Below are 144,179 nucleotides of genomic sequence, written 5' to 3' on the forward strand. Positions count from 1 at the left end.
GAAAAGGTAGGTATGGATGTTAAATAGCCAGAGGAACAGTCTGTAGAATTTATGGTAGATTGGTGCTCAGCATCCACTCAAGCTTTCTTCTAGAAAACGTTCCCCAACTACAGAAGTTAGAGCATAACAAATTATTTTTTCTGGACTCTTTTGCAGCTAGGCTCTGGATGCCACTCAAGTCAAGCCAATTAAATACACTTGTGCAAGATATGGAAAACAGAAAGGAGGGGAAGGCTGTCTTTTGCTGCTCTGACTTTTTTTTTTCTTGAAAGTATGTCATGGAAGGATTTTTTTTTCTATAGCAGAATTAGTACAGATACCTAAGTTGGTGAGTAGTAAGAGGGTGACCATAGCATCCTTTATGCTGGTGTGTGTCATAGCTGGTATTGTAGCAGCTTCCTAATCATGGAAATGTGTGATTCCAGAGCCAGCTATTCTTGGTCACACAAGAGGCAGAGCTCCTTTTGTAACCATTTCTACATCATGGCTTTTGTTCCTGAAAGCTTTGTTTGGAGGCTATTTCTTTTAACTCTCCCAATGATTCAGTAAGCCTTTTAGCACCCTGTAATAAATATTTTTTCCTGCCTTAACTAGCTACAATAGATTCAGTTTTGTGCAAGTAAACTCTGTTCTATGTAGGACTTTAGGAACCCACTGTCCTGTGCCAGTATTTTATATGAGAAACAAACAAGTTTCAGGGTGTGTCTTCTCTACCATTATTATGGTTATCCCCCATTACTCTGGAGAGAAATCCATCAACAATTAAGTTGGTTTATATCTTTCATTGTTCTTTTGTCAGCCCTCGATAGCAAACAGTTACGGTCTGAAGAGTACTCTGAAGACTCGGAGCTAGCAAAACACTGAGGGGTTAATGACAGTGGTTCTTAAATTCACCTACACATTATATTATCTTGGGAGCTTTTAAAATTCACGATTCTTGGGCTGTTTCCAGACTCTCTTGAGTCTGGGACCCAGGATTCAGTATTTTGAAAGCTTCCCAAGGAATTCCAAAGTGTAGCCAAGACTAGAGAACCACTGCCATCTGGGAAAAGAGAGTTGGATTCTTGGGTCATGTATGAGTTGCAGTTGGGGAGAAATAACATACTAGTAAAGTAGTAAATTTACTATATTACAGTCGGAAATATGAAATAAGGTCTCATTGGCCGAAATCAGGGTGTTGGCAAAGCTGAGTTCCTTTCCGTAGACTCCAGGGAGAATCTGTTTTCTTGCCCTTTCTAGTTTCTAAAGATTGCCTGCATGCTTTGGCTCTTGACCCCTTCCATCTTCAAAGCCAGCAAAGGCTTGTGGAATCTTTTTCACAATGTCATCTCTTAGGTTCTGACTCCTTTGGTTCCCTCTTCTACATTTAAGTACTCTGATTACATTGGACTCACTGGGATAATCCTGGATAATCTCCTCATTTCAAAATCAGTTGATTAATAATTTAACTCCACCTTTAACCTTAATCCCCCTTTGCCCTATCACCTAACATATTTATGGGTTCCACAGATTAAGATGTGGATGTCTTTAAGGTGTGGGGGAGGGGGAGTATTCTGCTTACCCTGCAGTAATAAGGGACAAGGGCACTGGGGAAGAGATACTCTAGGGATTCCTCCCCCACTTTTTTTTTTTTTTTTATCTCATCTAGGATAGAGTACAGTGGCATATTCATAGCCCACTGCATCCTTGAACTTTCAGACTCCAGTGATCCTCCTTCCTTAACCTCTGGAGTAGCTAGGACTACTAGATGCTCACCACCATGCCCAGCTAATTTTAAATGTTTTTGTAGGGACAGGGTCTCACCATATTGCCCAGGCTTGTCTCAAACTCTTGGCCTCAAGCAATTTTCCCACCTTGGCCTCCCAACCTGGTGGGATTACAGGCTGCAGGTGAGAGCTACCATGCCCCCCACCTCCACTTTTTGAATCAGAAAAGGCAGCTGTAGGCTTCATAGGACTCAAGAACTGTTATGTGATTAATTTAGATGTGATGGGAAGTCTGGTACATAATATATGGACAATTCTGTAAGAAGCAGAGTTAGCCAAACCAGAATGGGGATTATTAAGAAATTAGATAATAACTTGAGATTGTTTTGCCTTGTCACCTATTTTCAAAGTTATATTTCAATGATTTGAAACTTCTTTTCAGTTATGGGGATGCCTAGCTAGAGATGACAAGAGAATGCAAACAGGCAAACCTTCCAGGTTGCTGATTTGTGGCTTCATGTTAGGGACTAGGAGCGGACTACCACAAACAGGTGGTTCTGCTAGCTAGTAGTTTTCTTTCCTTTACTTTTCTTTTTAAAGCCATTTAATACTAACCATTCTAAATTGAAAATTATTCTTTTGGAAGGTGTCCTCCAAAATGTCTTGCTTCATATCTAGTACTGTTTGCTATAGGCAAATTCATCTGGTTCCTCTGGGGGAGTGTTAGGCACCTAATTCATCCAGGCAGATTCACTGGGAAGCTGTTGCTTATGAGGCTATTTGTGAGATTTGTTGTTGTTGTTTTCTTTTGTTTTTTGACCTGGACAATGACTGGTAATACCGGTGTTAAGCACTTTCCATGCCAAAAGTATCAGAGCCATGATCCCTAGGACAGTGTTCCGTGTTGCCATGCTAGCGTAGACTCTTTTTCTCCAAGAAGTTCCTGGCTTGGACGACAGCTACCCTGCTGGTGCTCACTTTGTCATTTGCTCTCAAAAGCATCTGGATCCATTTTTGACCAGCATCTCAGACTACCTACACACTGAGTCCTTGACTGCAAACCAGTAACCGGTGTTTCCCTGGAGCCACACTGAAGAATGATGAGGGATGGAGTTAGGTTGCAATAGCAGAGCCAATTTGGGTATCAATGGCTCACTGGGTGTCTCCATCCCACCTCTTAGGCCTTTTAGCCTTGCCTGGTTTTGCGCTCTACCCTACAGTCTTTCCTGGTGATTCCAGTGGCCCCAGCTATTCCCTTTTTCTCTGATCCTGGGGTCAGCCTCCTGGACCCTGGCTCCTAGGTTGCTACTCTGGCTTTCTGTAGCTAAATTTTAGGCACAATTATAGCCACTATATAGGCCAGGCTTTCCCAGTCTCTACTTTCTATATTTACTTATATTACCCTGGCTGCCAGTTCTTTATTCTAATTTGTGTCATAATATTACTGTACATGTTTTTATTGAGAAGCTCTTCAAATTCTCCATGGACCAATATAGGACACAGGAAACGGAATATTAATGTTAATGTCCCTCCCCCTAGCAAAAGATTGGTGATGAACGTCTGCTGTTTATTTTACTCCAACACATTGAAAGAGCAGGGAAGTGGTGCAGATTTCATGCATTTCACTATGGTGATCAAGGGAGATCTTGGTTGCCTGGCTGGGAGAGGGAAGCTTTACTCAATCAGGCACACTTCCCAGATATTACAGATAGGTAATGGTCCATGAAACCATAAAACCAGAATAGTACTTCAGGGGTAAATAGGGGGAAAAATCATCATCTGGGACTTTCAGTTTTTTAAAGAAAAGAAAGAGTTAACTGCTTCTCCAATCCGCAACTCCGAAAGTTTTTCGACATAAATAAAAATATGACAATTTTAGCTCAATTGGCAGCGTCTAACAGTCAGATAAAAATGATCATTTTGGATTGTGCATCTGGGGTTGAAGTTATCCCTGGGGAAATTTTAAAAATTTGTCTGATTGTTGGTTTCTCTTCTCTCCTCTTTTTCTCCCTTTCCACCTCTTACTGTGCATTCCTCCTCGTTTCTTCTCCTCCCTTTGCGTAGAACTGGATGGAGTTTCCATGTGGGCCCCACTGTTGTGCTAATAATAGCACTAGCTGCTATTTATCAAGCCTTTGCCACTTGCCAGGCACTGTGCAGGCACCCTGGATACATTACCTCACTTATTCCTCCCAGCAGCCCTGCAGGAGGACGGGTGTCTTTGTGTAATGAGCTCGGTCTGACATGGTATCTAATTGCTCTATTATGTCCTTTTTTTCAGCACTCCAAATAATAACATTATTGGTGTTCTGAACTTTTTCAAGCTTGACTTACAACATAATGATGCATATGATGCTGGTTACTGAAAAGAACTAGCAGGCTGACTGTGGGGAATTGAGGTTATGCTTTATTATTATTACTTTTTAAAAACCCTTTCTCTGAGCAATAATTAGTGGTGGCAAATGAAAGTTCTGAGAGCCATGGTTTCATATTGACATTTTACTGCTTCCTTCCCCACAGTAAAACAGATACTGGTAAGATGGATCTAGGATGAGTAAGATGTAGGAAGGTGCAAGTTTTGAACTCAACACTTCTCCTGATAGGCTCACCATTAACCATCATTTTCGATGTGTAAGCATAGGAGAAAACAAAAGGACCAAGTCTCTGCACTGTATATTCTTGGGCAAGACCTTCCATGCTGTCTCTGCAAGATCCAAACTTAGGAATCAGATCTAATGAATTAGGAAAGGATGGAAGGTCAGTGGAGGTGAGATTTTTGTTTTTGATTTTTCTTGCATCTGGAGTGTATATTAGTTCCACCTTCCTCACTAGCCACTCTGAACAGAGTTCTCTAGCTTCACAGCTGAAGCCATGAAGGTTGCTTTCAAAGTCAGAACCTCGGGGGCTCCAGGGACTGGCAAATGTTTCACAGCCAGGCGGCCTGGTTTGTACACAGGGGCTCAGAGCCAACTTGTTCAGGCACGAGGGCACTGAGGGAGCACAGTCTTGCATCAGATGCTCAGGATCTTTCATCATGTTGCTCCAACAATGAGGCTGGAACAACCACAGTCAAAAACTGATGCAACAGGACGGAAGGGGCTGGCAGCATTGGGAGTTAAGTTACCCTCGTGAAAGAGAAGACAGAGACAAGGTTAAAACAATATCTCTGGCACTGAATTTAAATTACCAGCTTTGTATTACTTGGGAATATCCCACATCTTTTACAGTGACCTTATAGGAATAGAATTAAGTCACTTAGAGAAAAAATGATGAGGGATGTTAGAGATTCATCAGAATATTAGCTTTTCTTAGTTTTAGTAACATGAACAAAGTCTGGACAACAGTTTTGTTGTTGTCATTAATTTGTGAATGAAAAGTTTTTTTTTCTTCTTTTTTTTTCCTCAAAAAACTTACTATAGAGGGCTAAATAACAGCTCCTGGAGATACCAGGTTCTAATCCCTGGAACCTGTAAATGTTACCATATAGTGATAAAGTGCCTTTGCAGAAGTGATTACAAATCTTGAGACAAAGAGATTGTTCTGCATTATCCAGTGGGCCTAAATGTAAACACAACCCAATATTGTTTTTTTATTTTTTGAGACAGAGTCTCACTCTGTTACTCTGGGATTGAGTGCTGTGGCATCATCAAAGCTCATGGCAACCTCAAATTCTTGGGCTCAAGAGATCCTCATGCTTCAGCTTGCCAAGTAGCTGGGACTACAGGCACCCACCTGTAGCCCGGCTAGTTTTTCTATTTTTAGTAGAGATGGGGTCTCACTCTTGCTCAGGCTGGTCTGGAACCCCTGAGCTCAAGAAATCCCCACCCCTGCCTCCCAGAGGGCTAAGATTATAGGTGTGAGCCACCACACCTGGCTGACAATGCAGTCCTTATTACCAGCAATTACAGGCAGATCTTGTGCCACAAAAGAAAGGGAGAGGGCAGTGTGACCATGGACTAGAGATTAGAGTGATGTGGGCACAAGCCAAGGATTATTGGCAGCCACCAGAAACTAGAAGAGGCAAGAAACAGATCCTTCTCTAGAGCCTCTGTAGGGAGCATGGCCTGATGGAGACCTTGATTTTCACCCAGTGGTACTGATTTTAGACTTCTGGCTTCTAGAAATAAGAGAATAAATTTCTGTTCTTTTAAGCCACTGAGTTTATTATAATTTGTTATAGCAACAACAGGAAACTAGTACCTGTACCTCACTTAAGTCTAGTGAGTTAGACTGCTTTAGGGAAGCACAAAAATAGTTAACAGGGCTTGTCAGTGGTGTAGAAAGTGAGATAAGGAGGTGAAGGCAACTTCTATGGTTTACTCTGTGTACTTCTTAGTGTCCAAATCTTTTACAAGGGAATGAATTCATGTACTATTTTTCAAAACATATAAAATATAAGCAAAGGGATTTAGATTTAATATATCTCTTTAAAATAGTTTAAAACAAATAATAGCTGCAGAACCTTAAAGAATTTTTCTGGCACATTCCTGGATGGTTTTTTTTTAGCTTATGGTGTTCACTTTGTCGCCCTCAGTAGATGCCATGGTGTCACAGCTCACAGCAACCTCCAGCTCTTGGGCTAGGGCAATTCTCTTGCCTCAGCCTCCCGAGTTGCTGGGACTATAGGAGACCACCACAAATCCTGGCTATTTTTGTTGCAGTTGCCACTGCTGTTTTAGCTGGCCAGGGCTGGGTTCGAACCCATCACCCTTGGTATATGGGGCCGGCGCCCTACCCACTTAGCCACATGCACCACCCTGGATACAGTCTTGATTATTTGAGATTGACACGAAGATAACCCAGACCCAGTTACAATGATGTTATGATATCATGATCACATACCATGTGTTAGACCGCAAGGCACTGTGTGAGTTTTACTCAGTATGGCCATTTTTATTGTAAATACCTGTTTATTTCAGATTTCTAACACTAACATAAGCTCCTCCCTTCATTCCTTCCTTCTTCCTTCCTTTCTACAACAAGTGCAGGACTCGGGTAGGTGCCACATGGGATATAAAGAACATGTACTCAGCTCTTGGCTTTCAAGAAAATTACAATATTGGCTTAGGAGATAAGATAAATGAAAAGGAAGCAGATGATCTGTTATAGAAGAGATAACACCATAAGCCAAACTTGTCTGTGATTCAGTTTTAAAAGTGTAAACTGACAGAAAGTGTTGTGAAGTTTCACTACTGATGGAGATTACAACAGATCTGACCACACAAGTGTAAATAAAACAACCCTACTCTATCCCCCTACCACCCCCCCGCCCCAACCAATTGTTCTGAGTGCTTGCTTCCATATTGGTTCTCAAATTGTTACTATGAGATTAGCTGGCAAATGTTTATCCTCAACATAAGAAGTGTGAATGGATGCCTACCAAGTGATCTTGCCAAGAGTTCCCATTCCTGTTGCAAGCAGTGGTGTGCTCAGGCTTAAGCCATAACATGTCCACACTCACCTGTCACTTGAGAATGCTTCTCCTGGAATGCAATACGCCCAATACCACGCAGCCCGTGAGAGGCAGAGTCAAGAGTTGAACCAAGAAGTCTGCTCCCAAAGCCTGCAGGCTTAGCCCTGCCTTCAGGAAAGGGAAGGGAAACTAACCCCGGTTGTGGGAGACACTCTGTTAAGGACTTTCACACACATTATTTCATTTAATTGTCATATCAATTCTGAGAAACACTTATTATACTCCCCAGTTCTATAGACGAGGAAGAAAATGTAGGCTCAGAGATGTTAGGTAAGTTGCCTAAGGTCACATGGCTGGGGCAGAGTACTAGAGCTAGGACTCAAACCCAAGTCTTTCTGACTTCAAAGCAAATGGCTATTCCATAATGTCAGGTAATAAAAATAAACGTCGTTCAAAAACAGAGTTGTGGGTCACCAGTAAAAAGTGGTCCTGGATAATCTTGGGGCATCTATATCCTTTGCCTTCCTGGCTCCATGCTGGGCTGTGTGTTCAGTATTCCCACCCTCACATTCACCTCCAAATCCCGTCATCTCCCTTATGGAGTCCTCTCCTACCCCTGGTCCAAGCTTGGTCCCTACAATAATCTCATCTTCAATTTCCATTAACGACTCCATGAGCTCCTCGTGGCTCTCCTGGTCTGTCTCTTTGGGCACTGTATGTAATTTGTAGTAAAATGTTTTTGTACTGAGTATTTCTGTTTCTTTTGTTCTATTCTGAATAACCTGAGGGTGGGGACCAGATCTCCCTTATTTGTCTTTGTTTCTCTCAGGTTCTGCTCTCATGCAGTAGGCAACCGGCAATTCTTTCTTGACTTGATTTGCCTTCTAGTTGCTCACAGAAGTCTCCTGCAACCTCTCCTCCCCGGCTGCACTCCTTCATGCTGCCTCACACACACGCTTTTCATCCTTCTTTACCTGTGTCCATGTCCTGAGCTCAGGGACAACTCAATGAATGAGACTTTCCACTGGGATGGCAGTGTTTTCTACCTGCACTGTCCCTACGTGGCCCCGGAGCACTTGAAATGTGGCTAGTGTGACTGAAGAACTGACCTTTTCATTTCATTTTAAATAAAATCAACTAATTAATTTAAATAATCAATTTAAGCAACTGATTTAAATTAATTTGAATTTAAATAGCTCCTATCCAAATACAGAACAAACAAGCTCCTCAATCTGAAGCCCAAACTGGAGCACGGGCTTTCGCAAAAATTCTGCAGAAGTGTATTGTGGAGTTTAGAGAAATGAAGTCTGATGAAATCTGCACGACCCATTTCCAGGGTGGTCGTGTCTCACGTTTGTTCTCAAGTTGTCTTGAGCAAGTCATCATATAGTCAATCTGTGGGCTAACGTGTAGACACCACCTGTTGTCTATAGGGTGGCAGCTCCATTAAAATAACTTTCAGATCTAAAGGGGGACATGGGGGAGACGCTTAAGTGGTCTGTTACTGAATTGCCCTAAAATTTTTTCAAAGACATTGAGATGCTAACTGGAAAAAATTCCTTCTTTTCTTCCTCCCCTTCATTTCTGTCAAATTTAATTCTCTTGTTTTCTTTTCCCGAAACTCTAGTAGCTGTCAAGAATGTATTGCTGGAAGCCAAATCTGTCATTCCATCTTCAGCAGTTGAAGAACTTTCACTTTTCTTTCTAGGAGTAATGCATTTCCACTCAGAGGACAGCTAAGTGAAAATACATTCCTCAAACAAGATTTGTTCTGCTGGCTTCCTTGAATTTGTCAAAAAGACAAAAATCTTAACCAGCCCCACTTTGTAAAATGCCCTGAAATTACTTAGAATCATCGCCTACCTACTTTTCTTCCTATTATCTCATAAGTGGTGTAGGGAAGAAGACAATGAACACATTTGCAAGTTAATGTTCTGCTTATAGTGTATTATCAAAGCTAATTGTTTTAAGCAAGGTGTTTGATGTGTGATTAAAGCAATCAGTGCCTGTGAGTATAAAAGAAATGATGGTGGAGTGTCCCAGTCTTTTTCATAACCGTGTTCGTCCTTAACCCTTTCCTGTGCTGACACTGACTTAAGCAATGATTATTCTTCAAAATAGAAAGATGAATTGGCACATTCATTGCTGAAATTCCCTGAGGTTACTCCTTTTATTCTACCTAGTTAGAAAGAGAGGCATTTCAAGTAAAAATCTTCATTTGCAGAGAAGGAAACTGGGACTACCAATCAATCAGAGTAAGGATTTTTACTTTCCTGACAGAACTGGGTATCAGCAATGTTGAATATTTAACAGAACGAGTAAGACCTCTAAATCCCAACACCATCTTCAAAGCATATAAGGCATCTCTTCAGGGTACCCATTTGCTCCCGACTCAGATCTGGTATCTACTGCTTCTGTATTTGATGTTAACAACGGATAGTGAGAAATCAGCAAATGATTTTTATTGTTTTCACAAAATTGGTCAAGTAGAAAATGGTGAATACCACGTCATTCTTGCCCTGGCAAGGTGACCAACATTTTGATCTCTCTGGATTTCTCCTCCCCTCCTCACCCTTCATCCCTATCATGCGCAGGCTCATCACAACAATGCTGTTGCTGGGTAGCTCAAGTTCACTGTCCCCCAAGAGGATCTCCTGCAGCTTACACATGACAGATAACTGAGAAGCAATTGGCCTTAGAGATGAAATACAGAAATTCCATACATATTGTGAATGTCTGATTCAAGGAAAGTACATCCCACATGAATCAGAGCCACTTTTTTGCTACTTCAGAAAACCTTTCTGGTCCCTTTCTTGTTCCCATTGGCCTCCCAGGTTACTGCTACCATGGCAGAATATGGTTTGTCTCCCACTAACTACATGCTTGTGGTTCTCGACCTGGGGAAGTACTTTTAAAAGAGGACCCTTGAAAATGTGTATGTAAGGGTATTTTTTGTTGTCACAGCAACAGGGATGAGAAGGTAGGAAATGAGGTGGGGAGGGTTAAATGGTGGGGACTTACTAGCTTTTGGTGCCCAGGGCCAGTTCTTGGGGAAGTTTCACCTGGTGAATTGTTTCACTGAAAATACTATTAACACTGGTACTGAGAAACAGAGGGGAAGGGCATGGTACCCAAACAGATGTTAACACCAGCCATTTGGAATTCATCGTTTTATATGTATAAGTATATAAATATATACTTTATTCTGTGCCAGGCACTGGGATCCAATGGTGAAAAAGAAACACATTTGCCCTAAAGAAGCATGTGGTTGGTGGGAGACAAAGCATATTCTGCCATGGCGGCAGTAGCCTGGGAGGTCAATGGGAACAAGAAAGGAACCAGAAAGGCTTTCTGAAGGCATGCCTCCATTGAAATCAGAGTTGCAGCCAGCAAGGAGAGGGTAGGAAGAATGATTCTGAGTGTCCAGGGGGTAGTAAGGGAAGCAGGGGTTTGATGATAAAGGGCCCTGAAACTCTGTGTAGGAGTTTGGGCTTTATCCTGGAGCCATGAGAAGCCACTGGAGGGTTTAAACCAAGAGAGTGATAAGAACCCCTATCAGGGATGAACTGAATTGAGAACTTCCCTAGTGTCAGTATTACTGTCATCTGCTTTCACATACTGGACACGAAATTTGCTAAGAGTCACCAGGGACCAGGACCTTCTCTATTTATCTCCTTTGTGCAGTCACAAAGGCTGGACCAGCCTCCCTTGCCAGCTTGGCCTGATCTCTACCAATGTCATCAACCAGCTGGTGGGGAAGTGCCTTCTGTGGGCAAAGACAGTGCTGCCCTTGAGATCACATGGTAGTGGAGGAGGGAATTACATGAAAGAATAAAGGAGAAGAATGGTTAAGACCAAAGACTCTAGAATCAAACTTCCTGAATTGGAATATCAACTTCACTATTTGTTTATGTTGTAACCTCAGGCAAATTATTTTTGTTTTATTTTATTTTTTGAGATAGGCCTCATTTTGTTGCCTGGCCTATAGTGCAGCGGCATCATCATAGCTCACTGCAACCTCAAACTTCTAGGTTAAAACCAACCCACTAACTCAGTCTCCCTAGTAGGTGGGACTACAGGCACATGCCACCATGTTTAGTTAAGTTTTCTATTTCATGTAGAAATTAGGTCTCATTATGTTGTCCAGGCTGGTCTCAAACTCCTGGCCTCAAGCAATACTTCCACCTTAGCCTCCCCAAATTCCAGGATTACAGGCATGTGCCACCACACTCGGCTTCAGGCAAATTATTTAACCTCAGTTTTCTCATCTGTAGAATGGAGATAATGATCATAACAGGAGGCAAAAAGTCAAATTTAGCTCAAAGATTAAGAGAGTGCTCTGTGGAGCTACTATTGTTTAAAAACTTATGGCCTTGGGCAACCTACTTAAACTCAACCCCACCTCATTTTTTCTCATCAATAAAACGGGGAAAATGAAAGTCTTTACTTCAGAGGGCTAACACTATTTGGCTTTGCCATGTAAAGCTCTTAGCTCAACCTGGCTTATGGGAAGTGCTCCACAAATATTAGCTACTATTTCAATGAAGTAAGCCAGGCAGTGATAGAATAAAGTAGGACTTAGAAGAACTAGAGAGTGCCTTAAATAATGACAGAAGGAGGAGGGAACCAATACAGTAACTCTGTAAGGTGACCACCCAAGGGACTGTGATAGACTGGTCAACGTAGGGTGATGGTCAACACAGAGAACTAGTCCTACTGTACTGATCTATATGTGTGGTGCATGTCTGGTTTATGAAAATTAGGTCAATTTAAGGAGATGGTTAATGTAGGGAGGTGGTCAATTATGGAAGTTCTACTGTGTTTTTTGATGCATAATAATAATCTGGAAACTAACATCAAAGGAATTGTCTTTGAGGGTTAAATAAAAAAAGGATACCCCACTGCCCACCATAGATTGTTTTCTTATCCTAATTTTGCAGCTGAGTCTTACAGAGTTTAAGTGGTTTGGCCAGGAATACATGATAGGCTATGGCACCTGGCTATATGTCTGACTTTAAATCCTTGTCCTTTCCCTCCATTTTGCTGAGTCCACTGTATGGAGAAGGGAGGTGATCCAGGAGGGGTGTGGGGACACCAGGAGTCAGGGTTGGTACCTGGTTCCCAAGTGGATGTTTTCCTTTAAGCTCAAAAGAATGGGGTGCTGGCCGCTTGACGACCACCAGATGTCAGTGCCGACAAGGAATTCCACTGCTTAGTTCTGTTTCCAGAACTATGTGCTAGGATGTTCTTAATTCATTTGGGAAGCAGCACCAGCAGATACTGCTGTTTAAGAGAAATTTAACCTGGTTGTGGTGCCCATCTTCAAATTCACCCGTATGAGGTGATTTGGGAGGGCTGGGTCAGAGCAGAGCCCAGAACTGAATTCGGGAAGTGTGTGTTGGCAGAACACTTGACTTGTTAAGATAAAAGTCCAGAGCATCACTTCCTAAAGAATGATTTGTATTTGGAAGATGAAAAATTTCCTTGAAAGTGGTAGATCTGGAACTGAAAGGCACTCAAACTACAATTCACAGGGATTATTGATTACCAAAAGCTTGGAATTGTTACTTTAAATTTGTTAATCATGAAATGTAAATTACTTATGCTACAAACCTATATACACATGTAAACAATGAAAATAAAAATTTCCTGAAACAATACATACTTTACTACAGGCAGATAGTTTCTATTCTTTCATTAAAAATACTAATTGAGACACGCTAAGCTGGTAACTACAGTTTGTAAAACACTGACCTAGGAAATTATCCCACTTTGTTTTAGATGAAGTTCTGGTTTACAATGCTTGACTAGACTTAGTTTCTAGGGTTAGAGTAGTTCAAGGGGAAAACACCTGCTTCGGATTTAGATAATGGAATCAGATTGCAACTCTGAATTGCAGCTTTCCTGTAAGTAAAATGGACAGAATCAAGCCGGTACCCAGGGCTTGTGAGGCGCCTGGGACACGACAGGCTTTCAATATATGCTTTCTCCTTCTGTTCTTGAAGATTGGTATATTATATGTGCTAAGAGAAATTTGAGGACGTTCCTGAAGTGAAAGGGGAAGTGCTAAAATCAGCGACTAGAAATCTTTAAGAAGAGCGTAATCCTGTTTGTGTCACTCAGGCATAACTGTGTTCACAGGCAGAGGGCTGGACTAACGCCTGCTAGAGGTTTGGGGAAAGGAAGCGGACTTCAGTTACAGCGTTGCCTTCTCTGGGATACCCTTGTCTGCCCCTCTGCCCCTCCAGGCAGGATTGGTTTCTGGTGAGGGCCCTCTTCCTGGCTTGCAGACAGCTGCCTTCTCCGTGTCCTCACGTGGCCTCTGCCTGGAGCTTGCTTGTGGAGAGAGATTTTTCTCCTATCTTATTCTTATTGGATTAGGATCCCATCCATATGAATTCATTTAACCCGGAGTACCTCCTACAAAGTCTATCTCCAAACACAGATTGAGGGTTAGGGCTTTAACATATGAGTATGTGGGGGCACAGGTCAGTTCATAGTACCCTGTCTTATACGTATAACAAAATGTAACTCTATGAAGGGAGGGACTTTATCTACATTCTCCATTACTGTGCCCTGGCACAGAGTAGGTCCTCCATAAGTAACTGTTAAATAAATGAAGGAAGAAACTTCATTTTCTTTTTTTTTATTTTTTTAATTTATTTTTTATTTTATTTTATTAAGTCATAGCTGAAGTGTACATTGATATGATCATGGGGCATCATTCACTAGCTTTACAGACCATTTACCAAGTTTCACATATACCCTTGTAAGATGCACCCCTGGTGTAATCCCACCAATCCCCTTCCCTCTACCCACCTCCCCCCTCCCTCCCCTCCCTTTCCCCCTTCCCCCTATTCTTAGGTTGTAACTGGGTTATAGCTTTCATGTGAAAACCCTAAATTAGTTTCATAGTAGGGCTGAGTACATTGGGTACTTTTTCTTCCATTCTTGAGATACTTTACTAAGAAGAATATGTTCCAGCTCCATCCATGTAAACATGAAAGAGGTAAAGTCTCCATCTTTCTTTAAGGCTGCATAATATTCCATGGTGTACATGTACCACAATTTATTAATCCATTCGTGGATCGATGGGCACTTGGGCTTCTTCCATGACTTAGCAATTATGAATTGAGCTGCAATAAACATTCTGGTACAAATATCTTTGTTATGATGTGCTTTTTGGTCTTCTGGGTATATGCCCAGTAGAGGGATTACAGGATTGAATGGCAGATCTATTTTTAGATCTCTAAGTGTTCTCCATATCTCTTTCCAAAAGGAATGTATTAATTTGCATTCCCACCATCAATGCAAAAGTGTTCCCTTTTCTCCACATCCGCGCCAACATCTCTGGTCTTGGGATTTTGTGGTATAGGCTATTCTCACTGGGGTTAGATGGTATCTCAAAGTAGTTTGATTTGCATTTCTCTGATGACTAAAGATGATGAGCATTTTTTCATATGTCTGAAGGCCGCGCGCCTGTCTTCTTCAGAGAAGTTTCTCTTTAAATCCTTTGCCCAGCCTGCGATGGGATCCCTTTTTCTATTCTTGCTAATGCGTTTGAGTTCTCTGTGGATTCTGGTTATTAAACCTTTGTCAGAGACATAACCTGCAAATATCTTCTCCCATTCTGAGGGCTGTTTGCTTGCTTTACTTACTGTGTTCTTGGCTGTGCAGAAGCTTTTTAATTTAATCAAGTCCCAGTAGTGTATTTTTTAAGCTGCTTCAGTTGCCCAGGGGGTCCTCCTCATAAAATACTCGCCCAGCCCGATTTCTTCAAGGGTTTTCCCTGCACTCTCCCATAGTATTTTTATAGTTTCATGTTTTAAGTTTAAATCTTTGAACCAGTGAGAGTCTATCTTAGTTAATGGTGAAAGGTGTGGGTCCAGTTTCAGTCTTCTACAGGTTGCCAGCCAGTTCACCCAGCACCATTTGTTAAATAGGGAATCTTTTCCCCACTGAATGTTTTTAATTGGCTTATCAAAGATTAAATAACGGTAAGTAGCTGGATTCATCTCTTGGTTCTCTATTCTGTTCCAGACATCTACTTCTCTGTTTTTGTGCCAGTACCATGCTGTTTTGATCACTATTGATTTGTAGTATAGTCTGAGGTCTGGTAGCGTAATTCCTCCTGCTTTGTTTTTATTTCTGAGTAATGTCTTGGCTATTCGAGGTTTTTTCTGATTCCATATAAAATGAAGTATTATTTTTTCAAGATCTTTAAAGTATGACAGTGGAGCTTTAATAGGGATTGGATTGAAATTGTATATTGCTTTGGGTAGTATAAACATTTTAACAATATTGATTCTTCCCAGCCATGAGCCTGGTATGTTTTTCCATTTGTTAATATTTTCAGCTATTTCTTTTCTTAGAGTTTCATAGTTCTCTTTATAGAGATCTTTCATGTCCTTTGTTAGATAAATTCCCAAATATTTCATCTTCTTTGGCACTACTGTGAATGGGATAGAGTCCTTAACTGTTTTCTCAACTTGAGTGTTGTTGGTATATATAAAGGCTACCGATTTATGAATGTTGATTTTGTAACCTGAGACGCTGCTGTATTCCTTGATCACTTCTAAAAGTTTTGTAGTAGAGTCCCTAGTGTTTTCCAGATATACTATCATATCATCTGCGAAGAGTGAAAGTTTGACCCAATATGGATACCCTTGATCGCCTTTTCTTCCCTAATTGCAGTGGCTAAAGCTTCCCTTACAATGTTAAAAAGCAATGGAGACAATGGGCAGCCTTGTCTGGTTCCTGATCTGAGTGGAAATGATTCCAATTTAACTCCATTCAATATGATATTGGCTGTGGGTTTGCTGTAGATGGCCTCTATCAGTTTAAGAAATGTCCCTTCTATACCGATTTTCTTAAGTGTTCTGATCATGAAGGGATGCTGGATATTATCAAAAGCTTTTTGTGCATCAATTGAGAGAATCATATGGTCTTTGTTTTTTAATTTGTTTATGTGCTGGATTGCATTTATAGATTTACGTATATTGAACCAGCCTTGAGATCCTGGGATAAAACCGACTTGGTCATGATGTATAATTTGTTTGATGTGTTGCTGGATTCTGTTTGTTAGGATCTTGTTGAATATTTTTGCATCTATATTCATTAGTGATATCGATCTATAATTTTCTTTTCTTGTTGGGTCTTTTCCTGGTTTGGGGATCAGGGTGATGTTTGCTTCATAGAACGTGTTAGGTAGTCTTCCTTCTTTTTCTACATTTTGGAACAGGTTGAGTAATATAGGTACTAATTCCTCTTTAAAGGTTTGGTAGAATTCAGACGTGAAACCATCTGGTCCCGGGCTTTTCTTTTTAGGGAGGTTTTGTATGGCTGATGCTATTTCCGAACTTGATATGGGCCTGTTCAACATTTCCACTTGATTCTGGCTAAGTCTTGGAAGGTGACGTGCTTCCAAGTATTGGTCAATTTCCTTCAGATTTTCATATTTATGAGAATAAAGTTTCTTGTAATATTCATTAAGGATTTTTTTGATTTCTGAGGAGTCTGTTGTTATTTCCTCTTTGTTGTTTCCGATTGATGAGATTAGAGATTTACTCTTTTTTTCCTGATTAGGTTGGCCAAAGGTTTATCTATTTTATTGACCTTTCAAAAAACCAGCTTTTTGATTTATTGATTTGTTGTATTATTCTTTTGTTTTCAATTTCATTTAATTCTGCTCTAATTTTGGTTATTTCTTTTCTTCTACTGGGTTTGGGGTTGGAATGTTCTTCCTTTTCCAGTTGCTTGAGATGTCCCATTAAGTTGTTAACTTCCTCTTTTTCTGTTCTCTTGAGGAAGGCTTGCAGTGCTATAAATTTCCCTCTTAGAACTGCCTTTGCGGTGTCCCAGAGGTTCTGATAGTTCGTGTCTTCATTGTTGTTTTGTTCCAAAAAATTGGCGATTTCTTTCTTAATCTCATCTCTGACCCAGCTATCATTCAGCATAAGGTTATTTAACTTCCATGTTTTTGTATGGGTATGCAGATTCCTGTTGTTACTCAGTTCAAGTTTTATTCCATGGTGGTCCGAGAAGATGCATGGAATAATTTCTATTCCTTTAAATTTACTGAGGTTAGACTTGTGACCTAAGATGTGATCAATTTTGGAGTAAGTTCCATGGGCTAATGAGAAGTATGTGTATTCAGTTTTGTTGGGATGAAATGTTCTGTAGATGTCTGCTAAATCCAAATGTTGGATGGTTAGGTTTAAATCTAAGATTTCTTTGCTCAGCTTCTTGTTGGAGGATCGATCCAACACTGCCAAAGGAGTGTTGAAATCTCTGACGATTATGGAGCTGGAGGAAATGAAGTTGCTCACGTCTGTTAGAGTTTCTCTTATAAATTGAGGTGCATTCTGGTTGGGTGCATAGATATTAATAATTGAGATCTCATCATATTGAGTATTACCCTTAACAAATATGAAGTGACCATTCTTGTACTTCCTTACTTTTGTTGGTTTAAAGCCTATTGTATCTGCAAATAAAATTGCAACACCTGCTTTTTTCTGATTACCATTTGCCTGAAATATGGATGACCATCCTTTCACCCTGAGTCTGTGTTTGTCTTTTAAGTTAAGATGTGACTCTTGTATGCAATAAATATCTGGCCTGAGTTTTTGTATCCAATCAGCTAACCTATGCCTCTTTAGAGGACAGTTTAAGCCGTTCACATTAATGGAGAATATTGATAAGTCTGGTGAAGTTTTGGGTATTGAGTTTTTCAAAAGTCCAGTGGGCATTTTTAATCCTTTCACCAGTGTGGAAATTGGAGTTTGATCTGAAGTTTCTGAGTGAGTTTACTTTTGTCGCATAGAATTGGGTTGGTCATTATGGAGGATAGGTCTGAGAATATCCTGAAGAGCTGGTTTTGTTTTGGCAAATTTCTTCAACATATGAATGTCATTAAAGTATTTAATTTCTCCATCATAAATGAAACTCAGTTTAGCTGAATACAAGATCTGGGGTTGAAAGTTATTTTGCTTTAGGAGATTAAAAGTCGTGACCACCCTCTTCTGGCTTGAAAAGTTTCAGCAGAGAGATCTGCAGTCATTCTAATATTCTTCCCTTTGAAGGTAATGGTTTTCTTTCTCCTGGCAGCTTTGAGGATTTTCTCCTTCATATTAACTTTAGTGAAGTTAATTATGATATGCCTGGGGGATGTCTTATTGGGGTTGAGTCATGCTGGGGTTCTGTAGCTGTCCGCTATCTGAATTTCAGAATCTCTAGGCATGTCTGGAAAATTCTCTTTCATAATTTCATGCAAAAGGGCTTCTGTGCCCAGCGAGGCCACTTCATCTGTTTCTGGAACCCCTATGATTCGGATATTCGCCTTCTGCGAATTATCCCAGAGCTCTCGGACAGAATGATCTGTTTTTGCTCTCCATTTCTCTTCCTCTTTGAGAGTTTGGGAGCGTTCAAAGGCTTTATCTTCGATGTCAGAAATCCTTTCTTCTGCTTGCTCCATTCTGTTGCTGAGGGATTCTACTGTATTTTTCATATCTTTGAGGGCTGCAAATTCTTGCTTCAGTGTGTCTACGTCTTTGGTGGTTTTGTCTTTAAATTCGTTAAATTCTTGAGACAACTTTTGAATTTCTCCTTGAATTCCTAATTCCACTTTGTTAATCTTGTCTGCAATCCAAATTCTGAATTCGATTTCTGACATCTCAGCCAGTTGTTTATGAATGGGATCGTCAATTGCATCTGCCAAATCTTTCCTTGGGGGGGTTGATCTATTCTGGTTATTCCTGTTACCAGAGTTTTTCCGCTGATTCCGCCCCGTGGTTATTTTACTGCCTCTGATTTTTTCCCCCTGGGGCTTTGTCGAGGGCCCGTACAGTGTTGTGGCCTGAGAAACTGGGGCCCTGTCTGGTGTGGTGGGGCTAAGTGGTTCTGTCTTGTTTTCAGCTGGTTTCTGTTCCACCCTAGTGAAACAGATACTTTGGATTGAAGTCTCAGCTGTGGAGAAATATCAGCAATTAAGTCACCCCACCCCCCAACCGGCAAACAATTGGAAAAGAAAAATCAAACCTTCCTACCACCGTGCACCACCTTATTTGTCCTCAGGCAATTGGTTCAGTTCAAAAAGGTCCAAATCAATTGTCTCAGTCTACACCTGTCTCGGGTGAGAGAGTTTAAGAGGTCTCTGGGAACTGGATCACAGGGGTCTGGTGACTACTCTGGTGTGGCTTGCTCCAGTGCTGCGTGGAGTCAGGAGAAGCCACCCAGCCAATAAATCAGTCTGGGAAGGTTGCTGCCTCCTTCCCCACCTTGTACCACTTCACATCCAGTCACTGATAGCCCTGCAGTTGGCTGACCCAGTTGCCTGTAGTGAATCGGTACTCCAAGAGTTTGTACCTGCCTGAATCACAAGGAAGTCTGCCAGGCCGCTGTGCTCTGCCTCTCTCCAGCAGGAGGAGGTGAGGCCTGACAACCTTGGGCGCTTGATGAAGGTTGAGGGGTTTTCACTCAGGTCCAGTCTCGCTCCTGATTAATGTTACTGACGGAACAGAACAGAACAACTCTGCGGTTCCCCTGCAGAAGAGAAGCTGAATTGAGCTCCAAATCAGCTTGTCTTTGCTTTTGTATTGTCTATAGGCTGACAATCCCCTGAGGGCCAGGTGCGTCTTAGTTTTAGTAAAGCGGACCTCTGGGTCAGCCCCACCCTGGGAGTTTCCCTGGTTTGCAAGTTGGAGTTGCCTCAGGCAAACTCAGAGTCTCTGGTTGCCCAGGGAGACGGGGGTGTGGCTTCAGAATATTCGGTAGTGAGCCATATTGCTAGAGGGCTGCTGCTTTATGGCTCAGGCAACGCTGCTCCTGTGTAGCTCCCCTCCTCCGCTCCTGTACCCCAGAGTCTGCACCAATAGGCTGCAGCCCAGCACTGTCTACACCCCTCGAGCAATCGGCCAAGAGTCTGGACCCTGGGGGATAGGCCTCCAGACCTTGGAGCGAGAGCAGAGGGGAGTGCGGGGAGCGCTGGGAGCCTGGGGCTGTGGGCAGAGAACACACAGATCTCTACACAGTTTTATGCATGGCCGTATTGTCACCAAAAGACGGCTGTCGCACTGTGCCTCAGGGAACCACCACTCCGGTGCAGTCCCCTCTCCCCCGACCGACCGGGACTGGCCTCCAGACCCCAGTGTGAGCAAAGGGGAGTGCTGGGAGCTCAGAATTCCAGGTAGAGACTATATACAGTTTATATAGTTTTATGCCTGGCAGGAGGACACCGTGGCACCCTAGTAGGGGAGGTAGGTCCAGTTTTTAGAGGGTCTCTCCCATGGAGTGAAGTGGGAGGAACTTTGAACTCTGCCCAGTTGTTTGTGGGGCACTCTGAGCCGTTCTCATGGGGGAGGGGACTCCCGTCCACTTGGTGATGGATTTTGTACCTTTTGTTTGTATCCTTGTGGTCGCAGCTCGCCTCAGTGGGGTTGACGTGCATTCTACAACCTTCTCTCTTAGTGCAGCTCAAATTCACCAGGTTACTTGCTGAATTTTTGTCCTTTAACTCTCCTTCTGGACGGGAGCCTCTGTGGAAAGCTGGTTTCAGTCAGCCATCTTGTCTCCTCCCCAGAAACTTCATTTTCTATGTGTGTTCTAGTGGTAGTGTGAGCAAATTTATGACCCCATTATTATAATACCCCAAACAAGCATCCTTTGTCAAGCATGTGACTTTACCACTGTTTCTGATCTAATGCTCAACAATCCTGGAAAATAGAAATGATTATCATCAGCACAGGGATGAGCCAATTGAGGTGTGGAGAGGTTAAGTAACTTGCCCAACATCACATAGCTCATAGGCAAAGCCAAGACTAGAACGTTGCTCTCAACTCCACTGTCCACTTCTTTCTAGAGCCCAGACCAGTGGTTCTCAAACTTTGGTATGCATCAGAACTACCTAGAGGGCTTGTTAAAACAATGTTTTGGGCTAAGTCCAGTGGTTCAGGCCTGTAGTCCCAGCTCCTAGGGAAGCTGAAGATGACTTGACCCAAGCAGTTTGAGGCTGAAATGTGCCATGATCACACCTGAGAACAGTCACTGTACTGTGGGCAACACAGCAAGAACTTGCCTCTGAAACAAAACAAAACTAACAAAAAAAGATTGCTGGATTGCACCCTCTGAGCTTCTGATTCAGTAGTTCTAGAGTGGCACCTGAAAATTTGCATTTCTAGTAAGGTTCCTAGGGGACACTGATACTGGTTATGGGAATCAGTGCCCTAGCCACAGATCACTTCAAGTTCCTTTTCCCTTCCATCTTCTGAACTATTTCTGAGTCCATAGCCTTCCTTGAACTCATTAGTAACCAATTTCCAGTAAATGCTCTATGTCTCCACGTGGTGCGCTCTGGGCCTTTGGAGCCTAGAGAAAAGACCTTGGCCACAGGGTGGCAGCAGTATGCCGGCCACAGAGGAGGGTTTGGCCCTGGGCTCTGGACAGCTCATTAGCACACCGTCCCCTGGGTTCCCACCGAGCCGGGGCCTGACTAGCTCTCCATGTCCCTTGGCAGGCAGGAGGGCGGTGAGAGGGGCCTGGCAGAGGGGGAGGTCGCTGGCACACAGAGGGGTGGTTTTGTTCTCTGGGAGACTCTGAGAGAGGAAGCTGGGTGGTCTCCTCAGAGCATCAGATTGTGCCCTTCACAAAACCACCATGCAGTACCGGGCTGCTGGGAGAGCCGGCTGGACAAAAGGCCTTGGAAGAGATGGGCAGGGGCCGCCCCGGGCACAGAGGCCTGGGCCCCTCCGTGAAGAGGCCTGGCAGTTTCTCATGATGCCGGTTTCCAGGGGTGACGGCCTCCGCCAAGCATTCCCTCCTGGGGAAATGTAGGTCTGTGGCCTCTTCCAGGAGTTCCTTCCAGCTCACAGCAGGCCCAGATGGAGGGGCAGCCACTCTCCCCTCCTCTGGCATCACCCCCATGCTTCTTCCTCCTTAATTGAGCAGGGTTTGTTCTGGACATCTTAAGAATCTTCTTCCTAAATTCCAGGAACTGTGCTGAGAGTTTTATATCTAGATATCATTTATTCAATTTTCATTATATCTTCATGAAGAAGTATTACTATACCCACAATGTGGAAGGTGAAGTTTAACCTATCATTTGCCAAGGATGGTTGACCATTTAACTAAGGTCAACTTTAACTCCAGCATCCCCCCAGTACGTGGCAACCTGATATAAAAGTTGGTTTGGAGATTGTGGGTTTCATTCAACCACCACACATGCAAATGAGGACACTGTGGTGCACGGTCCAGAGACCCAGATAAACTGCGCAAGAATTCAGGTGTGTCAGGTGGGGATTCAGCCAACACTCTGATACTGAAGCTTTTTAGGTTCAGGAAGCATGAAGCTAGTTTTAGTTTAGCTGTATTATTTTTCTAATATATGTGCTGACTTTCTCAAGTTTGTTTCCTTATTGGCTTACATGAAAGAATGCCTCCTTGAGGCACTGTAGTGCCAAGGCAGTGGAATTTGGTGACAGTTTTCAGACCCATGTGGCTGAGAAAACCTTTGCATGCTAAGTACTTTCCGGGCCAGACTATTCATCAGTTCGTTGTGCTGTGCTGAGCTAACTCCTGAATCATCTTTATTTTCTCCTGCGACAGATATGTCTAGACGATCTTCACTGGTTGCTCTCAGGACTTTTATGATCTCCTGAGCCTAAACAGTTGGAAAAGAAATCTGAAGGTTATCATTTGACACCATCATCTAGCAGATTCGCTGCCGTCTTTAACATGGGGGAGCATATGCCATCGTTGGGAAATAGCGTATGATTTTGTTTTTTTTTCTCTGTGCAGTACCAGTTAGGTCCTGCTTTTCATATCCTTCACCCTCGGTTTAAGAAAGGGGCTTTTGGGGAAATAATTCTCATTGATGGAGGAGGCTAGAGTTCCCTGAAGAGACTAAAAAATGCCTCATTCCCAACTCTATAGCAGCTGGAAAATGATGAGCTTTGAGCAGCACAATATGAAAAGAAATGGGTGATTAAAAAGACGCTTCCTCAGATGAAGGGGAAACATTGGAAAATAGTATGCACAGGCCAAATTTTCAGCACTCTAATGGAATTACGTAAAACATTTTATGTTGAAGTGGGGGGAAGGTGGGAGTTAGAAGTGAGAAAAGAATGAAGAAAATGGGAAAGGGAAGAAAAGAAACCCAGATGTGAGACTTAATCTATTTCAAGCATAGATAACTGATACATTGTTCAGTTTATTTAAAATAGTTTTGTGAAGTCTTAAAGATAATTTATCAGGCTTGTTAACTGCGGCCACAAGATTTACAAGCACATAATGAATGATAATGTCCCAAGAACAAATAAATAGTGGGAAATGTCAGATGTAAACTGCCTTTGTAAATACATTTTTTTTGCCTTCAGAGAGAAGTTGAAAATTGGGATTTTTATTTTATAATGAAGACACTCTTCCCCAACACACAAACTCTTTCACCTATAATATTCACTTTGTTAGGGCAAACAAATGGTCTTGAGTTCTTTGTTTCACTTGTAATGTAGATTAACAAATAAAAATGTATGCCATATTTTGCATACCTACACTAACACATTATATGTTATTTAATACTTATTATATATTATTTGTTACTTATCTGAAATTCAAATTTAATTGAGTGTCTTGTGTTTTATCTGACAACCATACTTATATGCACAATTCAGCAAAATGTGAATGTTTCTGTTTTTTTTTTTTTTTTAATGTGAATGTTTCAAAAGTGAAGGTTGAGGCTCAGCGCCCATAGTGGGTAGGATGCCGGCCGCTTACGCCCGACCTGTCGGGTTGGAACCCGGCCCGGGCCTGCTAAACAACAATGACAACTACAATAACAAATAAGAAAGTGTGAGTAAATATAAATTGGTTTCATAAAAGTACTGGGTACATTGGATACTTTTTCTTCCATTCTTGAGATACTTTACTTAGGAGAATATGTTCCAGCTCCATCCATGCCACCTTCCTAGATTTAGCCAGGAAGAAGTGGAAATGTTGAACAGCCCTATATCAAGTTCTGAAATAGCATCAACTATACAAAATCTCCCCAAGAAGAATTTTAAACAGCCTGATGGCATTCGCACATTGATCCGTCTCTGCTCTGGAGACCCTGGAGATCGACGTTACCAAAGCGGGGTCTCTTTAAGAGGAAGTTCAGCCCCCTGCCCGCAGGACTCCCAAGAAAATAAAACAACGTTAACCTGAAAATTTCCTAGCTCCGTTTGGGAGCAGATCTGTGACTACCACGTGGGCGCCGGGCTCCCTCTGGTGGCCACTGTGAGCTTCGCACCCCGACCCTGCCCAGCGCACCCCGGAGGCCTCCCACTTGCCGCTGAGGACGATGCCCGCGAGCTCCCGTCGCTGTCCCTTCCTTCCTTTCCTGTCGTCCTATTCATTCGGAGCCTGCCCTCGGCGTGACACCTCGCAACCGCTCTGGCCCCGGACGAGGCCACACAGAGCTGGGCATTGTCGCCCAGTTCTGAGACCACCCTGGTGAGAGAGGGGGCAGCGCGGCCGCCGGGGAGGCGGGTGAGTGACAGCAGCCTGGGGTCAGCGGCGCGGCCGGCCGCCCGGACCCCGCAGGATCGTCCCCTCGCCGCCTCCCTCCTCCAAGCTTCCTCCAGACCTATTCAATTAGGGGCACTAAAAAAACTGTTTTCAACGTGGCGTATGTGAATAAAGGCACAGAAAAAAGGGCTTTATGGATCAAGCGAGGTTCTTTCACTTGGGAAAGGGAGTCCTGCTTGAGTCAGACAGTGGGGTTGGTGAAAGGACGGATATGGGAAGGCAGGGCCATAGACTCTTAACTTCTGAGGCTAGGATTTAAAAATCTTGTTGAATGTTTTTACTTATCAGAAACAAACAAAAAAGTGTCAGCCTGAAAATTTTCCATAGCTCCTCCATCTGTGAACAGCTCTGTGACTGGCGCATGTAGGTAGGGCTCGGTCCTGGGCACTCTCCGGCTGAGCTGCCCTGTCCCTCAGCTGTAATGGCCTCTCCACAGATGATGACCAGCCTCTCAAGCGTACACGGTGGAGGTGGGCTTAGGGTGCAGAAGGGAAGGAAATCTGTCCCTGCAGGAGGGAGCACTTCCTAGCAGTGGATCAATCTTTGTGGCACTTCTCAGAATGTTTCCCGGTTTTGTAATCCCCTGGGGCACCAGCTTTGGCTCCCTCAGGCTGTGATCGGTTCCTTCTCTCAGATTGCTATGTGAATTTCATATATGCCTTCAAGAAAGTTAGGATAAATGGATCAAACAGTGATTTGTAAATTTTGGGGGGGTCATAAATACTTTAGAAAAACTGATGGAAATTAAGGAATTCACCCACCCCCGGGGGTGGGGTGGGGTGGGGGAGACAGATGCACACAACTGTTCCCAATTTCAAGGGCTGTGAACCCTCTGAAGTGTTCACATGGGTGACCTCTGTATCCAAAATCCCTTCTTAGGAGCCCTTCCCCTCTCTGGCTGACATCTGCAGGGAGAGGGTCAGATTCATGGATCTCTAGAAATGACTTCACTCTGGAGAGTTCATGATATGGCCTGCCAATTCTTTATTAAAAAGCATGAAGGACATAAGTAGTTGTCCATAAGTCATTCTTAATGAGTTAAAGTGGTTTACTGGCACAATGGCTACTTGTGAAAATCCCTGGGGATCTTATCCAGCTCTTTCCACAAACGGTGGCAATAATCACAGAGATAAATCTACCTAATTTGAAGGTCAGACAGGAAATTACTTTTCTGGAAGAATGGGTGGTGGCATTACACTTTTCTAATCCCAACATGGAAATGATTCCATTTACCTGAGGAATTTAAATCTGACATGGACAAGTTAAGTGCAGGCTGTCACAGCAAAGTGCTTCCCTCACCTCCTTCTGTTTCCGGCTCCAGTTCTTGGAGTTGAGCAGGAGCAGTGTGTCCTGACTTACTTTCTTGTGGCTCCCTTCCCCTACTAGTTCTGCTAACGGCTTGCCTTGCTGGGTGGCACCCTTTCCCACCATGCCTTGCGCTCATTGCAATACTTGCATGACTGGAAAATTTATTTTCCTTTAGGAAGAAGAATAACAACAACATGCAAAGATATTAATGTAAAACTATTTTTTTCTTTATTGAAAATACATCTACAAAGGAATGCTTCCCAGTCAACACTGGATGTACGTGTATGCAGAGCCTGTGACGGGCTGGCAAGAGGATTGCCATAAAGGACCTGCTTTCCATAAGGAATGGTTAGTATAAAAAAATCACCTTGTGTAACAGAATTAGACAGGATTAATTTTGCTCTACTAGTGTCATGAGATGACAGCCATGTACGTTATCTTTTGTAGTGTATTTCCCAAATAGAGCTTGACATCAAATGGTTACTCCACCATTGCCTAATGTTAACTTTTATACATACATAATGCTCAGGATCTATATAAAAATACCTCTAATATATATCAAATATGTCTAGATTTTCAGTCTGTTAGCATAATTAAGTCCATTCTTTACCATTTTTAGTCAGAAACTCAAACACAGCTGGTATTGTTTGAAAGCTCCCATTCAGCATCTCTGCCTGGATATTCCTTAGGGGGTAAAAATTAATCTCCTTTAAACCTGGGAGCTCCCTTGCCTGAAACTAATGCCCCTGCTGTTTTTTCTTGCAATCTCACTGACATTGTCTTCATACTGTTTCATAGTCTACCATTTCTCTTAGGGATACTAACAAAACAAAAGCAAACCCACTCCAGTTGAAAATTTTGAATGATTTCATAAGTGGGATTCCAACACAAGGAAATATTTTGTTTTTCTCATTCTGAGAAATTTTGATTAAAGTAAAAAACGTTTTCAAATGCAAGACCACCCACCTAACTCATAGACCCCTATCAATCAGAGAAGAGCTCATTCTTCTTTAAAATATATAAATGATCTTGAATGATTTTGAACTGAAGAGAAAACGTGTTTCAGATAAAAATTAAAAGCAAAAATGAACCTCTCCTTTTTCATTCTTCCTTAAAGAAGACCCATACTCTTGATGTTTTAAAATCTATTTTTTATAAGGTCAACTTTACTCCATTCTTTTCTAGCTCCTTAGTGTTCCATAATACGACCATGAGCATCCTTGCTAGCTGCTAGTCTTCTATTTCCAAAAAAGTCTACCATCAGTTGAGGAGTGGTGAGAAAGACATCCTTCCTGCAACAGTCCCTTCAGTTTGGGAAGAGTGGGAAAGAAGGGAATACTTTCTCTGCTGGGATGAACTGTGAAAGATTTTTATGAATAATCCAACTCCTGGAATAGCTTTCTGCCTGGCAATTTGCATACAGAACTGGCATTTTGGACACAGGACCTGCTGAACCACACAGCCATCCTGTCCCTAGTTAGAAATGTTCACTCCTGTTCCATGTCCTTTCTGAAAGCCTGGTGCTCCACGGAATGGTGCTTGTTACTTGCTCCAAGTGGAACTAGAGGACAGGCTCTTTCATGTCATAGGATGTCTGGGCTAGAAGAGACCACAGAGGCATCTAGGGAAGTCACTCATTTTATAGATGAGGACGAGGCCCAGTGATGACATGTGACTTACTCAAAGCCATGTGACAACTTGGCTTTCTGCCCCTCCTCACTGCTGTGCTAGGTGTGCATGTTCACCTCGCTACTAATACAATAGGTGCACCAGTGGGAAGAGAGAGGGGAAACACTCTTAACTGAAAACCGATTGCAGTTCAACTTGTTACTCTTTGAGACTAAAACTCAATTTTGTTCTGAAGGATGTTTAAATGTCAAAGTTGATTTAAAAATGCTTTTAGCTTACTGTTCACTTACTTCTTTAACTTTTAAGATCACATTTACAGGATTATGTGCCACACAGTTATTAAGATCTGATCATGATTATTTCTGATCTCTGAATATCATGGGTAAGACTAACATGAAATGATTTAAAAATTTCAAATTACACATTCTGGCCACTGCAAAATGCTCCCTTGTTTCTGGATGAATACTTCCCAATCCTATCAGAGTAAGGAGGAAAAGGGAGATGAAGGGCTTACTGGAGAGAATGAGCTGTAACGAGATGAAGACATTTTATAATAGTTTCCAAACACCTGGTGCTCAAGATAGCTTTTCTTTATGTCAGTCTACATCTTGGTTTCACTGTCGTTGGGTTTCTCAGGTTCATTGTCCTGGGCAATCAGCTGATATGGCTTCTTCATTTCATTTTCTTCAATCACTGAGTTACCCATTTCAACATCTTGGTTCCTTAGTTCATGTCGTGACAAGTGCTCAACAATCCCAGCTCCCAGGGAGTCTCCCAGCACGTTGGTGGTGGTTCGAAGGCGGTCCCTGCAGGCATAGTGGGGAGGCAGGAATAATGAGGCTCCCGTGAACATCGTGAGATTTCAACTTATATTATGAACTGACTGTCAATGTCTTTAGAAGCATCTCTTAAAATTTAGTGTGCTGTATCCATCAACTGCATGATTACATAACAGACATATAACATTTATGATAGTACCTATTAAAAGTTATAAGGACAGGGATGATTAAGGTTCATTCAGTTACTAGTTTGTAGCTAAGAGTCCCAACAGTGGGGAATGTCCCTTCTCTTTCTCCTTTCATTTAAAACTTCCCTTTCCTCTGGCTCAGCTCCCATAGCACAGTGGTTTACAGAGCCAGTCACGTAAACTGGGGGTGGCAGGTTTGAACCCGGCCTGGGCCAGCTAAACAACAATGATAACCGCAACAAAAAATAGCCAGGCGTTGTTGTGGGTACCTGTAGTCCCAGCTACTCAGGAGGCTGAGGCAAGAGAATTACTTAAGCCTAAGAGTTTGAGGTTGCTGTGAGCTGTGATGCCACCTCACTCTACCAAGGGCGACATAGACTATCTCAAAACAAACCAAAAAAACCTTCCCTTTCCTCTAACTGGCACTCCTTTGTACCAGAGGTTCCCAAAGTGTGCTTCAGAGACCCTGAGTGTCCTAGAGGTCAAAACTATTCTTATAATAACACTAAGATGTCATCTAGCCATCTACTCTCATTTTCTCAGGAACATATGGTGGAGTTTCACAAAGACCACAACATGTGTGCTATCACAACACAGAATGCAGAAGCAGTTAGGAAATTCCATCTGTCTTGTGTTAAGTCAGACATTAAGAAAACTTGCAAAGTGGAGAGTGGTGCCATTCTTTTCACTAAATTTTTGGTTTGAAAAATGGTTATTTTTCACAAAAAATTACTTATGCCAATGTGTAATGAATGTATTAATAAAACCTTTAAATAAATTTAAATTGTACTTAAATTGCCAGCACCTACTGTGTTAGACATTGACTGTGGGCAGCCTGGGAAAACTTGAAAAGTGGAAGGGAACTTTTGAAGAATAGGGGCAGAGAATGACAGCTGGATGAATGAGGGAAGGGGGCAGTGGGATGGTCCTTGGATGTTAGGGTCCGAGGGTGTGGAGGGTACACTTTTTGGAACTTTGCCCAGAGTCAAAAATCGATTCCACTTAATGGTGCTAGTTCTCCTCCCACTGTCTGCCTGACCACTCCTCCCTCTGTTGGGCTCAGACGGGAACATCACCCCCACTGGGGCCGAGCCTGAGGCTGCCACTGTGGCAAAGCATGGTGCAATTCAGAAGTGGCCTTGCTGATTATGTTGGCTCTGTAGACTGCAGGTTTCCCAATCCCAGAATGGCTTTATGGAGTGAGAAGTGCAGCAACCAGATGTGCCCTGTGGGCTGATAGGGGAGTGAGTGAGCACGGTGCATGGCGTCTGGGCTCTGTCTCCAGATAAGGGCCAGGAACCGGGCAATGAGGGCAGTTTCATTATCTGCTAAGCTAACCTTCTCTTGGAGTTCTTTTGGCAGGCGTGCTAGTCTGCCTGGTGCCCTAGAATGACAGAGAGGGGACTTGCGACAGTGGGCCAGGGTACAGTCGAGCGTACTCACAGGAACCAGTCCACTGCGATGATGAGTGTGATGTCGTCAGTGGGCAGTCCCACAGAGGTCAGCACGATGACCATGGTGACAAGGCCTGCCTGAGGAATTCCAGCTGCCCCAATACTGGCAGCTGTGGCTGTGATACTGTTGAGCAAAGTACAAAACAGAAAACATTTTTACAAATCTCCCCAAGTACAGCATCTACCCTGCAAACATGCACAGTGCCAGGAGCCAATTTGCCATGTAATGGAAGAGGATATGCTTCAGAAAAATGTAAATGAGACTTTAAAAAATCATTGAGCTCATACTCATACTGATATTTATCATGTGCTTATTATGTGTCACCTGATATGCTATGCATGGCTCATGTCATTTGATCCTCACAGCAACCCTTATGAGGTTGATCCTGTTGTTAATAACTGTTTTTAAATGAAGAAACTATTAACCACATGCTTTTTGTGTCACTGAAATTATTTTGTAAGGTCTAAAATGCTGTTGACTTACAATAATTTGTTTCTAATAGTTCCCCAATCAAAGTGGAAGGCTGTAAAGGTACTGAACATGTATCATTAATTGCAGGAAAAAAATAAGATTTATTAATTCAAAAGCAAAATAATTTATGAACAAAGTTCTGTAACACAAAAAATGTAAATATTTTATGGAGGCACTGTGAACCTGGTTTGCAAAGCAAATATTTTATGTTTAAACTTTTATTCTTTTTCTTCTTATTTTTTTCACCATCAGTACTTTTATTTTTTTATTTTTTACTTTTAATTTCAGGTTAATGTGAGAGTAGACACATCTAGGTTACCATGTGGTTGTGTCCCATACCCAAGAGCCATATACCCTTACATCGTGTCCACTAAGTGAGAGCACACCAATCCTTCTCTCTCTCTCTTTCCCCCTTCCCCCTCTCCCCAACTTGAATTGAATTGAGTTTTTCTCTACTGTGGGCATGTATTAGATTGTCTACTGGCTTCACATTAGTATTCAGTACATTGGATACTTGCTTTCTCATTCTTGTGATACTTTACTAAGGAGAATGTGCTTAAACTCCATCCAGGTTAGAGACAGGGTTGCCCAGACTAGAGTAAAGTGGTATGATCATGACTCACTGCAGCCTCCAATTTCTGGTCTCAAATGATCTTTCTGCTTCAGCATCCCAAATTGCTGGGATTACAGTCAGTCATAAGCCCCCATCCCCAGTTCCAAATATCTTGTAAGTAAAGTATTACCTAGATATAAAATGTTATTACTAAAGTACTAAGTCTATGGCAGAAAGTAATCCTGGTTCCCCATTCTGTTTCTCTTCTATGGTAGTAGGATTTTTAGCTAGTATAGGGATGTTTGGAATAAAGTCTACATTTCCCAGCCTAGAGAATCGCCTAAGCCAAGACGTTGGAGGTTGCTGTGAGCTGTGATGCCATGGTACCATGGCACTCTACTGAGGGTGATAAAGTAGGACTCTGAAAAAAAAAAATTCACCCCAATGAGACAGGTGGAAATACTTGAGCGACTCAGCTGGGCATAGTGGCTCATGCCTGTAATCCTAGCACTCTGGGAGGCCGAGTGGGTGAGACCTTGTCTCTAAAAATAGTGGGGCATTATAGCGGGTGCCTGTAGGGAGGCTGAGGCAAGAGAATTGCTTGAGCCAGAGAGTTTGAGATTTGGAATGTCATAATGGCAGAGAAAGAAAGAGAAAGAGGAAGCAAAAATGGTAAAGTGTTCACAATTTTTTAGATCTAGGTAGAAGATGTTTAACTTTCCTACATGTAGGACAACTGTAGTAATAAAATGTTTTGAAAAAGCCCCCAAATCAGACTTATTTGGATCTACAAAATACATTGCTAATAATAATTAAAAACAGACCTCACAACAATGAAAAGCAGAGGCTGATCTAGATTGTGAGGCTTAAAGTCTCCTGTTGCTTTCAGACTTACTTAAAACACTTCTGTATTATTTGAATTTTGTTACTAACAAGTGTGTACATCTTTAATTTAAAAACCAATAAAAAAAGTCTAAGTATAAAAATAAAACTAATCCCTCAACCTCATATATGATCCTCCTGGCAACCAGTTTCTTCACCCAACCCTGGTCATCCTCCAGTCTTTTAAAGACATTCTTCAGAAAATGTTGGGTAGAACTTGTTCCTTATACCTGATCGTAATAATCTGTCCGAAGTTCAGTTCAAAGTTGTTAACTTGAGCGATGAAAATGGCAGCCAAAGCCTCATAGAGGGCGGTCCCGTCCATGTTAATGGTGGCCCCCACAGGGAGCACGAATCTGGTGATGCGCTTGTCCACGCCATTGTTCTCTTCCAGGCACTTGAAGGTGATGGGCAGAGTGGCAGAGCTGAGAACAGTGAAAGAGGGCGTGTCAGCTGAGGTCCTGGCAGTTCTGCTCGTGTGTGTGGTTGGTCCTTTGGACAGACAGTTCCTTCCTGTCCTATGTCCCAACTTAAAGGGAACTAACTCAGCACTTGTAAAACTAGGGTAGTGGAGTTAGGAACATTCTGGTCCCCTCACAGGGTCATTTGGCAGCTCTCCTGCTTCTGGGTTCCTCTGTGTGGCATCACTTGTGATCACTGCCCATCACCACAGCCCGGGCCAGGTCACTCTGGCATTTTTCCCTGTAGTAAATGTCAACTGGGAGAGGGAGTGGAGCGTGGGCAGGAAAAAGTAGTTGATTTCCATTTTGTCCCCAGGAAGAGTGTGTGTGTGTGTATATATATGTAGCCAGCCATTCACTGAATCCTAAGTAGGTCTGATGAATATCAAGAGAAAAAGCCAATTCATTTTTCCTGGAAGTTAAAACCCAGAACCAAATGCTTCCTCTCTTAGCCTCAACTAGAGAGGCTCCAGTTCCTAGAAAAGCTTCAGACACAGTTTCTGATAGGACTAAGCTGCACATATACACATACCTTGAGGAGGTCCCCAGAGCTGTGATGAGAGCTTGCAGCAACCCTCCAATGAAAACCCAAGGGTTTTTCCGTGTTACCAAGAAGTAGAGGAGGGGCAACACAATGACTGCGTGAATGAGCAAGCCGACGATGACGGTCACAGTGTACATGGCAAGCTGCCCCCCAATCACACCCATGTCTTCCATCTCGACTATTTTTCCAGCGATCAGGAAGAGAATGCCCACAGGGGCGTACCTGTGGAGAAGCAGCACGCAGAGTCAGGGGCTGGTTTCTACCAAGCTAGTCTAGTGAAACTTCTAAGTGCTAAGAAAGAGGGAAAGAAAGGGGATTTCCAAACTTTTTTGCCCATGGTAGTACTAGAACTTGCAGAAGCCGTGAACTTCTTTTTTAAAATATAAATTTCCTTGATTAGTGCAGTGTCAGGCTTTCTTCTCACTCAGAATTTCTTTGGGACAATTACTTTTTCCTCTTAAACCCATGAAAAAAGGCAGGTACACAGCTATTGTTACCCATCTCTGTTTTCCAGATGGTTCTCACTTTGCCGCAGCTGGTCATTTTTCTGGTCCTCAGATGCCATCCATTTCTCCTGCCTTGTGCTCCTCTGCTAAGTGCCCTGAACTGCCAGAATCCACTGTGCTGACAGCCAGAGTTTTGGAGGCATTTTCCATATTAGAACCTGATTCCCAAGTTCAAGGAAGAGGCACACAATGCTAGCTCAGTGTTCAGGTTTTTCATTAGCTCTCTTCTTCAATGACCACTTTTATTATTGTTTTTTCATGTCTACACACTGCTTATAATATTACTTAGTAGTATTCTCAAAACAGTAGCATTCTTTACTTTTTTACTTAGGTCAATTTACTCTAAGAGAAAATTTTATGTTATAGTGCAAACAGAAAACTAGTACCACTTCTCATAAACAGAAGGTGTTATAAACTTAATAACGAGCATGTCTGTACTACCTCAATAAAAGTAGAGGTATTCTAATTTAGTAATTATTACCCATAGGCTACTATTACCTTTTCTGAGCTTTTCTCCTGCAGAATGCAAGAATGAACAACTGAGATGCCAAGTGACTGAAATGCTGGTTGCTTAAAGGCCCTGCTGTCCACTTTCAACTCGCTTTTGTCTGATGTGTGCAGTCACTGCAACCAAACTCACATTACCAAACACAGGAAAGCCAATCACCCTTAAGGAGTAGAATGTGCTGGGGAACTGTGGAGAACTTAATTTCAAATTGAAAAATACAATGCTTCTTTCAAAAGGCCTTTAAAAACACAGGCCAGGAAATCATAGGAGTACCTGTTTTCAGAAATGTAATAACTCAATACTGAATGTGCAGGCAAATGTACGGCTAGAGAGGCTACATGTGAGGTTCATTCAGTGGCCTTGAATAGGCTTCTTTCATGAAAGAGGTGAAAGGTGGAGACATTTTAATAATATGAAGATAAATGTCCACTTTCATTCCTGCCAGGATTTCAAAGGAGCCTTCCAACTGGGGGCTCCTGTGGAGACCACTTTGTGATTCATCTTTGTGTCCAAGTTCATATTCATCTTGTATAAACTCCTGAAAAATGAATTTCTCTGGGCTTTGGTGGCATTAAAGACAAAGGACATTTTTAATCATGTTGGCGAGTCAGTGCTTTTCTTAGCAATGGATGTCTTCCTGCCTCATGTGCCAAGGAGTCTAGATTAAAAATAAAGCATAAGGGGCAGGCAACCCCCACGTGAGGCCTAAGCCAATCACAGGGTTCTCTCCCTGCTGGGAAAGTTTCCTCTCCAAGGTCAATGTTCCTCTTTGGATTTGGTCTTTTCTTTTTTTTCCTGCTCTCAACTTTATTAAGGGAAGTTTTGTTATAAATTGTGGCCTGGTGTTCTATAATACTTCCCTTGGGTCCTTCAGATACTGCTGCAGAACTGCCATTTATATTTCTTTGTTACGGCTGATACAGAGGCTCAGTCTTCCTGATAGTTGTGGGGCCTCTGCTTTTTCCTCCACTGGGAACGCTATCTTCCTGGCACTTCTCTGTTTATTCAGGTCTTAGCAAAAAATGTCACCTTCTCCAAGGCCTTTCTGTCCCATCCAGGACAAATTTCATGTTCTTTTCCCAGTCACCTACTATTTTGTTTTATTTTATTTTTTCATAGCACTTGTGACTAAAGCATATGGTTGATTTATTTGTTCATCATCTTCCTTCTTTAAAAGAATGCAAGATCCATGGTATTCTTGTATGTTTTCTTCATTTCTGTATTCACACTGCCTGGCACTGTACACTTAAAGTATAGTACATACTCAATAGGCAGGTCTTGAATGGATAATGAAGAATGGGGAATCCATCAGCACTGGAGTGAAGGAGCTGACACCTTTTCAAAGCAAGGAAGCAATCTTCTTGAGAGAAGCTTGCAAGTAGGTTTGAGCTCTCTACAAGTGCGGACATTCATTGATTTTCTCATGCTTACTGGAGTGAGATCACGGCAACTGGCCATCCTGCCTCCTGGCATCATCCCCAGAACAGAACACAGGTTGATGGCAATAAGCATCTTGCATATATCACACACAGCAAATGGAAATACATACCACATTATCACTGCTACCAGTCTCATGATGGCTTCGTTAAGACAATCAAAGAAGTCCCGCAGGGCCTGGCCCTGTTCCTTCATATTTCCAATCACAAAGCCGAAGCACATGGAGAAGACGACTAATCCCAGGGCATTGATTCCATTCACAGATCCCGGAACTGGGACCATCACCTCCGTGATCTGCGTAAGAGTCTCCATGGCTTCCGACACATTGTTTATCACAGCCCCCACGAGAGTTTCATTGGACTCGATGGGTACTTTAAAGCTTCGCTTCTCATAGTTTGTTTTAAACTTAAAAATAAAAAGCACAACAGGAATTAAAGGTGATTTTTATTTTTTTCTCTATACTTTCCTGTTGTCCAAATTTTCTATAATTCTACATATTATTTTATGTTCAGAGAATAGTGTCATAGACAACCTCTATCTGTCTAATCTGTGGCAAACCCCTCAACACAAACATACAGACACACACTCAAATACATAACAAATCATAATAGGAAAGAGATATTTTGCTAATGATGCTGAACTAAACACACAAATGTGCTGTTGCTTTCTTCTGACACCCTAATAAAATGACTATGATGGGATTAAAAAGAACCCCAGATAGTCACAATGATTCTTTTTACTTTCTATGGGGATCATGCTATGGGACTGTGGACAAATCATTTCACATCTTTTCTTTCATATTCCCCAGCTGTGAAAACAGGAATAAATGTTAAACCTCACAGGGGTGTCATGACCAAATTAAACAGAATATATGACAACATCTTATAATAATGACGGCTAAGGGTGCTCAATGACAAAGCCCTTCAGGGATTAGACTCAGTTGGAGATTTCAGTGGGTATTAAATGTTAAAAATTGCTAGACATGGTGGCTCATGCCTATAATCCCAGCAATTTGGAAGGCTGCAGGAGGGTTGTTTGAGCCCAGGAGTTTGAGACCAGCCTGAGCAACCCAGCAAGACTCCATCTGTTTAAAAATAAAAATCCCAAAGAAAACAATGTCTAAGCTGTTCCTGATAATATCAGCTTTTAAGAATAGGTGCCTGGTTGATAATTTGGTGATGACAACTCACTTTCTCCAAGTCCATAATGGTGTTTCTTTCTTTTCTAACTCAAGAGGTGGTCTTTTCCCCATAGTTTCTGCATAGATGCCCCAGACAGGTGATACTGAGTACATGTTGGGGCCCTGTGAAAAAATTAAGCCCATCCCTCTATGATTTTAATGTAGCAAAGCATCAGTGAAAGTAATAATGTATGGATGGTGCCGGGATCTAGAATAGAAGGGAGAAAAGCACTGCCACTAAATGAAGTGCTTGACCATTTCTTTATCGAGAACAAACAGGAGACTTTCTTGTGCACTGGAAAGCCACTATTCCCAATTCAGGGCATGGTCAGCTGTCAGTACTATGGACACATTTCTGCACAATCAGTAGTACTGCTGGCAATTTCAAGTAACAAAAAACATCCGACCCCTGTTCATTTCCTATTCTATTCAACTCTCAAGTTTCTTTATTCTTTTGGATGCTTATGCATTTTATGGATTGGCCAGTGTGGATTTTCAAACTCTTTCCCCTTAGACACAGTTTGTAGCCTACAGAGAAACTGCAACTTTGTTTGCATTCTGGACTAAGCCAACTGGACCTCAGAAACATTTGCTTCCCCTTCAAAATCCTGTGAATGCAATCCCAAACCAACAAAATAAATCTACATGAATCATCACTTTTCTCATCAGAAAGATTTAAAAATCAGCGTTTTTGATATCACCCAGTGCCAGCTGACTAACTGGAATAGTCAGCCCCATGGTGCTGGGGTTGGATTCAAAGGGGTAGTATGTTATTTATGGTTACAGTTGTTTTTGAACAAAGAAGATTAGGAAAGTTAGATTTTGGCCTCTTAGGCCTTTTATTTTTTAAAGAAAGAATTGCTTAAATTTTGTAATGCATGCATGCATTACTTATTAAAAATAGTCTCAATAATTTTTTTTTTGCAGCTTTTTTTTTTTTTTTGGCCGGGGCTGGTTTTGAAGCCACTACCTCTGGCATATGGGGCCAGCACCCTACTCCTTTGAGCCACAGGCGCTGCCCACAATAAAAATTTTTTAAAGAGGCAAAAAACAAAGCAGGGACTTACATGTGTAAAAACCTGCTTCACCATGAGGCTGGAGATGTGTTTGTTTTTCAGATCCTAAGAAGAAGGGCTGGGAAATTATAATAGGGTGAACTGACACCATCTGGAGAAATGTCTGGGAACTTTAACCTAGAATATCTGTTTCCCTGTTGATATTTTGAGTAATGAACCTTTTATATTCGAGTGAAGTTATAATAAAGCTTATTGATTTTACTATCTAATAATAGTAAATATTTGGATCCAAAGCATAGAATACCAAGAGTTGTTTAGATATGAACTAAAAGGAACCTCATCTAACTTATCCTGGATATTTCTTTCTTAGAAGCAGAATGGAATAGTAGAAAGAGTAAACATAATGGATTTGAATTTTGAGCCTGCCATTTACTACTTGTGAGAACTTGTGGCTATTACATAATTCCCCCGAGTTCTTACAGATAAGAAATGAAGACAATGATACTTGGTTATATTTACGTGAAAACTAAATATAACATTAGTGCTTGGCACATAGTATGCATTCCATAAATGATGATGTCATGCCTTTCTGATGTGGTTCTTCTTTAGAACCCACTAGGCCCTCAGTAAACATCTAAAGACCAAACCACTAGATTCTCAAATAAAACTCAGAAACCTGAGTAATGTCTCAAGTATTGTCTAAAGCAAGTTGTAAGCGTATTTTATATTGGAATTTGCTTTGGTGGGCTTCTGCATGTGGGAAGTGTGAGTAGGGCGAAGGGGTCTTGTGATTAGTCTTCTTAAAAATAACAGAGACTCAGTGAGCTATTTCTATGTAAGAAATACTGTGTAGGCAACTGATAGGCTTTCAGTGTGAGCTAATAACCCCTCCCGCAAAACTTCCCCAGAAAACCCTTGTGTTTTCCATTTGGTTAGCAAGAGAAGTGTTTCTTTTTGTACAGAAATGGGGGTGGGGGCAGGGAAGAGAGGATCTTATTTGGTTTGGTATGTCAAAAAAGAATTTCAAAGGTGAATTATTAGAGTTGTAGAGTGTTTACCTGTTTAAAGCAGGCTTCTACCAGATTTGGAGGAAACATGTTCCTGTAAAGAAAAAATAGTCACTTAAAAATTTTTCTAAATAATGTTTGCTCCTTAAATACTGTATTGTTGTCAGGTAAAGAGTGCATTGAACCAAGCAACCGATGGAAAAAGAGCAAGATTCTGGTGGATTTGGTGACTTGAAATGGAACATATGGTCTTCCTACACGTGACCCATGGAGTTCACATTTTTCAGGGAAGTCTCCAATTCAACTCTTCTATCCTCTTGTCAGCCAATAGGATTTTCTGTTCAGCCATTAAATTATCAAAACTGCTCTTCGGGAGAAATCAAAGTGAGAACGGAACGCCTTTTATAATGAGCATTCTGGCAACTGATGTATTATTCAATAGTAGTCATTCTGGTTATCGTACCATGTGTCTAGGGACCAAATGTTCTGAATCAAAAGTCATGGTCAGACGGTGGAATTTTGTTCTCTAAAAATACCTCCTAAAGACCTTCCAGGGGATGGGATATTGGCACTGAATTGCTGGAGCTTCTGTGGCTCTTTGGTGGACAATGGAGAGATGGTCCACAACATTTGAACTTGACACCCATGTGATGGGGTTTGTCACTTTTGAGGCCATGTTGGAGCAGTGTCTGAGTTTGTGGAGGGGTAAGGGAGGAGCCACACACTGGCCAGGGAGCTTCTAAGCAGCTGTGCGGCCCTGGCCAAGTCACGGCACCCATGTATGTCTTGGTTGACTCGTCTGTTAAAGAGGAGTTTGGATTAACTATGAAGTATGATTAGGGCGCCAAGACAGAAGACTGGGAGAGATGGCCCGGGCAGTTATTGAAAGCTTGAGATTATAGTACTTGTGCACTATCCAAATTATATTTTAAGGTCATAAATTCTTGTCCCTTTCATCCTACTACCTAGATAGAAGTGTGTGTTCAGGAGATTCCAGGATAAGTGCTTAAGTTAAGTGAGAGGGTGGGAACAGGATATTCACACACATGTCACTGAGGCAAGGAGAGGCAGAAACACGCAAAGCTGTGATGGATCAATATGACCAAGGACAACATGATCTCAATGCTTCAAACAAGGAGAAAAAATTATAGGGAAACAAAATATAAAATATGCTAAAAGTGTTCCTAATCCAAACTACCAGAGGGTAAAGCTCATGAAAAAATGGTGAAATGTAAGGCCAGGTGCAGTGGCTCACACCTGTAATCTTGGCACTGGGAGGCTGAGGCAGGTGGATTACCTGAGCTCGTGGGTTCAAGACCAGCCTGAGCCAGAGCAAGGCCCTGTCTCTAAAAATTGCCAAGTGTAGTGATGGGTGCCTGTAGTCCCAGCTACTCAGGAGGCTGAGGCAAGAGAAAAGAGAACTGGAAAGTTTGAGGTTGCTGTGAGCTATGACACCAGGGCACTCTAACAAGGGTGACAAAGTAAGACTCTGTTCCTCCCCATCAAATGGTGAAATGCCTTAATGAACTGTATAGACTAAATAAAAACATAGCTATCAGGTGCCCACTTGGTAGGAAATAATTTATAGGATGGTTTGTTATATTCAGCTAATTGTGATTAATTACCTGAAAAGGGTTTTCAAGTACAGACCCCATGTGGTTGGGTGGTGTTTATGTATAGATTTACAGGGTCACCAATGGTGAGAATATGGTACAAGGTTACCTACGGTAGGAATTGACAGGGGTTGCTGAAGAGGTGGTCTATTCCCCAAATATCTCTTGAACCTACCTGCCACAGACCCATTCTTTGTAGTGGCAGATGAAATCAACCCCTCAGAGGGGTTTTCTTCAGATCATCAATGGTGCACCCATTAAAGTAGGATTGGCAACCCAGTCGCGTTGCAGGTAGGTTGTAAAGATGGGGGGAAGGGTTGGGTTTGGGGAGGATGGGCAGGTAACGGTATAGTGGGGGACTGCTGAACAGGTGGGGGATCTAGAGGCCTGCATTGGGGATACCATCCATTTACCCTTCTAGATTCACTCTCCGTTCTGCTCTGTACCCTGGGACACCAAGCTGTGGGACACTGACCCTTATGGATCATAGGAGGTGGGTTCTCTTGTTTCCATTGGTTTGTCTAGCCGTATGCACAGACAGATCACAGGGTATAGGGAGAAAGAAGTCCATGTATATAGTCTATCAACTCTCTCTATGACAGTTCCTTTTCTCCAATTAAAGCCATGGCTTCTACCCCGAAGTCCCTTTCTCCTGTGGCTACAGCTCCTTGTAGACCCTTCCCTTGCTCCTTCATAGCCAGGGGTAGTAACAAAACTGCTCTGGGGGTTCACCATCCTTTGTGGGTTCCCTTAACTCTGCCTGAATCTTTTGCAAACCTTCCTCAATTTTCCTTTCAAGGATGCTTCCTGCCGGGACCTGACTGAACAAGGGCAGGTGTGTGGAGAGAGCAAGCAAGAAGATGCCAGGATCAAACTTTGGCTAACTTCACAGCCCCGAGAAAGGCGGACTTTATGACTAAGTTGGCCCCAAGTATTAGATAAGACTCATTTGTAATCAGTATATGGTTTGTACATAAAATGATGCTAAAGAAGTCATCCTTTAAATATTTATTACTGATCTGTCAAATTCTTCATAAATAATAAAAAATAAAAACCTTGGGACAGGTGTGACCAGATGCTCTCTAATGTCCCTTCTGCACCTAACTAGTACATGATGGAGAATAATACAGATCACAAGTCCTACATCAGAAGAGCCAAATGAACAGGCCATGCTTGACTAAAAATTAGCCTTAAAGAGCAGGACTTAAGAAAAATAGGTAAAGAATTATTAAAATTCCAAGGTGAGTTACATAGTTGAGAGGAGAACTGAGAGACCAGATTCTGAGTCCTAAAGGCAGGGCTCTCAGAATCTACATCCATTCCTTCTTCTTCTTGCCTCTTTCTTATGACATTAGAAACGGATCCTTACTGCCATTTCTTCTAGGAAGAAGTAAACATATGGTCTCTATTTCAAGTCTGGCAAGGCTAGGTTCAGTCAGACACCCCTTCCAGAGTTCGATTAGCTTTCCCAAATAAGAAGGGTTGGGTGGTCCAAATGTACCCAAAGACTGGGGCTTGCAAAGACATACCTGATCAAGTCCAGGAAGGCATCTGCAGCTGTCACTTGTATAATTTTGCCTTCTCTGTGCATGTTTTCCTTTGTGCCCTTCCCAGGATGGATGATGATGACAATGATTATGCCAATCACCACGGCAATGATGGTGGTAGTCATGTAATAGACTACAGCTCGCATTCCCATCTTCCCTGATGCCTTACTATCTAGGGCCGCCATTCCTGGTGAAGGCAAACAGAAGATTTTCAGGAAGTCAGTCCAGGGAATCCTCCAGTGGAAGACAGTGGGAACGGCATTTCCTTTTTATATTCCCCTGTTCTCATTCCACCCCACAATGGGATCTTGTACGTGTTAAGAGAACTTGGTTCCAAACATAATTAGGACCTCACTAAAACTAAAGGGAAAAGCCACAGAATGGCTAGGCATCAGCTGTGTCAGCAAACAATCATTTGTTTTCTGCCCTAAGAGTTGATGCCACGTGGCCAAATAAAAATTGCTCTCTAATTGTCTGAAAGTGCAGTAAAATTCTTCCCTAGGTTACTACTAGTTGGGGAACCTACAAGGGTGAATAGTAAGTGCATGTGTGTATAAAAATTAAAAAAAAACAAACTTCTGGCAGGATAATTTACCTCAATTCAGTCATTGTGGTGATTTATACAGAATAACTGCCACTAAATTCTCTCAAAATAATTATTATTTTGTATATTGGGAGTCTTTTGGATGATTTTTATGTAAAATTTAAGCTACTATTCTATTTTAAATTTGCATTTAAAGGACACATTGGTTAGAAGGCCAGAGTTCTACAATAGTTTTTCTGTTGTTTCATTTTATCACACCTAATCAAAATTAAAAAATAATTATTTTGGCCAGTCTGAGCAAAAAAGTGAGACTCTGTCTCTACAAAAAATACAAAAATTAGCTGGGTGTGGTGTTGCATGCCTATAATCTCAGCTAATATGGAGGCTGAGGCAGGAGGATTGCTTGGATCCAGGAATTCTGAGGTGCAGTGAGCTATGATGATGCCACTGCACTCCAGGGTAAGATCCTGTCTAAAAAAAAGAAAGAAAAAAAAAGAAAAGAAAAAAAGGGGGAGGAAAATCTCCATTGATAATTGAAAAGATAATTTAAAAATCATTTTGGTACTATGCTTCTCATTCTTGTCCCGTGTCTTGCTCTGCCTGTCCCACAGGTCGGGGATACTTCACCTCATGTTAAAAAAACCTCTTTCCCTCATTTTCGGGACATCTGCAAAGTCTACTTCAGGCAAGATGTCATCTTATATAAAAAAAGGAAGCATGACTTCTAAGCTTTCCCTAATGGCTCTAGCAAATGGAATACTTCTCAATCCTTTCAAGGCTGGAAAATAATCAGAAATGGACACAAAACTCTCAGAAGATTTAATTATCTATAGTACTATGGGCTCTGTTTCATTGGCTGTTTCTTCACTTTTCTTCCTTATCTTCTCTGTTCCACTAAAACACTAAAATCCAATTATAGTCCATCAAACTATTTTTTTTTTTTTTTTTTTACTACAGTAGAACCTCTATAGTTGATCACTTCCCTACACTGACCACCTCTTTAAGTTGACCTAATTTTCATAGACTGGACATGCACCACACGTATATATCAGTACAGTAGGTTTAGTTCCTTATGTTGACCAGTTTGTTACGGTCCCTTGGGTGATCAGCTTACAGAGGTCCTACTGTATTTAAAAATTGTATTTCCGTAAATGTATTAAAAGGTTATACTGTATTTCAATGACAAGTATCAGATTTTAACATTAGGTAGTGACCCTGTTCACACAAACATATTTAGACCAAGATAAATTATTGAAAAAAATCATGTTCCTGATCGCCAGATAACTGGTTGGTTTTTCCTAAAATTCTCAATATGAACGTAATTAGTTTAGGTGGAATTGAAGCCATGATCTTTAATTTATAATTTCATTTGAATTGTATCATTTATAATTTTCATATTAAGCATTTACTTAGTACCTAATATGTTTGTATTTTTAATAAGATAGATTAAAAATCAATTAAGTAACTATATAAGATTTTCATTGACATCAAGGAGAATGGAGTGGGAACTGGAACTCAGGTCTTATGAATGAGGTTTAGTGCACTTTCAGCCTCTGAGAGAACCAACTGCAGCTCCACAGATGAGGAGGCCAATTTCATCTTTAGTGTATGAGCTTAGCCTCTTTTATCCTCACCCACTTTCTTGAAACCAAGGGTTAAGTATTTATTTATTGAGATGGTACCAGTTCAATACTTTACATTAAAAATGGGCTAAATCTGTTCTTAACCTAAGTACCCCATCCTCCCATTTTAATTTTCAAATCTGAATCACATCTCTAAATCTCTTGGCTTGGATGTGCTTGAAATGATTTTTCTCAGAAGGGGCCCATTCTCTTTCCCATGATTGCCTGAACTTGTCGCCACTGAAGCCTGCAATTCTTCCGGCTCTCTCCCTGTCGACCCGGCGAGTGGTGTAAGCATAATACGCCGGATGCTCTGGGTACCAGGGGGTACCAGGCAGCGGTATTTCTTCCTCCGAGATGCTCGCTTTCCCTCTCGCCTTCTATTCTGTGGTGCTGTTCCGTTCTCACGCCAACTCTTCGCTGACGCTCCTGCCCACTATTCCCGACCTATAGCTATTCAGAGAGAGTGCTAAGTGGTCAGGAGGAGCACTGGAAACCAAAGTGGCAACAAAGGGTGAAGCTCAAGTCTCCCTCCCCCACCATGGGGAGAGGGCTGGGGAAAATGATCTCAGTACCCACAGCTATAGACTGTCAACTCCAGGACATGAAGTTATATTTTTAAAGGAAAAACCAACATGAAAGAATTTTCTCCATATTTTCTAATTCAGAAAAAGCTGAAGACAATCATCATGTCATTTTTTAGCAATAAGCACAGAAGGAAAAACAATAGTCAAATGGAGGCTTGACCCACCTCTGCATAGTGACCCTTTTCCTTTGAAAGAGAGTTATTAGGCAATAGCTGCTATTGTTTTGGCCAAGAAAGGGGTAGGAGATATATTCATTAACTTATTCTCTAGGGAAGCCCTTCCTCTGAAGCAGCAGTTCTCAACCTGTGGGTCGCAACCCCTTTGGGGGTTGAACGATCCCTTTCCCCTTTCACAGGGGTCGCCTAAGACCATCGAAAAACACATATTTCTGATGGTCTTAGGAACTTAAGACACCGCTCCTTGTGTGTGGGGGTCACCATAAGGAACTGTATTATAGAGTCGCGACATTAGGAAGGTTGAGAACCACTGCAAAGGATGTCCATGTCCCACATGGGGTGACCTGCCCAACTCTGCTTCAGGTACTCCAGCTTGTAAAACTAAGGCAACCACCAAGAACAAGGTCATACGCTGTTGTCGGGGCAACAGCAGGACAGATGTGTACAATCTGTTAAACACACAAGGTTATTGGTGGAACCAGGAAAAGAGAGGAAGAACTGTGGAAGACAAAACCCCCAGAGCAGGTTATCCTTCTTCCTCTCATCTAAACTCTGTGACCATCACCTCTTCCCAACCTCATGAAATAGGAGAGACCAACCTTTACACCCCAGAATAAACACAGACATCAGAGTGTCTGGGGCAAGTTAAAGTACTAAATCACTTTGTAGAAAAAGGTACTTTGGCAGGAACTGCCGTAAATGTTTAGGAAGAGAAAATTTACCTTGAGCCTTGTCATTTCCCTTTTGGGCACTGGGGAGATTGGAAGGCACCTGGGAATGTAGGTGCTTGTGGGAGTGTTACAACCACCATGTGCTCATCTAAATACTTATTTGAGAAGCACATTCCAGAGAAACTGGCAAAGATAATGATCTTGACTAATCTCTTTTTCTTCATTTGATCTGAGTTTAGCTAAACCAGCCCATTCAAGACATCCTGACATCTTTACTATGAAAACAACCTGCCATCAGAATCAAGACCCTCCTGAAATCCAAAGAAGTATTATATTGTACTATTGCTATAAGTATCATAATGGCTTTTACAGTTACAATGACATGTTTCTATGTTTGCATGTTTTACATATTGAGTCACCTCTTATGCTGGCCTACTGACTTACCAAGTCCTACCTCTGACAGATGGTACATATTCATATAATTCCATGACAATTTTATAATGCAGATGATATTGATACTATTCTAGTGAAGATAAAATGTGAAGATATAAGAGGCCAGAAGTCAAGTAACTTGCCCTGTGTGGCACAGCCAATTTATGGCTTCCAAAGGAGTAGTAGCCTTCTCACTATGCCTTTCTTTTTATGAACAAGCTAGGTGTCACCCACATTTCATTTGATTGTTATCCACGCTGACTTTCTCTAACTTTCTTGTGCCTGAGATGCAAACCTGAGAAAAATTCTATGGAGCTAAAAAGTATCCAATTCCACAGCATTTCCTAAACCAACCTTAAGGCCCAGCTGAGTAACACTGGTCACCAAAAGGACTAGCCAGAGAGCTGATACATCAGTGCAAATTCTTCACCATTCCTAGAAAAACACCCCAGAATATGTTCTAATGGATTGGAGGGAGGAGGACCATGGCTACTTGCTGGCTGCGAGCACTTCAGTCTTATTTTCCTTTCTAAACTTTACCCAGTTGTCAATAACCAGCTGTCAAGCAAGCAATCATTTTTGCAAATCCATTTGTGTTTACCACTGAGTTAAAAAATATCAAAAGGAGACCAAATAAGACACTTTCCAGAATGTAAAAGATTAAAACTTTGCTTCAGATACCTGGGTATTTTAGCCAAGAGTCACTTGGAAGAGAAGCAAATTCCTTGAACCAAGTAAGTGATTACCTCTTTACTTACGAAGCTAGTCTTTTGGTGATTGGTTTAGCATAACAAAATGCATAGAATATTCATAGAATTTGGTCAGGGAGAGAGGAAGAGGGAATATTTCAGAAATTTGTATAGGGAACTCTATGAGTCTGTGTTGTGAATTACATCTCTTTTGGTATAATAATTAGTGTGACTTCTTGAATAAAACCTGTGTTCATTGAAATATTAAAGGATAACATCAATAATGCCAAGTCCCCAAGGTTCTGTCATTTGCATGGATTTCATTCGCCTAGCATATTAACGTGTTTCAGTGTACCCCACCCCCCACTCTGTGCCCAGTAATTCCCGTCTCTGCTTTTGAGACATGGAATAGAGAGAAGTGGCTTTCTGTTTTGAATTGTCTTTCCACATATCCCCAAGATGTCTCATTGCCCTCTCAGGGGCCTGGACCAGATCCAAAAGGAACAGAAAAGGGTGACAGCAACTGCTGATTCAAGGAGATGGTTCTGTTTCAGTTTTTATTTTATTTTAGACGCATTCCTTCTGCACAATGCATTCCTCAAACATTCATCTAATGAAAGCCGCCTGTTCTCAGCCCTCCTAGAATTTCAAGATGGGCAAATTTACAACAAGGAAATCAAGGATGAGCTCCAGGATGTGCTGTATTCATGTGAATACAGCTGATGGCTTTTTAGTAAGACAATGAAATCCTAAAAATACAATATACTTCATATATACAGATTGAAAAATGGGCTCCTGTGTCCTAAGCAGCTGCCCACTGCTGGCGCAAGGGAACACGGTCATCCCAGGAAGGACAGTGAGGCAGAGGGCCAAAAGCTCACCCAGGAGCGGCACTGAAGGGCAGGACGGAGCATGCAGCACATCACTTTAAATCTCTCTAGAACTATATGAGGTTTTGCTGCACTAGCACATTTTCTTTTGTAGACAAGATTGTAAAACAAAACAAAAACAAAAAATAACCCAACATTCTGTAAAGTTCTATGATTGTAAAGATTCTGGAACTGAAAGAAAATCCTTAAAAGTTAGATTCCAAACTCTTCGTAAAGAATGATTGTATCACGATTTTGAATCACAGTAGGCAGGTTATGGCCTCTGAACTTCATCTAAAAGGCAATATTCAAACTACTAAAGCCAATCTCAGGCGCCTGTGGCTCAGTGAGTAGGGCGCTGGCCCCATATGCTGAGGGTGGTGGGTTCAAACCCAGCCCCGGCCAAACTGCAACAACAACAAAAAATAGCTGGGCGTTGTGGTGGGCGCCTGTAGTCCCAGCTGCTCGGGAGGCTGAGGCAAGAGAATTGCGTAAGCCCAAGAGTCAGAGGTTGCTGTGAGCCGTGTGACGCCACGGCACTCTACCCGAGGGCCATAAAGTGAGACTCTGTCTCTACAAAAAAAAATAAATAAATAATAAAAAAAATAAAAGACAATATTCAAACTACTAAAGCCAATCTCAGGCACATTCTTTAAAAAGAGTTAAGAGTTCAGGTTCTGAAGTTAGAATACTTGGATTCCACTTTCAGCTGTGGTGCCAGGTGGCTTCTCTTAAGCCTCAGTTTCCTTCCTCATTGGTAATAAGAGCTCCCTCAGAGGGTTTGCACTGGCATTAAAGGGGCTTCCACATAGAAAGCACTGACCACAGTGTTCGGAACATGGTAAGCACTGAAACAGTGTTAGCTGCTGTTATTACCAAGTAAGCAGTTACATAATAAAAAGCTGCTCATGAAGTATCATTGTGCACCAAGATTTCACTTCCTATGGAGAGAACCAGCTAATAATACCTACAATGCAAGATTAGAAAAAACATACATCATGGGACAAAGTAGGCCCTGGATAAATAATAGTCATAGTCTCCCTGTACCAGAATTTTAGTGCCATGAGAGCAGGACCATCTGTCGTACTCATTACTGTAACCTCAGTGCCTAGAACAGTGCATGTGCTTAGGAGGCGCCCACTGATTACTTATTGAATAAACACTCATTCTTCTTTCTGTTATTATGCTGGGTAGAGGCCACTTGCTTTTTAAAAAACACTTAAGTCGGGTTACTGCATGAATTACAAGTTCTGAAATTGCTTTTGTTTAAAATACTCTTTAATTCTGACTCACGAATTTTGGTTGATCTTCCCCCAATTAATCCAAAATAGTGAGGTTCATTCTGTCTGGAGCAATGAGAGACAAATCTTGTGGGGAAACGGTGACAATGCAAACCCAGCGTCGCTGGGTGCTTCACTTCCGGAGCTGGGAATGAATTCATGGCAGGGTGTCTGCAGCGAGTCAGGAAGGCCGGGAGGCTGGCAAAGCTCCACGTAACGCTCACCCTCATGGGCACCCCGTCTGCTTGCTTTTCCTTTGCCTTCTCTCTCTCACGCCTATAATATTGTCTCTCTTTTGCTACCATATATCCCTCTTGCAGATGAGGCTATAGAAGTAACTGCTATAGTTCTGTCTGTCCATATATTAACAAGAAAACAAGTAAATGAAAAAAATAAACAAATGCAGAGGAAAGAACAGAGGGGCACAGATTAATTGGGTGCTTCCTATGCAGGTTATGAAATAAATTTAGTAGGTCACGATTAGCATTTCTGTCAATTAATGAAAGAATAGAATAGAACATATCAGAGTTCATCACATATGGTAAGCATTATTTTGTGGGAATTTTTTTCCAGCTGTGTGTATGTATGTGTGTGCCAGGTCACGATGTAAAATGTATTTATTATTGGACGTTCTGGTTAAAGAAAGTTTGCAAACACTCTTAGTGACTTCAATGATACTTCATGAGCCGCTTTTTATTATGTAACTGCTTGGTAATAATGGCAGCTATTCAGTTAATAACAGAGGCTTTCAAAAGGAATCGTGAGCTGTGATCTTCCCTTTCTATCACCTCCGGCTGACCACTCTACCCGAGAACTTCATTCTCACTAGTGGAGACCAAGGAAATGAGGATGCTGATCCTTAGTATCTGATCAACTCCTTGAACAGAAATCATACAGAAATTGTAACAAGGGAAAATGTTTTGGAAAAAGTTCGTTTCATGGAATTTTGAGCAAAGAAGGCAATTTACTTATACCAGTGATTCTTGGTGAAGAGAGTTAAACCATGTCCACAAAGAGCTCGGAACAATTTTGTAGAATTCACAGTCAATTAAATCACAAGTATTTTCACATGGCTTGTCACGCAGGCCAACGTTTGCTTTCCATTTTGGCTGTTCGTAGTATCAATAAACTTGACATTTCATTAGCCTGTAGTCCCACTTAGCTTTTGGAGGTTATGTTGCACGAAGACAAGTGAAGTTTCCTTACTGATTTGCCACTTGTTGACCTTTAACACTTGTCAACAAGTCTTTGAGCACTAATGTTTCCTAGGAAAATGAAGTGCAGAAAAGAAAACATTATCTTTTGAAAGATTGTTAAATGGAAAAATCAGTGGAAAAGACATTAGTAGTGGCAGAAAAAGTCATATAAATCTCTTTTATCCTCAGTCAGGTAGGACTAAGCAGATAACTGACTCCTTTTCTCTGAATATAGTTGTCCTTTGAGAATGAACTTTTACATTGAATCAATGAGAGAAAACAGAGTCCCAACTTTCACTGCCACTACCTAATATCAAAGAGGTTCTAGTCCCTCTGGACTTAACCTTTGGGATGGAGATAGCCTCTCCTTGGTAGCCAGCCTGTGGGGTACCCTGAGTGGTCAGGCTTTGCATCTCTTTATACACTGGTCTTGACCATTCAACAGACTCTCATTACAGCCCAACAGGGCCCCGAGATTGTTCTGGTGATACAGTTTGCCAGAGAGCCCACCACAGGGACTTCCTCTCAGTTCCAGCAAGGTTGCTGGAAGCTCTCAGAAGGGGCAGCTCTAAAATTCACTTCTCAGAGGCCCACAGCTGCCGACGCAAGACCCACTGCGAGGTGAGTTAGATACCCATTTACTCTTCACATTAGCCTGTCCTTCGCTCACAGTATTGGAATGTACTGCACAATATGCTTTTTTGAAGAGGAACCAGAGAGTAATTCATCTTCTTTATGTGTGCTAAGCAGAGCAAGAGGGAGAGGCGAGCGGGACCCACGACGGGCCGGGGAGTAGTGATTAGTAACAGCTGACAGCCTCAGACCAAGAGCCTTTCTTTGGTTACCTCATTGTAACAGCCCAGCACAAAGGAATGACTGTCCTCTTGCCAAGAATTAGAAACCCAGGACCATAGAAAACAGCAGGAAAAAGAAAAGTGTGCATTGGGCATTAGGGGCCATGGGCGGACCAAAGCAATTCTTGGTTGTACCTGCAAACCTCGGCTTTAAAACGCAACCTGTATCATGTGGAAAGAGAAGCCTCCCTGCGCGGGTAACCCCAGCATCCGCCATGAGCATGAATCTTAGTGGGGAAAGTCGGTATAGTCACTTACGAGAAGGAGCCTGCGGAGACCAGTGAATCGCTTTCCTTCAGTGAGAGGGAGTTCTAGGAGGGCCAGAGCCCCAGCCCCTCTGCCTTTGTTCCAAAAGAATCACAACTTACAACCAACCACTGGATGAGTAGTTTGTAATTTTCAAAATAGCCCTATTTCCTTTGGATTATGTTTCTTGTTATAGAAAAGAGTAGACTTTCCCACATGACTTTCTTAGGAAGATGGTCAAGATAGCACATTTCCCAGCTGGCAGAAAGCTGAATTGGACCGAATTCCACAAATGGGCTTGACATGTCCAAAATTAACCAAAGGGCATCTCAAGTTGACTGCTAGAACATGTCAGACTCTAGGGGCGCCCTTTCTTCCCTAGAAAGCCAGTCTCCCACAGAAGAAAAGGATTTGAAATGAAAGCCTCATAGAAGTTGAAAGAGACATATAAATGTTAAAGACCAATTCCACCTGGCCCTGCTTCCCTGAAGCATAGCTGAAGGAGGAATGTGACTCCAGGCCTTGCAATGCGGTGGGAAGCTGCAGATTCCGTGGGCCAGCAGAGCCACACACACCTGTGTGAACCAATGTCCATCTGCCTCCTCAGCCTCCGTTCTTTGGCTTTAAAAGACTCTGGAACCACAACTTAACCTGAGGACTCTGAAATGGACTGAGGTTAAGTCTGTTGCTTAAAACTGAAATTAAGATTTTTCAAGAAGATATATTTCTTACAAAAAAGAGAAATAACCACAGAATAGAACATGTTCACCTTATCTATTTTCTAAATTAAATTCTAGAGATGTGAATCTTATCTACAGTATAAAGGAATACACGTAAAAAAAAAAAATTCAGGTCCACATTTTGGCCAGTTGGGAGAGAGTGTGCAAAGTTAAATCTTTGGAGGTACAGCTGGAAGCTAATGAGAAGAAAAAGGGCAGATAGAGAAGATAAGAGAATTGAGAGAATGGCAGGAGAGAGAGAAAAGAGAAAAAGTAGAGAAAGAAAGAAAGGGAGATGAAAAGGCAGAGGAATATGGAAGGGAGAAAAAGTTCAGCCGAGGGGAGAGAAAACTCAGCAGGCGCTTTTATCTCAGTCAATGTTTCTTGGGCTATGGCCAACAACACCTCCTTTAGTTCTGATTGGTTTTCTCAGTATTTAAAAGTTCATCAATTGTTCTTATCTAATCAATAAAGGAATAGTCAGCACCCATGGAGTGAGAGGTTAGTTATTCTCCTGGCTACCTGAGCCAAACAAATAAAGCACTATCATTTCCCAGAGTGAACAAAGCAGTCATAGTAAACTCTGGAATTGGTTGGGTTCCCTCCTCTCTGCCTTACACGCAGTAAGAGAAAACTTTCTCCTTGGAAGAGGAAAAGCTGTGTTATTGCCCCTAGGCCCAAGAGCAACAATGGAATTGAATAATTCCTAATATCTTCCATAAATTGTGCTTTCTTCCTTCTATAGAAGGGAGTTTTTCTGTGTATTTGACTTTAGTTTGATAACTAAACCATGTGCATAGTTTCTATCTGCTTCTCAGCTTCATGTTTTTTTTTCAAAAGGTATTTAGGAATTCCCAAAAATTCTCCAAAGAAAATTGTGGATAGTCCTGATATCAAACTTCAGTTATCATGAATCAATTTCAACCCATTACCGAGGCTGGCCTTGAGCTCTTAGCCTCACTAAAGCCTCCTGCATTGGTCTCCCATCATGAATCACTGTGTCCAATAATAGTGATTTAAAAAAAAAAAGAAATGTTTTTAGCTCTGAAGGGCTTCTTACAGCATATTGATAACATATGAGAACTCAGTAAAATTAGAGCCTATATTGCCAGGTACTGTACTCACTGTGTTATCAGTTTTACTCTCCTGAAATAACCCACCAGGTTAGTGGGGGCTAACAATGGTTGATCCTTATTTACAGGTTAGGAAAACAGAGAGGTTAACTTGCTGTCTCCGGATCACACAGCTAGTAAGCAGCACTACCGATATCTGAACCCACTTTTTATTCACTACACACATTTCTTTGGAGATTGTCTGCAAGATAAATTCTTCTTCACATTAGACTTGTATCAATGATTGATTTGCATTTGATCCATCTATTGTGGACAAAAATCTGTTTAAATCTGCATTTGAGAGGAAGTCATATATCGTAGTAAGAAAAAGATAATGTGTGTTGTAAAGTAATGCAGTGAGGGTGAGTGGCTTCTGTCACAGCACTGGGACAATCTCGCATTGAAATAAGTTTGACACCTCTCACTGAATTGCGGCTTTATTCAGAAGGTATATTAATGGATATCCTACATTAAAGAAAGAAAGAAAACCATAGACAATTACCTACTGCAAAGGTAATGTGCAAATACCTTTGCAATGTGTAATTGGGTAGTTTCTAGAACTCGCAGGCCTCTTGGTGAAGTTAGAATTTTCCCCAGAACTCTGTTTACTGTGTCAGTTATTAAACTTTCTCTGAGTCCATCCATGACAATGTTCAAAATCTCCTAGAATGATACTTCATTATTGCATAGATTTGATTTATTTAATTTTTCTCTTTTTAGAGACAAGGTCTTGCTCTGTCACCTAAGCTGGAGTGTAGGGGTGAGATCATAGCTCACTGCAGCCTCCAACTCCTGTGCTCAGTTGATCCTTCTGCTTCAGCCTCCTAAATAGTTAGGATGACAAGCATGTACAGGCATACTTGGCTCATTAAAAAGTTTATTTTTATAGATGACATCTCACTATGTTGCTTAGACTGTTCTCAAACTCCTGGCCTTAAGTGATCCTCCCACCTCGGCCTCCCAAAGTGCTGGGCTTACAATTATGAGCCACTGCACCTGGCTCAGCTTTGATTTTTTTTTTTTAAATGTTTAGGAAAAAAAAAAAAAAAAAACAAACCCTGAAATCTGGTTCCTTATAACATTTGCCTCTTGATACAAATTTTTGCTTCTGAAGGAACCCAAACAAGTCTGGCGTACGCTCACCAGGGGGATTTTGGTCTCCTTTTCGCCAGACTAAATACACATCATTGTTTTTCCAACTGATCCTCCCGTATCACTATTTCTAGATGCTCACCACCCAGTGGTGCCTCCTGCTACCTGTCTGCCTGTCAATGTCCTCATCCTCTGGCCCAAACCTTCTTCTCTCAGCTCCATTTCCTACTTGGACCTACCCTATTCTTCGAGGCAACCTGCACTATTCAGAATTCCCTAGACAAGCCTTGAGTTTTTCTGTCTATGCATCTTTGCTTTCAAGGCTTCCTTTGCCCTCCTCCTCATTTCCTTTGGAAAACCTACTACTAGTCCAGCCCCTGAATTCCCACAGCACTTCCTCTGTGCTCCTTGGCTTCCTAGTCTGCTTTGCTTTATAGTCATGTATGTACCTGTTGGGCTCTCCATTTAAATTTTCAACTCCTTGAGGCTAGAAACTGGTAATGTCTTTGTGCATCTTTATTGCTGGCGCTGGTTAGCACAGTGTCTGCCCCAAACGGGAGTCCAGTGAATGTGTCTTGGATCAGATTCAACATCCTTTTAGTAGCGATTCTGCTTTGTCACAGTCTCTCCTGAATGTGCTCACTCTAAACAAATTACTCCCAATGCAGTGGGACCAGGGCAGAGTACAGTGCACTATTAATATTTCTACTGAGGAAGCACACGGCTATATTCATTCTTTTTTAGCCACCACTTCCTACTGTTGGTTCATATTAGGCCTTTAGTCACATGAACCACTGCCAAGCTCAATTGCTCTCCATCCTGTAATTGCGCAATTGCCTTTTGAATCTAAAAGCAGAAATGTACGTTTATCCCCTGCTCAACTTCATCTTGTTGGTTTCCATTCAGCATTGCAGTCTACTGAAGTCATTCTGAATCGTGATCACAGGCTTATGGAGTAGAAACCATCCTTTGTGGGCTTATGCCATCTGAAAACACTATATAGGTGCCTTCTACGTCTTGAAGACATTGATAAAAATATGGAACAAGACAGGATTTTTTGAAAAGCACAGCAGCGTACCTCGTCAGGTGTCTTTCCAAGTTGACATGGAGCCTTAAACACTCGTTATGTCTAAATGTTCAGTCCACTTCAAATCCACTTCACTTTTTTTATCAAGGCCTATTTTATTAACAAGGATATTAAGGAAGATTCAAAAATTGTCATAGTAACTAAAACAAATTATATCAGGAATTCCACAGTGAAAAGTTATTATAGAAAGAAATTATTTTTTAAAATATAAAAACTTTTCTTATACATATAGTACATGAAGCTAAAAGATGTTTTGTGAGAATACTGTAAGCCTGATTTTGTGATTGTAGGAATAACTCTCTATAAATCAATGAATTATTTTTGTACCATCTACTACAAAAGCAGCTCATCACTGCAACTAGGGCTATGCTCAAGGAGTTCTTTTGTTGCATAAACAAGATAGATTCTCACCAATATTTCGTTCATGTGGAGAAAAGACTTTGTCACAAGCAGCAAAATTAAGGCAAGAAAAGCATTTTGGTATTATAAACTGATCCAGTACAAATCTAGAGGTCACAGCACAATTGGGGTTGCATGGCACTATAGAAAGGGCAGCTTTAGTGACTCAGATGTGAGTTTGAATGTAGACTTGGCCACTTGCTAGCAGGCAGACCTCAGAAGTTGTGCAATCTTTCTGAGACTGAGTTTCTTCATCTGTAAAATAGAGATAATAATAATGACCTTGCAGGAGGGAGGTGAAGTATCTGTGTTCAATAACTGGAACTTTTTATACTCAATAACTGCCAGCAATTATTATGGCAGATTAAATAAAAATTATTATTGACCAATCATAGAATGAGCCCGTAATTAAGGTTATCATTCTAGCACACTTTATGGTAGAAGACAGTAAACACAATCTCTACTGTAGTATCAATGCTCTCAAATGTTTATAGATTCAGATGTAAATCTCACATTATTTAGCTAATGACAGAGGAGTGGCCATGTGCCAAGCTCTGATCCAGGCAAAGTAAGCCTTGTAGCATTTCCTTGAACTTGCACTTATCTAAATTCAACATATACTTGATTGTAGAGAATGTGATCCCACAGGGAATTGGCAAACACCCTTGGAAACCAATTCTGTCATCAAAAAAGCCAAAATTAAATGGCTAAAACCAGGGCCACGTCCTGGCTGAGACTCTCCAGGTTTGGTGAATGAGTCCAAGGAACCCAAAAGGCTTGATTACATAAGAAATGACACCACTAGCTAGAGGTGGTCAGAATGAAAGTTTCATGGTCTTCTGGTGACCATGGAAAAACAGTTCAAAGCATTACTTTAGCATATCCACTTGAAATCGGCGACCTTTACAACAAATAAAAGTTTTCCCAGTCTTGGAAGGTCACTTTGACAAAGTGGGTTTTTTAATTCTAACAGAGAAAATGCAGTGACTTCAATTGTTTACTCAGGGTCACCCATCAGCAGTTTTCTCATTCAGAAATATCTATGAGCTGCAGCGAGCAGGATTCAGCAGGCAGTCAGTCAGCGGGAAGAGAGGTGAAGTAAGGTGCAACATGATCTCTGAAACTGGCGACCAATTAGCAACAAAGCCAAGGCCAGGTCAGTGAGAATACCATCAGATGACCCAGGCCAAGACTGAAGAAATGATCCTCTCTGGGCAAACCCTACCTGCAGGTGCATGGAGTGGTCTTACATTTGATACTCTGAGGCAAGGAAGCCAAAAGGGCCTTTGAAATTGGTGTTTACAGCACTGAAGTGCAATGACAGAACGGCAGTAATCACCAACATTAGTCCACTCTCCTGGATTCACGTAAAGCACATTCACAGCCGCAGTGCGCTCACCCATGGGTCTCCCACGAGGCACATACAACAGAGATTTTTGTTACTTTCACTACTATGATTGCCACTCCATTAAAAAAAAATCCATGCGGCTTGGTGCCTATAGCTCAGCAGCTAGGGTATCAGCCATATACACTGGAGCTGGTGGGTTTGAACCCAGCCCGGGCCTGCCGAACAACAGTAACAACTATAATAAGTTTCGAGCCCAGCTAAAGAACAAGGACAACTGCAACCAAAAAATAGCCGGGCGTTGTGGCTGCTGCCTATAGTCCCACCTACTCAGAAGGCTGAGGCAAGAGAATCACTTAAGCCCAAGAGTTTGAGGTTGCTGTGAGCTGTGACGCTATGGCACTCTACCAAGGACAACATAGTAAGACTCTGCCTCAAAAAAAAAAATTGTCGGGCATTGTGGTGGGTGCTTGTAGTCCCAGCTACTTGGGAGGCTGAGGCAAGAGAATGGGTTAAGCCCAAGAGATAGAGGTTGCTGTGAGCTGTGACGCCACAGGACTCTACTGAGGGCAACATAGTGAGGCTCTGTTTCAAAAAAAAAATCCATGAATGCCACCAGAAGACCTGTCCTACAGCTGGCCAGTGCTACAACCAGTGTACAAACTGGTCTGGTAGCTTCAGGCTTTATGTTCTTAAGAACCAAACAGAAATTACCACAAATTAATGCAGCCTAAGTGAGCACGACTGACCCCACTCAGCTGGCCCCTGTTCAACTTTCCCAACGTAAACATCACCTCTCTCTGCAGAAGAGGGAGACGGGGAACCTGGAATCTATGGTTAATGTGCTGTGAATCCCTTCTTCAGGACCTAGCAGGGCTCACTGGAGGAGCTCAGTATTGAATGAGGGACCAACCCCAGCTAGACAATAATGGCTGTGCACGACTCAGGGAACAAAATGAGGACAAGGAAGGGAATGAAGCACGAAGACATATGGCAGATGCTGTCAGGACTATTCACTGCGCATCCAGTGAAGGCACATAGCTGCAGAAGCCGGGGAAATAAAGGAAGGGGCGCAGCCTGCGTGCTCCGAGAAGTGTACTGACAGTCTTGCGTTCCCCCCACCCCCTGGCATACATAAAGGGCTTCATGAATGTACGTGGAATAACTTTCAAATGAGTAGAAACGTACACTCTTTCTTGTGGGGAAATAAACTGTGTAAAGAAGTGGGTTGCATGGGAAGAGACACACAAACAACCCTTCACCCAGCACAGGTGCCGTGAAGCAGGAGATTCTTCTGCTGGCTTGGCCAGGCCGTGGTACAATGTTAGTCACCAAACAGACCCAGAGGGGCATGAGAACCTCCCTTGGGGGTGGATGTTGAGTCTTCTGACTTATTAAAGTTGATTAGGAAGAAAATAGTAATATTTCCCTTATTCTTACCTAACCATCCTTGGCTCGTTTGAGATACGTTTATTGAGCACTTATTGTTTGCCAGGCTCAGGACCAATAGGTAGAAATACAACGTAGCGTTTGTTCTCAGAGCTCAGGGTGGGGGACAGCATTCCTGGAGACAGAGCAGTGTGCTGGGTTGAGAAAGAAAGGATGCGGGTGTGTCGGAAGAGAGAGGCCCAGGAGAAGATGACTGAGAAACTCTAATAACCTGTAAGTTGCAGTTCTGGCAAGGCTTGACTTTACTGTTAGGGACAATGGGAAAAGCTCATCTAAAAAGAAAGAGCAAGTTTAGTGCCGAATCAGATCTGCCTGTGCGTGCTTATTAGATTTGACTTTGAGGGCCAAGAATTCAGTAGTGGTGTTGTCAGAACCAATAAATAGGTTAGGAGAACTCGTGAGGGGTAAGTGTGGAGCCAGAGTTAAGTATTTACATGAACACTGGAATGCATCGAAGGCCTAACTAAAGACTGTTGAAATTCAAATTATCAGACATGAAATAACCAACATCTTGAAAGCCATTATCCCTGACTATGCGGCCAAACACCTACATCTGTTCGATTCTGTTATGAACCATTTCCTCGGGGAGAGAGCATGAAGAATTGTAAGCAGCTGCTGGGAAGCATGCTAGCAGGGCATGTTGCTTCCAGGCTGCAAATTTACGTGTGAACTTATTCACTAGGTAATCTTATGTGGGTCATTACAAAAGTTTTGAAATGCACACTAATTAAGAAATACAAAATCTGTATGGAGAGAAGGAGAGAAACATGAAGCCCTCCCAGCAACACCAATACACCAAGCAAGTTGCAAGTTGCACCTTCCATGGGTGAATCAGAAAGCACACTGTTGACTGTGTTTCTTGGAAATGAAATGATGGACCATAAAACAGTCTGTCTCAAAACTGTTGTAGTGACCAGTGTACTGAGAGCATGGATGTGCTGCAATGGGCGAGAAATTCAATCACAAAGCAGATGTGAGGTCAATACTTCTAAGAGGTCATAAAACAGCTTACGAACCACACCTTAGAAAATGCATTAAAAACCAAAGCAGCATCTCTGACTTCCTACATTGCGTTTACAAAGCTCTCCCTGCACTCTGCAGGGGAAGAATTTAATTTTCAGTAATGTACTCACACCTAAACCATTTCACAACTTGCGATTTACAGCAGCCATGTCAATCTCTCTAATTCAATTTTTGGGAGTATCGATTTTGTTTACTAGAAAACGTGTGTGTGTGTGCAATGTTCCTATGAACATTGGTGAGATTTTCTTCCACTGTGCTCCATAAAGCCGTGTGACACAGCAGTGTTAGTAATATGTAGCTATATTGGGTTACTTTCTTTATACCAAACATTTTGGACCCAGTTTTTGCTCTGTGGGTAACTCTGGGAATTCTGTGGAGGCCTCAGAAGACGTGAATCTAGCTCTTTGTGTGTGTAACTGTACACCTGTTATTGATGCTGAGGATGAAAGGAACACACCAAAACACTTTGTTCTATTTTTAAGCTATTGTTCTCAGCTCTAGGGGAGGGAAAGGATGCCCTTTCTCCTTCTTGAAAGTTACCAAGAGCCAGTCATCTACTATAGCATAAACTTCACTTCCAAACTTTGAAGACAGATGATTCTAAGTACTGAAAGAGAGTGAATGCTGTGAGTGTGAGTGTGAGTGTGTGTGCACGCCCATGCCAGCTGAAGCTGAGGGTGCCAAAACAAATCTTTCCTCACATCCGGAAATGCCTGTCAGGAAAGCGAACTAGCTGGCAGTCAGAAAACACTCATGTGATGCTCAGTGTTTTCAACAGCAGCCACACACACTCATGTCCTAGGGCAGAATTTCACACCATAGCTTTTGCAGGCATTCCACCAAATATTAACTAAAAGATTGAATCAGTAAATCTTTCCAGGAAAAGCATAGTGAAACTTTCTTTGCCTGTTTAAAAAGGAAAACAAACAAACAAACAAAAAAACAACTGCATAAATTGGCAGGAGGGTGCAATATTTCTCTAATTTAGGAGTCCAAATGCTAGCTTTTTTTTTTTTTTAATCTAATATTGCTCAAGGAAACAATAGAATAGTTTCAGGATCTTAGAACTGTAGCCCTTCCTCCCTCCCATGATAACTTTTCTGAAAAATATTATGCAGTGTGTAATCTATTTCACATGAAAGAGGAGACTTTCATAACACTCTATAAAATAACATAAGACTCTCTGAAATCTCAAAAAATGATTGCTTCCAGTCCCCAGGGATGGTATGCTGAACAGCACATGGTTCCTGCTTTCGAGACATGGTTGGCTGGAGGAGGTGGAGGCTGCCAGTGGGGTCACCTCACCAGACACCACAAGCGGGAAAGGTTTTCTGGAGGAAGTGACATGCAAGGCAAGACCTGAGGGGAAGGAGAGCTTCAGGTAGCAGTGCTGAGAGGAGAGTCCAGGCAGACTGTGGGGTGGGAGTGGGGAAGGAGGAGTGAGAAATAAGATGGAAGTCCAACCTTTATTCTAATAGCTAAGAGCTAATAGGCAGAACACACTATGTGTGGAAGAAAAGAACAAGAACAAGATACTGGGGCATGGGATAGGGAGAAGACAGGGAGACTAGAACCAAGTTACTGTAGAGGAAGATCAATACCTGTCACCTGTACTAGGGTGGAGGAGAGTGGCCACAGGCAGGTCGGAAACAATTAAGGGGGAAGACCAACAGGCCTGGCCTGGGGGAGGAGTTGAGAAAGGGCACTATGTTTTTAGCTTAGCCCCTAGTTTCTACATCTCTTTGGATTAAAAGAAAAAACAAGGGCGGCGCCTGTGGCTCAGTGAGTAGGGTGCCGGCCCCATATACCGAGGGTGGTGAATTCAAACCCGGCCCCGGCCAAACTGCAGCAAAAACATAGCTGGGCTTTGTAGCAGGCTCCTGTAGTCCCAGCTACTCAGGAGGCTGAGGCAAGAGAATCGCCTAAGCCCAAAAGCTGGAGGTTGCTGTGAGCTGTGACACCGCAGCACTCTACTATAGGCGATAAAGTGAGACTCTGTCTCTTAAAAAGACGAACAAAGGAAAAACAATAACAACAACAAACTCTCTCAAGCTTTTCAATATTTTCCTACTCTCTCTTTCTAAACTTAAAATAGGTGAATTCCCCTCTATTTTATGTTCTTTTTACCAGGAATACATTTATTCTACATGCATTCACCATTTTCATAGTAATGAACCAGCTCCCAGTAACCTGAAAGGGACCAATGGATCTTTTATAGGTCTAATTGTGAAGTCTTAACTATGTCTATATGCTTCTTTTGCAGATAATTCTAGTTATGCATATACCTGATGACTTATCCTGTAGCTTTTTCCAATTTTGAAAGAAAAGAAATAATTTTTATGGGTCTAAAGACATAGCAATTACATTGTCAAAGGCTGGCCCTGCCTAACTCAACATTCTGTGGCCAACTGACTTTTACCAGCTCCCCAAAAGCTGCTTACTGAGGCTCTTCAAGGTCCCTTTCAGCTATGGAGTTCTGTCTATGAAACTGACAACAGAAAAACAGTGGTCTGGGGATGGAGGAAGATGTTAAACACCACTGTGGATATAATCATCAAAATCCAGGTTGTGAAAAACTGATTTTACATGACAACAGTGTGGTTTGTTCAACAGATTGCAAAAGAGTGAGGTGGGTGTAGAGATGAGAGAGAGAGAACACACACATTTCTCTATAGATTCAGAATCCTTGTCAAAAAAATTCAGTGTATGAACACGGATTGATTCAAACCAATGAACTGCGAAAGAAAAATTAAGGGGCAGGAACCTGTGCCCTCGGGGCCACATGTGGCTTTCTGGATCCTTGAATACAGTCTTTTGACCGACTCCAAATTTTATAGAACAAACTCTTTTAATTCTCTTATTTATCAGATAATGGGTATTAGAGTTACATATAGGGAAAAGAATACTCTTTTATTAATAGAAACAGACAAATGACTCCAACAGAAACCAGCCTTTTCTTTAGACTTTAGAAAGTCCCTATTCTGTATTCAGGAAAGAAGACTTCCAATCCCATCTCAAGAGTTAGAGGTCAAAGTAGACCCAGTGAACAAGTTCTACCAACACTTAATTTAGTTTTCCTACATGCCTCTCCACTAAAAGTGGAATGCCTCCAAAAGAATAAGGTAAAATGATAGTCCCAAAGGCAAATTTCACATCTGCCCAGCCATGTATTCCTGAAAGTGAAATTAATGTTCCTAAAATTTTGAGTCAAATGTTAAATATACTAAAGTAATCCATGATGAAGCATTTTATAATTAACATTATTTTTGTAGAACATTTGGAAATGATTCTCAATTGGGAAGGTACATGTTAATCAAGGGTTGGGGAGTGACAGAAAGTAAGTATCAAAATAATCTTTAGCTTTTTTTTTTTGCAGTTTTTGGCCAGGGCCGGGTTTGAACCCACCACCTCTGGTATATGGGGTCGGTGCCCTACTCCTTTGAGCCACAAGCACCACCCATCTTTAGCATTTTTTTAAGCCATGTAAGTTTACATAGCTCCTTCTGCTCCTTCCACACCAATGATAAAAATAAAACAAAAGGTTATATTAACTATTATTAATTACTGGGAATAATTATCCCTTAAATACATTGAGACCAGAAAAATTGAGAACCATTGATCTGGACTTTTCTTTAGGGTATTTTCTCAACATGAACTTATACCTTGCCCTCTAACTAAACAGTCAGGAATTGTTTCAGAACCAATCTGTTAGGATGAAAAAAAGTCTATAGCCTCGCTCTTTATGTTACTTTTCAAACTTGGTCTTATCAACCACAAGAAGATAGGATTGTGTTTTAATTTGGGAGGCCTAAAAATAGGAATATACACCAATTGTTCATTTTTTTTTTTAATGAGAGAGACAACAAAATCCTCAGAATCTCTTACTAATGAGCCAATCAGATAAATTCATTCAGCTAGGGTAGATTTGAGGCTTTTACAATTAAACATGCATAAAGAATATAATAACTGCATTGTACAGTCAAGGAATGTTCATTATATGTCGTATAAAAGTGAATATTTGTGTTAGCTTTTTTGAATTTTTTCTGTTTTTACATGTTACTTTTCTTCTATTGAAATCCTAGTAACCTGGGAACCACAGGTCATTAATGCAGTTAGGGTCATGAGGGATCAAAGCCTACATGTCTCTCCACTGAGTGCTTTTACAATGTATGTGGTTGAAGGGAAAAATGGTGAGAACACTCTGGGTCTGTTTCTGCCTAAAAAGTCCTTTCAAGTCTCTCTTTTGATGAGGCTGCACTTCATGAATGTGAATTTGGACTATCTGTACATGTGAGAAGTTGATATCAGTAGCTTGGTGTCACAAGACGGCGGGCTGGGGGTGGGGGTGGTGGTTACCCTACAAGAACACTGTGATTATGAACAAAGCTCATCCAGGCCATAAATACCTTCCAAGGGCAATCAAAGGTTATAAAAGCCAAACTCCCAAACTATTCTGAAGAAGAGATAGTGTGAGGTATAGTACAGAATGCATTTGAGGCTGTACAAAGGTCTGACTAATTATGAGGGTAAAAATGGTAGAATTTGCAGGTTCAAATAAATTAAAAGCTATGTTCCAAATTAATCATTAGTAGAAAGGTTTCTTAACACAGATAGCAAATTTCTTTGAAAACTTCCTAAGTAAAATTTTTTTAATTCTTGCCTCTCTCTTCTGAGCAGTGTTTGGAATCACCTTGAATGCTAATGGAGATATTTTCCTTAACAAAAATATGTTTGAATTTGAGTGTATCTTGATTGAAAGTCAAAAAAGAAAACATTTATTTAGAAGGAATGAGGATGTTCTGCTCCAGAGAAAATCCAGGTAGATAATTTTACCTTTTGTACATTAAAAATAATTAAATGATTTCATTCAAATGCTCTAAATAGGTTGCATTATGACTGACCAGTATGTGGCTGAAAATAGAAATTGGTCAACAGTGAGTGTTTGCTGAGTACTCACAGGGCTGGAAGAGTATTTTAAGAGAAAAACAACCAAATGAGACTCTCATTTGAAGCTGAAAAAGAAGAATTACACATTTCTAAAAGGGGAATTAAAGAAAAATTTAAAAAATGTGTATTTTATAACATGATGCCATGTGGGACCTATATTTTATTAGGATAGATTCATTTTGGTTAGTGAAATCAGGGCTTTGGAATAGTGATGGTTTCAATGAGAAACATCCCACAGGCCCACTTCTGCCCATGACCTTTACACCCCAATAGCACATTAACATGGGGTGAATACAGCAAACTTAGAAGATTCTTGCCAGCAGCTCTGAAGCAGGAATTACTTGTATTTGCAAAAGTCTGAAGAATCTTTTCCTCAGAAATATCCTTCTGAATAGTACACTCCATGGTATACATATACCACAATTTGTTAATCCATTCTTGGATTGTTGGGCATTTAGGTTGTTTCACATTTTGGCAATTGTAAATTGAGCCGCAATAAACAGTCTAGTGCAAATGTTCTTATGATTAAATGATTTTTTTTTCTTTCTGGATAGATTCCTAGTAATGAGATTGTAGAATCAAATGGGAGGTCTAAGTCATTCTAATATGAAGCTAGTAGACGATCTAATACACACCCACATAAGAGAAAAACTGAAATTAATTCAAGATATGGGGCAGGGAATGAAGAAGCCGGGAGAGAGAAGAAGGGAAGGGGAGGGGTGTGAGTACAATGTTAGGGTGTATGGCACACCTCTTGGGGGCAGGACACAATTCTAAGAGGGACTTTACCTAACAAACGAAAACATTATAACCCAATCTTTGTATCCTCAATTAACCTGAAACAATAAGAAAAAAAATCACTCTAAACATTATTGGTGGATGCTATTGAAATAGAAAGTTTTCAAAGACCTAGGAACCAATTGGTGGAATTTTCTCCTTAGAGAAGACCATGATCATGGCAGTGCAAAGTGCTTTTCTGGGCAAGATCCTGTCTTCCCATCAGGGAGGTAAGTCATTGTTATTAATGTGAATATACACTCGCAGAACACTGTGCCTCTACTGTTCTTATTAAGAAGCTTGACCGCATGTCTTAATCAAAGCAGAGGCAGACTGTCTGCCTTCATGAAGCTTGCACTTGGTGAGGAAACTGGCGCTGGGTCACCAAAAGCAAACTACAGGGCTGGCCGATACACATACCAGAGTGTGGTTTTGTCCAACCACGGTGAGCAGATATTACAGAACAATGTCTAACATTTAGATTTCCAAAAAGATTGGGATATTTTGTTTATTTTTTTTTTTGAGGGTTATTTTATGTCCCTTGTGTGGATTTCAACACAGAAAAGATAATCTGAAAAAGCAACATAAACAGAGGAAACTAGTTGTTAGTAAAAAAAGCCAGCCGTTGTCATCTAGGAACCTCCATGTAATACTCTATCAGTGCTACTTAAAATTCCAGTGCATCCTTGGTCAGACCAGTAATCCATCCTGTCTCCAGCAGTTGCATCAACAGAGCAGTGTTGTCTTCCATGACATCAACTTCAAAAAACTTAGCCATCTTTAGTTTTCCTTTAACAACATAGATTTATTTCTTCAGAGTATTCGGTGGCTTACATTTAGCTTATTCCAAAAAGTCTCTTGGGGGTTTACTTTAATGAACATAAGGAATGACTTGCAGTCAGCACATATATTACTTCTATGTTGGAAAAAGGACAGCAACGTTGATGCAAGGAATTGCTTGGGCTGTAGCTCTGTTCAGGAATAAACATTAGCAATAATCTCTATCATGGTAAACTGACTCATCACATAAAAGCAAATTTTGTGTAGGCCCTCCTGGGAGTTCAAGGCATGAGATAGAAGCTGAAAGAAACAACTTCCAAATTACGGACAATGGTTGGCTTAGCAAGTTTCACTTTGGCCTTCCCGTACTGATGGTCACAAGGCAGTGGAAGCCATTCCTCCGAGATACAGAGTTCAAAATTTGGTTTTGTGGTCTTCCTAGTGCTTTCAAAAGGGGAGAGTCCTGTTAAAGGCAGTCTAAAGCTGCATTGTGAATCTTTCTTTGCTCAATTAAACTCTGTTAAATTTGACTTGTCTAAGTTTTTTCCTTTCACAGTCCTAAGAAAACACAACTTGAGGAGTACTCAAGTGCAGATACCTATGGAAAGCAAACATTTACTTTCTTCTGAACGGCGAATACCTCACTTGGAATTATAACTCATAACAAAAAGCCTTATAATGAAAATATAATTCAATGCTGTTATAAAAGTTCTAAACAGAACTTTAAGCAATAGGGCCATCCTGTAAATCGAGCTGTCCCTGGAGACCAAAGCAGTTAGTAAAACCCACTTCATGCCAGCAAGACATCTCAGTGCTCTAGTCTTAGTACTGACACCCCTTAAAGGGAACTTGAGTGTGTACCCCAGGGGTCCTCTTGTTGTAGTTTGTGTCTCCCAACTCCCCCCAACCCTCAATCACCTCCTTAGGGCAACCACAGGGGCAGCTGAGGAATGTCTAGACTTAAAATATCTGCTCAAAGAGCTACACTCTGGATAATTTATTACTCATCTCAGAAAGTGAAATTTAGCACAGGGAGAAGGTATCTAACTTAAGGCACTTTATAACATGCTTGTATAACTAGTAAGCATATAAATAATATTAAAACATTACATCCACCTTTAAAAAAGTTTTTAATTGTGGTAAAAAACATATAAAACTTGCCACCTTAATCATTTTTAAGTGTATAGTTCAGTACTATGAACTATATTCGAAAGGTGATACATGCCTTATTTTTTTAATTTATTTTTATCCATTATCTCTGAGGAAATGAACACTTATTATATTTTAATGTTACAAAAATGGGTTTACCATCTACAATTGAAAGGATTTCAACAATCATTTTCATGTAGCCAAAGCATTAACATTCAAATTTTACCATTTTTGAAATGTAAATGCACAATGATAATACTCAGACTACATATCTTTAAAGTTTTAGCTAAAACATGAATCTGTACAGATAAAAGCAAGAGTCTTCCCCTGCCTAAGACAAACAAAACGTATTGCTAATGTATTGCCACTGTATTTCCTTTTTCAGGAGAGGGAGAAATTTTATTTCAAAAGTACATAATAGCATAGGACTTTTATTGTTTTCACACTGTAACAAGAACTTAAGAGTGCTTATTCACAGTCAATTTTAACTGCACTGAGAAATCCTTCTCAAGAAGGACCATAACTATGAGTTATTACTGGCTGTACAGTAATTCCTATATAGTCTGGTAACTAGAGCTTTTAAAAAGTGCAATTCGAGGGTGGCGCCTGTGGCTCAAAGGGGTAGGGTGCCGGCCCCATATGCTGGAGGTGGCGGGATCAAGCCCAGCCCTGGCCAAAAACTGCAAAAAAAAAATTTGAATACATAAAGAACTATTACAATTCAATAATAACACAATTAAAACATGGACACAGGATCTAAATAGACATTTCTCTAAAAAAAATATACAAGTGACTCTTAAGCACATAAAAAGATAATTCAAATCATTAGCCCATCAGAGGAATGCAAATTAAGCCACAGTGACACAGTATCTCATACTTAGTCTGACAAAATGACAGATAATAACAAAAAGACAGATAATAACAAGTGTTGGTGAGAAAGTAGAGGAATTAGAACTCAAGAGACTGCTGGTAGAATGTGAGAGTATAGCCACTTGGGAAAATGGTATGGTAATTCTTCAAAAGGCTAGGCAGAGTTACCACAGAAGCCAGCAATTCTGTCTCTAAGAATATACCCAAGAAAAAGGGAAATATGTGTCTATGAATGTTCATCATAGCATTATTTATAACACAAAACAAAACAAAAATGGGGACAACTCAAACATTTACCAACTAATAAATGGATAAATAAAATGTGATATGTCCCTATAATGGAATATTATTCAACCACAAAAAAGTACTGATACCTTCAAACATATGGATGAACCTTAAAAACACAGTGCTAAGTGAAAGAAGCTAATTACAGAGGACCAGATATTGTATGATGCCGTTTGTATGACATGTTCAGAGTAGGGAACAATAGAGAGAAACATAGATTAGTGTTTGCCTATGGCTGGGTAGTTGGGGGACGATGACCAAGGAATGCGGGGTTTCTCCCTAGGGTAATAAAAAATGTTCTAAAATTGATTGTGATGACGGATGCACAACTCTGTAAACATACTAAAAGCTGGTAAGTGGGCAAATTGTATGTATGTAAATTTTATATCAATGAACTTCCTAAAAATTAAGTACAATCTTGAAATAAGATAAACCTAGATCCACCAATCAATACCGATACCAAAGAATAATTTTAAAGACTTCGTATAAATAAAATGAAACCTCTCTTTCTTTTGTGAAATAAGTTTCTACCTTCTAAGGCAGTGGTTCTCAACCTTCCAAATGCTGCGGCCCTTTAATACAGTTCCTGTGGGTCTCGAACTACGGGCTGAAGAATAAGGGGAGATTGGTGATGGGTGGCAAAGTTTGTTAACAAGTATATTTTTAGCACTTGGAAGTGTGATATCCATTGCTACAGATGCATCTTTCACATAAGGAAAATGTACTTTTGTGATGTCTACCACTCTTTTTAGGCACTTGACTTCAGGTACTTGTTAAGTTAAAGTTCATGTTTATTTAATGGGAAATTATATAGTGACTTCAAATCATGTTTCCATAGGACATCTGCATTCCATAAACTAAACCCAAATGTTTTCTGCAAAAATCAAATGATGCCATGTGGCCAATTAGGAGAAAAAAATAATTGCTAAAGTTAATAGATTAAATTTTTCTTCAGCCTTTCTTGTCCTCTACTTGTCTTTCCTACTAATAGAAAAGGGATTGAAAGGTATGAAGTATTATATTTAAATGATTTAAAAAATTCTAGATTGTGGGCAGCACCTATGGCTCAATGGGTAGAGTGCCGGCCCCATATACGGAGGGTGGTGGGTTCGAACCCAGCCCTAGCCAAACTGCAACAAAAAAATAGCTGGGTGTTGTGGCAGGCACCTGTAGTCCCAGCTACTCAGGAGACTGACACAAGAGAATCACCTAAGTGCAGGAGTTGGAGGTTGCTGTGAGCTGTGATGCCACAGCACTCAACTGAGGGCAATAAAGTGAGACTCTGTCTCTAAAAAAAAAAAAAAAATTCTAGATTGTCAATTGGGCTTAGATTCAGTAGCTTTTACTGTTTATGGAAATATGCTTATAGTTTTGCTATTACATTGCATTTGAGCCATATTTTCCCATAGTAAGTGTGCTCCTACTATGTATATAGAATGCAGTATACAAATGTTTTTTTTATTGTACTCATAGGAGTATTCTGAATTGTTAATTTTGTTTGAGAACTGCAACACGATATCTGCCTCTAGGACTATCTCGTGGGTCCATGCCAAAGCATGCTTTCAGATACGTCAGTAAGCACAGAGTCTAAGACAAGACTACCAAATTCTGTTCTAAAGTGGAAAAAAAATGGACCACTATATTACAATTTGGTAAAATTTTGTGATATACTTCCAGGAAGTTAGCTTTAAAATAATGAAACTTCAGCTCTTAGTACAAATACCCGTGAGATTAATACATGGGACATTCAAATTACAGTCAGTATATTGGGTCTCTGTGTGTGGGGGTGTGGGGGTGGGTTACTTCACGTTTCTCTTTGTATAAAGCATTTCCATATTGTTATACAAATAGTAAGCATTCATGTACTACTTGAGTAATAAAAATGACCTTAAGTAAAATTGTATGGAATTTATAATAGATATTATCTGGCATTTCTGAAGATGTAGGAGTAAAGAACATTCTTTTAATAGCATTTTTTTTTTTTGAGACAAGGATCTCACTCTGTTGTCCAGGCTAGAGTGCCATGGTGTCAGTGTAGCTCACAGCAGCCTCACACTCTTGGGTTCAAGTGATCCTCCTGCTTTAGTCTCAGGGTGCTAGGATTATAGGCATGAGCCACCACACCTGGTTTAGGAGTGTAATTTTGAAAGGTAATTTAGCAATCTGTCCAGATTTTAAATCCACATACTTAGTGTTCTAACAATTCTTCTTTTAGTAATCAATCATTCAGAAGTAGAATGTAAGATCCATACATAATGAAGTTTACTGAAGAATTACTTAAAAGAGCAAAATACTGAAGATCACCTAACTATTCAGTGATGAGGCATGTTTGGATATAGGAGAATAGCCATGAAATATTTTGTCCAAATGAAGCATATTACGGAACAGTATGTATAGTTCTATCTTTGTAAGCACAGTGGCATATTTGTGTGTAAGCTTCTAAAACAATATGAAAGACCACATTTTTAGTAGCTACTGTGTCGGACGGTGTTCTAAATACTTCATGGGTATTAATTTGCATCTTGACAGCAATCCAATGAGATAGGTATTAATATGATCCTTGTTTTGTAGATGAGGAAACTGAGACAGACCACGATAAAGTAGCTTATTCAAGGCCATCTAGCTGGGAGCAGCCAAGCTTCCAACTCAGTCCTTCCAGCCTGAAATTTGACTCCCCACCACACATTGCTTCTCTAGCAAGCCTCACACTGTTAGGGATGGCTCTCTCTGCAAAGGAGCATTTCCCTTTTCACTGTATGCTCATCACATCAACATTCATGTGTCATTTTTAACACATTAGGCATTACTTTTGTGATTAAGAAATAAACATTAAAAATGCTATGTTGTCAGGGAGGGTGAACTTTGCTCAGGGGCCACAAAAGTATACAAAACATGGTCCTAGTGGAAGCCTGCAATTAGTTTGGAGGACAAGACATTTGTAGACTGTGCTGGTAACCTATGAGTTACAGCAATAGGTACTCCAGGGAAGGATCCTTCCTTGTATCTGGAGCAAGCAGAGACAACTTTATGGAAATATTAAAAGCTAAGCTGGACTTGAATGAGTTAAAGAATTTTGATGGGGCTGGGCACAGTGGCTCATGCCTGGCATTCTAGCACTCTGAGAGGCTGAGGTGGGTGGATTGCTTGAGCTCATGAGTTCAAAACCACCTAAGCAACAGCGAGACCTGGTCTCTAAAACAATAGCTGGGTGTTTTAGTCGGATGCCTGTAGTCCCAGCTACTTGGGAGGCTGAGGTGAGAGAATCGCTGGAGCCCAAGAGTTTGAGGTTGCTGTGAGTTATGACATCACAGCACTGTACCCATGGTGAGAAAGTAAAACTCTGACTTAAAAAAAAAAAAAAGAAGAAGAAGAAGAAGAAATTTGATGCAACTGGGGAAGAGGTTGTTTCCAAATGGAAACACATGAAGGGGAAGATGAAGTGCTGAGCGCATTAGAATGTTGAAAAAGGGAGCAGAGCTTTTGTCAGGGAAGTAGCAGGCTGCAAAGCTAGTCAAGGGGACTGTGAAAGCTGCAAGGGTCTTTTTCGCTATGCCAAGAATTCAGACTCTGTTCTCTAGGCAATGCAAAGAGTGTGCCAGGTGAAGACAAAGTAACTTCAAGAAGCCTTTGTGAGGAAGACAGACAAATAAACAGCAAATTCCACTGTGGCGCAGTAACTATGATGGGATGCACATGAACCTAAGCCCTGGGGAGCTTGGATTAGCACCGGCCTGGGAAAAGCCAGGGAAGGCTTCCTGGAAGAGGTGGTATCTAAACTAACAAGGGCCTGAACTAAGTGACAACATCAGGGGACAGTGGCACTAGAAAACAAATAACAATTCTAGAAAAATTGTTAAGTGGTAGTTGTCACTTCTGGGTGCACAGTAGAATCATTTGGAAAAACATCAATTCCCAAGCCCCATTTTGATCAATTAATTAAAGAACCCTCATGGGGGGAGGAATTAGAGCCTGGTGGTACCTCCCCAATAGTGCAATTAACCTGAATGGGACAGTATGTCCTCTCAAATATGAACACTAGAAGTTGGAAGTGCAAAAGATGTTTCACTTCAGAAGCGGTCTTCGCCCACACCCCCTACCCACCACTTTCGGTCCTTAAGCACAGACCTCCAAGACAGAATTCATCAGGTAACTTGCTTTCCTGGAAACCATTATCTTATCAACAGAAGGAGACTCTAAAGGAGATTAGCAAATTGACGATTTAAGGGTGGGAGGAATCTTATTTTTCTCAGAGGTAAAATAAACATTAATTTTTTTTCTTATTTACTTAAAAAAAAAAAAAAAACTTTCAAAAATTTCATCCAAACCAGAACTGATCAAAACCACAGGCTCACTTGAAGCTGTTGAAATTAGCAGATAAGAATTTCCAACTCACACAGGCCAGAGCCTTTTGAAAAGCAGCATCCCACACAGAGCCTTGAGTCCATTGCCTCTGATCTTTCAACTGAAGAACTGTTTCATTTTCACCACAAAAATTTTTTCCACAAACATTCAGTTCTGTGGGATTTAGTTGACCACAAACTTAACTCCTCTAAGCCAATGGTTTGTTGCAGCTGGTAGAACAGCTGACCCAACCTCAGTCATTACAGGATTGAGTCCAGATCACCATCCTACCAAGTCATGACATCAGGAGCAAAAGGATCAGTTCTGGGAACATTATCGGGGTGCACGGGACGCTGCCAGGATGGCGAGGGCTTAGGGAATAGGCGCAGAAGGAGCACTGGGACATACAGCTTGTGCTTAGGTGCCCAAGACATCAGAAACACTGTCATCCTCTATTGCCCACCTAGCACAGAAGGTAAACTTCACAGCCCAGCAGGTGAAACCATCTCAGGACAGAACGTTCGGATGGAGCTGGAGTGAGCACTCTGCTGTGGGAGCAAGGCTGAAGGGTATTCCCCTATGCCCAGCCTTGAGTCTCCTGGCTTCCTTCCTGCAGGCCGAGTGCTTCCCTCTGAATGCTAAAGTTTCTGTGGTTGAAACCCTGTTTAGCACCTCTTCTCCCTGACCACTCACGTCCTGCAGGGTGACTTTTGCTGGGGGCCTCACGGAGCCCCATCTCTGGGTCTTACTGCATTTAATAGTGAAATAAATACTCAGGTGTGAAGAAAATAATGAGGACAAAAAAAAAAAAAGTGTTCCTTGTCCTGCTGATAGAGCTGTTTCTTGGCCAGGGCATGTGAATACTAAAGAGGGAAGAGAAGTGGACACATTCCATCCCCGTCTCACTGAGCTGGCACTACCCATGTCACTGTTCCCCTGGATACTGTGATCACTCCTGGAGGGAGGAATCTTGTCTTCTTTATTTTTGTATCCTCAGCTTCTAGAAAAGCACCTGCACATCAAGAGTCTCAGCAAATGCTTACTGAATGAGGCTGTCTGTAATAGAAGCATTGACATGTTCTGAAATAGCTAAACTTAAATGATTTTGTTTATACCTCACCCAAACCCACATCCACACATACACCCCTACATACCTATATACATTTGATTCCCTGGATTTCCTTTCTACATGATGCAAGAAAGCCCAGAGGTTGCTTTACCCCATAGAGGGGTTCTTCCCATTGTATCCTACAACCTCCCTCTCTAGGTAGGCATTGCTCAGCTTCCCGTCCCATGTTTGTAAACAGCCCTATAGAGAAAATGAGGCAGGACGGGCCTTCTGGCTTCAGATGAACTGGGCTGAAGCTTCCGCCTGGCTACTTTGTATCTAGGCTGCCAAGAAGTGTGTCTGAGAGGTCAGAACGGAGACTCTGCCTCCACTTTTGGTTATTCAGAAGGGCTCTGCTCACAGTGTGTGAGCAGTGTATGGAATTTGCTGCCCCGTGGAGTGCGGGGTGCCACATACTGGGGCTGAGCTTCTCAGGGAAGACTGCGGTCGTATAACCAATAATAATATTTAGAATTACGCAGCTGTGATAAGGTAATTGAATTCCATGCTGCAGGGCAGAAACCAAACCCCTCCAGTAATGAGGAAGGAATTCTGTCCGGCTCCCATGTTGTTACTGGGTTAACGTTACGGTTGCTTTAATTTATCTTAATAGGAAAGCCGTCATTGCAAGGATCACAGACAAATGAGGCTGATGGATTCTGAAGCCTTAGTTGTGAGCTCTCTCTTCTTCCTCTGGAATTTTCATATATACAATGCAAACCATCAGAAGACAGCCTTTGCTGCTACTCTCACTGCCAGTGACAATCACGTAATACTGGGTACATGCCAGGCAGGAATTCTCGCAACGGCACCATGACACTGGTATTACATCACCTCTGTTCTACAGAGAATGAAAGGAAAGCCTAAAGAAATTTCTCCCAACTAGATATATTGTTTTTTCCATCTATGTGTGTGTATGTTTAGGCATGGGAAATCTCTTTTCTTGTCCATAAGCACCCAAAATATTCAAACAGGCCTTAGTTAGACACTAGAGCCATGGCAAGAAATAGTTTGAGATTAAATTTCTCTTAAGTGATTCTGGCTTTCAGTTTTTACAAGCCCTCCACAAGCTATTCACAGGCTAGAACCACCTAGCTCATTTTTTGCCTCATGTGTTAGATGAGATGGCAAAGTTTCACTCACTCTTTTATTTCATAATCCTCCCTGCAGTTTGCCCGGCCGCACACCCCAGATGCTGCTGCTTTTCTGTTGCTGTTGACGCTCCTCTGACCTCTGACTCACAATATGCCTGAGCCCACGGAGACTGCCAAAGTTATGTTCCCTCCTTTCAGAAAGCTGTGGTGATACCAAAGATCCCTTCTGAGGTAAGTGATTGAGGGGGAAAGCACACTGAGAATGAGCAAAGAAGAGAGCACTTGTTTTCTGAGAAGATCTGGAAGTGAGGCAGAGGCGATGGTTCCGTCTACACAGCACAAGATACGAGGTTTAATGATTATCCAGCGAATTTAATCTGCCTCCGCCAGCCAAACCAACTCATATTTCTGGCATGAAATATCTAGTTTGGCTGCCTATGTTGACCAAATCAATAGAAATTGGTGCCAACCCCTCTCCCCCATTAGAGCGTGTGGTATGTTGGCATAGACATATTGTTCTTACTAAAAAAAAAAAAAAAAAAAAAAAGAGGGGTACTTGAGTACAAATTCAGCCATTAGGCTTTCTCCCAGCTTCTCTGTGGCAGCTTTCAGAATGCTGCAGTCTAGGGATGTTTGAAAAGATTGGCATTTGAAATTCAGGAAACGGAGAACATGGGCTATAGAACCGTAAGCAACTAACAGATGTTTCAAGTACAAAAATCTAATGTAGATTTCTCAGAGTTTAAATGTGATTTTAGTACAATTAAATGTATAGCATGTTTCCTAGTATGAACTAAAACAAAATCTTAAGCCCCACCCTACCCAGGGGCGACTGGCTGGACTCCTCCCTTAGCCAAGAGGATCCCCTAACATGAGCTGCTAGCCCTGAGAAAGGAAGTCGACATGCCTCATCATGCCCCCTCTGCTTCTTAGAGATGTCTGTCCTGACTCACTAACAGGCCTAAGGCTGTAAGACCTACCTGCAGGTCCTCAGTACACATAACAAACCAGTTGAGTCCGGGCATATGTCTTGTAGTCTCTGATTAACAGACCCTTTATCTTAATACTCCCGGTATTTGAGACAACCCTAACTCCTTCAGCCAATTGTTAGCTAAAGAATCAAAGAATCTTTAAATCCACCTATAACCTGTAAGTACCCTCCTACCCCCCACTCCGCTTTGAAATGTCCCACCTTTTTTGGGCCTTCTATGTATTAATTTATGATTTGTACCTATAATTCCTATCTCCTGAACATGTGCAAAACCAAACCGTAAGTAACCCCACCCTCTCGAGTCCATTTGCTCAGGACTTCGTGGGTGTGGCTCCGGGTCATAGTCCTCAAATTTGGCTCAGAATAAACCTTCTTAAATTTTGTTACAGAGTATGACTTCTTTTCTGTATACACTAGAATCTTCCAAAACAAAATGCATAGTCCAAGAAATGTAGTAATTGTGGGAAAGGGATCCTCAAACCTAAGGTAGCCCCTTGGCATAAGTGCGGCCATTTTAGTGAGGCATTTAGAGAAACTGGGTCAAGAATTAAGCCAAAGGCCAAACTGCAAAACATTGCCAAAGCTGGAGGAACAGAAGTCAACCACAGGATGATGGTTAAAGCCCTACATCTCCGAGATATTGCAGGGCAATTGACCCTGGAATGTGCGAGTGTGGACTTTCCACCCAGTCTAACAGGCCCTCTGAGGGAGGTAGTCCCATGGCTACCCCAACCCCCATTCTTGCTATATCCATAAGCTTGATAAAGATGCCTGAAACTGGGAGGGAGCTGGGGTGATTTTGGTTCAGACCCCACTTCTGTTCTTTACCCTAATAAACTCCCTTTGTCTCTGGGCTGGTCTCCTGCTTTTTCTGGAACTACCACCCTGTTTCTATCCCATACCCAGCATCTTTTTTTTTTTTGAGACAGAGTCTCACTTGGTCACCCTTGGTACAGTGCTGTGGCGTCTTAGCTCACAATAGCTTCAAACTTTTGAGTTCACGTGATTCTCTTCCTTAGCATCCCAAGTAGCTGGGACTACAGGCAGCCACCAAAATGCCCAGCTATTTTTTAAGAGTCTAGGGTCTCGCTCTGGCTCAGGCTGATCTTGAACCTGTGAGCTGAGGCAATTCACCCACCTCGGCCTCCCAAGTGCTGGGATTACAGGTGTGAGCCACCACGCCCAGCCCCGTACCCAGTATCTTTTAATGGTGGTGAAAACCCTAGAAGGAATCAGAGAAGACCAGTCCTGGGATCACCCAAACCCTTGCCACAGCCCTCAAACTACCACCAACACAGCACACTAAAATCGCTAGAACTTGGTGAGTGAAGGAAGGGGCTTTTCGGGAAGTTTCATTAGTTTGTCTGTCTTCTGTGCTGCAAAGCCTAGCTGGGTCGAGACTTCCTTCCCCAGGGATCTGGGACACTGGTCCTTAGCGCACCCTCCCCCATCCAACAGGAAAGCCTGAGAGACCTTGGGGATGCCTGCCTCCCTGGTGAGCCTCCCTCCTATTCATCCTCTCTCTCCTACTTGCCAGGGGTAATTGCCTTTCGGCCTGCCTTGAGACTTGCCACCGGGCTATCTCCTCAAGAACCTGAATACCCAAGGCTTAAATAGGAAAATCAAACCAAAGTGGCTCATCTGTGATACTGCCTGTCCCCAGTGTAAACTAGGTAATGGGAGCCAATGGCCTGAAGATGGACTTTGGATTTGAACATTCTTTGGGATAATTTCATAACCCACAACAGCAAGTGGTCTGAATCCCTACATTCAAGCTTTCTTCTTCCTTTAGAGTCTCCCCTCCCTCTGTCAAATATGCACTACTTTCAAATTCTTCTCAATGGGCGACTGCCACCCATACCCTCTACCTCTGACTCTGAATTTGATCCCACTGACCACTCTGCACCCCCTCCTTATGTGTCCACACCTCCCAAACTTTTCGCCCCCACTCAGTCCCCAACCTCCACTCCCCCACCTTCCCCATCTGGTCCCTTTTCTCCTCTGCACACCTTCTAGAGGCCCCGGAGGCCATTCTGCCACTACACAAAGCTGCAGGAGCTGAGGCCATTGTTAGGGTCCAGCTTGCCTTTAATTTAGGAGATCAGTCCAGGATTCCAAAACACCTTAGATCCTTGTCAGTTGACCCTACCCAATTCACAAAGGAATTCCAGTATTTGACCCAGACCTATGACCTCTCATGGCAAGATATTTACACAGCACTTTCATCTGCCACTACCCCTGAAGAAAAGACTGGCATTTGTGCTGCAGACACAGCTTTCGAAGACATCTCACATACCCAATACCCCAACAGTCAGCCCTCAGAGTGAGGGCAGTACCCTCTACGGACCCTAGGTGGAACTATCAGGAAAACTCCCCCCAATCTTTCAGCAAGCACTCATTTTATAACCTGTTTATTAAAGGGAATAAAAAAGGCTGCCCTTAAGGCAGTCAACTATGAGAAAATCAAAGAGGTAACTCAGCAAGCTGATGAAAACCCAGCCACCTTTTTAAGTAGGCTGACCTTAATAAAATGTACCACCTTTGACCCTGAGATGGAGGCTGGAAGGCTATATGTAAATATACATTTCATTTTTAATCAACTTCAGACATAAGAAAAAAGCCCCCCAAACTCAAAGGGACCCCAGAACCCCCAGAAAAAATTAGTAGTTAAATTAACTTTCAAAGTTTGTAACAATAGGGAGGAGGAGAAAGCCAGAGAAATACCAGACGTTGGCCTCCACCTTTCAAGAACAGCGAGGAGACCCCACAAGGCAACCTAAAAACCCCACTGTTCTTCAGGTCCCTGCTGCCAGTGTGGCAAAGGGCCACAGGGTCACTGGAAGGATGAGTGCCCCGGGGTCACAGGACCAGCAGTCACCCCTTCCAAGGCAGTGACCAAGCTGGGATTCACTCTAACTGAACTGGGGCTGACAACTGACGACTAAAGGGGCCTGGGTTCTCAGGCCCTCACCATTACCATCTCATTGACAGAACCCCGGGATTGTCTTCTGGTGGCAGGTAAGTTGAGTTACCCTTCTCCTGGACGTGGAGGCCCATTCTCAGTACTGCCCGACTTCTCAGGGCTATTATTCCCTTCCTTGATCTCTGTAATTGAGATCCCACCTACCCTACCTAAGACCCCACCTCTAACCTGTCCTTCAGAACATCTGACCTTCTCTTCCATTCCCTCCTGGTCATTCCGAGGTGCTTCACTCCCTACTTGGTCAAGATTTATTGCCATAACTCCAAGACACTTTCACCTTATACCCTTTACCCAGGTCATCCAGTATCTCTCCACTCTATACTTCTATAACTTTCCTCTGACACCCCTCCTACAGACCCCAAACATCTGTCCCAAAGGCCTTACTTCAGTTCAGTGCTAAGGTTTGGGACACTTGTACTCCTTCCCATCATCAGCCCATTACTGTCATTCTATCTAACCCTTTGCTTCTCCCCAACTGACCTCAATATCCCCCTCAATCCCCAAGCTATAAAGGCACTCCAAACAATCACTAACCATTTGCTAGACAACCACCTTCTTTCACTTCCCTCTTCCCTGTGCAACACCCCTATCTTAGGGGTCCTCAAACCTGATGGCTCCTTCAGACTAGTCCAAGATCTGTGGGCAGTCAACAAAGCCACCGTGCCCATAACTGCCCTGTCCCAAACCCCTAAACTCTCCTCTCCATCATTCCTCCTTCTACCACACACTTTAGAGTCCTGGACTTTAAAGATGCCTTTTTCATTATTCCTCTTTACTCTAACTCCCAAGACCTATTTGCTTTTTTATATGGACTGGCCTAGACACCCAACTAGTTCAACAACTGACCTGCACAGTCCCTCTCCCCAGGGATCAGTCAAGCCTTAGCCTCAGATCTCTAAACATTTAAGCCTGTGATCTACTGTCATCCAATATGTTGATGACTTACTCGTTTGCAGCTCTTCCCTCACAGCTCTGTCTCTGATACCATCTCTCTCTTAAACTACCATGGGAACTTGGGCTATTCAAAAGCCAGGTCACCTACCTTGGCATTTCCCTTACCCCTTCCACCCAGGGTTAATCATGAAAGAAAAAGACTTATTGCCACTTTACTCCTTCCCACCTACCCTTTGTCAGGTTGGCTAATTTCTTCTGTCTGTGGATTCCCAATTTCTGCATCTTAGCTAAGCCACTATACTAGGCAGCCGCTGGGGACCCTAATGAACCTCCACCTTCAGAGTCCTCCCTGTCTTGATCCTTTATGAAGCTCAGGTGGGCCCTGATTCAAGCCTTATTCATTCTCCTTCCCCATCCCTTCAAGCCTTCTTCCTTTCTATGTTGATGGTCATCAGGGATTCGTGGCACACACTCAAAGTAAAGGACCCAACCATCTTCCCATAACATACTTTTCCAAACTGGACAAAAGAATCCAAGGATGGCCCTCTTGCCTCTCTGAACCCTAGTGGCAGCTACACTCTTAGTCCAAATCTTCAAATTCACTTTCACCTAATCCCTCCACGTCTACACTTCACATTCCCTTTGGGCAGTGGTTCTCAACCTGTGGGTCGTGACCCCTTTGGGGGTTGAATGACCCTTTCACAGGGTTGCCTAAGACCATCCTGCATATCAGATATTTACCTTATGACTCATAACAGTAGCAAAATTACAGTTATGAAGTAGCAACGAAAATAATTTTATGGTTGGGGGTCACCACAACATGAGGAACTGTATTAAAGGGTCATAGCATTCGGAAGGTTGAGAACCACTGCCTTTGGGGCTTATTAGTGCACTAGGCAATAACGATCATTTCATTAGCCCACTAACAAGCCTTCCACGCCACCCTTCTAGGGAACCCAAATGTCTCTACATCAGTGTCCCTCTTTAAAATCCGCCACTCCTCTGCCCCTCCTTGACCTACTGCCAACCTCCCCAACACGCAAGTGTGCAGATATTCTTTCTCATTTCTTCCATCCCTTCCCTAATTGTCAAGACACTCTCATTCCATCAGCAACCACACGGTTCATAGATGGCAGCTCCTCCCTCTAGAGCTGGATATGTGGTTGTCTCCCTTATATCTGTTCGTGAGTCCAACCCCTCACCTGGGAAACCTCATCACAACAGGCTGAACATATCTCACCTTAACATTGACACGGTGACAGGATATCAACATATATACAGACTCCAGATATACTCTTCACATCCTTCATTCTCACATACCTCTATGGAAGGAACGAGGATTCCTTACCACCCAGGGATCCCCTGTCCTCAATAAAAGCCTTATTTGCAAATTGCTAGAAGCCATTGCTCTCCCCACCAATATAGCTATCCTATACTGCAGGGGACATCAGATAGTCACCTCAGAGTGCGGCTCCTGTGGCTCAGAGGAGTAGGGCGCCGGCCCCATATACCAGAGGTGGTGGGTTTGAACCTGGCCCTGGCCAAAAAAAAAGAAAGTCACCTCAGATATTTCCAAAAGCAACTGCAAAGCTGACACTGAAGGTAAATCCCAGGCCTCTCTTACCTTTTCCCAAATCATCTTGGCCCTTCCACCCAATCTAACCCCACAATACACCCTCCAAGAGAACTCCCACTTAAAGGACGGGAGCCACCCTCCATAGGGGTATGCCCTAAAAGATAAAATTATACTTCCTCAACCAATGGTCATTTCCATTTTAATGTCTCCATGACCAAACTCATATTGCATCCCAACCTCTAACCTGCCTTATTTTTTTTTTTTTAAGTCTATTCATGTATCACCCAGCTCTCTTTTAGGACCTAGCCAGAATCACTACTTCTTATATGACCTGTTCATGGACTAGTCCCCAAACCTCCCTCAAAATCCCTTGCACACATCCTCATCAACTTTAAACTCCACAGGGACACTCCTAGACAATATTGGCAACTTGATTTTACATACATGCCCCCAGTCAAATGCCAAAAATTATCTCCTCTTGTAGACATGTTTACAGGATGCGTAGAAGACTTCCCTTTATCCCACAAAAAGGCGGAGACGGCCATTCAAGCCCTTCTTGATGAAATAATCCCTCTCTTCAGTCTCCCCACCACTCTCTAGTCAAATAATGGCCCCTCATTCAGTTCCCAAATAATACAAGGAGTCTGGCAGGCGTGGGGGACCTTGGGATACAATGGATATTGCATTCATCCTACTAATGCCAAGCCTCAGGAAAAGTAAAAGAAAAATGAATAGGTTCATTAAGACACACCTCACTCCCCTCATGATGGAAACACAGTAAACCTGGATAGACCTCCTCCTCCCCATCACCTTAATGCAGTTAAGCGTTAGCCCAAGAAAACCCTACTTTCAGCCCCTTTGAACTGATGTGTGGTAGGCCATTCATTCTGGGAAACTTTCCTCTACTCCCTAGCCCCTTGGGGAAACTACCTCTGTAATTTCACCTCTATTACAGTCTCCTTGAGACAAATAGCTGATACTATCTAACCTAAACCAAGTTCCTCCTTTAAAGAGGTCCCCCTCCATCCAGGCAACTAGGTATCTCAAAACCCTTCAGCCTACATCCCTATGCCCAACATGGGATGGCTCCTTCCTAGTCCTCCCCACTGTGCCCATGGCAGCTAGACTATGAGGCATTAACTCGTGGATACATTTTTCCAGACTTAAAAAGGCACCAGAAGAGGCCACCAGTCAAGTGTGGAAATCTACCATTCTCTTTCCAACTCATGTTTGCTTGTCCAGAATTTCAGAAGAAGAAGAGGTTAATCTTGATGAGCCCCTGAGCTGTGAGCCATGAGTCAATCTCACAGACCTCTCGTGCCCACTCTGGGACAACTACATGATTTAATCCTATCTATAATCCTCTCTAACCCTCCTATAACTGTCAAAGATCTTCTCACCCTCCTCTGGGACCTTCACCTCCAGGGAGACTTCTCTGACTTCTCATGGCAAGAACTCACTCTTTGGCTAGCACTGTCCTCTCCCTAATCCTATTACCCTCTATAATCCCTTTAAACTCTCCAAACTTTACCCCTAGATACCTGCTGATTACTATCAACCTCATGCAAAAGCTACTAACCCATACTTTATTACCCTTATCTCACCAGTGCTGGATTTGTCTTTCCCTTTCCCCTGATAAGTATGCTGCCATTCCAGCCCCAGCCAACATTTGTAACACCCCCACAGTGTACTTAACATACCACAAGGAAAAGGGCACAGCCTTCTCCAGCCAAGCAGACACCCTCCTTGGAGATTACCCCACTGCTTTAGCCAGTGGAGCCACCAAGCCATTCCAGTCTTTCTCAGAAAACATCCACTCACTTCCTTACACCCCAACTCCCATTTCTGGACCAATATCATCACCCTTAGACCTGCTCACCCCAGCCCCCTTTTGTATGACCACACAGGCTCTGGACCCTTCCTGGGCACCCTACTCTCAGACCTCTGTAACTTCACTGTCAAGATCCTTCCCCCAACACTGTGACTTTCAGCAAGTAGATTGCACTCTGTCACCTTAGGCTAATGGGCTATTCCTCCAACCTATATTCTTCTCTGGGCCACCTCAACTCCATAACATCCCCCCTCTCTTGCCCCAGATCCAAGCCCCAAAAACCCTTTCCTTGGATTTATACTCTTGGGTGCCCTTCAAACCAATGGGCCAGTCTCTCCTCCCTCTGGGGGAGCACTTACTGGTTCTTTTTGTTCTGGAGTAATGAATTCAGACAAAAATGAGGACCTTACAACTTCCCTCACCTCTTCTCTTTCCATCTTAGTTCCTGTCTAAAGCAAGTGGCTTATTTTTCATCTGTGGAAACAAAGCATATTCCTGCTTACCTACCAACTGGATGGGCACTTGTGCCCTTGCTTATCTGTCCCCTAATAGAAATCTTACGCCTACTGACCAGGCTCTACCAGTCTCAATTAAAGAGTGAGCCAGACCCAAAAGGACCCCTATCTTAATCCCACTCCTTACTGTGTTAGGGATAGCTAGGGGTATCGGGATGGGACTTGGGGACTGGGGATCCTCCTGACACTTCTTCCATACATTTTGTCCCAGGACCCAAAGGAAAGCCTAGAAAAAATATCCCAGAGCCTTTTAAACAGCAGGATCAAGCAGATTACTTAACAGCCATTACCCTCCGAAACAGGCACAGCTTAGATTTACTCACAGCAGAAAAAGGGGGCTTGTGCTTATTCCTAGATAAAGAATGCTGCTTTTATGTCAACCAGTTGGGACTTGTCCTGAGATGCTGCTAAGAAACTAACTGAACAGGCCACCAAGCTTTGAAAACAGAGAGAAGGCAGCTGATACTCCTGGTTTGACTTACAAGCTGGCTTCCCTGGGTCTTGCCCTTCCTTACCCCTTTAATCTTTTTATTACTTTGTGTCTCCCTAGGACCACTTCTCATCTGAACAGCACCCCAGTTTATTCAAAATATGGTCCTTAGATTAACCCAACAACAGTCACTCAAATTCTCCTTCTTCAAGAAGCTGGGCCAGGCCAACATCACCATCCTCATTCCCTTTGAAAGATCAGCACCCACCGCTAGTAGGAAGTGGTTCTAGAAGATCACAGCACCCCTGTTCCTTAAATAAAAAGCAGGGAGTTGTGGGAAAGAGATCCCCAAATCTTAGGTATCTTAGGTAAAATGGCCACCTAAGCGTGGCCATTTTAGTGAGGCAGCCATTTAGAGATATGGGGCCAAGAATTAAGCCAGCAGCCAAATTGCAAAACAATAGCAAAGATGGTGGTCACTGCAGAACAATGGTTAAAGCCCCACATCTCTGGTATATTGCAGGGCAATTGCTCCTGGAATGTGCACAGTGCAGAACTTTCCACCCTGGCTAATAGCCCCTCAGCAAGAGGTAGTCCCTCCCGTGGCTACGCTGACATTCTTGCTATATCCATAAATTTGATAAAGACACCTAAAAACTAGAGGGGGGTTGGATGACTTTGGTTCAGACCCCACTTCTGTTCTTTCCCCTAATAAACTCTCTTTGCCCCCAGGCTGACCTCCTCTCCTTTCTGTAAACTGCCACCCCATTTCAATCCTTTGTAACGCAAACTAATAGTTACATGCATTTTAGTTTCTGTCTGCACAAACTCTGAGACATCTGGATTTAAGTCTATAATGCATTTTCCCACTAAGAAATACCTTTCCATGGGAGCAGGAACTCAAAGTTCTTTGCTTGATGTTACTGTCTGACGTAGAAGAGACCAGGAGACTACTACACAAGGTGGTTCTACTCCGAAAAATGGGGAGGAGAGGCGTTCCCCAATAGCTAGTTCCCTCAGTGGTCAACGTGGCATTCAGTAGCTAATTCCCCATGTTACAAGTTAAGCTTTGACACAGGACTGTCAATTGTTGACAGATATGAAACTCAGGGACTGCCTGATGGGTGCACAAGTTCAGCAGTACACTTCTCATCATTTACAGCATAGGCATTCAAACAGAAGCTCCAGTATTAGCAGCCCAAGGGTGAAATGGGCCTGCATATGTGCTGTGTTTGGCTTGCAGTGTTTCATTTTGTAAACTGTAGTAAACAATCTGGAGGTTCTTACAAAAGAATTGGATTTCTAGATTCTCTAGAAAAGTGGAAAGATTTGGACCTGCTGACATATGGCAACAACTAGTGGTCCCAGTAGTCCCTTTGCCTCCTTTTTGTCTATGTTACTCTGCCGCTGGGGTCACTCTCTGCTTATCATCATACGAGACCTTGTTATTTCTCCTGTAGAAGAGAAATATTCTCTATATCCATGACCCTATCAAAGTAGAACAAACAAAAAGTAGCTGGAAAGAGAAGTGCCATAACCCATTTGGCCAATGGAGGCATTTGAGATTGACTTGCTTTCTAAATGGAGGAAACATGTTCTCCAGTAACATCTGCCATGACTTGCAGGGAAGTCCTAGGGGTCTGTGTAGATTGCAAAATTTCCCTTTCCTCCTTCCCACTGTCTCATACATCCTCCTTTGGTTTAGAAGGATTGTACTCAAAACTATGAGGGAAATTCTTATTGAATCAACCATTTATTTCATTTGATCCTAAATATCTAAATCACTGCATAGTATGGAAATTGCTCTTTTCAGACTAAAACTTTAGAAAGAACTTTGGCAAACTAAATTATGTCCCTCAGGCTCTGTCTTCATACAGTTCTAGATAAGAGTTAAAACTGTTAATGGTCCAACTTGGCAGCATTCCCAACTTGCAATTAGGTTACATTTTAAAAATTCATTTTATATTGGTTATTTAACAACAATGTTATAAATGTTGATAATTTTTTCGATATTTGACAAAAAAATTTCCTTTAACCATTGAAAGGGATTGCATCATTGTACTTTTTTCCTGCAAAATTACTCAACCAAAGCTCTTATTCATTCAACAAAGTTGATTATTAAGTAATAAAAGCACCAGGAAATTCCACTTCAAGGTAACTGTCAACTGGTTCTGCTACTAAGGGGAAGTTACACTTCTCTGACAGTATGTGTAAGGGCTTTTCTCTTCTAAAGAATAACACAGCAGGTTTTAGCACAATTATGAGAAAGCAGAAACCTCTAAACATTGGTTCCACCCTTGAAGAAAAAGTATGAAGGAAACCAGGACCTTCAGTTTGTATACAGGAAAACTGCAAGCACTCAGTCCAAAGGCCTTGCCAGTGAGCATGGTGCAGAGAGACTCACTGTTCTACTACATGAAATGTCAGAACTGGATTCTGTCCCGTAAGTGCTTTCTGCAAAAAATTTGATCCTCGAAAAATAGCAACACATGGGTAATAAAGTGAGAATGTGCACTCATGTCAGCATTTAATATAGCTTTTGTGATAAGAACTGGGGCTGCTATGATTACCCTTGGTCAGAAATAGACCAGCCTAGTTTCACAAACGAGTACCCCAAATGAACCCCATGACCATTTTATGGGCAATTCATTCTCCAGTGAAAACTCCTGTACATGCAATCACTTGATTTAGGCCCTGGACAAGTGGAAGCCAGCAGAGACCTGCAAGGCATTCAGGAAAAATCTGACATTAGCTGCTGTCCAAGGAATAGCCAGTCCTCCAAGGCATGAACTAGTTAGTTAGAATGTTGCCCCATGAGTTGAGTTGTACTATGAGGTTCTCATCACACAGAGATCTTGAAAGGAGAATATAAATATAAATATCCCTGAGAACTCCCTGGGAGGGAGAAAGATGCTCAGAGACGGCTCTTTCAGAGGCAGAGTGGCCTGCGGGGACGGTGTGCTGAGAGTGGAAAAGAGACCAGGGTCAGTAATACCTGAGTTCTGGGCTTTGCTACAAACCCAGAAACCATCCTGCTGGGGCAGTGTCTATGCAAATTCCTTTTCCAAATCAGAGGTGTGCTGTGGGGAAAGAGAAGAGTGGGCAGGAAGGAATGTGCAGTAACATTTCTGTGAACTTCTCAGTCCCCTCTGTATTCCCCAATCACATATGCAGATGACTCTTTAATCTTTTCCCATGCAGGAATAAATTGTTATCTCACTGACACAGAAAACAGAATCCTATCCTGAAAAGATTCCACTTGTTAAAAATCCAAGTGTCAACTGATAAAATATCCAGATGGGGGAATCTCCCACCCCCTCCCCTTTCTCCCACCAGCATAAAAGGTAATGGGGATGGGGGGGCAACTGGAGAAGGAAATGAAATCATGCGGGTACACCAGGAAAAGACACAGTGTTGGTGGCAGCAGAGTTGGTGAGTGTGTTGTGGGCATTACCTCTTGATGAGGCTTCCAAGAAGGCTCCCGCTCAAGTCCTGGTGGCTCTGAGAACAAGCATTCTTGCATCAATAGCTAATAGGCTGTCCAACCAGATGTTATCTGGGTGGGATAAGAGGGTGAGAAAACAGACCTGTTGTACGCTGTTGTCAACTACATCACTGTGGTCAGAGAAGGCTGATCGTGTGGTGTTTAGCAGGGCACCTCGTTCGTGGTGAGGCAGACCAGATTACGTGGCTGTTTAAATCCATTTCCTCTTGTGATTGGTAAAATACGAGAGTTATAATCATTCATGCATTACTAAAGCCTCCTTTCCATCATTTTGAAGGGACTTTTTTTTTTCTAGAACAGAGCATGCATCCAGCAGAAACCTAAAGCATTTGTTTTTCTAAGCGATCTCTTGCAAGAAGCACACTTTAAAATAAGAACACAACTGTGTATGGTACCTGTGACAAGACTGGAGATGATAAGGGGTAAGACCAACATCTGTAACATCCTCATCAGAAGTTCTCCAGGGAAGGCGAAGTACTTGATCTCCCGGTAGCTCATTTTGTATGGTCGGAGGGTAAATCCAAGGATTGTACCTGAAGGTAAGAAAAGAAAAAGAAAAAATTGAGTCTTTTGAAACTGAAGCAACAGTCCTAGAAAAATGAGCAAGTATTTGGCTGCTGGTTGTATTTATTCAAGCAGCAAATAGGGAGCAAGGGGCACATCTATCTTTGCAGTCATTATCTGAAAGGGTCTGCCTGAATCCAGGGTTTCAAGTAGATCTTATAGAAAAAAGTTTCTGGTTTGAGCAAATGAAAAATTCCTTTGTCTAAGTTGAAGGCAGTGGAACCCATTTTGACATGGCTCAGTACAGAGTTATAAAGATTGGGGCATAATGGCGGCGCCTGTGGCTCAGCGGGTAGGGCGCCGGTCCCATATGCTGGAGGTGGCGGGTTCAAACCCAGCCCCGGCCAAAAAAAAAAAAAAAAAAAAAAAAAAGATTGGGGCATAATTAGGAAACAAATTGTGCATTCATGAACAAGGTGATACGGGGAAAAAGGCCTTATTGTAATGAAGTTCTATTATGACATTAGATGTTGGAATTGTTAGCACAACCACTCATAAAGGGTAACATGGTTTTTTTTTCTAATTAAAAAATCACGTTCAAGTCGTTAATCTATTTTCATCATCTCCCTGTCTGCAAACCGAATTTTCTCCCTCTGTCTACTTGGTCTTGACATTGCCTTGGCAACTGCTCTGTACAGACTTGTTAGCTGCTGGCAAGAGAAGCCTCCAAAATGAGCAGTGACTTTTCTCCCAAATTTTTCCCTGAAAACTTGGGGGAATAGAGGGGAGAGAGAAAACAATTCCTCCTAACGTTCCTTCAGCTCCTGGAACTTTAAAATACTTTAGAATGACAGCTTTACATGTAAATCAAACTGTACATAATACCTTTTGCAATGCTCAGAAATGAATAGTCATTGACATTATGAAAGGTATAAATTTATTCTTCTCTCCTTTCCTTAATTTACTTTTTTCCCAAAGAAAATTTACTTATTCCAATTTGTAAATACTTTCAATATTTTTGCTGAACTATTATTACTAAAACACGTGATTTCATTTTTTAAAAGAGGTCCATATAGGGTTATATAGAAGAGAAAATGCCCAGTACTAAGTTAATTAGAATCTAGAGGTTGGCGGTGTGGGTGGGGGAGGAGGGAAGAATACTAGGAAAACAGAGTTTTTGCAGAAGAGGCAAGCAATAGTTTATAGAACACAAACTATCTTAAGAAATGGGACACAAAGTTCACTTCAATCATCACTGCAATTCCAATTTCAATTCTTGGGTCTCAGAAACCATGATATATCCACGCTTTGACGCTATTCTGGGATACTCTAATAGTAGTCTGAATCTATGTGACTAGAACATCCTGTTGACCCAGTTCTTAGGACTTCAGGAAAGTAGAGTAGAACCTCTGAAAGTTGACCACCTAAGGGACTGTAACAATCTGGTCAACATATAGTGGTGGACAACATAAGGAACTAGGCCTACTGTACTGATGCGTACATGTGGAGTGTTAGGTCAGCTTACAGAGGTGTCAATACAGGGAGGTGGTCAACTAGGAAGGTTCTACTGTATTTATTCTTTTTTTTTTTTTTCCGGTGTGATGGTAATATATTCAAGAGAGAAAAGTTGTTTTGGAAAATGTAGGAAAGTGGGGGCAAAAGCCTGCCCATATTGGTTCTACCACTTAAATAAACAGCAGGGAGCTAACGCCTACTGAGCTCTCCATACATGCCAGACATCCTTGTCAGGCTTTACTTGTCCTAGCAAAGTTAGTCCTCCCAGCAACCAACGGAGGTTGGCACTATTTCACCACTAATTTACTGATGGAGAAACCTAATCACAGTAAAATTAAAACTTGCCCCAAATCAAATATACTCAAATGGCAGAACCAGGATTTAAACCTAAACTCTTGGGCTCAAGTGATTCTCTTGCCACAGCCTCCTGAGTAGCTGGGACTACAGGGGCTCAGCACAACACCCAGCTTTATTTATTTATTTATTTAGACAGAGTTTTACTTTGTTGCCCTTGGTAGTTTTACTTTGTTGCCCTTGCCGTGGTGTCATAGCTCACAGCAACCTCAAACTCCTGAGCTCACCTGATTCTCTTGCCTCAGCCTCCCAAGTTGCTGGGACTACAGGCGCCCACCAGAAAGCCCGGCTATTTTTAGAGATGGGGTCTCATTCTGGCTCAGGCTGGTCTTGAACTCCTGAGCTCAGGCAATCCACCTGCCTCGGCCTCCCAGAGTGCTAGGATTACAGACGTGAGCCACTGCACCTGGCCTTTGATACATTTTTTTTTTGTTGTTGGTAGAGACAGAGTTTCACTTTATTACCCATGGTAGAGTGCTGTGGCGTCACACAGCTCACAGCAAACTCGAACTCCTGGGCTTAGGCGATTCCCTTGCCTCAGCCTCCCGAGTAGCTGGGACTACAGGTGCCTGCCGCAACACACGGCCATTTTTTTGTTGCAGTTTGGCCGGGGGCTGGGTTTGAACCCGCCACTCTCGGTATATGGGGCCAGTGCCTTGCCAATGAGCCACAGGCGCCACCCAATACATTTTTAATTCACTTTTCTCTCTTTGTTTTTTGCTTTAATTTAACCATTAATCTTCTTGAAACTCTACTTAAGGTAAGGAATTTAATTCTGATTTTCAGTGGCATCTGTAACATGTAGGAATTAATAAAAGGCTTTGGTTATACTGGCTTATTCCTGCTGTTTCGCACAAGTCAATCGAGATAGTGGTTAATCTTATAATAAATAAAATTTTGCTTTACTCTGGATGAAATGTAATTTTACTGGACTTGGTTATGTTTTCTGATCTTTGTTTAAATGCATTTAAACATTTGACATTCATTCAGTTACAACAAAACATGTGCACAGGAAACACAAGCGACTCATTTTGGTTAGCTGGAATTTGAACATATTGGACTATCAGGAACTTTAGATTTCCCTAAGTTGACTATTTGTTATTGGAAATGCATTTATTCACATACAATAATATTTCCAAGGGTGAGTAGGTTCCTGGCTAGTCTCGAACATTTATTTTATTTATAATTTACAAATGATTAATAGAATAGCTACTCTACTAATGATATGTGTTTTAGGAGCAAAAGCCAAACCGGTTTTGATGAAGCAAGCGATTATTCTTTCTAAATATTAGGTGCGCTTTATCTCATCTCCTGAAGTTTAAAATGGGCCAATACTGACTTTCCTCCCCTCCATATAGCTACACTGGCTGTGGACTAGCCTCTTTCTCTTCTTGGGTATTCCTCTATCTTGCTTCATCTTTCCCCATCTAACCTGCATTTACTCAGTGCAGCCAATTTTCAGGTAGGTGTTAGAAGGGGAGTAAGCCAGTACAGTGAGTGAACTCTAGGCAATGTGCGAATGACCAAGTCCCTTAACTCTCCAATCTGCCACAGTACAACTTCCATAGCTGACCACTTCCTTAAGTTGATCTAATTCTCACAGACTAGACATGCAACAAATGGACATACCAGTACAGTAGACCTAGTTCCTTATGTTGATAAACTCTGTATGTTGACCAGTTTGTTAAAGTCCCTTGGGTGGTCAACTTGTAGAGGTTCTACTGTAGATATCTAACAGAACAACAGCAAGACAGTCAGAGAGGGAAAGTCACAAGGGGTGGTGAAATTTTTGTGTTTGTTTCTTTATGGTCAACAAATTGGCCTTGCTTGGACATGCAGTCCTGGCATCAGGTACTTTAGGATGTCTCTCAGTTTTCTTACATTCTCCAATACAGAATCTACATTGTCTAAGAGCTCTTATTCATAGCGGTACCAGCAGACAGCAGACATCATTTATTTTTAGGAGAAGTCCTAAGTCAAATGTTTTGAAGAGAATAGTTGTTTAGAGAGACAGCAGATTGCAGATACACAAATTTTGAATCACTTTTGTCCATGACTATGTTTTGGTTGGTTTACTATCTCTGGGTTTACTAAGTGAGCCATTTTTTTACTCTTGAGGAAGAGATTATGTTGGAGAAGGAATATATTTATTGAGCCCTTACTATATGTTAATGGTGATATTAATGGTGATATTTAATGCTTATCATAACTTTATGAGGTAGATATTATCATGTGATTTATCATTTAAAAGGTGAATAAACTAGTGCTCAGTCAGTTAATTTGCTTAAACTTAAAGATCTAATAAGTGGTTGACATGAGCATTCTAAACAAAGCCCAGTGCTCTTTCTACTACACTTTCGATCCTCTTAAACACAAACACATCTTTATTGCCTAAAGATACTTCTCAAATGAGCTTGGCCCCTGGGTTTTAAGCATCTCTAACTGCTGTGTCATGCATGACCTTGATAATAATCTTGTATATCCTAGAGGTGTCCCAGAGGCACCCAGCACATCCTGGAACTCTTTACAGGTCTTCTTACTTACTGAGGATCTCAAAATATGGCTATTAGTACCAGGTTACTGTTTATTAAAATGGCTACACCAAATCCCCTCTTATGACTTAACTAAATTTTTTTTTTTTGGCCGGGGCTGGGTTTGAACCCACCACCTCCGGCATATGGGACCGGCGCCCTACTCCTTGAGCCACAGGCGCCACCCGACTTAACTAAATTTTTATAAAGTTTATTAATTAAAATAGCCTGGCTATTCTCTTCATTACCCACATTTTTAATCATCGAAAATCATCAATAATAAATGTAAAAAGGGGACGGTGCCTGTAACTCAGTGAGTAGGGCGCAAGCCTCATATACTGAGGGTGGCAGCTTCAAACCCAGCCCTGGCCAAACTGCAACAAAAAATAGCTGGGTGTTGTGGTGGGCACCTGTAATCCCAGCTACTGAGAGGCAAGAGAATCACCTAAGCCCAAGAGCTGGAGGTTGCTGTGAGCTGTAACGCCAGAGCGCTCTATGGAGGGCAATGGAGTGAAACTCTGTCTCTAAAAACAAACAAACAAATAAATGTAAAAAAGTGAATGAAAATATGTTTCAGGGTTTACATACTTAACAACAGCTCAGTCAATGAACACGTGACAGGTGCCAAGTCCTCACCAGGGCATTGTCTTACCCATACTGTGGAGGATGCCACTAAGTTGTGAGCATCTCACACATGAAAAGCCAGTGTGACCAAGAGGGTAGGTAAATTGCCAAAACCATACGGGGTGGGGTGGGGGCGCGTTGGAGCCACAGTAGGCTTAAAGAGGGGTCAAGTGCTTGCCCAAGGCCAGGATGAGTGGCTGAGGTAGACTTTCTCTTCTTGGGTTAATGCTCAGTTAGTTAATTTGCTTAAACTTAAAGATCTAATAAGTGGTTGACATGGGCATTCTCCGTCCCAGAGTCCAGACTCACCCAATCTACTACTCATGACCTCTCAATAGTCACAATTCTCATTTAACGAGCCTAAATTAGTACAAAACATTTTGCCTATTTTTCCTTCTATTTTGAAGTAGATTAACTAAATCTAGAGCTTAAGCTGGGGAAAGGTTTTGTTATGTGAAATAAAATAAAATCGTAAGCCCCCTCAGCTGACTGAATGGATCCCTCTTGTCCAAGGAGACTCCAGAAATACTCTAAAGTTGAGTTGCTAGCCTTGAGAAGTGAAATCAGACAAGCCTCTTCACACCCCCATCTCTTCTTGGAGATATCCTTTGTGACTCATTAACAGGCCCAAGGCTATACAAGACAAAGCTTAAATCACACCTGCAGGTTATCAATTTAGTTCAGGATCCTTAAGTGTGGGTATATGTCTGCTATATGTCCACCAGCTGGTCTCTGATTAACAAACTTCCTTATCTTAAAACATTTCAACCCTTTAGATAAACCTTTGATTTTTTTTTTTTTTTGTAGAGACCGAGTCTCACTGTACCGCCCTCAGGTAGAGTGCCGTGGCGTCACACGGCTCACAGCAACCTCTTAACTCCTGGGCTTACGCGATTCTCTTGCCTCAGCCTCCCGAGCAGCTGGGACTACAGGCGCCCGCCACAACGCCCGGCTATTAAAGCTTTGATTTTTTAAACAATTACAAATCAAAGAGTCTTTAAACCCACCCTATAACCTGTAAATCCCCAGTTTGAGGTGTCCTGCCTATTTAGGCCAAACCAATTTACACTTTCCATGTATTGATTAATGACTTTGTGTAATTCTATCTCCATAAAATGTATAAAACCAAACTGTGACTCAACCCTGGGAGACCACTTGCTCAAGGCTTCTTGGGTGTAGCTCTCTGTGCCACGGTTGCACGTATTTGGCTTAGAATAAACTTCTTTAAATTATTTTACAGGGTTGGGTTTCTTTTTCTTTTTTTTTTATTAAATCATAACTGTATACAATGATATGATTATGGGGCATCATACACTCACTTCATAAACCATTTGACACATTTTTATCACAGTGGTTAACATAGCCTTTCCGGCGTTATCTCAGTTACTGTGCCAAAACATTTACATTCTACATTTACCAAGTTTCGCAAATACCCCTGTAATATGCACCACAGGTGTGATCCCACTGATTCCCCTCCCTCTACCCACCCGGGTTTCTTTTTCTTTGACAGTTGATTTTACCTCCTGAAGTCAACATCTAGTTTTTTCAACCTGTTTGTTGAATGTATAAACAAATGAAAGGCATTTCCCCCCCATCTTTCTGCTCCCACCAGCAGCAGTAAAGGTGAAGCCAGGAGTGGGGTAGGCCAGTTATCAGCATCACATCAAGAGGAAATGCTCTGAATGCAAAGACCAGTCTCTGATTACATTCCAGTCCAGCAATGAAAAAAGCCTTCCCTGAGACACATTCTCACAGTTTGAGGCACAGACTTGCCAGAAACCTTTGTTCTGTCCTTCGGACCAATGAGAGGAAGCAGGGCAGGTCTTAGTCCTGTTTCTTTTTGGTAAAACAGCTCTCCCCTAGCAAAACTGAGCTCCATTAGTGTGCACTTACTGAACTACATTCATTGATGATCACCCAGCTAATAAAAAGCTTTATGTACTTTGAGAGACTGAGGCAGGAGGATTTCTTGAGGCCAGGAGTTTGAGACCAATCCAACAATATAGTGAGACTCTCTTTCTACAGAAAAAAAAAAAAAAAGAACAGATTAGCCAGGTGAGGTGGTGGCCAGGTTTGATGGTGCCCACCTGTGGTTCCAGCTGCTTGGGAGGCTGAGGTAAGAGGATCATGTGAGCCCTCAAGTTCGAAGCTGCATTGAGCTATGATCACACCATTGCACTCCGCATTGAGCTATGATCACACCATTGCACTCCAGCCTGGGTAACAGAACAAGATTCTATCTCAAAAAAAGAAAAAGAAAGAAAAGAAGTGGTGCCCCAAAGGAGCTCATATGCCAAAAGCAAATTTCAAACCAATAGTGGCATTCATATCCAGAGGAGGATCTCACCTTCTGAGGACAACCATAAGATAACTACCAGGTGCACATCCAAGACGAGCCAGCATGTTCTTCCCACATTTATACTGCAGACCAGCCAGAGGACAGTCACACTCCTGCCCAAGCTCAGCCTGCAGCTATTTAGCCCAGAAAGGAGACCATGCTGTCTGCTTGTATGTGCAATGATGGTTCAAGGAAAATCATACTACCAAATATTTTTGTGGATAGCACATCACTAGTTTTATGTGAAAAAATGCTATTTCCCAGCTAAGATCTTTCTATAGAGGATTAAACATCATACCATTTATTTATGTAGCAAAAACAAAAATATCCCCAAACAAACTAGCACTGACTTGTCCCAAGTTTACAAATTTTGGGAGTGACATCCCAATACTCTTAACCTTTGCCATATTCCCTTGGTTAGAGGCACAACACAGGTCCTACCCACAATGGACAATGAGCCATGTAGGGCGGTTAGTGGTCTAACAGGCACAGGTCTTTGGGCCTCCTCCGCAGGCTGCTTCCATCTTCACAGAAGATGCTCTATAAATGCTTGGTGAGTTAAGTGATGTGGAGATTCCAGTCCTAGCTCTGCCTTTAACTCTCCATGTGACCCTGGATAAATCCTTTACCTCCTATGCCTCAATTTGGTTTTCTAATTTATAAATGAAGAAGGCTCCAAGATTTAAAGGTCACGCTCCTTGCTTGGACTACTGTAGTAGTCTTTTAACTGGTTTCTCTGCTTCCATGTATACCCGGATAGCCTACGCCCAACATCATACCCAGAGGGACCCTTTTGACAGATGGGTCAGGTCTTCCCACTGCTGCCTGCCTTGGCACATCTCACATGGAGTCGAAGCTGATGGTTGGACCAAGCCTGCTTCCCTGGAGCCACCATGCCCAGACCCATCTTTTATTTCCCTCTCCCTCACTTGTTTCTCCTCTGCCTCCTGCTCATTTCTCTAGCACGTTAGACATGATCTCACTTTTGGGCCCTTATACTGGCTCTTCCCTTTGCCTTGAACACTTTCCCCAGGTATTCACAAGGTTTGCCTCCTTTGAGATTTAGTTCACCTGTCACCTTCTCAATGAGGCCTACCTTCAACTTTCTTCTCCCTTGGCTCTCTGTTTCAGTAGTTCTTATCATCTCCCAAAATACAACATAATATTTTTAATTTATTGTACTTATCATGTATTATTGTGTCAACCTACTAAAATGTAAGCTCCATGATTTCAGGAGTTTATGTCAGTTTCATTCACTGACTAAGCCCCTAAAATAGTTCCTGGCACATAGTAGGTGCTTAACATATTGAAGACTGAACAAACACTCTCTTTTTTTTTTTTGTAGAGACAGAGTCTCACTTTATGGCTCTCAGTAGAGTGCCGTGGCGTCACACAGCTCACAGCAACCTCCAACTCCTGGGCTTAAGGCAATTCTCTTGCCTCAGCCTCCCGAGTAGCTGGGACTACAGGCGCCCACCACAACACCTGGCTATTTTTTTGTTGCAGTTTGGCTGGGGCTGGGTTTGAACCCACCACCCTCAGTATATGGGGCCGGCGCCCTGCTCACTGAGCCACAGGTGCTGCCCCTGAACAAACACTCTTAATGACAAGTGTCCACCAGTGCCCCGCTGGTGTTGAACAAACCTTTTGAACGCAGGAATCTTCGTTTTGTGCTCTCAGTAAATCTCATTCCTTGTTGCACTAGGGGAACATAGCAACCTGCCCCAAGGGACATTTCCTCTTTTTGAAACTGTGTGATTTCTCTCTTATGATCTGTGAAACTGGATCTTGACTAAATTTCTATTTCTCATGTGCTTAGCTTTCTAGAGTCACAAATGAGGAGCGACATCCCCTGATCCCTAATTCTCTCCTCACGTAGACTCTTTGAGTTGGAGGGAGAGTAAGTAGGATGCTGTAGAAAGATCATGACCTGAGTCAGAGATGAGTGCTCTGGGCTCAATTCTGCCAGTAAATTAGGCTAGTATAAATGTTTAATCTTCACATCAAGCCTAGGGGATTTACTAGCACTATCTCATTTATGAAGACATTGAGGTCTAGAAAGAATAAGCCATTTGCCCCAGGTTACACTGCAATAAGGGATGGGGTGGCGTAGGGTTTCAGCTTCAAATCGCAGTCTCTCTGGGCTTCTTTTTTTTTTTTTTTTAAATACATAAAATATAAAAATATAATATTTTTATGTAAAATATGCAAGATACATCTAAGATCTTGAAATTTAATATTATAAAAGTTCTAAGTTTAAAAGAACCATGTAAAAGCATTATAAATTTTAGCTACTATCTTTTTTCTGTAAATTCCAAACGTTGATACATAAGAAAGCATTTAATAATATTAAAAAAAAAGCTTTGGCAATTTAGCCATTATAGTTATTATGGCAGGTATGCAAAAAACAATTATTTGAGAGATCGAATTAAAGTTGCTATTTTTTAGGACTTGGCCCAATCTGGAAAAGCTGTAACAAGCCTGTCTCGTACCAGATGGAAATAAAGTTCCATTAGCTCATTTTTACAAAACGGGGAAAAGAGCAAGGGCATAATGGTGAAATTACCTGGCCAAGAGTTCCACTGGTCCCTGGTCCTTTGTTTCAGCCAAACTTCCAGGCATTTCCTGGTGAGAAGCTACTCTGTGTTGGAAGCAACCTCTCAACCCTCCCCCACGCCTCTGTTTCCACATCCTTCAGAGCTTTGAGCCCCGCCTGGCTCATTCTTTTGTCCTTTGGTATTTCCTGCTGCTGGAGGTGGGAAATACCTGTTCCAGCCTTATACCAGTTGTGCCCCATGATCCAGCCCTGGGTGCCTGATGACCATGTAGGATGCAGACACCACTGAAGTCCACATGATGTGTCACTCTGTGGGACAGCGGGATCAGAAGTACCCTGGAGTTCTGAGAAAGGCCTGGATCTTTCTTCCTAAAACTACACTAAGACCACCTGTGTGCAATGGTAATTCAATTTACAAATAATCCTATGGTCTTTTAAGTGTCCTATCCATGGTCATTTAAAGAAACTTTGAATCCTAGATATATCAATTAAAATTATCAGAACATGTGGTCTTCCTTTCTGGAAAAAAAAATATTGCAATAAGTGAGTAGAAATTGGAAATAAAATATAATTCAAAGTTCCCAAGTTCCCCATGGTGCCTTTCTTTCGAGTCACATGCTTACACACAGCAAGGGTGATCCATTTCCCCCTCCCTCTTGTTCATTCAGAGCCTCTGTTCTGCTACCTTACACGTCTCTATGTAGTACAAATAGTACAGCACTCTCCTATTTCCTGATTTTATGTTCTGCCCTGAAGATCAGTGGAGACCCATTTGTGCTCAGATCCTCAGACAATCAGCACCAGTATCCTGGGGAATTATTTATGGACAGGCTGCATCAACTAAGACCCTACCCAAAAGAGCCAGGGCTGGCCTGGGAGGCCGGGTCCTTGCTTATTTCTCTGATCTCTTATTCTGAAGTGCCCTTGACAAATTGCTCAATGCTTTAGTTTCTAAACTTCTGTTAAATTGGTAGCGGTGACGGTGGGGTTCAGGGACAGAAACTGTTCCATCTTACTTGTTTGTTGTGAAGATTATAGGTGGTAAGAGACAGTAAAGAGCTTTGAGAGTTGAATGATACAAATAAAAGTTTTGGGTGTCATATGTAAATTAAACCTGGGCTTTGGAAGCAGAGAGTTGGCCTACATCTACTTGATTCTACCCTGAACTGCATTTTTTTCAATATACCGATTTCTTTAGTCTATCTGCTTAGCCAGCCTGCAGACAGTGACGTCCTCTCAGCCTTACCTTTGGCCAGGCAGCAGTGAGGCTAACTCTTTTTTACATCCCACAGTTAGGGAAAACAAATACCTACAACCTCTATGGGGTAAAAATTAGCAATATTTATCAACATTACAAATGTGTGTACTTATACAGCTAGCAATTTCACTTGTAGTGATATCTACAGATACACTTTACCTAGGTGAAATACCTTTCATACAAGATTATTCCTCACTCAAATTTTTAATAATAATATCTAAAGGCTGGCAAAAACCTAAGTGTGTATCAATTGGGAATTGCTTCAATAAATTCTGGCACACCAGTACATTGCAGCCCCAAGAATGATGAGCCTCCCTACATGCTAAGAGGAATAATACCCAAGGTATATCATAAAGTAAAAAATGCAAGGTGGAAAGTGGGCTAGCTATAATATGCTATCGTTTGATACAAAAGGGGGAAAAAGCATTTATTTTTGTACTCATAAAATTACTCTAAAGGCACACACACAAGAAATGGATAACAAGGTAAGTGGATCCCTGGGGCACAGAGATAGGTGGAATACCTTCTTTCTATACCCATTTGTAGTTTTTGATTTTGGACTATTTAAATTTATTTACCACATATGTAAAATATCAAAATAAATAAGCAACCCCCCCCCCAAAAAAACAAAAAATCTTACTGGACATCATTTCTGCTGGATGCCTCTCAAAAAAAAAAAAAAAAAAACCAATAAATAAATAAATAAAAAGTCACTCTAGGTCTGGGTTGGTTTCCACTCAATCCTGCCTTATTTGCTTCAACAGCAAGTTTTTCTTAGTTTGGGCCCTGGTGAAGAATATCAGGAGATGTGTTCAGATTTATAGTAAGCAGATTACTTTCTGGATAAACAGCTCTATTTTTCTGGAGATAAAGAAAGTGGATTAACAAACTATGGTATATGTATACCATGAAATACTCCTCAGTCATAAAAAAGATAGAGACTTTACATCTTTTCTGTTAACCTGGATGAAGTTGAAACACATGCTCCTTGGTAAAGTATCTCGAGAATGGAAAAGCAAATATCCAATGTGCTCAATCCTAACCTGAATCCAGTAGAAGATCTAATTCACACTCACATAGGAGAAAAACTCATTCAAGTTGCAGGGAGGGGGAGGAGGGGAACGGGGTGGGAAAGGAAGGGAGGGAATTGGTGTGCTCCCACTTAATGGGCACAATGTAAGGGTACATGGAACACCTTTTGGGTGTGGGACACAACTACAAGCGGAACTCTACCTAACAAACTCAAGTGCTGTAACCTAGTTGTTTGTACCCTCACATCAACCTGAAATTAAAAAAAAACAAAAAACAAGGGCGGCACCTGTGGCTCAGTGAGTAGGGCACCGGCCCCATATGCCGAGGGTGGCGGGTTCGGACCCAGCCCCAGCCAAACTGCAACAGAAAAATAGCCAGGCGCTGTGGCAGGCGCCTGTAGTCCCAGCTGCTCGGGAGGCTGAGGCAAGAGAATCACGGAAGCCCAAGAGTTAGAGGTTGCTGTGAGCCGTGTGACGCCACGGCACTCTGGCACTCTACCCGAGGGCGGTACAGTAAGACTCTGTCTCTACAAAAAAAAAAAAAAACAAAACAAAACAAACAAACAAAAAAACAAAGTGAACCTGAAAAAACTTTGAACTCAACTGTTACAAGCTCCTGGGCTACTTCATTGGCCTTGGAGTTATAAGTATGCCAGAACCAAAAACTCATGCTGTAAACCACTCACCAGAGGCCATGCGCTCCTTTAATATCCATTACCTTGAGTGCTAGAACTTACAAAGGCCTGAAAGCTTTACAAATTTCACATTTGCTTATGTGACTACTTCATTTACAAATCAAAGGAAACAAAATTAAATAGGTAAAGACAAGACAACCTCTATCATAGACATTCTCTTCACAGACTCAACTTTTCTTCTTCCAGTCTTTTTTTCCCTTTGCATTCATCAATAAACTGAGGACCCCCCCCCCCCCACCAAGGTTCCAGTCAAACACATGTATCCCTAGGCTTTCATCTTATTTGCTTAAAGGATGGAATTTCCAGCGATGGAATGTGTCTAAAAGCAGAGACCATCTATGTAGGGTGAGAAAGGCAGCAGCTGTCCACCCTTCCTCTCATTAGGGATAAATAAGCCTTGTCTTACAAGGTTATGAACAAAAAGTCTCTCACTAACAGCCCACTCTCTTCTCTCTGGGAAGCAACAGCAGTTTGTGGCCTGAAATCATTATGGGAGAACTGCAGACGTCTCTTTGAAGATGAGAAGAATGGCATAGCCTTCTCTGGAGACAGGAATTCAGTCTTGAAATTCAAAACTTGATTGTGACATTCAACTTGCTGCTCCTAAATTTACCTTCAAATCTTTGATATGAGGAAAAAAGGAAAAAAGAGGAGTGCCCTCCTCTCCCTCCCCCATCTAACTCATCTGGGGCATATCTTCCTTTATTTAAACCTTTTTTATCCTCCTCTTTTCAGTTTCAAAACCTCTTGAGCACATCTCTTGACCAAGCACAGTGATGTGAATGTTCTTGTCCTAAGGAACAAGCTCTGGGCAATTTTTCTTTTTTTTTTTTAGACAGAATTTTATTATGTCGCCTCTTGGTAGAGTGCCTTTACATCACAGCTCACAGCAACCTCAAACTCTTGGGCTTAAGCGATTCTCTTGCTCCAGCCTCCGGAGTAGCTGTGACTACAGGTGCCTGCCACAACACCTGGCTTTTTTTTGGTTGGAGTTGTTTAGCAGGCCCCGGCCAGGCTTGAACCTGCCAGCCTCAGTGTATGTGGTTGGCGCCCTCCTCACTGAGCTACGGGTGTCGAGCCAGCTCTAGGCAATTTTGATAGCACTGGAGCTTGACCTAAATCTTCCCATTTTAATACTTGGTGAGTGTAACGGCTACACTCTGTGCCCTGAAGTGCTCTGTGCATATTTTCTCAGTCCACAGCAATGATACAGCTCACCTAGCTGCCAGACCAAATACTTGATGAATGATAGCATCCCAGTGTTCCATAAATATCAAGTTCTCTAATCCTGGGAATGCAGGACTTGGAAGATACAGTGCTTAAGCTCTGGTTGCCTCCTCCAAACAGGGTGGGCTCTTTATAATCTTATTTATTCTATAGCAAAAACAAAGGCCCATGGTTTTCTTCCTCTGATTTATGAGATGGATAAATTTATGAAAGGATCCTGCAAAAAGCATGCCCCCATTTGTGTCCTGGTTAGGAAACACTGATCACTGGACTAGACTAGGGGCTTGACAGCCCTCAAGAAGCCAAGGGGAGAGAGTTTGTTAGATTGGAGAGACTGGCCAAAGTAGGTGGCAGTCTAGGAAAAATATCCTACCAATGGTAGTGTCATAGGATGGGAAAATACCAAGGACCAAGAAACACATGTGTTCCTTATTCCATATTCTGATGCATGAGAAGAAGGCAATCTAGACTTAAAATTATAACATTTTGGAGTAAGAAGCAGACATCAGTACAAATTTAATTTGCCTATGAGGAAATAAGATGCCCAGGGATTTGTCTTAAATCAAAAACCAAGCTTGCTGATGGCAGAGCCAGCCTGTAACCAGCACCTTTAGAGTTTCAGTGCTTTCTCAGTAGCTTCCCAAGGAAGGAGGGAGGACTGGCCAGGAATTTATATGCTACAAAGAGCACAGCAGAAACTGCTTCGCAAACTATAACACTACAAAAATGGGACGTGTCACTACTGTAGGCAATTATTCTGAACACGCCTGCTTATTTGATTACCTAGAAGGAGAAATTCAAAATCACCTCCTCAGTTTTCTTTTCTTTTTTTTTTTTTGAGACAGAGTCTTACTACGTCGCCCTCGGTAGAGGGCCATGGCATCACAGCTCACAGCAACCTCAAACTCTTGGGCTTAAGCGATTCTCTTGCCTCAGCCTCCCAAGTATCTGGGAACATAGGTGCCTGCCACAACGCTCAGCTATTTTTTTGTTGTAGTTGTCATTGTTGTTTAGCAGGTCTGAGCTGGATTCCAACCCACCAGCCCTGGTGTATGTGGCTGTCACCCTAACCACTGAGCTACGGGCGCTGAGCCACTTGCTCAGTTTTCTCAATATCTAAATTAATAGGAAGAAAAATAGAGCAAAAGAAAATCTAGAGATAATCTTTTTATTTATTTATTGTTATTATTATTTTTTTTAGAGACAGTTGCACCTTATCACCCTCAGTAGAGTGCCGTACTGTCACAGCTCACAGCAACCTCCAGCTCTTGGAGTACCTGGGACTTGCCTCAGCCTCCCGAGTAGCTGGGACTACAGGCTATTTTTTTTATTATTATTTTTTAAGACAGAGTCTCACTCTGTCACCCTATGTAGAGTGCTGTAGCGTCATAACTCACAGCAACCTCAAACTCTTGGGTTCAAGCAATCCTCCTGCCTCAGCCTCCCATGTAGCTGGGATTACATGTGCCTGCCACAACGCCTGGCTAGTTTTTCTATTTTTAGTGGAGACAGGGTGTGGCTCTTGCTCAGCCTGGTCATGCAATCCACCCAGAGCTCCTGAGCTCAAGCAATCCACCCCTCTGAACCTCACAAAGTCCTAGGATTATAGGCATGAGCCACCTTGCCGTGCTTTAGAGATACTCTTACAACAACATTAAGTTTTTTACTCGCTTCTTTAAAATAACTTGTACTCTTTTAGAATCCAGCCACATTTCTCTCAAGGTTCCAGCACTCCTCATCTCGCCAGCTCCCATGCTAATAGGGATGGTAGTTAACAGGCAGTATGCATCGAAATGCTGGGGAAACAGAGAAACCCTCCAATTGTCCCACATGGTATGAACAAAAAATGCACTATTGAGTGTTCTATTAAAATTATTCCTTAAACATTTTTTTAGCAAACCCTGTTTTCCCGAGAGAGGATCTGCTATCAGGCACTCCCTCCATTGAGCAGTCTGTACTTTGATAACAGCTGCCTGGGGGTTACTTTCTGGGTCTGCTCAGGAGTCCAGGTAGGTCAAGGGACAGATAATGACAAGATCACTTACTCGGAGGCTTTCATTTCTGCCTCTCAAAGCCCTTTACAACTATTAAGTCTCTTACTACAACTCTCCTGGCTCTTATTTCTAGCTAAGGAAATAGAAGCCGCTTCTCTTACTGTAGGTTTGTTTTTTTTTAAGCCACTTTCTCTTAACCCTAAACCAGTTGAATATCTTTTCCTATCCCTGTCCCCATCGTCCCCATCTCTGGGTCCTGTAGTTCTCGGGCAGATCAGCATTACCAATCAGTGCATGTTATAGCTCAATGCCATTATCAGAGATGTAAATATAAGATGAGGGGTTTACAATTTCTGTGAAAATATTACCTGCCGAGCACTTTAGGAAATCTAAGGTGACATGGCTTACACATGGGAGCAGGACTGGGATATAGACCTCAGCAGCGAGTTTTTATAAATATTCTATTTTTCACACGAAGAAAGAGATGCTCAGCTCTAGAAGTGGGACATAAACTGAGGTTGTCTGACTCCAGAATCCATAGCTCTGATCTCCACTACCGCTTACTGGACTACACCCTTTTGACAGGATGTAGATCCCCGGGGTGCTTTTTGAGAAGGTGGGAGAGGCCTGGGAAGCATGTGTTTTGTGGGCACATGTGTCAGGTATCTGCCGTCACCTGATCTGATAATTTTTCTGTATTTCTGCTTTTTGGGAGAGATGAAGAGGAGTGAAATCAGATGCTCCCCTCATCAGATGCTACCCCTGTGTTGTGTCTGCAGTGAGCCAGCGAGGCACTGCAAACCCCTGGCTTCCTCCTCTCCTCTCTGCCCCAGGAGCCTCTGCTGAGTAACAGCAGAGCTGAGTATAGTAACACCAGGAGGGCTTGCCTCAGACCTTCCTGAAGCATCTCTCTCCATACATTTGCAGGAAGTGTTGAAGAAACCAGTCTTAACTTGGAAATCTGTCCACCATTCTTTGGATTCCTGTTATTCAACTTGTGTGGAGATGCCCCACTGTCAGTGGTTCAGTAAGTTGAGAAGATGCCAGCTCTTCTCGCTCAAGCGACTGACTAGTGCGGTTCCACAGCCAGTTGATTTAGCTCAGCAGTTGATGGTAAACCACATCGTTTAACCCACTAGACTGAATTAACTCAGTTAGATGGTACATGAGTCCAAGGTACAGAGCATTTCCTAGAGTACTGCTTTCAGGCATGAAGGAGAGGGCCCTAGAGTCATTGAACCTGTTCTGAGAATAGACTCACATGGAATAGCTTATGCAACAGGATAACCCGATTCACTGATCATTATTCACTTAAAATCCAAAGACGGTGCTGCCCTCTTTCAGTCTGGAGATTCCAAACCTTTTGAGCCTCTTCCATTGGCTATCTACCTCAGTGGCATCTCAACTCTTCTTTTTTTTTTTTTTATTAAATCATGGCTGTGTACATTGATATGATCATGGGGCATCATACACTAGCTTCATAGACCGTTTGACACATTTTCATCACAATGTTTAAATAGCCTTCCTGGCATTTTCTCAGTTACTGTGCCAAGACATTTACATTCTACATTTACCAAGTTTCGCATATACCCCTGTAAGATGCACCACAGATGTAATCCCACCAATCCCCCTCCCTCTACCCACCAGGCATCTCAACTCTTCAACACAACAGGTCCAAACCAAACTTATTATCTGTGCACACCACCCCGCCCCCTGCACTCTGCCTTCACTGGTAATGTCAGCCACTTGCCAGAAACAGGGCAATCAGTCTGCAGTCCACCTTCTCTCATTAAATCAATCAGAGGTCTCACCCAGGACCTCTCAATTCAAACTCTCCTTTCCATCTCTCCTGTCCTACTTCAGTATAGCCTCTTAGCTAACTGTTGCAATAAAACCAGAATGGTGGCCTGGAGTGGTTGGTGGCTCACACCTATCATCCTACACCGTTTCCCCGAAAATAAGACAGGTGTGCTCCCAAAGATGTGCTAGGTCTTATTTTCAGGGGATGTCTTATCTTTCCTGTAAGTCGGTCTTATTTTCGGAGGATGTCTTATTTTCGGGGAAACAGGGTGGCACTCTGGGAGGCCAAGGCAGGTGGATTGTTTGAGCTCACGAGTTTGAGACCAGCTGGAGCAGAAGCAAAACCCCGTCTCTACTAAAAATTGAAAAACTGAGACAAGAGGCTCCTTGAGTGCAAAAGTTGGAGGTTGCTGTGAACTATGATGTCTGGTAGCTGGCCAGGGCAACAGCTTCAGACTCTGACTCAAAACAACAACAAACTAGAATAGGAAGCCCCTGAGGTACCTAGAACAGTGGGGTAGATAAAATGAACCTGGAGCCAGAGGAGTGGATCTGAATCCCATTTAGTGTGCATCAGCTGTGAGGTAGTATCTGCGTTTCAGTTCCTCATTTGTACAAGAGTAAATAAAAATACTTCCCTCCCTAGGGTGTTGTGAGAATTAAATAAAGTGAATGTGAGTATACTTAAGGGCATACAGTGTGTTGGCTATTATTGTTAGCGACATACATTAGAGCTGTAACAGATGAGGAAACCAAGCCTGCCTTTGGATCACATGGCTATTAAACGTCAGTCACACAGCTGGCATAGCCAACCAGGGCTATCCTTCATCAGAAGCCACTCTTTTTCTTTTCTTATGGCACATCTTGGGCTCCCAGTGCATCTGTTAATGAGGAAATGGGATCTCTACAGTAACAACACAGAAAGATGCCATATATTATAGAAAACAGTACGGCATAATATGACATCCATCTTAAAAAATGTTTAGAGTTAATTATAAATGTCTCCATTACTGTCTCTGATTCCATTATGTTCCTTTCTCATCTCAGTTTTCATCTGTGTCTCCCACTGAATTTCCATTGCTTAACGCAGAGCAAGATCCATGATATTTAATATTTGTTAAGTTGATGAACGACAGTGAATTAAAAAATAACTGAACATACATTTAGTAGAGAACAGATCATTGTAGATAACATGTGAATTAGGTAAAGAAACATACTATACAAGAAGTTTTTTTAAAAGAAAGTAGCTTTTCTTCTATTTCATTCCTCAGACACTCAGCTCCTATACCAGAAGAGAGCCACACTAACCTTTTTCTTGTCTGTCTTTCCAGAGTTATTATAGAATTGCACTGAATTTTAGTGCAATTTAAATTTATAACCGAATAGCATGAAAGAATGGGGGAGATGTTTTATAAAAATTCAGTCAGTATTTTTTTTCCCCCAAGAAGTCACCAATTTCTCTCAAACCCATATAAAAGAGAACTCAGATGTAAACTCGTGTTGTGTGTTTAGATAATCCTATTATCTTCCTTTTATTAGCAATGTTATTTCTTTGTATTAAGCATCATCTACTCTTGTGTGCATCAAGAGTAGCACCAGAGAAAGGTACTACCTACAGTGTTTGTGAACCTCTCCGGGTGAAATTGCAATTGAAATCTATGTAATTCTATGGACAAATTCCTACCCCTTGAAGCTGACCTTAAGACTCATTTTTTATTATGCGATGTATCCCCTAGACATGGAAAGAGTCAATGTTTTTTGACTTGAACATGACACAGGACTTTCCCTTTCTTCAGTGAGATGTCTCAGGCCACTCTAACACAATTTACCACCTTTCAAAATGAGAAAATGCTTACAGTAACCAGTCTTTACAATGGGTTTTTGTCAGACAGAAGTGAGCAACAGCCCTGAAGACCATGAAACACTGCTTTCATGACAAACCCTCCTAAAGGGACTTGGAACATGAGGCAGTGTTTCTCAGGTTGCTAATCTGCTCGTTACATAGGCTTTTATTGTAGCACGACACATTCAGACTTTGATGTTGCTTAGAAATGACTTTGGAAATAACATAAAATCATACAAGTGGTTCTCCACTGATGCCTGTCAAGGAATAGATGCTGAAATATTTGCAATTCCTGCTTTATTCTGAATATAGGGATTCATATATCTCTACTCCTCCTCCATAATACCTTACTAGTTTTCATTTTAACATATTAAATGCATACACATTTTATTTCTGAAAGGCAAAACGAAACAAACTGAACAACAAATTCACTCAATACATAGATTTTCCCAGTGTATTTTTCTTTTATCTTTTTTTTTTTTTACTAAAAGCAATTAAAATCAAAGAATTTGAAAACTAGGTAACAGCTAGTCATTTTAGGGAAAAAAATCTTCAAGTTCAGAGGAAAATCTGGGCTATCATCTTGAATACCTACAATTAGTTCATCTTCTTATCTTTGGGGAAAGAATAATTTCCTTCCTCCTTGGTAGCATCTTTCCTGGTTTTCCTATACTGCAGCAAATAAATTACAGTTGGTGTCCAGACACACACTTTTCATGTAATTTCTTTCAGGGCTGAGCTAGCTGTGCAACCCAGTGAGAAGCTAAATAGAGCCTTTGCGTCCACTAGGCCTTCAACTGAAGACACACCAGCAGATGACCGAAGAGTTCTCCCTTCTGTCCTAAATGTGTTTGTTAGTAAGTTGTCTGTTATTCCAAGTCTCTGGTGTAGACTTAGTGGTCTCTCTGACTGTCAATGAGCTCTTTTTATGTTTCTTTGTTAAGGCTTTCTTCTTGTTGCTTCTACCTCTTCAGTTTCCATTAGTAAAGCCAACCAGGAGGGCGTCTAGCCAACTTATCTACCCCAGGTCAGCCAACTCTTATTGTAGTTCTCTCAAATCTTAGCAAAGACCTCATTGGGAGGGGAAGTGATCCCAGAACTCCTAGAGAAAATGGACTCTTAAATCCTCCTATTTTCTTCCTTTTATTAGCAATGTTATTTCTTTGTATTAATCACCCAGAAACTTCCCTTTCCATCAGTCTGCCTTTCATGGTCAGGTTTTATTATTTTCCATTCCTCTATTTTCTTTTTTTGAGAGAGTCTCACTCTGTCACCCTGGGTAGAGTGCCGTGGCTTCATAGCTGACAGCAACCTCAAACTCTGGGGCTTAAGCGATTCTCTTGTCTCAGCCTCCCAAGTAGCTGGGACTACAGGCGCCCGCCCCAACGCCCGGCTATTTTTTTGTTGCAGTTATTATTGTTGTCTCAGCTGGCCCTAGGCCGGGTTCGAACTCGCCAGCCTCAGTGTATGTGAGCGCCTTAACCACTGAGTTCCGGGCGCAGAGCCCCCATTTCTCTATTCTTAAATGGAAATATTTCTGTCTTAAAAATTGAATTTCCTGGTGTTTATAACACCATTTTGGATAGATATTTCTGCATCTTTTTCTTTTTTTGCAGTTTTTCCCCGGGGCTGGGTTTGAACCCACCACCTCCGGTATATGGGGCCGACGCCCCACTCCTTTGAGCCACAGGCACTGCCCTTCTGCATCTTTTTCAAACATGCTCCAGTTTTACTGAGCTCTATTATACGTGTATAAGATAGAGATAAATCAGTATTTGTTAAATAAAAGAGAGGGATGTGGCTTAATCATTTGCAGAACTGTAAATTTTCTGCTGAGGTTAGCTGGGTAAATCATACAGTAAAATGACATTGCTATGTGAATATGTCTAGCACTGCTGACAAATTGTACTCCACTAACACACGGAGCTTTCTCTTCCTGGCATCTCTCACAAGATGTCAACTAGTTGGTGGAGCAGAGACGGGATGGTAAAGTGGGTAGGGCCTCTGGCACTAGACTTCCTGCTCTAGTATTTACTAGTGTTTGACTTTGGGCAGGCTGTTGGATCTCCCCATAGTTGATTTCATCTATAAAACAAAGATCATCATAGCAATTATCCCTACCCACTCACTTTTTGGCTCATTTGGGGATTAAGTGAGCTAATATATGCAAAACATCTAGAAAGTAGCTGGAATAGTACTGTATAAATGTTTACTATGATTATGTAGCTATTACTTGGCTTAACACCAACAGAGATTCAGAGAAAAAACTGAGATGAGCATATTATATTTTGCACTGATTTCTAGGACAATGACATGGTACAGAAATACTTCTTCCAGGAATATATTCAAACCTGGAAACCTATTATAGAAAGCCATTTTTTTCCTGGGTCAATCAGGACATATTCTCTTTGAGTATCTCTAAAATTAATCGACCAATCATTAGTTGCCAACAATTACTAGAAAGGAGCCAAAGAAGTTGAGATGGGATGGATCTAAAGTCTTATGACAAACTCTCCTGCTGTATTTCTATTTGTTTGCCTCTAAACAATTCTATTTTCTTGGACAATGTTACAATTATATTTACATGATACAGAATTTTCTTAATTTTTATTGAGTCATTACTTTTTTATATTTGATGGAAACTTGATAAACTCTAAGGTAGAAATTAAAACTATACATGAATACCTTTTTTGGTGGTAAATTAGTAGAAATTCAAGTTAGAGCATTTCTTTACAATCTGGTATTAGCTTATTATGTTTGGCAACTTAAGGATTTCTTTTTTTTTTTTTTTTGTAGAGACAGAGTCTCACTTTATGGCCCTTGGTAAAGTGCCATGGCCTCACACAGCTCACAGCAACCTCCAACTCCCAGGCTTAAGCGATTCTCTTGCCTCAGCCTCCTGAGTAGCTGGGACCGCAGGCGCCCGCTACAACGCCCAGCAACTTAAGGATTTCTATATTGGTTTGGTCAAAAATTCCAAATAAGTGGTTCTTTCAGCTACATTTTAAAGTAAGATTAATGGCATCCAGAAGTAATAAAGTATGACTTCAGATACCAATAAGCAAAATTACTATGTTTTATTAGTACAGATTGCTATCAACTATGCTAAATTAGTAAGAGACTGATATGTTTCAAAAAAGGTATAGTTGGGGCGGTGCCTGTGGCTCAAAGGAGTAAGGCACAGGCCTCATATGCCGGAGGTGGTTGGTTCAAACCCAGCCCTGGCCAAAAAAAAGAAGGGTATAGCTGGTTATGGCAAGCTGTGTGAGGCAATGAATGACAGAGATCTGTGTTAACATTTTCCCAATTTACCTTTCCCAGTTGCTGAGTGAGAGAGAACACATACAAAATCCAGCCTCTGTGCCTAAGCACTGCTACTTAGCATCAAGTTAGCACCAGTTAGAATACAATTACTTATTTGGGACCCAAATCTCATTTTGTGTGTACTAATAAATAAGTTAGTTTTAAGAGAAAGTGACATTGTATAATAATTACATTTTAGCAAAATGTTGCATGCCTTTTTTATTATTTAACTGTTCATGCCTAATGCTTACATTATCACTCCTTTATCCATGAAATGCAAAAATACTGGGCAGTGCCTGTGGCTCAAAGGGGTAGGGCGCCGGCCCCATGTGCCGGAGGTGGTGGGTTCAAACCCAGCCCCAGACAAAAACCGCAAAAAAAAAAAAATTTATTTCCCTTCCTCACACAATCGATTTGCACAATGCCTAACAATGTTTCTTGCAGATTCCCATGTGTTTACCATATATTGTTTGAAATATGCCAACAAACTGTCATTTTATAAAAAAAAAAAGTCAAGTTTAGAGGAAAACCTAAACTATCACTTTGAATACCAACAGTCTATCTGATGTTCCTAGGCAAACAGATGCCCCAGAGAAACAAGATACAATTTTTCTTTGTGTTTGTGTGTGTGTGTGTTTTTTAATCAAAGACTCACCCACAATGACAGCTGTGACAGTGAGCAGCACAAAAGCATTCCGAAACAGGTAATTTTTAACATCCTCCTTTGTGATGTTCTGTACTTTCTTCTTGGCCAACAGGGTGCGTTTTCGGACTCCTTGCTGGAATCTCTCCATCCTGCCCCCCATTTTGGGCTCTTCTCCGTTGCTTTTAGTCATATTTTTCTCTTCTAGGTGTGTCTCTTCTTTGTACTTTAGGGTCTCAGAATCACCCCCCAGAAAGTCAAACCTCCTCTTTGGTGTTGGAGAATACTAGAATGAGAGAAAGACAAGAATTACACCCTCCAGAGGTGAAAAATCAGTGCTGCCCCACACCAGGCAAGCTCTTGGCAAACCGCATACTATCAGTAGGGATCAAGGACTGACAGGCTAGGCTTCAAGGCTACAATGTGCATGTTTTACTAGAACACATGGAAGAAACGGGCATAAATTCAGAATATATGAGCAGAAACTTGTGCTCTCTTTAAAAAAAAAAAAAAAGTCCGTCTCCCTCCCAGAGGCTATAAAGGGGGCTCCTCAGAGCTGAGCGAGACTGAGCACTCATCCCCATCCTACCCCCAGAACCTTGCTGAGTGCCTTGCACAACTGTACACACTCAGTAAGTGTTCAGCTGAATGCACAGGATGTGCTTAGTAATTACTTGATAAATTATTTTGTATACACGGTTGAAGGGGTAGCCAAGTCAATAAAAAGGATTAAAATTTTGATATGCAACATTAGAGTCTTTCTATTACATGTAAAGTAACCAGTTATTTTCTTCATTAAGAAAACAACATGATAATATCAACAAGTATATATGATTGTAAAAGGAACGCAAGTGCCCACAAGACATGGGACATACATTTGACCATTTTACAGTAGGATAACTTTAAAATTTTTGTGATGAAATAAGTAAAGTGCTCTGGACACATCTATAAATGATCTGAAATCATAATTCATTTGTATTGCGAGTATAAGTACAATGTAGCATTCGTCTTTGTGGCAAACATACTGGAGTCTTCTGAGGAAACTATCACTGGCTTCTAAGTATTTTCAAATTTAGGATTTCTAGATTTCCAACTTTCATTCCAAACATTACAGTGTGTGGTTTCTGGTTTCTTTAAAGCGTTCTTAGGCTATTCAAATACATTTAAGTAAATCTATTTCCTTGTCGGAAATCAGCTGTTCTGAAAATTCAAGGGATTGCTCTTGCTGCTTTACAGAGTTCTAACCCATAGTCTTCCCAAGATCAATCTAGGTAAAAATCAGCGGTGCCTGAGGACGTGGGGAGCTGGCAACTCGAGCAGCCAGCGTGTGCGTCTGTGGGGGTGGTAGTTGCAAACCCAGGGACTCCTCGCAAGCTTTTGGCAAATTCCAGGGTTGAAAAGAAAAAAAATAACTTAACAGTTTGACTTCTAAGTACAATTGCAGGTTGGGGTCAATGGTAGTAAGACCTATAAGTTGTTTAAGACTTCACACCAGATTAAAAATTTAGGACAAAGTGAAGGAGAGACGGGAGAACCAGATTTTTTTTACTAATAGCTCTGATTCTCTTTACCAGTCACGTTTAAGCTGATCAGCTCAACCTCGGTTCGTTACTAGATCTCTGACCACAATCTGTCCCGATCTACCTCGAATGAACTCAAGTCCAAATTAAGAGAGGACCGGCGTTAACTAGAGACACCACAGATTACCAACATGGATTTTTATCTACCAAAATGGCTAGCTTTGTTCGCTACCCCTCTGCTTAGGAAACAAAACATACTGGAACGAGAAATGAAACCCGGCAGGAACATACACTTACCTTTTCTGATTTTGTAACGGGTGGAAGATACCAAGCAAAGACAAGGTGAACTCCCCCGGCAGGTACAACGGAGTAACCAAAGGCAGCGCGCGGGGCAGGCTCGCCCCGACCGAGTGCATGTGCTCGCAGACTGCAAGTTACTATCACTGCGCCTTAAGGAAAGGGGAGGAGTCTGTGCCGGGGGAGGGGGCGTGGGGAAATAACGCTGCGCGGGTAGGAGGGGAAGCGAGCTTTCTGGAATATTGATTAATCTTGGCACACCAGCCCCAGACTCGCTGGCTTTGTTTTGCTCCGTAGACCACTTTCACGCTTTGTCAGTTCACTTCCATTAGAAATGCAAAATCGGGCCCAGGAAGAATGGAAAAATAAAGCGCACACACTCGGAAAGCTGCAAGTCTTGATTAGAACGTTTCAAAGACTTTAAGGCTAAATGTAATTACCTTACCTTATTACAGGTTTATTCCCCTTCGAGGAACACGAGAGTGTGCCCTTTTGCTTGGTTGTAAGACTGTTACGAAAAAGTCCCTCTTTTTTTAGAATTGGGGAAATAACTGACGTGTCTTGGGAAGACCCTGAATGCAATCAAGTATGGAGGGAAAAAATGCTAAGTACGACGATTCTCTAAACCTGGCTAAAAGTATTCAAAACACAAGATAGGACATGTGTTTAGTAGTTTAAATAGTTTGAACTTCACTATAACAAATCAGACTGTGTCGTAAAGACTAAAACTGAAAAAGGTAAGAAACCTAGCGACAGGGTCTTTGCCAAACTATAAAGTGAAAAGTATTTTTAGACCAAGAGTGAAAATTCACACTTGAGGTTTGGTAGTTTCAAAAGATAAGTTGCTGTTCAGCTGCGTCAATTTTAAAGGATGCTAAATGCCTCCCCCACCCACACACTATTTTTAGGAATTAGAAAATTTTCGTTGCTTTGAGAATGTAACTAGCAATTCTAGTCCACTTTTCTTAAAAGGGAAATAAATTGTGAAAATATATATTAAAATATTAAAAATTATTTTTTGAGCCTGACTCATCCATAAAACTTAGAACTTGTTTAGCAGGAAGAAAATAGTTGATTAGAAATAAAAACCCAGACCAAAACCACAGCCTGAGTTTTGTTCACTTGAAACTTGTTCACTAAGTTTCATATTCCCCATGCAAAATCTGCTCGGTTCTTGGTCTGTTATCCAACACGAAAGTATATCTCTTTTCTCCTCATTAGCAAATCCCTGGAGATTCGTCTCCTGCCAGCTTCAACTGTTCCATGCATGTCCTTTTCAGCAGCATTTGGTTGAAAAGCAGTAGTGAATCATGAAAATACTTTTGACATCATTGTAAGAGTTTATTGAAAACACTCCTGACAGTCCCAGCCCTCAGCGATCTTTCCCTTCCTATGATCTCCTAGGTCACTTAACATCTGTGCTACATTGTTTATCACTTAATTACTCTGTGTTTTTATATTGCATCCTTTAAAAAATCACGTTACATTTTGGCTTCTCTACTAAATTATAAATTCTTTAGGGGTAAGAACCTGTCTTATGCCTGATGCACAGTGAACTTTAAATAACTTTAAAAAAAATGGATGGCATTGTACAAGGGTGTAAAACAAAATGCTTTTCGACTTTCTGTGTTAAAACTATTTTACCTTGGTGCTTCTGGCCCAGGTCGATGGGGCAGGTCTTAACACCATGACTACTTCTAAAAACGTTTATTTACTAAACCATGTCCTATCTGAGGCACGGGTTCAAGTTTAATTTGTTTGTGTGTGTGTGTGTGTGTGTGTGTGTATGACTTGTATTTCAAGGGATCTTAGAAGAGGAATCTGATGATTTTAAATGGTGTTTCAAGCCCTGTGACATTTTCGGTTTTATTTTATTTTTTTAAAAGTCAATAAAAAGGGATGGAACCCCCCGCTCCCCTTTTTTTCTTATTTCCCCTTCTAATCCCTAAGATTTGCTTAAAAAACATTTCCATTATTTCAGTTTGTGCAGACATGAGAGTTTGATGTTATGTTGAGAAGGGAAGTAATTTACTGCTGAAAGTTTTGTTGGCTGTAATAAAAGCTCTGAGAAAATGAGATGCAAAGAGTCTCAGTTCAGTGTTCATCTTAATTACAAAGTTTTTTTGTCAGGGGCAAATACTGGGAATTACCTCTTTTAAGCACCACTTTCTCCATTAGGGAAGCTATAACAATAATGTCCTGGGGGCCACCTAGATTTATTCAACACAAATTTCTACCTTTTTCTCCTACTTTATAAGTAAAATCCTTGTGCTTCAGAACATTTTTTCATCATAGAAACACTAAAACACTGAAACATCAAAAAATTATGAGCAAATATGTGTATGCTATATTTAATTTAAAGTTACTTAGGGTGAGGGATACAGAGCTAGAGAATCATATTAATGTTGGTATTTATTCCATAATGAAAAGAACAAAAATAAATTCATGACAAATGCTGCTCCTTTTGAAAAGTCTTAAAAATTTTATGATTAAGTATGATGTAGATAAGTTCTTCCTTTTGAGAAAAAAAATGTCAGTCTAATAAAAAACAACCCAATTCAACTTACTGTTAAATGAAGCATCCCCATTAATTAGTTTGAAGTATGAAAGATCATGGTAACAAGCCAGTGCTGATATTAAAATAGTGTAGGTGGCTTGGCACCTATAGGTCAGCGGTTAGGGCGCTGGCCACATACACCAGAGCTGGCAGGTTTGAACCCAACCTGGGCCTGCCAAACAACAATGGCAACTACAACAAAAAAATAGCTGGGTGTTGTGGTGGGTGCCTGTAGTCCCAGCTACTTGGGAGGCTGAGGCAAGAGATTCGCTTAAACCCAAGAGTTTGAGGTTTCTCTGAGCTGTGATGCCCAGAGGGTGACAAAATGAGACTCTGTTTCAAAAAATAAATAAATAAATAAAATAAAATAATGTAGGCCAGTCAGATTTCAATATTAAAAATTATGGAATTCTGGTTAATTGGAATTTTTTTAGTGAAAATGAATTAGAAAAACCTTTTAAAAATATTTTCCACTTTTATTTCTAATTTCCTGATGGTTTTTTTCTCATTCTTTGTATTTTAGGATTGTCATAAGGACTGTCAATTCTTCTAATACAATTTGAAAATTGTGGAACATTAAGACAGTAAACAGGACCTAACTCGGACATGCTAGAGGCAGGAGGGAGTAGACGTGGAACTTATGGTCAGCGGGCTTTTATTTTGTCTTAATTTTTTTCCTTCTTAAATATGAAGGCAAAAAGCAAAATAATGAAAAACCTGTAATGAATTCTGGTTAGCTGATCTTTAACTGATTGGATTTTATTTTAAAATCATACGAAGCCTACAAAATCCTATTATAGAGAAGTGAACTACAATTAACATTTATCATATGTGCTCATTCATTGATTCAATGAAAACTTCAGTAACCACTGCGCTCCAAATACCAGTTTTTTTTTTCCTTCAAGGAGCTTACAAGTACACATCTTTAATCATTAGGCAGGGGGCTGTGGGACGGCCCCACAGACAGCTGTGGGAACTCGGTGTGCTCAGGCCAATTGACAAGGTAGTCTGCTGATAAGACTGCAGGACACAGCTGTGTCTGACTCGTCACTGTGGACACACTGTCTAGCATGTGACAGGTACAAGGCGGCATGGCAGGGAGGGGTAGGGGCTCAAGCTGAAGAATAGGCAGGCAGGGCTCATGCCACAGAATTAAAGAATGTGAACCCTACGCCTAAGCAAGGGGAGCCACAGAATTTAAGCACAGAAATGACTTTAATTGTAGGTAGAGTGCAAATTGTTTGAATAAAGATTTGGGTTTGGAAGCCAAAAGGGAGGAGGAGCATTTACAAACTGGGGCAGTTCACATTCACTTAAAAAAACTAGACTCTGTTAAGAAATGCAGACCAGCTCTCAATATCGAGGCCCTTCAAAGGCTAGGCTGATACCAAGGCAAGATTACTCCTATAGGGCTACAGCGTGCTGTCTAGGCCACTTGGCCTGCCTGCTTCTTGTTTTAGTAACCAGCATATGCCTCTAGCAAGTTCTACTGTTTTGACCTCTGATGGGTTTTAGAAGAAGTTTCAGCAAGGGCAGAGGCCTGGAGAACCCCAACAAAAGGGGGAAGATGAGCAAGAGGTTCCCTAGATAGATCCCCAAATGATGAATTGTTAGATAACAGGTAAACATAATGGTGGCTTAAAAAATCAAACAAATTTCCCGGTTCTAAAGCTAGAGTGGGTCTACTTTTGAATGAACACTTCACAGGTGTAATTATTATTATTGAAAAATGACATTTTCCCCCAGTTGTTCAGTGTCAGAAGACCAGAATCACAGTTTAGTTGGGAAAGATTGTATGGTTAGCTGTCATTAAAGCCCTCAGCAGAGTGTTAGCAACAATAGTCAACATTTTTATGGGACTTCATAGTTTTATGAGTACTTTTACACACATTATCTAATTTAATCTTCATGATTAGCCAGGTGCCTGTAGTCCCAGCTACTTGGGAGGCTGAGGCAAAAGAATCACTTAAGCCCAAGAGTTGGAGGTTGCTGTGAGCTGTGATGCCACAGTACTCTACTGAGGGCGACATACTGAGACACTCTCTCTCTCTCTCTCTCTCTCTATATATATATATATATATATATATCTTCATGATAATGCTTTCAGGTACACTCTATGGTTACTAATCCTGTTTATCCAGATGTTGAAATAGAGATAGATCAGCAGGGATTAAGCAATTTGCCCAGGATTATATTTAGACAAAACAAAAGGTTCTTAACAGTTCTCAAAACTTTGATGTCTCATTCCCCCCCTATCTTCTCTAAAAGTAGCCCCAGGAGCTTTTATTAAAGACAGATAAAAAAGAAAGTAAAGAACATTAAAAGTAAGGCCTCCCCATTTGTTATTTCTTTTAGAAAGTCAGCTCTTAAACACCTTCCACTGCCCAAATCCAACAGGATCAGTAGCCTCTCCTATGTGCTCCCAAGTACCCCCTGGGTTTGTTTGTTTGTTTATTTGGAGACAGAGCCTCAAGCTGTTGCCCTGGGTAGAGTACGGTGGCATCACAGCTCACAGCAACCTCCAACTCTTGGGCTCAAGCAATCCTCTTGCCTCCATTTTTCTATTTTTACTAGAGACAGGGTCTTGCTTTTTTTGCTCAGGCTGGTCTTGAACTGGTGAGCTCAGGCAATCCAACCGCCTCAGCCTCCCAAAGTGCTAGGATTATGGGCGTGAGCCACCATTCCCAGCGCACCCTGGTTAAATTTCCAGAATCACTGTGCTGCAATCCTCCCTCTCTAGACTGCAGGCTCTTTGAGAGCAGGGCCTGTGTTGACAACTACTGCACCCTCACGATCCAAACAGAGGGTAAAATAAGTAGCTTCTGCATGAATAAATGGGCATAACAGTCACAAATACAAGAGATGATCTATCCATCTCTAATTCTAAGACTTGGAGAAAGAACATCATTTAACTTAAAAAAGAAAAAAAAAGTCCTATGAATTCCTTTTTCTTTCTTTTTTTTTGTGGTTTTTGGCCAGAGCTGGTCTTGAACCCATCACCTCCGGCATATGGGACCAGTACCCTACCCCTTTGAACCACAGGTGCCACCTCTATGAATTCTTTTTTCATTCACTATTAGCGTAGACCCAAATGGGGCTGCTTTAATTGAACTACTTTAATTGAAGTAGCAAGTAGAAGCTAGAGCCCACCTCTCTATCCCTTTTCTCTTAGGGATTCCCTAAGGCACCTTAGTCCGTGGATTCTACACCTCATCGCTGGGAAACGAGGATGAATGAGGAAGTCATGTTGGCTTGTGTCATAATTCCTTGGGTTGTGGAAGTCACTTGGCTTGTGCCAAGTTCAGGTTTAGAACTTGGGTCTCTAGTCTCATTATATTTGTGGTTACTGAACCACATGCTTCCTCTTCTTCCCCCAATTCTGAATGTCATTTATAAAATTAGGTTAGACTAGATTATTTTTCTCAAGTTGCTCTCCTCATTCTAAATCATGTTATGCCAATAAAAGACTTGCCATATCCACTTGGGTCTACTTAGTTAGGGACAGAAATTTTTATATACACTCAGTGATTAATAGCTTCATTAGGTTTCCCTGCTACAAATTAAGCTCAAACATAATGCAGCCACCAAAGGAAACTTATTGAAGGGTGCAGGTTTTATGAAGCCTGGTGATGAAAATGAATCCTTTATAGCTGTTTGTTGGTATAGAATCATAATTACAGCAATCAAGACAGATACGCATCTTTTGTTAAGAAAAAAGTAATTATAATTTAAAAGCACACAGCTCAAAGTTGCCATCACAAAACGACTATTATAGCAACTATTTCCAATTTGGACATTTTTTTGGCAGGAGGTCTGGGCATTGTTTATTGTAAGTCAGAAACAGGCACTGAGAAAATATGCAAATTTTTTAAGCAACAGAAAATGCAGCTCTGAGTTGAGAAAACAGGGTGAATGGTGGAAACTATCTGGGCCTTGAGCACAAATCAACCTTAGCAGCTGAAATAATTTTTGATCATTGGATGCTGTCATAGCAATCTGGGAGTAAGGTTAGAATAAAGTTAGTTCATGCATTAAAAGATATGTTCAAGATTTGTGCTCTACTCCTCAAAGTCTATCTTCTACTAATGCCAGACCTATGGACTGAGTCTAAGCTGAAAGACCAGGGGAGAAACTCATTGGAAGGTGGGCAGGGGAATTGCCATGGCCTCATGAGGCAGTTCATGTCTGGTCATAGAAGAGGCACAGCAAGCCTCCCTCCTCACCCAGCTGCCTCCCCACGAAAAAAGGGTCATACTCTCTGAAATAAAATTAATGCTGGTGACCAGTTTACTCATACCAACGGGCCTCTCTCTTGAAAATCTTTATTTCTATGAGAGCTGCTGAAGTCCAGAAAGGTCTTCAAAAAAAAATCTCTTAATATCAACAGGTGAAACCAGGGTAAGTAACACGGCACTGGAGGGAAACACATGGACACTGGTGGGTGGAGTGAGGGTAGAGAGACTCAGTTTGTGTGAACTTAGCCTCCTCTCCTCCATGAAGAGAAAGGTTGAGGTGAGGTCTGGGTTTTAAACATTTGTTCAAAATAATCTCATGACAAAACAAACAACATGACCCATCAGGGATAAGCCTCACCTATCCCCGGGGTCTGGTTCCTTTGGCTTTCCTTCCTCCTCCTCTCTTCCCTTACTGACCACTAGTATTTGGCCCCCAAGTGTGTTCCAGGTTGCCAGGGCAAGGTGGGGTAATGCCAAGTGCTTGAATTCTAAAAATAAAATTTACTTAAACTGGGGAGAAAACTCAAGGCATGAGGTAAAACTCGAAGAACCCCACCATACTAGAGATATCTCAATCTTCCAGAGACATAGCTTTCTCTAACAAACTTAAGCATAGGAAGGCTGTGTGAGGGGATGGTGCTTCAGGTCCCAGCCAAGGCCTGGTTGGGCGGGGGCAAGGAGACAGAATGGATGGAAGAGGTTGGTCCTATTTCTTTATGGCCTTTTGACTTAGCTAAGAAATAGCCAAATGAAATGGTTCTCTCAAAGTCAACTGAATGAGTGGCAGTCTGGACCAGAACCTCTGGCTTTCCCAATCCTGATCATTTTCTGAGGAATGTATTTTCCTTTAATACCAACCACATTTAGGGAAAGCCCAGTACAATAGTTCATTTATGAGGCAGATATGTTCAAATTCTATGTTATAAATGTGTGCTGCCCGACAGGCAGCCATGAGATGCTACCCACATGTACTAACCATTCAGTGCTGGGACAGGGCTTGTAGGAAGTGAGATGTGCTATTTTATGTATAAGGTATGCCCTGGATTGAAAACCCAGTCCCCTCAAAGTATAAAATATCTCATTAGTAATTATATTGATGACATATTATAATGACAATATCAGATATATTGAGTTAAATAAATATATTTAAAATAATTTCACCTCTTTCTTTTTGCTTCTTCTAATGTGATTAGAACATTTTAAGTTATCTATGTGACTCATATTATGTTTGTATTGGGAAGCACTGTTCTAAAATGATTGCTTTTCACAAAGAAGTCCTCCTGGGAAGAGGATAATGCCCTCTCCAGCCCAATTTGCTTAAGTAGAGTAACACGTAGTAAGAATGTTTAGGTCCCTGCACAGAAGTTCAATGCTAATGGCAATAGTAGTAATAATAAAAACAGCTACCACTTGTTAAGTCTTTCCTATGTGCCAGGCACAAGGCCAAGTGCTTTATATTTGTTTCATTTACTTGTCACAACAATCCTATTGTTACTGAATTTTATTATTCCCACTTTACCAATGAAAGGATGGAGGTTCTGAGAGAATTAGCAACTGCCAAGGTTGTAAATTGGTATAGTGGTTGGACTGGGGTTCCACCCTAAGATTTTTGCATTCAAATCTCAGGCCACCATTCTGAGTGCCACACGATTTTGCTCTGCTGGGACTAAATTAAAGCACTGCCCTCAGAATTCTGCAGATCCCCACTCTGTCTGAAGGCCTAGAGGAAAGGGGTGTATGCAAAATGGTTTCAGCCCTCAGAAGTCTTACCCTATGGTAGGGAAAACATATGCACAATGAAACATACATGATGGAATATATGACAAAGTCAGACCTAGTGAGAGAGATTAAAGAATAAAATTCCCCAGGCGGGGTGGTGCATGTGGCTCAGTGAGTAGGGCACCGGCCCCATATACCAAGGGTGGTGGGTTCGAACTCAACCCTAGCCAAACTGCAAAAAAAAAAAAAAAAAATAGCTGGGCATTGTGGCGGGTGCCTGTAGTCCCAGCAACTCGGGAGCCTGAGGCAAGAGAATCGCCTAAGCCCAAGAGCTGGAAGTTGCTGTGAGCTATGATGCCACAGCACTCTACGGAGGGCAACAAAGTGAGACTCTTATCTCTAAAAAAAAAAAAAAAATTCCCCAGGCACACCGGGCATGATGGCTCATGCCTGTAATCCTAGCACTCTGGGAGGCAGAGGCAGGTAGATTGCCTGAGGTCACAGGTTCCAGATCAGCTTAAGCCAGAGTGAGACCTCAATCCTAAAAATAGCCGGGCATTGTGGTGGGCGCCTGTACTCCCAGTACTTGGGAGGCTGCCCAGGAGTTTGAGGTTGCTGTGAGTTGTGACACTATAGCACTTTACCCAGGGTGACCAAGTGAGACTGTCTCAAAAGAAAAAAAAATTCCCCAGGCAGACAGGGAGAGTTTACTTCTTGTGGAAAAAGGGAGACTTTTGTGGAAGAGGCAGCATTTCAGAAAGAACTCTAAAAAACAAGGAAGTGTTTTCTAGAGTTAGGAGGAATAGCTAGAGAGAGGCATGTCAAGGGGAACAAATGGCAGGAATACAACCCAGAGCTCTGCGGGGGGACAGCAACAGACCGGCTCTTTACCTATGGCAAGATGTGAGGGAAAAGGCCAAAGAGAGAGACCATCTCATGTTCTAGGCAGGTGGAGTTGTCGAGGAGTGTGAAGAAGGAGGGTGCTTTTCTTTCTTTCTCTTCCTTTCTCTCTCTCTCTTTTTTGATACGGAGTCTTGCTCTATCACCCTGGGTAGAGTGCAGTGGTGTGATCATAGCTCACCGCAACCTCATACTCCTGGACTCAAGAGATCCTCCTGCTCCAGCCTACCGTGTAGCTGAGACTACATGTGCACATTACCACACCTGGCTAAGTTTTCTATTTTTTGTAGAGTTGGACTTTTGCTTTTGCTCAGGTTGGTCTCAAACTCCTCAGCTCAAGCAATTCTCCCACCTTGGCCGCCCATGGTGCTAGGATTATAGGCGTGAGCCACCGTGCCTGGCCAAGAGTACTTTCTTTTTATTTTATTTTATTTTTCCAAGTTCATGACAAGAGTGCTTTCTTGACAAGGCAGTCACAGCATTTCATGGGTATGACTTTCAAAATTAAAGTTGGTTTGTGTTAATGTACTTTGCGAGATGCAAAGGCTTTTTTCCTAGTATCTACCAAACAAGCAATAACACCAATCACAATAAAATCAGCCTCTAGATCTTCCCAGAATTACCAGTCTCTATCAGCCAAAAGGAATATATCCAAATGTGACAAGGACACCCTTGGGAGCAATTTCCAGGTGGCTAACATTCTTCTGTATTCTAAGATACCTATTAGCAGAAACAGGAAGACCCCTACATCCCTCCATTCATCCTTTGGTCAAAACCCAGGTTTTTCTTCTATTTTGTTAGAGGAAAACCTGTCTTGGGGGTAAATGGATTCACCAAGGGATAAATAGCAATCACGGGCAGATAGAAAAAATGAGAAAAAGCATCTTTCACCAGATGTAGAAGAAAGTGAATAGTTTTATGAGTCAGAATCCCTTTTTAGATGTCTGCTATGCTTTTCAAATGTAGTATTTGAGACAAAACTCACCTCGAAACCTGGACAACAGTAGCTGAATCTTCCTTTTCTAGAGAGCTGCTTGTACTTGGGTCTTTCCTCCAACGAATGCAAAAGGACTCACAGCCTTTCTTTTCCTAGTTGTGCTTTTAAATTCTTCTGGGAAGTTGGCACCATCAGGTGGGGCCTATTGTTATGAAGTTTAGTGATAAGAGTGTGCTCCAGGGAAAACCTAGCTTGGGCGTTGCCTCCGGGTGGGAGTGGAACCTGGGATAGGAGGCCTGCTGAGGGGTGAATTTACTCCAGGTTAACTCCTTTAACCAGTCTTTTACTGTGAACCCATTACCCGTAGCCCGGCACCCAGCGAATCTTAACTCCTTGTCCAGAACTGGCCCTGTCCAAGGAGACGCTCACACTCACTGTTAATCCTAGAGCTGCTCTCTGGCATTTCTTTTACCCTCCAGGAATGTCTGCTCTTCCCAATTCCTTATCACAGGCAGAAAAAATTATCACAAATCCGCAAATCCTCAGGGCCTGGAGCTCCTAGCTGGGCGGAATTCATTGCTTTCTTGTTGGCCATTTTGAGCTGTCTTCTCAATTTCAATCTTTATTTTGAGATGTTGAGGTCTTACCCGAGAAGTCCTTCCATCAGGCATGCCTTCACTCACTAGAAGCTGCCTGGAGATTAAAAATTGCACATGGACTGTATGAGTTGAAATTGATGTTGTTAGGGTGAGAAAGGGGAAAAGAATAGATAAGAGAGTGGGCAAGGGCACAGATGTTCTTCAAGAGACTAGAAACAGGCTCCAGCTAAAGCTAGAATTTGATCCTCATTATGAAGTCAACACAGACTAGAGGATGGCTTCTATCCAATCTTCCTCTTAAAGCCGATTTAATATTTTCAAATTCCTCATCCCTACTTACTTTGGCCTCACAGATTTTGCTATATTATTCTAGGGCTCCTTCAGCTATTGTATAGAGCTTAGACTTGCTTTCAACTTCAAATTTTTCCCTTTAAGATTTTTTAAAACTTAGGTCTTCAGAACATCTTCCCTTTGAGAAGTGTTACCAGCCTAAGAGGGCCTGGCCTCCTGTCACTGTCAGCCAATATGCAGAGATAGGGATAGGTCCACTAAACATTATTCGTCAGACTGCCTGGGTTCTGGAGGACAGTGAGAGTAGCCTTTCCAAAATTGTTCTGCTCTTCCATTTCCAACATTTCAGTTTTATACATTTAAGTTCAAAGGGAAGGCCAAGTTAACCCTTATTTTAAACAATAATCAGCAGAAACAAAGACCTATAGTAATAAATAATCAGTATACTCATGACCCAAAACAACATTTTCATCCAATGTTAATCTCCTCAATCAATCTACCTAAACTACTCAAGATAGGCATCTTTAGGGTGGAAGCTAAATTTACAAAACAGTAGAATAGGAGACAGGGTGAAGGTCAGACAGGACCTAAACAGACCAGACAAGCTGTGTCCTGTCTGCCCTATCCTGACAGACTCCATCCTGTTCTCACTATATGTGCTTTCAAAAGGACTAGTAAATATAGAATAAAATGTTAGCATTGCCCTCTTCCCTATACTTCTTTACATTCCCAACCTTCACTCCACATGGAGCAGTTTATTCTCTCTTTGTGCAATAGATGTTTGTTGATGCCCACTCTGTGCCCAGCACTGTTTAAAGTGCTGTGGTTAAAGAGGTGAACGAAGGACAGGAGGTCTTCACTCCTGCGGAACTTACATGCTACTGGAGGGAGCCAGACTCTAAACTAATAAATGCACATGACTTTAGGAAGGGACCTTGGAACTGGCTCAGAGCAAGACAGGAAGCCATCAAAAGGCTTCATGCAGAGGAGTGAAATGGCTTCATTAGAAGGCTAGGAGAATGGTTAGTAGGAGGAGAAACTACTCGAAGTGAGGAGGCCACTGGAAAAACCTCAGTGAGAGATGGTGGTGGCTTGAATCAGGGTGACCCACCATGGAGGTGGTGAGGAGTAATACAGTTTTGGGATATACAATAGTTGAAAAGAAGAACTGTCAGGATCTGATGAAAAATTGGACAAAATCAGGAAAGAGTCATGAAAGATGAAGCTAAGGTTTTAGGCTTGAGCAACAGAGTAAATAGAGTTTAACTGAAATGAGTTGGCGGCTGAAAGTCCAGGTTAAATGTAAGAGAATGAAGAGCTCTGCTCTGAATTCTCACATCTCCAAATGTAGGCATCAGATGTCAATAGCATTCTAGAAAGAGACGAAGCCAGGGCTCTGCATTTGGGACTTGTCCTTGTCACACACAAGGAATTTAAAACCCCGTATGAGCATGCCAAGGGAGCGTGAGAAGGCTCAGAGATGAAGGCTCATAACTGAAATGGTATGGAATGGGTAAAAATGGCACAAAGTTGTTAGATTTAACATTGTGTATGCTAGTAGATTAAACACTATTGCAGAGGCTGGAATTATATTTATCCAATCTCTATTGTTCTGCCTCATTTTGTTAGCCAAAATTTTACAAATGTTTATGTTGCTGAAAAAGGATGTCACCACAGTTTTTGGTCTGAGTCCCTGCAGGAACGTTACTTGTAATTTTCTGATGTGGGGAAGACCAGGAACAGATTTGCGAGGGGTGTGGTCAGGGCAGTGAATCAGAGTTTAAGACAATCAAGAAGAAATGTTCAATAGGCTGTTAGATTGGAAAGAATGAATTCAGGGGAGGGGTCTGGTAGAGATGACATTTGGTTTTATCAGCATAAAGATAGTGTTCCTCTGGGGTGTGAGTGAGTGTAGCTAGAGAGTAGATAATGAAGGATTGCGCCCCGTGGGCTCTCTGAAGTTTGGAGGTGGGGAAGATACGGGGGAATTGGAAAGGAAACAATGAGGTAAGGGAGGAAAATGCTAACGTGGTGCCTAATATGCCAAATTGTCTTAAATATCACAAGGTCTTAAAATACCAAATAGTCTCAGAGTCTTTCCAAAGTCAGCACAAGCACAGAGTACCATAGGTTTGATTTACTTCATCTCTGCATTTAGTTCTAAACATCCCCAGGATTATAGATACATACCTAAGAAAATAATCATGTCATCCAACAACTTTGAGATTGCTTTCCCAAGGGGATGTTTTAGGATTCTGTTTTCAGCTAGTAAGTGTTGCCCACCATCTGCAGACTTTGGCTGAGTGTGATTTGCGGAGCAGGACACTTGGCGTGATTCCTCACCACATGCTGACATGCAAAGGAAGGTAGGCACTCTTTAGAGAACTCTCTCTGCATGAATTTGAAGGGTTGAGGGCTGGAGTCAGCACAACTCAACTCTCAGTGGTTTTGTTTTTTTATCTAACTTTAAGTAAGTTGATTTGATTGGACTTTGTTTTTTGCACTTTGCAGGTTTTGGCAAGATCTTTCCCTGGAGCACTGAACCTGGGGTTGGAGAAGCCCTCCAAAAGGTCTGTGGATAGAACCCAGAAGTCTGTGAATTTGAATGGGAAAAACACTACATCTTTATTTTAAGTAACCTTTAATCAAAATCCAGCCATTCCTTCCATATAGACAAAGGCACAAATTATAGTAGCTTTTAAATTTATTGTTTCAGGTTAATTTGAGGGTACAAAGAATTAGGTTACAATAGTTGCATATGTTAGGTAGAGTCCCTCTTATAATTGTGTCCCACCCCCGAAGGGTGTGCCATATACCCTAACATTGTGCCCATTAAGTGGGAGCACACCTATCCTCCTCCCTTCCCTCCTTTTCTTTCTTTCTTTTTTTTTTGTAGAGACAGAGTCTTACTTTATGGCCCTCAGTAGAGTGCCATGGCATCACACAGCTCACAGCAACCTCCAACTCCTGGGCTTAAGAGAGTCTCTTGCCTCAGCCTCCCGAGTAGCTGGGACTACAGGAGCCCGCCACAACGCCCGGCTATTTTTTGGTTGCAGTTCAGCCGGGGCCGGGTTTGAACCCGCCACCCTTGGTATATGGGGCTGGCGCCTTACCAACTGAGCCACAGGCGCCGCCCCCTTCCCTCCTTTACTCACTCCCTCGTTCCCTGCTCCCCACCTTGGATTGATTTGAGTTTTTCTCTGAAGTAGGCATGTATTATCTCATCTACTGACTTCATATTAGTGTCGAGTACACTGGATTCTTGCTTCTCCATTCTTGTGATACTTTACTAAGAAGAATGTGTTTCGACTCCATCTAGGTTAATACAGAAGATGTAAAGTCTCCATCTTGTAATGGCTGAATAGTATTCCATGGGGTACATACATGACAGCTTGTTAATCCATTCCTGGGTTGATGGGCATTGAAATCATTTCCACATCTTGGGGATTGTAAATTGAGCTGTGATGAACAATCTAGTACAGATGTCCTTATGATAAAATAATTTTTTTTGCTTCTGGGTAGATGCCTAGTAATAGGAATGCAGGATCAAATGTGAGGTTTAATTTGAGTTCTTTCAGGATTCTCCATACTTCTTTCCAAAAAGGTTGTGCAGTCCCATACACAGTGTTAAAGTGTTTTAGCAGTATCTGGACTTTGTCACCAATTGAAATTACAGATTTCATATGACCTTACAATTGTTTCGGATATCCTCAAATATTTTCTGCTTGTCACTATTTCAGAATTGCAGTAGTTCTTAGACTTGCTGCTATTATCTTATTTATTGTTAGTAAAGAAGCACATACTCACATCACTATAAATTAGTTAACTGATTTCCTCTGTCATCTTTTGCATTTTGCTTTATGTAGTTGTGCATTTCATTGCATTCTGAGGAGGGGCTTCAATAGCCTTTGATAGAGGACAACCGTGCAGAAGGTCGGGGAACGGTTTCTGAACTTGTGTTCTCCCTTCTCTGTTCTGTTTGTATGCGGCCCACTTCTTCGCACTACCCCACTCTCAAAGATAGTGTAAAGAAAGATATCCCACCAGATAGCGAGACTTTGGTCAATGATATTCCTGGTGTCTTTTCTTTTCAGAGGTTTTGTATTTGAGGTGGCATAATCTGCTATTATTATTACTTTTCTCTTTGGCGTCTAGGTTTTCAGTATTTCTTGAAAAGCCCTTCCCCATTCAAAATTTATAAAAATACATTGTAACTCTCCAGTATTTTCTTCCAACATTTGTAGGGCTTTTGTTTTCCTTTAAAAATTTTGTCCTGTGGCTCAAAGGGGTAGGGCACCAGCCCCATATGCCGGAGGTGGCGGGTTCAAACCCAGCCTTGGCCAAAAACTGAAAAAAAAAAAAAATTTTGTCTTATCTGTTTTATTTTTATTTTTTAGACATGGGGGTCTCTGTATTTTGTCCAGGTTGGCCTGGAACTCCTGAGCTCAAGCAATCATCCCACCTTGGCCTTCTGAGTTACTGGGACTATAGGCACATGCTGCTGTGGCAGGCTTGCTTTCTTTTTTCATCTTGCCTTGTACTCTAATTGGAATTTGTTTTCGTGTATGCCGTGATGTAAGGATTTAATTCTTCTATTTGTTTTCTTAAAATGGCAACAATATTTCCCAACATTATTATTGGCTAGTCAATCTTCTCATTTACATTTTTTAGTTGTTTTCTTGTGCTGTAACTGGTATGCAATAAGCTATACATATTTTAAAGTGTCCAATTTGATTAGTTTTGACATACTTTATATACCCATGAAACCATTGCCACCATCACGAGAGTGAATTATTTTTATTTTTTAATAACTTAAATTTTATTTATTTTTGAATGGTTAATATATTCACATAGTTCAAAATTCAAAGACACAAATGTTATGTTGTAAATAGTTTCTTTATTACTCATACCCAATCCGCAGATGCAACTATTCATTTTCCCTCTCTGAATGCCATCAATGTCATTAGTTTCTTTTGTTTCCTTACAGGGATATTTATGCATATGTAAACAAATACGTGTACGGTGTACACACATCCCTGGATTATATTATACAGACTGTTTTTTACTTTCTTGATTTTCCCTTAACAATACTTTTTTATTTTTGAGACACTCTCAAGCTGTTGCCCTGTAGAGTGCTGTGGCACCACAGCTCACAGCAACCTCAAACTCTTGGGCTTGCCTCATCCTACCAAGTAGGTGGGACTATAGGCACCTGCCACAATGCCCAGCTATTTTTGTTGTTGTTGTTGCAGTTGTTATTGTTGTTTTAGCTGGCCCAGGCCAGGTTCGACCTGTCAGCCTTAGTGTATGTGGTCGGTGCATACCGACCGGTGCATTCCTACCCACTAAGCTATAGGCACTGCCCTTAACAATCCATTTTAGACATCATTGCATATCTATTCTTTTGTTGTTGTTCCACTTAGTAGAGTGCTGTGATGTCATAGCTCACAGCAACATCAAACTGTTGGGCTCATGTGATCCTCTTGTCTCAGTTTCTCATTTTTAGTAGAGACAGGGTCTCACTCTTGCTCAGGCTGGTCTCAAACTCATGAGCTCAAGTGATCCACCTTCTGGGCCTCCCAGAGTGCTAGGATTACAGGGCTGAGCCACCACACCTGGCCCATTCCATATCTATATTTGAAAAGATTTTTCATTCCCTTTAATTTCTACTTAGAAGTATCTTACCTGGATATATTCAACAAATATTTATTAAAGTCATACTACACATGAGGTGTTCTTCTAAGCTCAGATATATCAGTGAACAAAACAATCACAAATCTTTTCACTCATAGAATTTATATTCTAAATAGGATGTGTTGTAATTTATTTAACCAGTTCCCTAATGATGAACATTTATGTGGTTTTCAATCTTTTACTATTATAAACAGTGAGTACTTCATGCATACAGTCATGTGTCAGTAAACAAGGGTGACACATTCTAAGGAATGCATTGTTAGGTGATTTTGTCCTTGTTCGAACATCGTAGAGTGTACTTATAGAAACCTAGATAGTGTAGCCTACTACACACCTAGGCTGTAGGGATTTTGCTCCTAGGCGACCCACTTATACAGCATGTCGCTGTGATGAATGCCACAAGCAACTGTAACACAACGGTAAGGTTTTTCCTACCCATTTGATGCTGGTGGAGTAAATTATTATAATTATTTTTTGAGACAGAGCCTCACTATGTCACCCTCAGTAGAGTACCATGGCATCACAACTCACAGCAACCACAAACTCTTGGGCTTAAGTGATTCTCCTGCCTCAGCTTCCCAAGTAGCTGGGACTGCAGGTGCCCACCACAATGCCTGGTTATTTTTTGGTTGCAGTTGTTCAGTTGGCCTGGGCCAGGTTCGAACCCGCCACCCTTGGTGTATGTGACTGGCGCCGGAACCACTGTGCTATGGGCGCGGAGCCAGGAGTAAATTATTGACCCACTTTTTCAGAGAAAAAATATAATACACAAATATATTAAGAAGAGACCCAGAAACAAACCTTCATCTTCTATTTCAGTTCATTCCATATGCAAAGTTTTTTGAGCCTTCAACACATTCCCTCCATTACTTATTTTGGTTTATTCTCTCATCCCAGCATACATGTGAGCAGAATAATAAGCATATATTTCTCCAGTGTTTTGGTTTTATCCTCCTTGAAATTATTTACAAATACAATCTCACAGATAAATAATCCTTAATCCAGCCTTCAGCTACTTCCAGTTGGAATTCAGACATTGAGTTCAAACCTTTCCAAGGCCACTTCTTTCCGGATAGCATCATTCTGATCTACCACATAGCATGGCTCCGAATGGTTTTCTTACCTCCATTTAATTAACCCTGAGGTGACACTAAGCCACTTACATGCATAGGTCCCAGGTATGTGTCCCATTCGTATCCTCGAGGGTATCCATGGGATTACTGGTGCAGACTCTGAATCTGAAAGGGAAAGACCAGCATTGTCTCTGATTTGCTAAACTTGAAATTAGTATTATCCAGGGCACATTGTCCATAGATAAGGGTAGATACTGATTCTATCCCTAACTTGTGGGATTTGGCTGCACTAAAACTAACGAGCAGTGGGTCAAGCAAGTTTCATGAATGATTGCCTTGCTCCTTCTAATTCACATGTCCTCTAAGTGGTAGGTCTGTATGAGCTCTCCTAACCCTGAAACTTACTCCTAGGACACATGGCTCTGTGGAATTCCAGAGCATGGGCATCATTCCCAGACATATGTTCTGAAACAAAATTACACTTACTTTAAAACTGGTATATTAATATCAATATGGTAGGTATACACACAAAGAGAAAGAATACCCTTAAATGTATATCGGGATTGGAAATAAAAGAAAATAGATTTCTTTTGAATGTACTGTTGAAAAAGAATTCAGCTTTATTGCATAACCTCCCAAAGAATTAATGCAAGTCATGATTACAACAAACTTTTATAGTCTTTCTCTGTGTGTGTTTTGTTTTCGTTTTGTTTTATCCATTTTTTTTTTTAAGTTTCAAAAATCATTCTCTGAGTGCCACCAAGTTCAAGTACACTCCACTAAAGAGGTTCATCACAGCATCTGTGTTGTATTTTGGGAGGTCCATGGAACTTAATTAGAAAGAAAGTTGGCTTTGGTTTCTTCTTTTTGTGCCCCTACTTGAAAAAATTAAGCCTGGCTGTTTGAAGACCCTTAAAAAAAATCATTCTTTAGCTTCCTCTTGACTTGTGTTTATTGCTAAAAGTTTTCCCAGGGGAGGGCTGAAGACAGCCCTAGAACAAATCAGGCGTTCTGTTCCATTCCCTTTCCATTCAAGGGCTCCAGATAAGAGCCTGAAGAGGGGAACACATTCAGCCCTCACAGCAGGACATTGGTGCTTTATAATAACCTCTCCCACAGCCCTACGCTCTCAGCACTATTCCCTTCTACCAGTACACTTAACACAGCACAAAGGAAGACTTTGAAAGTCCCTGAACCCCACATCCCTGCTGCGAGCTCAGGATGCAGGATACTGCACAGCAGTCTTCAAAAAGCCCCCTAATTTTATTTCCGTCTCTGATTTCTGGGCCACAGTCTTCTGCTTGAACAGGGGAAGAACAGCTGTGTAAATAAACACAGATGACTGCGACAGGCTAAACATTTCCCCAATTGCCTCACACAGACTCTGTTGCTTGTGTGCAGGATGGATGAAGACAGGGACCAAGAGTGCTCCAACACATGGTATTCTCTGGGGAGAAATTTGTCGAGTATTAAGTGCCCAAAGAGTGTTCCACATAAAACAGGGATGCAGGGCTGCTGGCTGGCCAACGAATAGTTAATTGTACCATATTATTGTAATTATAAACTTTCAAAAAGATTTCCTAAAATCATTCATTCAACAAACTTTTATTGAACATACACTATATACAAGCATTTTTTCCCAAGTGCTTTTGGGGACATTTGGCAAGCCTGAATAAGATCTATCTAAGCCTTTAAGAGCAGAGTTTCTGAAATCAACTATTTCGGAAGAGGGGAGAGGTGCTGGGATGTGGTGGTGTCTTGTGAACCAACAGAGGGGAAAACCTCACAGTATCCTTAGAATGGCATTTCTTTACTTTACTTACTCTTCTTTACTTTCTAACTCACTACCTACTAACTGTGTGGCCTAGGGCAAGTTGCAAAGTCTTTCTGAGCTTCAGTTTCTTCCTTTTTAATATTATATTGCTCATAATATCATTCTGAAGATTACATAATGTGATGAACAGTATCTTCCATATAATAAACTCTCAATATAAAGTTTAACTATTATGTTAGGGTATGGACTAAGGTATGGAGCCTTAGCAAAGAGGCTCCAAATTCCAGTAGCATAGCACAGTAAATAAAGATTTATGCTCCTGGCTCGGCACCTGTGGCTCAAGCGGCTAAGGCGCCAACAACATACACCTGAGCTGGCGGGTTCGAATCCAGCCCGGGCCCGCCAAACAACAACGATGGCCGCAATCAAAAAATAGCCGGGTGTTGTGGTGGGCGCCTGTAGCCCCAGCTACTTGGGAGGCGGAGACAGGAGACTTGCTTGAGCCCAGGAGTTTGAGGTTGCTGTGAGCTATGATGCCATAGCACTCTAACCAGGCGATAGCTTGAGGCTCTGTCTAAAAAAAGATTTATGCTCCCCACTCACCACTGTCCAGAAGTAGGAGGTCTGGGGCTGTAAGGTCATCATCACCGTCTTCAACATGTGCTTTCCATTTCTATGACCAACGAAGTTGTTTTAGCCCTTACCACACCTGGCCAGCAACTTAGTGCTTGAATGCATCAAGCTTTATTAGAAGGGTTAGAACTATGGTCTCTAGCTGGTTACATGCTCAGTTAAAACTCATAACTTCTATTGTGTGAAATGGTGGGTCACAAGTCAGGCACAGCTCTATTATTAGCCAGCCATAGGAATAATGATGATATTTGCTAAGAAAGGCTTGAGAGGTCATAGAAAGTAGGCTCCTGGACACACAGGGCAAGGAGAAAACACTAAGGTAGAGAGCTCAGGGGCATCAAAAAAGAGGTGTGTTATTATGACAGTAGAAATTTTGTCCAATATGAATGTCCCCAAATAGAGAAACAGTTAAGTAAATCACGGTATTGCTATATAAGGACATATCATGCACTCATTATAAAACTGCAGATTGATAACATAATGAATTTATGCAGGACATGAAAAGTATTAATATTAGGTAACATTTAATGAGTGTTTGCCATATTCCAGGCACTAGATAAGAATTCTACATACAATATCTTTTTTATTTTTTATTAGAGATAGAGTCTCACTTTGTTGCCCTTGCTAAAGTGCTGTGGACAAAATTTTTACTGTCATAAATAACATTGCTGTGGAAATCTTTCAATGTAAAACTTTGCTCACCTTTCAGATGAAGATAAACTCTTGGAAGTGGAAGCCCTTGAGGGGAAGATTGAGGATGTCAGTGGAGTTATAGCTGTACTTACCCACCTCAGCTGGAATTCTTCATGCTTGCCCACTGCTGCTTCGGATATAAGGCCCCTAAGAAAGTATAGTAAAGATGTGGAAACAATCTCAATGCCCATCAACCCAGGACTAAATTAATAAGCTGTTATGTATGTGTATCATGGAATATGATTCAGTCATAAAATGATGGAGATTTGGCTCGGCGCCTGTGGCTCGAGCGGTTAAGGTGCCAGCCACATACACCTGAGCTGGTGGGTTCGAATCCAGCCTGGGCCCACCAAACAACAACAATGGCTGCAACAACAACAACAAAAACAATAGCTAGGCATTGTGGCAGGTGCCTGTAATCCCAGCTACCTGGGAGGTGGAGGCAGGAGAATCGCTTGAGCCCAGGAGTTGGAGGTTGCTGTGAGCTGTGATGTCACGGCACTCTACCCAGGGTGACAGCTTGGGGCTCTGTCTCAAAAAAAAAAGATGGAGATTTTACATCTTTTGTATTAACCTGGATGGAATTCAAGCAATTCTTCCTTTAAGTATCACAAGAATGGAAAAGCAAGAATCTAATGTACTCAAGACTAATATGAAGCCAGTAGACGATCTAATACATGCCCACATTAGAGATAAACTCAAGTCAATTTAAGATGGGGAAGGAGGATTGATGTGTTCCCACTTAATGGGCATAATGTAAGGGTATATGGCACACATTTTGGGTGTGGGACACAACTACAAGAGGGACTCTACCTTACCAATGCAAACATTGTAACCTAATTGTCTGCACCCTCACATTAATCTGAAATTAAAAAAAAGAAAAAAAAAGAAAGAAGAAAGTTTAGGGCTGGTTTCTAGAGCAACCTAGGTTGAAGAAGAAAGGGTGACGCTTTGGAAAATTTCTTTTTGTTTAATTTTTAATTTCAGTGTGCTTGTTCATTCTTCTTTGTTTGAAGTACTCCTTTTTTGTTGATTTTCTTCTTTCTCCTGCGGTGCTGGCTGTTTTTGATGTTGTTAGTAGAGACGGGGTCTTACTCTGGTTCACTGCTGCTCATATGGGTCTTGAACCTCTGAGCTCAGGCAATCCATCCGCCTCCGCCTCCCACAGTGCTGGGACTACAGGCGTGAGCCACCACGCCCGGCCACTTTGGAAAATTTCTAATTCTTCCTTCCTCTTTGTCACAGATTCTCAAAAGGAATATGAATCACTAAGCTGGGTCTCAGAAGTCTCAAGGTCTAGTTCCAGATCAGTGGCTAACTTTGGGCAAATTTCTCAACTTCCCTGGGTTTCCCCATTCGTAAAATAAAGGAGTGGGGTTTCACTTCTAAAGTGCCTTTGAGTGCTAGTGGTCTAGCTCTAACTCTGATAACTTCACAGCCAATATCAACCTACTCCACCTGCTATTTCAAGTGGAAAATCTAGTTCATGTAATCTTCATTCACTCATTTGAGAAGCATTTATCTACCACCTTGCCTTCATCTGTAAGAGGTATAAGTTACACAGTGTCTTGTCCTTGATGAACTTCCAATCTAGTAGGGAGATAGGACAAGAAAAAAATTACATTGACATGCCGTGATACATGCTATAATAAAGGTTATTTCTAAATTCCATGGAAGTACAGAAGAAGGAAATATCTGCTGTTTTTAATGGTGCTGGGTATTCAGATCAGGAGTGGATTCATCCAGGGAAAAAAGTCAGCTGTCTCTAATCTCTGGCATATGAGCCTAATCCTACGTATTAATTAAAGCTCTCTCTCTGTGAGACCCTTGCTGTCCTAAAATATCTCCATAAAGCATATATTGTTGAACATCTCCAGAGTGGGAGAGAGGGAGTTGACTAGAAAGATGAACAAGACCAGGGTAGTGGTGATGGAGGGTAGCTAGGAGAGTAATTGAGGCTGTGGAGGTGGAAGTGATGTACACAGCGTGCTGGGAGCATTGGGGAGGAGGTGATTCTATTACTGAGAGGTCTAGGGGGAAGGGTTCTTCCTTAAGTGGGTTTGGAGTTGGAAGATCCAAGTTCAGTCTCAGGGTCTTGGGTAGTTGCCTAATGGTTATGAGCATCAGTAAACAGCTTCAATATGCTTATCTGAGTGACGCTATGAAACTGGAGTCTATTGAACACCTAAGGATGGCCCTTCCAATTACTAATCTTTCAAAGTATCCCTTTATGCACCCTAAAGGTGGGAATAGTATTTCTTCCTGAATGCCAAAGCGTTATTGTGGTTCTGGCGAAGGGAGGATATGAGCTGGGTTTTTAAAGAAATGACTTTTCCAGCAGGCTTTTAAAGGAAGATTCTGTCATTCACCAGGGAGTTGTGGTTCTTTAGCAGAAGGGCACTGTCCAGCAGCCGCTGCTGAACCAGGGCCTGAGGGTGGTGAAAGCACTCAGAGGAAAGGGAAATGGAGCAAAGTGGAAGGCCGTCAGGGCCAGCTGACCACACCACAGTCAGACCTGGCCCAGAGCCAACAGGAAAGGCGTGCTCAGGTGGGGTGGGGTCGGGTTGGGGGGCGCTGCTGGGGGCCACCTGGCACCACTGGGAGAACGTGACAAGGGGTGGCCTTCATTCCTTCACCTTTGTCCTGCTTCAATATATTCCAAAGGGAAGAGCTGTGATGAAAGGCCTTAAGAAAAAGTAGGGCAAGGGAAAGATAAACCAGGCTGGGTTCCAGGACAGTAATGATGAGACAGCTGGGTTGGGTGTTCTGGCCTGAGCAGTGGGGGAGGAATGCCCCAAGAAGCGCTGTGCTTTGTTTCACATTTAAACTTAATGTGCTCAATCCAGTGTAACCCTCCCCACCAGCCCCCTTTCCTGACACCCCCAGAGTCCACTGAGAGAGAGGGAGAGAAAGATTCACTTTGGGGTGGGGTGCTTTGAAAACAACGTAGGAGAGGGAGAAGGGTGGCTCAGAGAGAGAGGGGGGGGAGAGAAAACAGGAATCCTGGGATACCCTCGCATGGATGGGCACCACGAGAGAAGAGGGAAGCTGTGCTGTGAACGTTCTGTCCACATGCACGGAATGCTCCTGTGTGCAGCTCTGAATAGCTGGCTTTTTTTTTGGAATGGGATTTGTACAGCTCTTGGGGATGAGTTACCTTGAAATGTGTCTCCTGTGCATGCTCTCCCTGACACCAGACTGCTGTCCCCCGTGCTCCCGTCTGGTAGTGCAGGTTCCTGGTCAGAGCCTGGAACAGCGTGTAGCAGAGAAGCCCCAGCAGGGGGAGAGATTAAACCCAGGGACTCTGAGCCACACTCCAGGTTCGTAATTCAGCTCTGCCATTTAGGTAAGTACTTAACCTTCCTGGGACTCAGTTTCTTCATTTGCAAACTAAGGTAATAGTAATACCAGCTGTAGATTAATATAGGATTAAGTGAAGTTTGTATATGCGAGCCACTGAGAAGTTGGCCTGACACTTTATAGAGCCAGGTTTGGTATTAGCAACAAAGTGCTGGCTACCATTATTATTGCATATCTGCTACTCATAATAGGAGGTATTCAATAGATGTCAACTGATGTCAGCAAAGTCGTCATCATCAAAGACTTCCAGAACCACCATGCGTCTGTGTCGCTGTGCTCTATGCCTATTTATAATGCTTATTTATTTAAGACATGTTCTCTGCCCAGGAACTTACTTTCTGAGGTGGACACTCTGATATGGACATATTCAAAGAGCTGAAAAATAAAATGAAAACAAGGCCCCCAAAATAATGCATTGAAAAAGAAAGATCTGAGCATAAAAAGCCAACCAAAATTTGTGTTGGTTGTCTTAGTGCAGTAATCTCATTTTTACTGGTAAAGTTTTAAAATTGGCCATAGGTGGATTTGTAGATTCTGAAATAGACATATGCCCATGTGCAATATCACAGGGATGATTTTTATCTTGGTGAATAGTTTTTTGTAATAATATTTATTTATTTATTTATTTATTTATTTTTTGTAGAGACAGAGTCGTACTTTATGGCCCTCGGTAGAGTGCCATGGCATCACACAGCTCACAGCAACCTCCAACTCCTGGGCTTAAGCGATTCTCTTGCCTCAGCCTCCCGAGTAGCTGGGACTACAGGCACCTGCCACAACACCCAGCTATTTTTTGGTTGCAGTTCAGCCGGGGCCCAGTTTGAACCCGCCACCCTCGGTATATGGGACCGGCGCCTTACCGACTGAGCCACAGGCGCCACCCTGTAATAATATTTATTAATTATTATAATATAAATACTAATATTTGACGTGTTGCATTTAGTATCTAACATTACATAATAAATATATAATAATATTTTAATTATACATATAATAATATATTAAGAGGTATACCAGCTCTTATGTCATTTAATCATCCCAAGAATCCTGTGATGTGAAATATTATTATTATCATTATTATTTTTGAGACAGAGTCTCACTCCGTCGCCCTCAGCAGAGTGCTGTTGCATCATAGCTCACAGCAACCTCACGACAACCTCAGCAACCTCAGACTCAAGCTATTCTCTTGCCTCAGCCTCCCAAATAGCTGGGACTACAGTCATCTGCTACAACACCCAGCTATTTTTTGTTGCAGTTGTCATTGTTGTTTAGCAGTCCAGGGCTAGGTTTGAACCCACCAGCCCCCGTGTATGTGGCTGGCGCCATAACCACTGTGCTATGGGGTGCTGAGCCTGAAATATTATTATTATTATTATTATTTGAGACAGAGTCTTGCTATGTTGCCCTCGGTAGAGTGCTGTGGAGTTACAGCTCACAGCCACCTCAAACTCTTGGGCTTAAGTGATTCTCTTGCCTGAGCCTCCCAAGTAGCTGGGACTATAGGCGCCCACCACAACGTCCGGCTATTTTTTTTTTGTTATTGTTGTTTAGCAGGCCTGGGCCAGATTCAAACCCACCAGCCTCGGTATATGTGGCCGGTGCCCTAACCACTGAGCCATGGGTGCTAAGCCAAAATATTATTGTTATTAGCATTTGAAAGGTGTGTCAACAGACTTAAATTGAAATCGCCCATGTCTACACAGTTAATGAAGGGTGGAGCTTGTATTTAAGCCTAGAACTATGTGAATCGAAACTCATGTTCTCGGTGACAAATAATCCAAGGCTAATAATTTGAATAGTCAAAAATATCTCAAAAGAAATAGAGCTATGGATTGAAATTAACAAGACTAGCTTAAAAACAATAAATGGAATATTCTAAATGTACCTTCTTAAAACCAGATGTTTCAACTGTTACTATCACTTAGTAACAGTTCATGTGAAATAAACTTGGGTATACTTTTAAAAAAAACTTAAAACAGTTTAATATAAGCTAACAAATATGTAACAGGGTTGTCTATAAAGGCTAATTGCCGAGGTTGCAGCAATCGCAGCATTATCTGCAGAAATACGACCGTAAAGGGACAGGAACTGGCAAAAGGAACAGAAGAGAGCATTCATGACTGCAAAGGAAAACATGTCCATTTCTTTTATTTATCTATTTTTTTTTTGTTAGAGACAGAGTCTCACTTTATGGCCCTCGGTAGAGTGCCGTGGCATCACACAGCTCACAGCAACCTCCAACTCCTGGGCTTAAGCGATTCTCTTGCCTCAGCCTCCCGAGTAGCTGGGACTACAGGCGCCCGCCACAACGCCCGGCTATTTTTTGGTTGCAGTTCAGCCAGGGCCGGGTTTGAACCCGCCACCCTTGGTATACGGGGCCGGCGCCTTACCAACTGAGCCACAGGCACCACCCAGAAAACATGTCCATTTCTAAACATTTCAACAGTGAGGAATTGTGGAAGGAATTGTAGTATTTGTTTTTCTAGAAATCAGTAATGATTATTATATTGCAATAATACCCAGGTCTGATTTAACAGTTCCCTTAACTCAATCATATTTGCATTTATTAACTATTTTATTCCTTACAACAACCACATGAGTAGATCTGTTATTACTCCCATTTTATAGATAAGGAGAAATTTGTTGTGCAGCACAGAAAACTAACAGTTACCCTCTGTCTCATATATATATATATTTTTTTTTTGTGGTTTTTTGGCCAGGGCTGGGTTTGAACCCACCACCTCCGGCATATGGGACCGGCGCCCTACTCCTTGAGCCACAGGTGCCACCCTGTCTCATATATTTTTTTTTAATCTCAGGTTAATGTCAGGGTACAAACAACTAGGTTACAATATTTGCATTTCCTAGATACAGTCCCTTTTATAGTTGTGTCCCACATCCAAAAGGTGTGCCCTATACCCTTACATCGTGCCCATCGAGTGGGAGCACATCCATTCACGCCTCTCCTCACCTCTCCCTGCTCCCGTGTTTCCCCTCTCTGCAGCCTGAATTGAAATGAGTTTTTCTTTAACATGAGCATGTATTAGATCATCTACTAGCTTCATATTAGTATTGAGAACATTGAATTCTTGCTTCTCCATTCTGTGATACTTTACTAAGAAGAACGTGTTCCAACTTATCCAGGTTAATATAAAAGATGTAAAGTTTCCATCTTTTTAATGGCTGAATAGTATTCCATAGCATACACATACCACAGTTTATTCATTCATGCCTGGGTTGATGCACATCTAGCTTGTTTCCACATCTTGGGACTTAAAAATTGAGCTACAGTAAACAATCTAGTGCAAATGTCTTTATGATAGAATGATTTTTTCTTTTGGGTAGATGCCTAGTAAGGGGATTGCAGGATCAAATGGGAGGTCTAATTTGAGTTCATTGAAGGTTTTCCATACTTCTTTCCAAAAAGGTTGTATTAGTTTGCAGTCCCACCAACAGTGTAAAAGTGTTTCCCTCGCTCCACATCTGTGCCAGCATCTGCAACTTTGGGACTTTGTTTTTTTTTTTTTTGTTTGTTTGTTTTTTGGCCGGGGCTGGGTCTGAACCCGCCACCTCTGGCATATGGGACTGGCGCCCATTCCTTGAACCACAGGCACCGCCCATCTTTGGGACTTTGTGATGCGGGCTGTGGGTGGTTTTGATTTGCATTTCTCTGATGATTAGGGACGATGAGCATTTTTTCATATGTTTGTTAGCCATTCGTCTGTCTTTTCCAGAGAGGGTTCTGTTCATGTCTCTCGCCCAATGATAGATGGGATTGTTGGCTCTTTTTTTGTTGATTAATTTGAGTTCTCTATAGATCCTGGTTATCAAGCCTTTGTCAGATTCATAACATGCAAATATATTTTCCCATTCTGAAGGTTGTTTATTTGCTGTGATTGTTGTGTCCTTAGCTGTGCATATCTTGTATTTTTGGCAGAGACCCAGTAAACAGAGTTTTTACTCTAAAACATAGTTAAATTTGAAAGCGGACCAATGAAAACTCATGTCTTTCTCCTCAGCTTTTTCCAGATGCAATGTAATTAACTCTTCCTTTTCCAGAACACCCTCCTGGGGGCCAGCTGCTAAAGGAGCTGCGTCTATGCTTGCCTGAATACTGACAGCTCTTTCTGTTCTCTGACACTCTGATCTCTACTGGCCACTTGGGCGACTGCTCATTGTGCCCTGGTATGTGCCTGGCCATGGCCAAGAAGAGTCACAGAGACACAAGACGGTGCATCTGTGGGAAATATAGGAAATTACAGGCTAGGTATATAAGAAATAAGTGGGATAGTACTGCCACAGACGGTATATTCAGAAAATATAATACTATTACATTTTCTTGCTGTAATGGTTTTGTCATTTGCTATTTGCTTACTTTATTTAAAAGTTTTGCAGTAAGTATTTTCAGCAGCAATGAACCAAAAAACAAAAGCAAAACCAACAACAAGGATGATGCCAATGATAAGAAACCAGAATCAAAAAACTGAAAGAGCATATTTAATGAAAATTTAGGTCTTAAATGTTCATTTATCAAGATAGTTGATGATGAATACAAATCTCACTTAAAATGTTTGCTGACATTTACTCTCCACCAAGGGTTTTAGTGACATCACTGAACATGTAAAAAGCAGATGACACACATCTGCTAAAGAAGTAACAGCATCTACTTCAAAGTTAGAAACTATTTTCAGTGGATTGTGCTCAAAGAAAACAATTTAACATGTGAAGCTGTGGAAAGGTTTGTTTACACATCACTCTTTGAAGTCATTTTTCATTTAGATCAAATGTCTGTTCTTCTCAATTAATATCAATGATTTTTAATACCAATGCATGAATAAAACAATGTTAAAGTGTTTGCTCAACAAACAGTAGAAAATTTTATAAACAGTTAAATAATTTTGTTTTAATATCTTTTTTCTTATTATTAAATCATAGCTGTGTACATTAATGTAATCATGGGGCACTATACACTGGTTTTATAAACAGTTTGACACATTTTCATCATACTGGTTAACATAGCCTTCCTGGCATTTTCCCAGTTGTTGTGTTAAGACATTTATATTCTACATTTACTAAGTTTCACATGCGCCCTTGTAAGATGCACCGCAGGTGTAATCCCACCAATCACCCTCTCTCCGCCCATCCTCTTGCCTCCCTCCCCTCCCTCTCCCCCTGCCCCATACTCTTAGGTTATAACTGGGTTATAGCTTTCATATGAAAGCCATAAATTAGTTTCATAGTAGGGCTGATAACATTGGATACTTTTTCTTCCATTCTTGAGATACTTTACTAAGAAGAATACGTACCAGCTCCATCCATGTAAACATCAAAGAGGTAAAGTCTCCATCTTTCTTTAAGGCTGCATAGTATTCCATGGTGTACATATAACACAATTTATTAATCCATTCGTGGATCGATGGGCACTTGGGCTTTTTCCATGACTTAGCAATTATGAATTGGGCTTCAATAAACATTATGGTACAAATATCTTTGTTATAATGTGATTTTTGGTCTTCTGGGTATATACCTAGTAGAGGAATTATAGGATTGAGTGGCAGATCTATTTCTAGATCTCTAAGTGTTCTCCAAACATCTTTCTAAAGGGAATGTATTAATTTGCATTCCCACCAGCAGTGTAGAAGTGATCCCTTTTCTCCACATCCATGCCAACATCTCTGGTCTTGGGACTTTGTGATTTGGGCTAATCTTACTGGAGTTAGATGGTATCTCAAGGTAGTTTTGATTTGCATTTCTCTGATAATTAAAGATGTTGAGCACTTTTTCACATGTCTGTAGGCTGTGCACCTGTCTTCTTCAGAGAAGTTTCTCTTCAAGTCTCTTGCCCAGCCTGTGATGGGATCACTTGTTCTTTTCTTGCTTATACGTTTGAGTTTTCTGTGGATTCTGGTTATTAAACCTTTGTCAGAGACATAACCCGCAAATATCTTCTCCCATTCTAAGGGCTGTCTGCTTGCTTTATTTACTGTGTTCTTGGCTGTGCAGAAGCTTTTTAATTTGATCAGGTCCCAGTAGTGTATTTTTGAAGCTGCTTCAATTGCCTGGGGGGTCCTCCTCATGAAATACTTGCCCAGACGGATTTCTTCAAGGGTTTTCCCTGCACTCTCTTCTAGTATCTGGTTTAATATCTTAAATAGGAAGTCAATCAAGTTAATTCTAGTTACTAGTTCAATTATTTTTCTTTTGACAATGCATTAAATCAAAGTTAAGCTTTCAGAAGCTTACTTGTTGAAAGCAAAACATCATTGTGAATATTGGGATAGATCCAATTTAAAATTTAACAATGAAAATGAAATTATTTGTGTCTGTGGTGATCTTATGAATATAGATTTTGGTGGAGCATAATACCATGGTAAAAACTATGTTCTAATGATGACATCTAGGGAGCAGAAATGTACTTGGATTGATTGTGGTGCACACACAACTCCTAGCCAT

At 41.7% G+C, this 144,179-nt stretch overlaps 1 protein-coding gene across 1 annotated transcript; it reads right to left on the minus strand.

The window, feature by feature from the left end:
* Positions 1–26,188: 26,188 nt before the first annotated feature.
* Positions 26,189–113,403, minus strand: SLC1A3 (solute carrier family 1 member 3). Its single transcript, XM_053592123.1, has 10 exons — positions 113,262–113,403; positions 111,457–111,730; positions 87,623–87,760; positions 41,742–41,946; positions 38,651–38,693; positions 35,509–35,801; positions 32,934–33,167; positions 32,171–32,365; positions 30,023–30,157; positions 26,189–28,418 (listed from the first exon to the last, which is right to left on the minus strand). The coding sequence occupies exons 2-10, from the start codon at positions 111,635–111,637 to the stop codon at positions 28,214–28,216; spliced, it is 1,629 nt and encodes a 542-aa protein (XP_053448098.1). The 5' UTR covers positions 111,638–111,730; positions 113,262–113,403; the 3' UTR covers positions 26,189–28,213.
* Between the last annotated feature and the right edge of the window lie 30,776 nt (positions 113,404–144,179).

The sequence above is a fragment of the Nycticebus coucang genome, chromosome 1 (genome assembly GCF_027406575.1).
Source record: "Nycticebus coucang isolate mNycCou1 chromosome 1, mNycCou1.pri, whole genome shotgun sequence".
In the NCBI taxonomy this organism is placed as follows: Eukaryota; Metazoa; Chordata; class Mammalia; order Primates; family Lorisidae; genus Nycticebus; species Nycticebus coucang.

Bases quoted from the DNA above. Each gene is read 5' to 3' on its own strand.
- SLC1A3 (XM_053592123.1), bottom strand. From the start codon at position 111,637: ATGACTAAAAGCAACGGAGAAGAGCCCAAAATGGGGGGCAGGATGGAG. The intron at 35,802-38,650 runs GTAAACACTCTA...TTTATTTTTAAG, and splicing joins TAGAAGCCTGCTTTAAACAG to TTTAAAACAAACTATGAGAA. The intron at 33,168-35,508 runs GTATGTATTTCC...GCTTCTCCACAG, and splicing joins CTGGTAGCAGTGATAATGTG to GTACGCCCCTGTGGGCATTC.